Genomic DNA, 119572 nt, shown 5'->3' with positions numbered 1-119572 from the left:
TCGTCTTCGCACAGCGTCCCGTCATGTACGCGACTGACGCTAGCAAAGTAGCTTATGTGATAATCTGCTTCGTGGTGAGGCACGCGCTTGGGCTACAGCGCTCTGGGAGCAAAGTTCACGGCTCCTTCTGACATATGATGGGTTTGTGAGGGAGCTCAGAACAGTGTTCGATCACCCTAATAGAGGAGAGACCGCTTCAGCCGTGCTGCTGTCAATGAGACAGGGGCGCTGGAGCGCAGCTGCCTATGCAGTCGACTTCCGCATCGCGGCTGCGAGGTCCGGCTGGAATAGCACTGCCCTCCGTGCCGCCTTCGTAAACGGACTGTCATTGGTCCTCAAGGAGCACCTGGTGGCTAAGGACGAACCGCGGGATTTGGATGGGCTTATCGATCTTGTCATACGATTAGACAATCGGTTAAATGAGCGCCGTTGGGAACGAGACGAAGGGCGTGGCCAGGCACGCGTCGTCCCTCTCCCTTCCGGTTCCAACCGCGTTCCGCCCTCCCCACGCTCCACGGCCCCTGCGCTCCGTGCGATCACAGCTCCCCCTGCTGACGAAGCTATGGACACGAGTAGGGCAACATTTAGGGCACCGGCCACACAAAGGAGGCTGGCCCGCGGAGCGTGTTTTGTTTGTGGCTCGATTGAGCATCAGGTAAGAGACTGCCCCGAGCGGTTAAACACCAACGCCCGCCCCTAGACACTGGGCTAGGGGGGGGCCGAGACGTTCACGTGGGACACACCCACATCGCCACACGACTCCCAGTTACAATCCTTTATGAGGATTTAACCCTGAAGGCCCCAGCACTGGTGGACACGGGCTCAGAAGGGAATTTGCTTGATAGCAAATGGGCCAGGGAGATAGGGTTCCCTCTGGTGGCGCTTACCTCGCCTGTGCAGTGTGCAGGTACGGGCACTAGATGGCTCCCTACTCCCTCCAATCACTCACAAGACACCACCAGTAACTCTGGTGGTGTCGGGGAATCACCGGGAGGAGATCGAGTTTTTTGTAACTCCGGCCACCTCCCGTGTGATTTTAGGTTTTCCCTGGATGTTGAAACACAATCCCCGGATCGATTGGCCGTCCGGGGTAGTGGTCCAGTGGAGCGAGACCTGCCATCGGGTATGTTTAGGTTCCTCGGTTCCTCCCGGTTCCCAGGCCAGGGAGGAGGTCAGAGCCCCGCCCAATCTAGGGACGGTGCCGGTGCAGTACCATGACCTTGCGGAGGTGTTCAGCAAGGATCTGGCACGCACCCTTCCCCCGCACCGCCCGTATGATTGTGCCATTGATGTGGTTCCAGGCGTTGAGTTCCCGTCCAGCAGGCTGTACAACCTCTCACGACCTGAACGCGAATCAATGGAGACCTACATCCGGGACTCTTTGGCTGCCGGGTTGATCCGGAATTCCACCTCCCCGATGGGTGCGGGTTTCTTTTTTGTGGGGAAAAAGGATGGCGGATTACGTCCATGCATTGATTACAGGGGGCTGAACGAAATCACGGTTCGTAACCGATACCCCTTACCCTTGTTGGATTCGGTGTTCACGCCCCTGCATGGAGCCAAGATATTCACCAAGCTTGATCTTAGGAATGCGTATCACCTGGTTCGGATCCGGAAGGGAGACGAGTGGAAGACGGCATTTAACACCCCGTTAGGTCATTTTGAGTACCTGGTCATGCCGTTCGGTCTTACAAATGCTCCCGCGACGTTCCAAGCATTGGTTAATGATGTCTTGCGGGACTTCCTGCACCGATTCGTCTTCGTATATTTAGACGACATACTCATCTTTTCTCCGGATCCTGAGACCCATGTCCGACATGTACGTCAGGTCCTGCAGCGGTTATTGGAGAACCGGCTGTTTGTTAAGGGCGAGAAGTGTGAGTTTCACCGCACCTCTTTGTCCTTCCTGGGGTTCATCATCTCCCCCAACTCCGTCGCTCCTGATCCGGCCAAGGTTGCAGCGGTGAGAGACTGGCCCCAACCCACAAGCCGTAGGAAGCTGCAACAGTTCCTCGGCTTTGCGAATTTCTACAGGAGGTTCATTAAGGGCTACAGCCAGGTTGTTAGCCCCCTGACAGCCCTAACCTCACCAAAAGTCCCCTTCACCTGGTCGGATCGTTGCGAGGCCGCGTTCAAGGAGTTGAAACGGCGCTTCTCGTCTGCACCCGTTCTGGTGCAGCCCGATCCTAGTCGCCAGTTAGTGGTTGAAGTGGACGCCACGGACTCAGGGATAGGAGCTGTACTGTCCCAGAGTGGGAAGACCGATAAGGTCCTTCATCCGTGTGCCTATTTTTCCCGCAGGTTGACCCCGGCTGAACGGAACTATGATGTCGGCAACCGAGAACTCCTTGCGGTGAAAGAGGCTCTTGAAGAGTGGAGACACCTGTTGGAGGGAACGTCCGTGCCATTCACGGTTTTCACTGACCACCAGAACCTGGAATATATCAGGACCGCCAAGCAGCTGAATCCCAGGCAAGCCCGCTGGTACTGTTCTTCGGCCGTTTTGACTTCCGCATCACCTACCGGCCCGGGACCAAGAACCAGAAGTCGGATGCCTTGTCCCGGGTACACGAAGACGAGGTCAAAGCGGAGTTGTCGGATCCACCGGAACCCATCATCCCGGAGTCCACTATCGTGGCCACCCTCACCTGGGACGTAGAGAGAACCGTCCGGGAGGCCCTGGCACGAAGCCCGGACCCCGGGACTGGACCAAAGAACAGACTTTACGTCCCACCAGAGGCAAGGGCTGCAGTCCTGGACTTCTGTCACGGCTCTAAGCTCTCCTGTCATCCAGGGGTGCGAAGAACCGTGGCAGTTGTCCGGCAGCGCTTCTGGTGGGCGTCCCTGGAGGCCGACGTCCGGGACTATATCCAGGCCTGTACCACCTGTGCCAGGGGCAAGGCCGACCATCGCAAGGCTCCGGGACTGCTACAGCCGCTGCCCGTGCCTCATCGCCCCTGGTCCCACATCGGCCTGGATTTTGTCACGGGCCTCCCGCCGTCCCAGGGAAACACCGTGATCCTCACGATAGTGGACCGATTCTCCAAGGCGGCCCACTTCGTGGCCCTCCCGAAGCTCCCAACGGCCCAGGAGACAGCGGACCTCCTGGTCCACCACGTCGTCCGCCTGCATGGGATACCATCAGACATCGTCTCCGATCGCGGTCCCCAGTTCTCCTCGCATGTCTGGAGGAGCTTTTGCCGGGAACTGGGGGCCACGGTCAGTCTCTCGTCCGGGTATCACCCCCAGACCAACGGGCAAGCAGAGCGGGCCAATCAAGAAATGGAGCAAACACTGCGTTGTGTGACAGCCGCGCACCCGGCGGCCTGGAGTACTCATCTGGCCTGGATCGAGTACGCCCACAACAGTCAAGTGTCATCAGCCACCGGCCTCTCCCCCTTTGAGGTGTGTTTGGGGTATCAGCCCCCGTTGTTCCCGGTGGTTGAGGGAGAGGTCGGTGTGCCCTCGGTCCAGGCCCACCTGCGGAAGTGCCGTCGGGTGTGGCGTGCCGCCCGTTCTGCTTTGTTGAAGGCCCGGATGAGGGCGAAGACCCATGCAGACCGGCGGCGGACCCCGGCCCCTACGTATCGCCCCGGGCAGGAAGTGTGGTTGTCCACAAAGGACATCCCACTACAAGTGGCCTCCCCTAAACTACAGGACAGGTACATAGGACCGTTTAAAATCCTCAAGGTCATCAATCCCGCCGCAGTGAGGCTTCAGCTTCCAGCCTCACTGCGGATCCATCCTGTATTTCATGTGTCGAAGCTCAAGCCCCATCACACCTCGCCCCTCTGTACACCCGGTCCGGCACCACCTCCTGCCCGGATCATCGATGGCGAGCCGGCTTGGACAGTGCGCCGGTTGTTGGACGTCCGTCGGATGGGCCGGGGCTTTCAATATCTGGTGGACTGGGAAGGGTATGGTCCCGAAGAACGCTCCTGGGTGAAGAAGAGCTTCATCCTGGACCCGGCCCTCCTGGCCGACTTCTACCGTCGCCACCCGGACAAGCCCGGTCGGGCGCCAGGAGGCGCCCGTTGAGGGGGGGGTCCTGTTGTGTGGGCCGCTGAAGAGGAGGTACTGCTGGCCCACCACCACCAGAGGGCGCCCTGCCTGGAGTGCGGGCTCCAGGCACCAGAGGGCGCCGCCGCCCCACAGGAGCAGCCTCGGTAACAGCTGTCACCCATCACCTGAGACAGCTGACGGCAATTATCACTGGGGTATATCAGCAGGACGGCATCTCCACCTCATCGCCGAGATATCGTTTCTACCGGAGAGGTAACATATCGAAGCATACAGAGTACATATTTCTGACTGAGCTAGTTTATTGGATTACTGTTCCAACGAGAGGTGGAGGTACCTTTCCTGCCGTTCGGAGTTCTGGGTGCAAACGCGCCCCCATCTAACTGTTCTTTTCCCCTCGCCAGCAGTACCAGGTCCGACACGCGGAGGCAGTGGCCACCTGGGAGTTCGGGACTTGGCGGCTCCAGTATTCCCGGGGTCCTGTGGCGGAGGAAGCCGTGTGGTTCCGGTCTTACCTTGGAGAGGCGTCTCCTATCTTCGAGCCTGCCCACACGACACTTTTGTGTATTGACTGTTGTCCATTTCTGTAATTGGTTGTATTCGTTGTGCACATTCACAACAGTAAAGCGTTGTTATTTTGACTTACTCCATTGTCCGTTCATTTGCGCCCCCTGTTGTGGGTCCGTGCTCCTACACTTTCCCAACAATGAGGGCAACATGGGGAATTATGAAAAGTGTGATTGAAAGTGATGGAGCGAAAGCAACTTTTCCAAATTACTTTGTCAAAGAAAATAAAGAGATATATGACATAAAAGAAGTGGCAAATGGGTTTAATGATTATTTTTCAAATGTAGGATCAAGTCTGGTGGGAAATAAACCAATAGTAGAAGATACATTACATACACTTGTAAATACGGTCAATAGTATTTTCCTGGACAATGTGGAAAAAGATGAAATAAGAAACTGTGTAAGCAAAAGATCAACTGACCATGAAGATTTAGACATGATGACTGTAAAAAGTATAATAGAAACTGTTATTGAACCATTTACTTATATTTGCAATCTGTCTCTGTCAACAGGGATTTTTCCAGATGAAATGAAAATTGCCAAGGTAGTCCCATTATATAAAAATGGAGACAAACATAAATTCTCTAATTACAGGCCAGTATCATTGCTTCCACAGTTTTCTAAAATTATGGAAAAAGTTTTTGTGACAAGGTTGGATAAATTCACTGAGAAACATCATATTTTAAATAATGCTCAGTATGGATTCAGAACAAAACATTCGACAGCTATGGCAATTATGGAATTAATAGAGAAAATATCAACAACAATAGAAAATAAGGATTATTTTGTAAGTATTTTTATTGACTTGAAAAAAGCTTTTGATGTTATTGATTGATTGATTGATTCACAAGTTACAACAATATGGAATAAGAGGTATTGCACATCAGTGGGTAAAAAGCTACTTGGAAAACAGAAAACAGTTTGTTCAGATAAATAATATCAAATCAGAATTGTGTAATATTGCTTATGGAGTACCACAAGGATCAGTACTTGGACCCAAACTGTTTATTTTGTATATCAATGATTTTGTATATCAATGTATATCAATGATTTTGTGAATGTATCTAATGTGCTTGGTAGCATTTTATTTGCTGATGATACAACAATACAAGATATACAGGAAGTAGCACAAGTGATAAAAACAGAATTGGAAAAGGTTAAGCATTGGTTTGATATAAACAGACTGTCACTAAATATTAATAAGACAAATTTCATATTGTTTAATGACAGAGCAAAAAAAAAAAAAATAACGTGTCATTACAAATAGATGGAATGGATATACAAAGGGTAAAAGAAATGAAATTTTTAGGAGTCATAATTGATGAAGATCTTACATGGAAGTCACACATAAATTACATAAAAGGAAAAATAGCGAAAGCCATTGCTGTTTTGCATAAAGTAAAATATTCATTAAATAGTTATGGTTTATTAACATTGTACAATTCATTGATTTTCCCATATTTAACTTATTGTGTAGAAATCTGGGGATCAACATATACAACTTATATACAACCTTTGTTTATTCTGCAGAAAAGGGCTTTAAGGGTGATTAGCAACAGTGGTTTTAGAGATCCATCTAATCCATTGTTCATTAAGTACAGGGTACTTAAATTTCGTGATTTGGTCGATTTGAAAATATTACAAACAATGTACCAAGCAAATAAAAATACTTTACCAACAAACATTCAAAATATGTTTGAGAAAAGAGTAAGTAGTTATAAACTGAAAGGAATAGAAGTCTTTAGAAAACCAAGATACAGAACCAGAGTAAAAGAACAGAGTATTGCAGTAAATGGTGTAAAATTATGGAACAATCTCAACAAAGAAATTAAGAATTAAGGTCGCTTAAATTATTTAAAAACGTATTAAACTAGATGTATTAAGTAAGTATGAAACTATAAAATAAGTTAGTGGGCTGTAAGGAAGTTAAAAAAAATGTAATTTGTTAATAATGTATAAAATGTTTTAAGTTTAAAAATGTAACCTGTCAGAGATGTAATCTATTTAATAATGGTCATAATTATGAAATAAGTCAGTGGTATGTGACAAGTTAAAGAAATACAATCTGTTAAATAATGTTGAAAAATGACGCTGGATATTGAAAGATTGTATTGTAAAAAGGGGCAGAAAATATAAGACTTGTTCTTCTCTCTGCTCCTTTTCATTCTGGTAATGGAGATGCTTTATTTCTGCTTTTCTGTTTTTTTTGTTCTTTTAAATGAATGAAATAAATAAATAAATAAAAAAAAAATGAAAATCACGACTATCACACACCAACACGCACTATTAAGAAACATATTCAGAAGCGTTAAGTCACATTAAGAATGTCAGGAATGTGCTAATTAACACATTTCTGAATAAAGGTTGATTTTTGAGATTCTGTTTTGTTCAGTGCACCATAACCATTTCATAACAAGAAAGAATTATTCATGTAGATGTACAACTTCCATCAGGTAAATATCCTTATTTAAAACAAGTGTGGTCTGGTGGAGATACAGGGTTTTGCGCCTGAACTCTTCATGTGTTCCTCAAGCTCTGGTCCTCCACCAGGGACCTGGCAATTTCAGTATTCTGCACAGTATCATAGTTGTTACTCGTCTGGACAGAGACCTCTGATGTTGTGCCTGGAATCTGTTGGAGCCACTTTTCCAGTCTGGGGGTTACAGCTCCGAGTGCTCCTGTTACCGTACACATCTTCTCTAGTTGTTCCTTCAGCCTCTGGTACTTCTTGATTTTCTCATGCTCCTTTTGTCTGATGTTGCTGTCAGCTGGAATTGCAACATCAATCACAAATGTGGTCTTCTTTCTCTTGTCAACCAACATAGTGTCTGGTTGGTTGGCCAACAGCTGCTTGTCTATCTTAAATTTGAAGTGTCAAAAGACTGAAGCCCCATCATTCTCAACCACCTTTGGCAGTGTCTCTCGTGCAGCACAGATGTTCCTGTACACTATTCCTTACACGTGGTTGTGTTTTTCAGTGTATGCTGTCCCAGCTTGCATCCTGCTACTATGTACTGGACTGTCTTTAGGGCACATTTGCACAGCCTGCAACTGTGGTCCACTTGAGTGTGGAACCGGTGCTCAGGATTTAATTTTGTGCTGTCATGATCACAACCTCTGTGCTGTCCTTTAGGCCGCCCTTTTCTAGCCACTGCTAGGACTTCTTGTCAGCCATTTCCTATATCTGTTATCTGCTATCTGTTAAAAGCTAATTTAAACTTTAAATATTCCAGGCAGCAATTTTTTAACCAATGTCAAATTTCTGACCTAAAAAAGAAGAGAGAACAGAGTGTTATGATCAAAAAATATCTTTAAAATTAGTTATCAATTATTAATCAAATACTCAAAATCTTAGCGTCTTAGAAATTCCGAAATGAACATTACTGTGCATTTGAACACAGCTATTGTTGAGGTGATTGTGGTGAGCTCCCTATTTGCCATGTGTTTTCATATTTACTACACATTCCAATGATTTTATCCAAACTAGCACTGTTCATGACTCATCATGTCATGTGTTGTTTGTTGTACTGTAGATGCAATTTACCTTGCACAGTTTAGTTCGTACACAGGCCTACATTAACCACATCAGGTCTGGGAGTATAAGCTGGTGCAGCTTGTCGCTATCCACCACACCACAGAATCGCCTTTGACTGTGGATGGCAACCGCCCAAGCAGACAACCAGTCCAACTGATCCTTTCAGTCCATCCGGTCCATCAACACTTCTTGTAAACAGCTGTCTGCTGTATCTGTTGCAGCCATGTGAAACAGCTCTTTGGCCTTTCCCACTTGTTGGAGACCTTTACATTGAGGTGCCTGTCTACTGGATTATGCCTAGAGAAATGCACCACATGACCAAAATGTTGCATGCGACGTTCCCTCCTGATACAGATGGTACTCCAAACCTGAGTCTCACTATAAGTAACTTAATTTACACAAAGTGATTCCAGGTCTGCCCAAGGCGGCTCTGAAGAGACTTATAGTACCAAATACAGTGGTATGTAAAAATTTGGGCACCCCTGATGATTTCTGTGATTTTATAAATCATTTATAACCTTTATAAATCATTGGTTATTTGGATCAGCCATTTCAGTTAAATATATCATATAGCAGACAAACACAGTGATATTTGAGAAGTGAAACAACGTTTATAGGATTTACAGAAAGTGTGCAATAATTCTTTAAACAAAATCAGGCAGGTGCATAAATTTGGGCACCCCAACAGAAAAAAAACATCAATATTTAGTAGATCCTCCTTTTGCAGAAATAACAGCCTCTAAACACTTCCTGTAGCTTCCAATGAGAGTCTGGATTATGGTTGAAGGTATTTTATGAGATGTTAGAAAAAATCTCAGGTTTGTTGGTTTCTGTGCATGGACAGCATGCTTAAAATCACACCACAGATTTTTAATAATTTTCAGGTCTGGGGACTGAGATGGCCATTCCAGAACATTGTACTTGTTCCTCTGCATGAATGCCTTAGTAGATTTTGAGCAGCGTTTAGGGTCATTGTCTTGTTGAAAGATCCAGCCCCGGCGCAACTTCAACTTTGTCACGGATTCATGAACATTGTTCTCAAGAATCTGTTGATATTGACTGGAATCCATGTGACCCTCAACTTTAACAAGATTCCCAGTACTTGCACTGGCCACACAGCCACACAGCATGATGGAACCACCTCCAAATTTTACTGTAGGTAGCAAGTGTTTTTCTTGCAATGCTGTGTTCGTTTTCAGCCATGCATACCGCCCCTTGTTATGTCCAAATAACCGAATTTTAGTTTCATCAGTCCACAGCCCTTATTCCAAAATGAAGCTGGCTTGTCCAAATGTGCTTTAGCATACCTCAAGCGACTCTGTTTGTGGTGTGTATGCAGAAAAGGCTTCCTCTGCATTACAGCATCATACAGCATCTCTTTGTGCAAAGTATAGTTGAACGATGCATAGAGACACTATCTGCAGCAAGATCATGTTGTAGGTCTTTGGAGCAGGTCTGTGGGTTGACTATGACTGTTCTCACCATCCTTCGCTTCAGCTTATTTGAGATTTTTCTTGGCCTGCCACTTCGGGCCTTAACTAGTACTGTGCCTGTGGTCTTACATTTCCACACTATGTTCCTCACAGTGGAAACTGACAGCTGAAATCTCTGAGATAGCTTTCTGTGTCCTTCCCCTAAACCATGATCTTGAACAATCTTTGTTTTCAGGTCTTTTGTGAGTTGTTTAGAGGATCCCATGTAGCCACTCATTAGAATAGATGCAAAGAGGGGAAACATTTGCAAATGGCCACCTTAAATACCCTTTCTCATGATTGGATTTACTTGTGTAAGGAGGTCAAGGGTCAATGAGCTTACCAAAACAATTTTGTGTTCCAATAATTAGTGCTAAATGTATTCAAATCAATAAAATGACAAGGGTGTCCAAATTTATGCACCTGCCCAATTTTGTTTAAATAATTATTGCACACTTTCTGTAAATACTAGAAACTTAATTTAATTTCTCAAATATCAGTGTGTTCATCTGCTATATGATATTTAACGGAAATTTCTGATCCAGACAACCAATGATTCATAAAGGAAAATCGTGAAAATGATCAGGGGTGCCCAAACCGTTGCATACAACTGTACATACACTCTCTGCCTTTGGTCATGATTAGAGTCCAAGTCTCACAAGCATACAGTAAAACAGAAACATATTAATTCAAGAGAATACACATGAATTCTCAAGAAATGCAGGTAACATTCAGTCTTTTCATATCAAAAGACTGAACCGGTCTGCTGTGTCCCCTCTGGGTCAGGGGAGAGTTTTTGACCCAGGTGGAGGAGTTTAAGTACCTCAGGATCTTGTTCAAGAGTGGGGGTAAGTTGGAGCGTGAGCTCGATGAATGGATTGGGGCGACGCTTGATGTTTCAGGATTGCTCTACTGGACCATTGTGGTGAAGAAGATGCTGAGCAGAAGGCAAGGTTCTCAATTTATCAGTTAATTTACACTCCTGTCCTCACCTATGGTCATGAACTTTGGGTAATGGCCGAAAGAATAAGGTCACAGATACAAGTGGCTGAAATAAGATTCCTCCGTTGGGTATCAGGGCTTCCACTCCTGGACATGGTGAAAAGCTTGACTCTGCAGCAGGGACTTGGAGTAGAACCGCTGCTTCTTCAAATTGAACGAAACCAACTGCGGTGGCTTGAGCATCTGGTGAGGATATGTCCTGGTCATCTTCCTAGGGAGGTCTTCCAGGCATGACCAACTGGGAAGACGCTCTGGGGAAGACCCAGGACATGCTGGAGGGAACATATTTCCCAGCTGGTTTGGGAATGCCTCAGGATCCTCTGGGAAGAGCTACAGACTTGGCTGATAGGGAAGTGCGGGATCAATTTCAATTTTAATTTATATAGCGCCATCTCACGACACGACAGAGTTGCCCCAAGGCGCTTCACATAACACACAATTTATAACAACAGAGTAAATTAAAATCAAAAAGGGCACGATAAAAACGTAAAACACAGTAGAATAAAAAGACATTACAAGGCAAACATAAAAACAAAATAAATTAATGATAAGACAGTCTAGAAAAGTGGGTCTTCAGTCTTGATTTAAAAGTCTCCACTGTGTTGGACTGCCTTATAGCTGCAGGTAGATCGTTCCAGAGAGTAGGGCCACGGTAGGAGAAGGCTCTCTACCCCACAGATCTCTGTGGGATATACAGCTGCTTGGTCTGTTGTCACCACAACTCAGACCTGGATAGGTGTCAGAAAATGAATGAATTACTGTTATTAGGAGTCTGGTCAATATATTGGTTGGCCAATAGTATCAGTCGATATGTGCTTTTCACCAACATATTTTATTTTACTGAGTTAACAATGTAGAAAAACACTTTGTCTGTTGGAAATAGTGCCATTACATAGTTTATCCAGCAGAGAGTGCTCTGATGGAATTGTTTATTATGTTGCTAAACATTGCTGGGGCCCTCATCATGCCTTGGTCACATTACCTACAAGAGGCAGAGACAACGTGGCCAGCTGCCATTCATTTTCGGACATTTTACAGTGAAAAAAGACAAGTATTCACTATGCTGGCAGCTAGGTGAGGGCAAAATAGACAAGAAATCTATTTTATGCAAATACTGAGTGATGGGACATGGTGATGACGAAACAGAGTGAAAGCAGATATGATTTTTTTTGTTGGTTATATTTATCCTTATTTCTTGTAAAGATCGTGTTTAAACTGCAAAACATTTCTTTGTCAAAAGGGTTTGATAACAAAATGTCAGGAATCACTGGCATTTTTTGTCAGGATTGGGATCTAAGGTGGTGGACTCAATTGCAAGAAGCAGTGAATAAAACTGCAGAAAGGTTTATGAACAATAAGGATTTTTAATGGTGTTCTTGGGAGTAGATGCTGAGGCATGGAAAGAGGAGGCACCTGTGGTCTAAAGAGAGGTCAGGAGCAAAGTAGCCAGGACCAGGTGGAGCCAATGGAGGTAGTGGTGGCTGCAAACTAAAAAACAAGAACAATCAAGAGATTTCTGATGCCTGCCAATCTGGATCCAGATCACCTCCAAAATTCAGTGGAGTCTTCCATGCTCTAATATCTATCTGTGGTGCAAATTTGGTGAGAATCCATGACGTAGTTTTGACATAATCCTTTAAAGCCTATATAAAGTGAAATCTTGATCCAGAATTTTGATCTGGATCCAGATCCCTTCCAAAATTCAGTAGAGTCTTCCATGACCCAATATGTATCTGTGGTGCAAATTTGGTGAGAATCTGTGAAGTAGTTTTGATGTAATCGTTCAAAGCCTTTATAAAGAGAAATCTTTATCCAGAATCCAGATCCAGGTCCGGATCACCTCCCAAATTAAGTGGAGTCTACCATGCCCTAATATCTGACTGCAGTGCAAATTTGCTGAGAATGTTGTGGCTGGCGTGCCTGGCTGGCTTTTGTGTGTCTTTTGTTTCTGTCTTTTGGTTTTCCTTCCAGGTGGTGCGCATTTGGGACTGAGTGGCTGTGTAGCTGAGTTTATCAGGACCTCACCCTGATCACCTGAGGCTGATCACGTGCAGCTCGTCAGGACTCACAGCTGTGGTGCATCTACATGGATTGGAACATGGTAGCATTTAAGTCTGGAGTACACAGTGTGTATTTGCCAGAGACTCGACCTTGTGACCAGACGGGTGAGATCCTCGTCTCTAGAGCCATCTCCCATCAGTGGATGCAGAGAACGTCCAGGTTTGATGCATGGTCTGTGAAAGAGGAGGGGGTGAGGTCTCACGCTCGTCAGCACACTTCCTGAGGTACGTTTGGTTTTGTGACTAACATTTATACAGTCAGTAAATGTGGTGTCCCTCACACCTTATTATATTGAGCTGTATGTTAGTCGTTTAAATCAGCTTCCACTGCAGTGGAGTTTTGTGAACGGGGTGTTCTATGCCTGCAGGGTGGGAAGCTGATTTGCAATTAAGCCAGGAAGTGTTTGCTGTTTGTACACCTTTGAGCGTTCTCTCTGTGTGTTGAGTGTGGACTCACATAATGATTTCTTCTTTCACAGACTCGGTTTGTCGCGGCCACCTGGGGGGTGTCGGCGGGGTCCTTGGGTCCGAACAGTTTTCTGGCTCCGGACCGTTAGCGCTGCTGGGAGCGCACCGCAATCCACCACGCCAGACCGCGGACTCTTTTGTTGTTTTTGTATCACTTCACTGTTATGTTTATTAAACTCTGTTATCCTTTGTACCGTGCTCTGCTTATTTTATACTGGGTCCTTCAAACGCTGGTCAGTTCTCCGGGCTGCGTCCGACACATAACAGAGAATCCATGAAGTAGTTTTGATGTAATCCTTCAAAGCCTATATAAAGTGAAATCTTGATCCAGAATCTCGATCTAGATCACCTTCAAAAATTAATGGAGTCTTCCATGGCCTAATATGTATGTGTGGTACAAATTTGGTGAGAATCTGTGAAGTAGTTTTGACATAATCCTTCAAAATCTATATAAAGTGAAATCTTGACCCAGGATCTGACTGAACAGCCCCCCCTTAAAATCGGTCCGCCCTGCCTTCACTATGCATGTGTCATTTCTGTGCATTAGGTGTGGTTCTACATTTATCACCTTGTTGCTGCTTCAAACTGCACTCCAGTCATCATCTATCTCAGCGACAGATATCTGAAGCTTTTGTACAACAATCATTTCCACATAAATTCAGCATTATTTCATAATCAAAGATGGAGGAAGCGATCAGAGCGCCACAGATACACGAGCTGCTCGCTGCTGCGTTTACTGTGCATCGGTCATTTCACCGGTCCTCCATCTAGTGAGTAAATTCTCAAGGTCGGTCTTCTGGGCATCTAACCTTGAAAACATCACCTCTGTGAAAACATCACTGAACTCAATACAAATACATGTAATTTGGTCACTTTTCAAACGGGTTACTCGTCAATAAAGTCAATTTTATATAGTACAACAGTTCATTTTAGGTCAGCTTGGTGTATAAATCTTTGTTCCAGGCAATAAAAACCAGCTGATTTCAATAAAACAGCACACAACCCGAGTGAGTTATCACCGAGCGGCCAGTCACGGAAGTACGAATTCTCGCCTTCAGATTGGCTACTTTGCCAAAGTGATTTAGCGCCAACCTTGAGAATAGAAATCAATGGTAGTTCCCAGCATAGCAACAACAGCTGGAAAGGAAAGCTACTATTACTGCTGCTGACGTCACTCCTGTTGCTCTTTTCCAGCCATTTCGACAATGTTGTAACAAAACAGAAAATAGATTTGCATCGTTTGGAGGCAAAAATGTGTGCACGTCAGCCTTTGTGTCAATGTAGTAACTGTGCTGACCTCCGGAGCGGAAGGTGGCGGTATTACACCACCTCCTGCCAACAGCCGTAATTAAAGAGAAGAAGAAGAATCTCGTGGCTGCCTGGCTGGCTGTCACTCTAAAAAGATGTGTTTCATGTTAACACGGAAACATTATCAGACAAATAAAGCTGTCAGGACGAAAATATCTTTTTTTTTTCCTCTGTTCCCCAGACACCTTTTTGCATCGGAGCGTTTTAATACTCGTGGAAACTGGATTGTGTTTTTGGACTACTTTGAGTTTTCTTCAACTTTATATCGTCACAAACGTATAAGTAAAAACCGTCTTCTAGTGTTTTTTTTTTTTTTTTTTTCTGTATTTTTTTTTTCGTCACGTCTCATGGAAACCACACCCGTTCTGGGCTTTCGTCTGTCGCTTAAACAGAGATACTTTGCTCTGCTGTGTGTGGCTGTTGCTGGGATTATTTTTTATCGGATGTCAAGGTAAGAAAAAGACGTCAAAAGAAGTTCAAGGTGGCTAAAGTTGCATGCGTCTGTGTATTTAAAGAAATATCTGATGGCTCCTCAGTGATTCGTGTGTTATGAACTTCAGCTTCCTGGACAGGTGGGTCCATAAATATTTGGACAGCCGCTGCTGCGCGAGTGCGACGATTTACCCAAAGTGAGCCAGACTGACCCAAGTATGACTAAATTAAGTGCTTTTATTTATTTTCTTAAATGCGCATCGTTCTCAAAACGGTACATTAAAAGTCAGCGGCACTCAAAATAAAATTACCAGTACTCACAAACGGACTTTAACACCACTTGTTTATTGTTTCAGCATTGGTGAGGGAGAGCTCTCTGTCTATTAAAGTGTAGGTGACACCAAAAAAATGTACACAAATCACTAAAAATGATGAAATGTTGATGTTTTTAAAAAAAATCCTGAACAATAAAATTCGATGATAAGTGCGCATGTGAAAGATAAACATCTGTCTTAAGCCTGCGCTCCATTTCAGCCCTCAGCCGTGGCCAGATTGTTGCTACGTCATCAACGGAACGGCACCTGCTGATTCAAGCCCAGATCAGTTGTAAACACAGTGGAGGTCGAACTGTTTTAGGACAATTTTTTTTTTAAGTCCAGTCTGAAGTGTGTCTGAATAAGCTGTGGGGTACATAAGTTGGTTTCACTCCTCCAGCCAAGGCAAAGGAGTCGGTATGGGTTATTTGGTCACGTGACTTTTAGTCAGGATTCTGACATTTTGCTGATTGGCTGAGACATGCCGCACTCTGATTGGTTACAGCCGTTGTTACAACGTGGCACTGGTACCACAGTCTCTGGAGGAGTGGAACCAACTTACATTTTCAGCGGTTACGCCACAGCCAATCACAGAGCGTGGAATGATAGCCAATAGTGGCTGATGGACCAATCACAGCCATGTTTTCAAAAACACGCTACCAGTCTGTTTGTATAAGAGACTGTGGTACCAGTGCTATAGGGTACACAGCTTCATGGGTTTGAGCACAGCCGTTGCTATGGGTGGGCCCTAGGGGGCAGTGCCCGCCCACTGATATGCTGGGGCCGCCCCAGCCCGCCCACCAAAGCCAGATCACAGTCACAGATCTCAAATAAATAAATAAAATCCTAATTTCATTTTATTGTACATGCTTTGGGTTAAAACGGCCAGTGTTGCATAATCACTAAGACTTTAAATATATTAAAACCGTGTGAGTTTGTTGGAAAGTTTGTCTACGTATGAAATCACGTCAGTGTTGCCCAGCAACAATCAGTTACCGCGTTTATGGGGGGAAATGAAGTGTGAGTTTTTGAAAGAGAGGACAGCGCTGGTACTCTACTCAAAGTAGGTCCAAATTTTTATTGTGTGTATGTGTGTGTGTGTGAGATGGCAATTGGTACTATTGCTACTGCTACCCCTCTGTTGGTTGCTTTGAAATGCACCCGCCGTGGTGTTTTTTTGTTTGTTTAGTTCGAGATGCTGCGTGTGATCTAATACGTTATTTGTACTTGTGTGTGTGTGTGTGTGTGTGTGCGTGCGAACATGCGCACGCGTTTGTTTGTTTGTGTGTGTGTGTGTGAGAGAGAGAGCTGGTCCGGTCATGGTTAATGTGATGATTATTGTAAGTTAAAAGACTCGTAGCGCCTCATCTGCTCCTAACATTTCAGTCTGCACGCAATGAAATTCCCATGATCCAAAAACAATAAAATCAAATAAAGTGAAAATAGTCAGTTCTGCCTCCTCGTGGAGTGGAGAATCCGCACTACAGTCTGTGTGCACGCTCGTCAATATAAGTGTTTCCACCTGCCAATCGAAAAAGATTCGCCGGCGAGAATAAGCGTTCTGACACAGAAAACACAGTGCAGCTCTGACCCGATCCACTTGATGGAAACAGGTATGTTAGTAGCCTGTAAAAATCCATAAATTAATGGGACAATTAAGATAATGGTTCCAGAGCTGACACCACTTCTTCCTTCTTTCTTGTCCAATGTCGGCACGCCGGGAAGTTCCTGGTTTTTAGTGGTGCGCAGTTCAAAATCCGAATATTTATCTCTTCAAGAACTGCACAGCAGGAAAGGATAAATTTCAAACTGTTGTTTAATTTTAGTCTTAAACATTCATGAAAACATTACGCATTACGTGTCACCTACACTTTAATGTACTGTTTTGAGAAAGGAGCTCATTTCTGAAAATAAATAAAAGTACTTTATTTAGTCATATTTGGGTCCGTCGTTGGGGTCAATCTGGGTCAGTTTGGGTCTGTCGTTGGGCTCAGTTTGGGTCAGTCTGGGTCAGTTTGGGTAAATTGTCGTACCTGCTGCCTGCGCCTTTTTTGGCCCCGTGTGTCCATCTGTGTATGAACAAAATAACTTGAAAGGTTTTGATCCATTTTGTATCAAATTTGGTGGAATGTGAGAGAGTCAGCCGAGGACACAGTGATTTGATTCTGTGAAAAATCAAGCAAAATTCAAGGTTTCAGGCTGTTAAAATCTGGGCCCAATGATTAAATATAGGGGATATTTGGAGGACCCTTGCAGTGGTGCATCTGTTGGGATGGGTGCACACCCCCCCCCCCCAAACTGGCACCCAAAAGTGTGATTAAAATATGGCAGGATTAGCCTAGAGGATTTCTAGTGTTTAACATAAAAAATTGTGTATTGAACGCTATAACTTGAGAGTCATTAGCTTCACACAGCCCAGTCTCACGTTTTTTTTTTTTCATCCTCCCGTCATGAAATGATTCAAATTTTCGTGACAGGTTTTTTTTAACACGCTATTACTAAGCCTACTCCTACCTCCAACCCTAACCTTAACCACCCTGACCCCCAAATCAGGTTTAACTTCAGTGTGAGTAAATTCTGATCTTATCTCGGTGGTTTGTTCTGTACTGGGTTTACCCCTTTCTGTGTGTGAACCAAAATCAGGTTTACATGTTATTTTTCTCCATAAATTGAAACCAGCTCCAACACACAGAAAGGGTAGACTCAGTACAGAGTAAAGGTCCTGTTTTTTGCATATGCGCAGATAGCAAATATACAAATCTGTTATGGGGTAATCTCAGTCTGTGACAAGGGAAAAAGGCTACGGGTCGCGGCAACATCTGGTTTTCTTCCACATCATGGGACTCACTGGTGTAAAAAAAAAAAAAAAAAAAACAAAAAAAAACACAGCTGGCATCTTGTTACTGTATGTCATAGAGATACAGTGTATATTTGTTAGTGTTATTTGCTGTTAAGTTATGTATTTAAGGATTTTTTGTTTTGAATTTAGTCATATTTCTTGTTAGTGCTTTGGTATGTCCTTCGAGTATTCAGAGGGCTTGGATAATATTGCCCAGGAGTGCTAAAACCATATTAGCAGCAGCAGGATTGGTGTATTGTTTGTATAAACTCAAAGCCGGATGATGGAAAAATGATCCTACACAATGACCAGGGAACAGTTTCATAAAGCAGTCTAAAGACCCGGTCACACGGCATACGGTGATTCCTGAATGAAGGGAAAAAAGTAAAAAAGTCACAAATCATTGAGAAAAGGTGGATGAACGAGCTTCATCACCAAATACCCTGTGAATCAAGAGCGCAAAAGGGACCAAAGAGGAAAAAAATGAAACAAATGTTGATCTCGACGCTTTAAACGAAACAAACCTGAAGTCACTGCTGGAGCAGTGTGTGTCTGCATCTCTGCATTCCAGGACTTGGCACTGGGACGGAGCTCAGCTGCAAACAGAAGTGCATGATCCAACCCACTGTGGAGATCTGTGCTCACGTCGGTGGATCCACCTGCTCTGGTTCCTCGTCCAGAACAAAAGAGGGATCATCTCCTTCATCATCAGAATCCTCACTGTCTGGTACGAACTGTGACGACACGCTGTGCGTGCCGTCTTGCTCCAGTTAAAAAAAAAAAAACTGAAGAGCTTGCTTAACATTCATAAGATGCCTCATTTTTACAAAAAAAAAAAAACACCACCACACTAACCACACACGCTAAATACGCCTCCAAAATAATACACACTGCAAACAGTCCAAATATTTCTCAAATCTCTCAAATATCAAAACTCTAATCGCTTTCTGTACACCCAAAATGCACGTGTATGAGACAGCGGGAGGGAGAGATAGCTAGCACTGTTTCTCTCTCTTTGCCTTTTTTCATAACCCTGCTGTTTCTGATCACCACACACACAGGCACTGTGTACGTGGATCAGACACACACACACACACACACACACACACACACACAAATGCACGCGCTTCACCTTCTCTCCAGTTGATCACACTGGGTTAAATGAGGCTGATCGCGCTCCTGCAAAGCTTCCCTGTTGTTAAATACACAGCCATCAAGGATCATGTTGGCTGTCAGCAGCTCCATGGAAACGAAGCTGATCGTGCTCCTGTAAAGCCCCCCACTGCGAACAAATATGCAGTGACCTTAGTTAGTCTTTTAAACTTACTTAGTGGACTACGGTTAGTTGCACAACATTATCCATCTACTTACCGTTTCACATCAACAGCTAAACTTATAGATTAGCCGTTTTACGTTAGTCGACGATTTTCAAGGGCATAACGGCCTTGCGAGCGCCTTTGCCAAGAAACGCCTCCAATGTACAACCTTTTTGTTTACTTCCGGGTTGGTCATTGTCATGAACTATCCAGACTTTGTTTGGTTAACTGGCTTTATTAACATTTCTGGACACATACAAACAAACAAACAGTTCTTCTTCTACACTTCCACCAAGCCTTTTTGTACACACAGTGTTGCTCAGCATAACAGCGACACACAGTGGCTAATGTGAGAACTGTCACAAACACATCATGACAGTCATCATCTTATGCAATAGGACACCATAGTCTCGTTTGGGGGCGGGTGCTAAAGGGGTGAAATATGATGCATATGATGTAATTTCTCTAATTCCGGGGCACCAGCCATGGCATTTTCTATGGGTTTTTGGTCAATTTACACACAAACAAAGTGAAAATGCAAAGAAAAAGTGATGCAGTAGGAAAGTGGACATGTGTTGCGGTTTGTTTATGATCCGGAGCGCAAATGTGTTGAGGCAGTTTTACAGGCAAGAGAACGGAGCTATTGTGGTTAGCAGTGTAGGCTAACACTTAGCGACATGACGTCTCCCGCTTGCTTCATCTTTTCTTCTCCACTGGGAACTGAAAAAAGCAGCAGAAAACAAAACAGTACACCATTTATCCATGTGAAGTTAGCTATATATATATATGAGGTCTGTCAATGAAGTATAGGTCCTTTTTATTTTTTTCAAAAACTATATGGATTTCATTCATATGTTTTTACGTCAGACATGCTTGAACCCTCGTGCGCATGCGTGAGTTTTTCCACGCCTGTTGGTGACGTCATTCGCCTGTGAGCACTCCTTGTGGGAGGAGTCGTCCAGCCCCTCGTCGGAATTCCTTTGTCTGAGAAGTTGCTGAGAGACTGGCGCTTTGTTTGATCAAAATTTTTTCTAAACCTGTAAGGCACATCGAAGTGGACACGGTTCGAAAAATTAAGCTGGTTTTCGGTGAAAATTTTAACGGCTGATGAGATATTTTGAGGTGATACTGTCGGTTTAAGGATTTCCCACGGTGCGGGACATTGCGCAGCACTCCCAGGCGCCATTGTCAGCCTGTTTCAAGCTGAAAACCTCCACATTTCAGGCTCTATTGATCCAGGACGTCGTGAGAGAACAGAGAAGTTTCAGAAGAAGTCGGTTTCAGCATTTTATCCGGATATTCCACTGTTAAAGGAGATTTTTTTAATGAAGGACGTGTGGGCGGATTGCAGCGTTGGCTCGCAGCTGCCGCGACGCTCCGCCACAGGAAAAACACCTCTGTTGGAAGCCTTAAGGACAAGTTGGAACATGTCCAGCTGTTAAACAATTTCTCATATACTCACTCCACTGAAAGCCATCAAAAGCCGCCTGGATTTTACAAATGGTTATCAACACGGAGGTGTTTTTCCTGTGGCGTCGCACCGCGCCGGCTGCGTCCCGACGCGCGGACCCGTCCGCACGTCTTTCATTAAAAAAAATCTCCTTAAACAGTGGAATATCAAGATAAAATGCTGAAACCGACTTCTTCTGAAACTTCTCTGTTCTCTCACGACGTCCTGGATCAATAGAGCCTGAAATGTGGAGGTTTTCAGCTTGAAACAGGCTGACGACGGCGCCTCGGAGCGCTGTGCGACGTCTCGCACCGTGGGAAGTCCTTAAAGCGACAGTATCACCTCAAAATCTCTCATCAGCCGTTAAAATTTTCACCGAAAACCAGCTTAATTTTTCGAACCGTGTCCACTTCGATGTGCCTCACAGGTTTAGAAAAAATTTTGATCAAAGCGCCAGTCTCTCAGCAACTTCTCAGACAAAGGAATTCCGACGAGGGGCTGGACGACTCCTCCCACAAGGAGTGCTCACAGGCGATTGACGTCACCGACAGGCGTGGAAAAACTCACGCATGCGCACGAGGGTTCAAGCATGTCTGATGTAAAAACATATGAATATATATATGAATATGAATATATCATATGAACATATGAAATCCATATAGTTTTTGAAAAAAATAAAAAGGACCTATACTTTATTGACAGCCCTCCTATTAAATAGAGGTCCCTGTAAGTGGTCAAATCCCATGATATGACGGAGGGTTTCAAATGAGACTGCGGTGTCCTATTAAGCAGGGGAAGCGTTCCCTTTGCTGGAGTATGAGTGATGTAATGTGGTCTTGAGTGTTCCATCAAGTGGTAGAATATAATAGCTGCCATTTTTTTGAGATACAGTGTTTTGTCTTATCTCAAAACGTAAATGACAAAACGTCGTTTACGTTTTGTCGACTAAAATAACCTCCTGTACCAGGCTAAAAATGTTAGTTGGGTAAGCGCTTTGTGCAGTGACTAACTTCCAAAAATTTGTTAGCTAAACAAGATTAGACTGCTTTATGAAACTGGGCCCATATTTTCAATGTCCCAGTATTTGTTCCTACCTCGTAGACAAACCAGGTATTTCTGAAAGTAATGAATGCACAGGCAATTTTAAAACAGTTAATGCTGTTACTGTTACTCGTGTCTACATGTAATTCTAAATCTAAGACTAAGCTTAACGCTAACAAACATTTTGTGTATCCTTGGCAAACAAATCATAGCAATTTAAGTTTAGGCTGTTAGTGACCATCCGATGATCCGTAACTATGTGCATTTCCGTGACTGGTTTCAAAGTATACAGCATTTGCAACAAACAGCTATGGAGACTGCCGAAAACAAAGTACTCGTGAGTATTCGTTTTTCCAAGTGTTTCTGATAGCGTTTACGTACCTTTAAGGAAATGTCCCAGTACACACTTCAATGGAATGTAGCTGCTGATGTTAAAAATGGAGCTGCAGATTAATGGACAATTTTCAAGTTGTGCTGCCATCTTGAAATCGAGACCAGGCAAGTGTTCCATAAACATGGCAAAAAAGAAGACAATAGAGCATGCACATCGACTGTGGAAGCTATTGATTTGGGGGTCAAAGGTCAAACTCTATGCATCATGACCCCACTGACCTTTTGACCTTATGAGCCCAAATCATGTTTTGTAACTGCCCGATTGTCACAAAACTGGATATGTAGTATGTTTGAGATATTTTTTTTTTTTACCCCCAAAAGCCTATTGTCTTTGGCGTCAAAGGTCACTGCAGCATATTTTGTAAAAACATTGTAAGATCAATAATGTCTTTCCTAACTGCTGCGTGTCACCAAACCAAGAAGCCTGTTGATTTTAGGGTCAAAAGGTTAAAGGTCACAATCACTGAACTGAACTCATCACATGTCAATGGTAAGTTTGTCAACGTTTGCCCAGGGCGCCATGAGTTAGTGCAGACTGTGCACTGGTTGTCCCTGTCGTGTTTCGTGTCCACATTACACACATGGATGATGAAAAACAGGCAACATAAGCTTTTCATGGCTGCTGTTATCTCTCTGTAAAGAAACACATTTCTTTGCATTGAACTCCAGATGGTATATCACGTATGTCAGGGATATTATACATATTAAACGCTGATTATAAAATCACACCCAGAGAAAGGTAGACATGCCCCTTTGATGGAGATAGAGGGTAGCAGCTCCTTTTCATTGACAGCAGCAACTAGAGAAACAAGATGCATCTTCAAGAGATGTACATTAAAAAAAGATGCATATGGGTTATCAACAAACATTGACATAGATATGCCTAACCTTCTGTCAAACATAACTTTGGGCTTATCTCTCATCCTGTTCATCGCTCAAAAAGTCTTGAAAGTACAGCTCTTACACCAATTTGCAGATTTCAGTGAAACTTCACACAGTAGTCGTACACCATATGAAGACGTGCTCAAAGTGAAACTATTCCCATCTATAAACAGACCTGTTAGCTTTTTCAACACAGAGGTTGACCACCATAAATAAAAAATGCAAGCAGCGACTATAGCTGTGTGTGTAGGGCTCTCCAATTGGTTCAAAATGCTGCAGTCAGACTTTTGACACGAAGCAGAAAGTTCAACCACATTACACCCATTTTGGCATCCCTTCACTGGCTTCCTGTCCCAGTGAGATCAGATTTTAAGGTTCTGTTACTAGTCTATAAAATTGTTCACGGACTGACATCTCCCTACTTAGCTGACCTAATTAAACCCTACGTACTGGCCCAGGCTTTGCGTTCTCAGGGTGCAGGACTACTTTGTGTCCCTAGGGTGAATAAGGAGTATGCCGGTCACAGAGCTTTCTCTTATTGTGCCCCTGTTCTGTGGAATGATCTCCCTGCATCAATAAAACAGTCAGATTCTGTGGAGACTTTCAAGTCCAGACTTAAGACGCACTTATTTTCCCTTTCGTATGGCTAGTGTAACCCTTCTAGTATTTCTTGACCTTTGTGTCAGTATTTGGAAATGGAAGTATATTTATCTCCAATGTATGTATCAGCAGAGAAAGAGGAAATGGCCTGATCAGAAGATTATAGATTTGAAAGAGCCTAGGGGTGTATCAACATAAGACATAACAACACTTTGTTTAACTGGAAAACTATGTATACAAAATTTAATGTCCATGAACTCAATTGAACTAAAATGGCAGTACAAAATTAATTGAGAGCGCTCTTTGCCAAAAAAAAGAAAAAATAAAAATAAAATAAAATATATCCAAATGAAATAAAATATACTCCGGTATAGTCCTTTAGTCTTTTCTTGCTTCTTTAGGTTCGCTCAGTGTTCAGTGTATTTTATAACCTGTCGGGCTACAATCTACCAGTTCATTTGACTCTTGGGCTGGGGCTCGCCATCCAGTACTGGGAATCTTCATCTGTTCGTCCTCTGCACGTCTGCGATTCGGACTTTGATCCCAACATAAAACCTGACCGATACAGGGCACAATGTGCTAACAAGGCTACGGGGTTTCCTGAGGCTTCCACGGGCACTCTGCACTTCAGTATCCAGCAACAATTGTATCCATAGAGGAAACCAATTTCCATGCGTAAGCTCTTGTAACACACGAGCAGGGGGTTCTCTGGTCAGCGTCTGATGAAAGACTGAGCAAGGCGCAGCGTTGTGCAATGCCCCGCGGTTCAACCGTTGACATTATTGGTTAATATCACACCAGGCTTACTGCTATTGGTTGCTCAGTGTGTCAATCAAAACAACATTTTAACTTAAGCTTACAACTTCTTAACTCTTCTTTTTTTTTTTTTCTTTTAGTATGTTTATGTCAACATACTTATGAACTTATATCGCTCTGTTATTTTATCACTATTTATGCTCCGGTAAATAAATAAAATTTCATTTTATTTATCTCATTTTTAACACTGGGTTACACTAGCATACTGGCATAGTATAGTTTTATGCTTTTTACTCTTTTAATTCATTTTATTAGGAAACAGAGTGTGCCCGGCCTCAACTTTACCTAAATTCTGGGTCTTTTATTAAAGCTTAGGGCTAGTGGCTGGTGATCACCTTAGTATTTCCTGTTTTTCTTGTTGTTTAATGCTGACAAATTATGCAGTATTTCTTGTCTTTCTGATGCCTGATTCTGTTTTTTCTCTCTGTTTAAGGTGCAGCTCCATCCAGAGATGGGTGTGGTATTTGTGCTGGAGACCCTCCTGTCCTGTGCACCAACTGCATTTCCTGTATATTCGTTTTGTGAATTGTTCTGTAATTTATGTCTGTAACATGGCCCAAGCAGAGGGTCACCTCTTTGAGTCTGGTCTGCTTGAGATTTCTTCCTCAGAGGGAGTTTTTCCTTACCACTGCTGCTCTGGGGGTTAGTAAGGTTAGACCTTACTTGTGTGTTTACTGTTGTGATTTGGTGATATAAAAATGAAAATAAATTGAAATTAAAATTGTGTGTGTGTGTCTGTGTGTGTGTGTGTGTGTGTGTGTGTGTGTGTGTGTGTGTGTGTGTGTGTCGGGGGAGTCACTGCTCCGCTGACACAAACACAGAGAATTAGGTCTTTGTGGTTCACTGATAATAATATTGATGTTTCTGTGTGGACTTTACATTGGATAAATTTTGTCCTAAATTGACCCCTTTTGTCTTCAACTAACACACAACCAGTCCACCATTTTTTATCCATATGGGCTCCAAACAGTTAAACAGTTATAGCTTTGAGAGTCACCCACTGTCATCTGATCAATAAAAAGGTGGTATTTGACTTCATATTATTGTAACCGTTGATATATCATTAACAGCTATCTCTAAATGAGTTTGAACTTTCAAGGTCAACCAAGGTCAAAAGTCTTATGACCAGTAGGAAGATATGACTTCCTCAAGTCCTCAAAATCTTCTTTTTCTTTTGGCTGCTCCCATTAGAGGCCACCATAACATATCAGTTACTTCCATTTAACGACCTGCAACCTCCTTGGCCTCCCTCTTCTACTGCTTGGTAGCTCCATCCTCAGCATCCTTCTCGTAACATTCCCTGATTCCTCCTCTTCACGTCCAAACCATCTTATTCTCACTTCTCTGACTTTGTCTTCAAACTGTCCCACCTGTACTGTCGCTCTGATATGTTCATTCCTAACCCTGTGCATTGTCATCACTCCCAAAGAAAATCACACTGCCACCTTGGGCTATCGTTCTCCTTTCCACCATATCAGCCAACTTTTTCCTTTTCCAGTGATACTGCCAACATTAAAGGTCCCGAAACTCACTTACACCCTTCTAGTTTTCCCCCTCTCCTGCGGTTTCTGTACAATTTTTCTTCTTCTTCTTCACCCAACAGCAGCCCAATTTCTGCTGGCACACTGTTGGGCAACAGCATCGGTGGCACTCGCTGTTAACTCAGGCCTTGACTGATCTGGGATAGAATTTTGATTTCTGACCTGCATTTTCTTTTCTTTTTTTTTTTTTTGGCTTTTTTTTTTTTTTACACTAGGTGTCCTTCCTGATGCAACCTTGCTCATTTATCTGGGCTTGGGACAAAGTTTGGTCCAGATTGTGCTCAAAGTCTAGGAGTTATTTTGGTCGTGGTCAAGCAGGACTGAAATCTGTACCCCAGCATACCTTACACCACACGTGTGTTATCAAACATCTTCCTGACTTACATGAGAGTTTTTGATTTGGGTGATTATTTCCATATATAGTGTTTATATGCACTTTAATGTTGTCAATTTTCTGGTTGGGCGATTGCAATTCTTTGAGCAGGGGTCGGGGCACCACATACTCATTAAGTTAGGGAAGCTGCCATGATAAGTGTGAAAGTAATAGTCTTCCAGTTGCTCTGTGTCAAACCAAAGTCTAAATTTCATATGTTTTATGTTTATTTTTATTTTGAAGTTTATTTATTCAATCACTTTCTTGTGGTATTTTTTTCCCACAGGAAATATCCACAAGCCAGACACATCAGCTATATGGAGGGTCTGCGGACCAACTATTCTCAGTTCAGTCTGAACGGAAAACCCTTCCGTATCTTGGGAGGATCCATCCATTACTTCCGAGTTCCCAGAGCCTACTGGGAGGATCGGCTGTTGAAGCTGAAGGCCTGTGGCCTCAATACAGTCACAACGTAGGCTCACACTGAAATGCATATTTAGCCAGCTCATGGTAAATATTAAAGCCCCCGTCACACATAGCAAGAATGTGGAGGAGCCATTCTGACACGGCAAATATTGCAATAATCCGATGCAGTCGGAAGGAAAAGAGGTGTGCTTAGCCGTGGTCCGAGCGCATCAGGACTGCCTCGTGCACACCTGCAGGATGCAGCCCAAACATATTTCAGGCAACAGTCAGATGACACAGACTGCTGTCAGACGGCGCTGACACTGGAGCTGTCACTCACTCACTCACGCAATCACATCTCTGCTCGTCCTCACATTCCCAGCGCTAAACTGACCTCTCATCAGTGTTTGTCTCACATGACGACATGCACGCATGTACGTGCATAGAACAGGTGATCCAAATGATTAGTGTGTGTCCACTCAGCTGCACGTGTGTGTCCACAATGGCTAAATGAGCCGCGTGTGCCTGCGTGTGTAGAACTGGTGATCAAAGCAGTGTGCGAGTGTGTGGCCGAAATGTTCGCTCAGCTCTGTGTATATGTGTTCATAAACACTGTACCAGCCACTCCGCATGTGAATGTGGGGCACACGTGCACACGCGAGCACGAGCTGTCCATCCAGAGAGCGCACAAAAAGGCTGACAGCTGTCAGTGATCACCTGCTGTTAGTCTGGTGAAATGGACTATAATATAATAATGGACTCCATAACTGCTGTTCAACTGTGCTGGCAGTGTGCCAACTTCCCACATATGCGCAACTTTCAGATGCAGCCAGTGGACTTTCTCTTTTTTAAACTTTTTTTTGTTGCCATTTTATTTGATATGCATCTTAGCACAACTGTAGTTGGACTATCATTGTGGGACAGCACTTAACATCGGATTTATTCATACCAGAGATGGATTATGTACAACCCCAATTCCAATGAAGTTGGGATGTTGTGTGAAATGTAAATAAAAACAGAATACAATGATTTTAAAATCCTCTTCAACCTATATTCAATTGAATACACCACAACGACAAGATATTTAAGGTTCAAACTGATACTTTTTTGTTTTTGTGCAAATATTTTCTCATTTTGAAATGGATGCCTGCAACACACAGAAAAGCTGGGACAGCGGCAACAAAAAACTGGGAAAGTTGATGAATGCTCAAAGAACACCTGTTCTGGGACATTCCACAGGTGAACAGGTTAATTGGAAACGGGTGAGTGCCATGATTGGGTATAAAAGGAGCATCCCCAAAAGTCTCAGCCATTCACAAGCAAAGATGGGGTGCCGATCACCACTTTGTGAACAACTACGTGAAAAAATTGTCCAGCAGTTTAAGAACAATGTTTCTCAGAGTTCAATTGCAAGGAATTTAGGGATTCCATCATCTGCAGTCCATAAGATAATCAGAAGATTCAGAGAATCTGGAGAACTTTCTACACGTAAGCGGCAAGGCCGAAAACCAACATTGAATACCCGTGACCTTCGATCCCTCAGGCGGCACTGCATTAAAAACCAACATCATTGTGTAAAGGATCAAACCATGTGGGCTCAGGAACACTTCAGAAAACCATTGTCAGTTAACACAGTTCGTCGCTACATCTACAAGTGCAAGTTAAAACTTTACCATGCAAAGCGAAAGCCATACATCAACAACATCCAGAAATGCCACCACCTCTGGGACCGAGCTCATTTGAAATGGACAGAAACAAAGTGGAAAAGTGTGCTGTGGTCTGATGAATCCACATTTCAGATTGTTTTTGGAAATCATGGACGTCATGTCCTCCGGACAAAAGAGGAAAAAGACCATCCAGATTGTTACCAGTGCAAAGTTCAAAAGCCAGCATCTGTGATGGTACAAGGGTGTGTTATTGCCCATGGCATGGGCAACTTACACATCTGTGATGGCGCCATCAGTGCTGAAAGGTACATCCAGGTTTTGGAGCAACACATGCTGCCATCCAAGCAACGTCTTTTTCAGGGACATCCCTGCTTATTTCAGCAAGACAATGCCAAGCCACATTCTGCACATTCTACATGGCTTCGTAGTAAAAGAGTGCGGGTACAAGACTGGCCTGCCTACAGTCCAGACCTGTCGCCCATTGAAAATGTGTGGCACATTATGAAGCGCAAAATACAACAACGGCGACCCCGGACTGTTGAACAACTGAAGTCGTTCATCAAGCAAGAATGGGAAAGAATTCCACCTACAAAGCTTCAACAATTAGTGTCCTCAGTTCCCAAATGCTTATTGAGTGTTGTTAGAAGGAAAGGTGATGTAACACAGTGGTAAACATACCACTGTCCCAACTTTTTTGAAACGTGTTGCAGGCATCCATTTCAAAATGAGCAAATATTTGCACAAAAACAATAAAGTTTATCAGTTTGAACATTAAATATCTTGTCTTTGTGGTGTATATAATTGAATTTAGGTTGAAAAAAGGATTTGCAAATCATTGTATTCTGTTTTTATTTGCATTTTTCACAATGTCCCAACTTCATTGGAATTGTATTTGCTATCTGATCGACATTGCCAGCACGCAGCGCAGCTGGGTGAAAGCGACTTGACCAGCTGTCTGCGCTGCACTGTGGAATGCAAAGTACTGGATGTTAGTTAAAAATTTATTCATGTCGTCATGTGTTGGGCAAACATTTCCATATCGTACCTGCTACAGATCTAGGAGGTGTACGTGTAATAATACGTGCATTACAGCGGTAGCATCCCGTTCAGCTGCGTTGCAGCGCTGCACCGAGCCTCTGACGCGCGCACAGTGCTACATATATGTTATTACATAACATTTCCTTTGCCTTCCCTGGCCGGGGTCCAGTGAAGGTGGACAAACGTGGAACAACGTCAGCAGGCTTTGCTGTGACCTATCGATCTCAGACCTCAATCAACCATGATCAGATCGTTTCAGATGCTGTTTTGATGCCATCGGAATATGTAAATTGCGGTCAGATGGTCATCAGATTACACACGGACCGCCATCTGATAGGTGTCCCATCTCGATGGTGCCCAGAGAGTGTTGAACATGAGCATCACACTTGGGCTGCCAGTCGATTTTGACCAACTGCGTCAACTTCTGCAGATGGCTGTCAAAGTTTTGGAAGTGAAATCTGACACTTTTTAGATGTGCGCCAATTCATAAGTCCCACGCCACTCTCCGTGATTCCAGCTATGTGTGACGGGGGTATTAATGTATTTTTGGAATGAAATGTTGGACACTTGAATTTCCTCAAACATCTGACTGTGCACCAGTTTCACAGGGAGACTGCTCATATTTTACTTACAGATTCTGGTATTGAAGGTGCTATATAGTTTCTGAAGTCAGAAAAATCAGATGAAATGTTTGAGATAGACTTGAAAAGAAGGGGAAAGGGGACGTGCACATTTTAAGTGAATGTCACTATGATATTCACCAGGTAAGACACCAAGTACCAAAACCAAATGTTTTTTGTTTTAATATTAACAGTTTATGTTAATATTATATAGAGAACTTGTTCTCTGTCTCTCTCCCTCCCTCCCTCTTATTTTTGCTAAATTAATTTCTAAAATTCACTTATACTAGATAATAGTAGTACCTGTGGGCATGAAGATGGTAAGAGCTACAGCAATTTGACATTTGACCCCACTGGCCTTGACCTTCACCCAAATAATTGACCTGTGGATTACTGCATCAGTACAGTTTTGAAATCTCCCTATGTCTGTTTCACATATGGTCCAAATCAGGTTGACCTTTGTCAAAAAAAATTTTTTAGGATAACTTTGGGCTCATCCTTCACTGATGTACCATGTTTGGTAGAAATCAGCAAATGGACATGGGAGGATTAGGTCAACAAATCAATCAATCAACTTTTTTTTTATATAGCGCCAAATCACAACAAACAGTTGCCCCAAGGCGCTTTATATTGTAAGGCAAGGCCATACAATAATTATGAAAAACCCCAACGGTCAAAACGACCCCCTGTGAGCAAGCACTTGGCTACAGTGGGAAGGAAAAACTCCCTTTTAACAGGAAGAAACCTCCAGCAGAACCAGGCTCAGGGAGGGGCAGTCTTCTGCTGAGACTGGTTGGGGCTGAGGGAAAGAACCAGGAAAAAGACATGCTGTGGAAGGGGGCAGAGATCGATCACTAATGATTAAATGCGGAGTGATGCATACAGAGCAAAAAGAGAAAGAAACAGTGCATCATGGGAACCCCCCACAGTCTACGTCTAAAGCAGCATAACCAAGGGATAGTCCAGGGTCACCTGATCCAGCCCTAACTATAAGCCTTAGCGAAAAGGAAAGTTTTAAGCCTAATCTTAAAAGTAGAGAGGGTATCTGTCTCCCTGATCTGAATTGGGAGCTGGTTCCACAGGAGAGGAGCCTGAAAGCTGAAGGCTCTGCCTCCCATTCTCCTCTTACAAACCCTAGGAACTACAAGTAAGCCTGCAGTCTGAGAGCGAAGCGCTCTAATGGGGTAATATGGTACTACGAGGTCCCTAAGATAAGATGGGACCTGATTATTCAAAACCTTATAAGTAAGAAGAAGAATTTTAAATTCTATTCTAGAATTAACAGGAAGCCAAGGAAGAGAGGCCAACACGGGTGAGATATGCTCTCTCCTGCCAGTCCCCATCAGTACTCTAGCTGCAGCATTTTGAACTAACTGAAGGCTTTTTAGGGAACTTTTAGGACAACCTGATAATAATGAATTACAATAGTCCAGCCTAGAGGAAATAAATGCATGAATTAGTTTTTCAGCATCACTCTGAGACAAGACCTTTCTGATTTTAGAGATATTGCGTAAATGCAAAAAGGCAGTCCTACATATTTGTTTAATATGCGCTTTGAATGACATATCCTGATCAAAAATGACTCCAAGATTTCTCACAGTATTACTAGAGGTCAGGGAAATGCCATCCAGAGTAAAGATCTGGTTAGAGACCATGCTTCTAAGATTTGTGGGGCCAAGTACAATAACTTCAGTTTTATCTGAGTTTAAAAGCAGGAAATTAGAGGTCATCCATGTCTTTATGTCTGTAAGACAATCCTGCAGTTTAGCTAATTGGTGTGTGTCCTCTGGTTTCATGGATAGATAAAGCTGGGTATCATCTGCGTAACAATGAAAATTTAAGCAATACCGTCTAATAATACTGCCTAAGGGAAGCATGTATAAAGTGAATAAAATTGGTCCTAGCACAGAACCTTGTGGAACTCCATAATTAACTTTAGTCCGTGAAGAAGATTCCCCATTTACATGAACAAACTGTAATCTATTAGACAAATATGATTCAAACCACCGCAGCGCAGTGCCCTTAATACCTATGACTATATATACTAACAAATAGAGAGGTAGCCATAACCTTGGCTCCAGAGATTGATCTTTGGTAAATTTGACCTCGCTGGGCAATCCCAGAAACCACCTTCCATATGTAGGCCAGGTTTGGTGAGCATCGGAGTGAAAAATGAAAAGTGTTGGTCTTACCAGTGACTCTGCTCTTCTCCTAAACAAACCCTTTAATGGTGGTTCTGGAACTGACTGTCATCCACATAGTATCAAGATTAGTGGTAATCAGCCAAGGGACCTCTGAGGAGCAGAGGAACAAGCAGACAAATGTTGCTCAAATTATAGTATAATTTGCTAACGGTTACCTTATAGTGTATATTTAGGGCTAAAATTTCACTCAGTGGATCTCATGTATGAGATGAAATGTCATGTGAAGCACGACCTCAATCACATTTGTTCAACTCGCATAGAACAACCCATCCACACAAAAAAGAACTGTTGCTTACTAGGGGAAAAAAGTTTGATTAATGTAATGTCTTTTAAATAATAAGACTGTAAAAATTCATTTGATTTCCTTTTCTTTCTTTTTGAATTTTTTTTTAGATATGTTCCATGGAACCTGCATGAGCCGGAGCGAGGGGTGTTCAACTTTAAAGATCAACTGGATTTGGAGTAAGAATAGCTCCTGCAGTTCCTCTGAATGCCTGCAGGTGGCACTTTCGTACTGCTAAAGCTTTTCCATCCAGTGACAATGAGCAGTTATGGTCTAAAATAGAAAATGAATGATTTCATTTATGCACATGTTGGCTGATCCATTACTTGCATTGCTTCTCTTAAGTGTAATAAATGAAGCAAATTTGGCCTTCAAATATAAAAAGTCACCTGGAAGTGTTGAAGTAATACATGTGATACGTTTTTGAATGAATCATATGCAGCAAGATTGTCAGTAGAAGCTTTATTTACACACTTTGAATCAACCGAATTAAGGGGAAATGTGTTCGATGACAAATGGTTCTTTTAGTCATGAATTTAAAGTAATTATATTATACAGAGAATGATCCCTCTTGCATACAGGTTTTTATACATTTTCTTTCTGTTCATCTTTTAGAATGTATCTCCATCTTGCAGCCAAGTTGGATCTGTTGGTGATTTTGCGTCCTGGTCCCTACATCTGCTCTGAGTGGGATTTAGGAGGACTACCGAGGTACCAATCACAGCAACGCATGAAAGCTGATACCTGCCATTCATTCCTGTTATTACCACTGTCTGATGGCATAATGTGACATTTTGGGCTGTTATGTTTGATAACAGGTCTCTGTTATCTTTTTTGGTGACTTTCATTTGAAAGCATGTTGTATCTGACCCTGATACATCTGCCTGGCAAAGCCACACATGTTGAACAAAAACCTTTTCCTGTATTTGATAATGGACAATGACAAGAGATGTGTTTTTAGACAAATGTCTGACATAATTTCCATGAAATTGTTCATTTTTCAATATATATGTGTGGGTCTGGAAATTGGACCTTGACCTTGATTGTTAAATGATCCTAACCAAAATCAAGTTACTTCTTCCCATCCATTGGTCTGCCAAGTTTGATTAAGATCATATTAAGTGTCTTGCTAAGATGCGTACATATAACATATAGAGGCCAAGACAACTCCAGTGTCTTGGCCTCTAGATGTCTCTATGTATAGTCTATTGGCCTCTGTCTAGTGTACAACTCTAGTGACGCAGATAATAAATAAATAAATAAATTACAATAATTGGGTTACTTTTTATGGCAGCATGGTGGCTTAGTGGTTAGCACTGTTGCCTCACAGCAAGCAGGTCATGGGTTCGATTCCCACCTGTGGCCTTTCTGTGTGGAGTTTGCATGTTCTCCCCACGTTTGTGTGTGTTCCCTCCAGGTGCTCTGGCTTCCACCCACATCCAAAGACATGCAAGTTAGGTGGATTTGAAACTTTAAAGTGTCTGTAGGTGTGCATGCGGGTGTGAATGTGTTTGTGGCCCTGTGACAGACTGGTGTCCTGTCCAGGGTGTATCCCCCCTCATACCCTATGACTGCTGGGATAGGCTCCAGCCCTCCTGTCACCCTTAACTGGAGTCAGTAATTGGAGATGAGTGAGTGAGTGGGTTACTCTTTGTTGCATTAGCCCAGTGTCACACTTTTTTTGTGATCCTGTCACAAAATGAGTCACATTTTTGTGATGCGTTTTTTACCCTACCCCTTCCCCTAGCCCTAACCATAACCTCCACAGACACCCCCCCCCCCGTGTCACCCCGCATTACTATTTTTGATCCTACGTTTGTACACATTAGAGATATTATGAGGACTGCTTTCTTCCACCTGCGAAATATCACTGAGACCCATCTCATCCTGTCTATGGCTGATGCTGACACCCTGATTCATGCATTTATCTCTTCTAGATTGGACTACTGTAATGTTCTATTTTCTGGTTTACCGAAACCCAGCATTAGGGGTCTCCAATTTGTTCAAAATGCTGTTGCCAGGCTCTTGACAGAAAGCATCTTGACAGGCATCTCTTCACTGGCTTCCTGTCCCTGTGAGATCAGATTTTAAGGTTCTGCTATTAACCGATAAAATTATTCACAGACTAGCACCTGTCTACATAGCTGACTTAGTCAAGCCCTATGTACCGGCCTGGGCTCTGCGTTCTCAGGCTGCAGGACTACTTTGTGTCCCTCGGGTGAATAAAAAGTCTGTGGGTCACAGAGCCTTCTCTTATCGTGCCCCTGTTCTGTGGAATGCTCTCCCTGCATCAATAAAACAGTCAGATTCTGTAAAGACATTCAAGTCCAGATTAAGATGCATTTCCTTTCCCTTTTGTATGACTAGCATACTGACATAGTATAGTACTATGCTTCCTACCCTTTTAAATTCAGTTTATTCATAAATGGCCTAAAATTTATCTAAAGTCTGGGTCTTTTAGTGTCGCTTAGGGCTTGTGGCCGGCGATCACCTTAGTATTTCTTCTCCTTTCCTGTTGCTTAATGCTGACGATTTATACCTTAATTGTTGAATTCTCAAATTTTAAAACTGAATTCTTTTTGGTGACCTGTCTCATGGTTTTATAAAAACATGTTGGTGATCCAAAAGTTCCACACTGATTATTGTGAATGTGATTGTTGTCTTTGTGAAAACTGTAAACATACAGAATGATCAGGTTTTTATTCATCTGAAATTGTTGAATAAATAGAAAAATTCTTTCTAACACTTGATATTTCTTCAACATTAACAATTACCAATTTGGTCTTTTAACTTTCACAGTAATTAAAGAAAAAATGTGCAGTTTTGTGCATGAGCTTTAGCAATTTCATGTGTACAAAGGCAATGTGGGCCAAACTCCCTGAATGACTTCATTCCTCTTGTATTTAAAATATATTCAGGATAAACACAGCAAATAATCATTTTTGGAGTCATTTTGCCTTCAGGGAGTGTGACTTTGAGGTTATATATATTTAGTTGTCATTAAAACAATGTGTTGCTCAGCTGAGCAAGAAAGCATAACTTCATCTCTTCATAGCACAACAAAACTTGTAAAACATGCCTTTTTTTTTTTTTTTTTACATTTAATGGTTTTTTTTTTTCTTTTTGTTTTTGTGATTTCCTTTCAGTTGGTTACTCCGTGATACAAATATGAAACTGAGAACAACCTACTCAGGATTCACTCAGGCAGTCAACTCCTACTTTGATGAGCTCATGAAGAAAGTTGTTCCATATCAGGTAGCCTCCACTTTAGCACCGTCAAAATATCAAAAGTGATTTTCTTAGAGGTGTGTGTGTGTGTGTGTGTGTGTGTGTGTGTGTGTGTGTGTGTGTGTGTGTGTGTGTGTGTGTGTGTGTGTGTGTGTTGAATAAGAATAAATATGTCTTATTTCACTTGTAAATTAGAATCATGTAGGGCCTGTATATGAAATATAAATGAATGTGCATGGCTCATTAATAATATTTCAGCTCTAAAAATTGACATTAGGTTGTCATATACGAGGTCTGTTAGAAAACTATCCGACCTTTTTATTTTTTGCAAAAACCATATGAATCACGTATGATTGCATCAGCCAAGCTTGAACCTTCGTGCGCATTCGTGAGTTTTTTATAAGCCTGTCGGTTGCGTCATTCGCCTGTGAGCACGCTTTGTGGGAGGAGTGGTCCAGCCCCCTCGGCGGATTTTCATTGTCAGGAAAATGGCTGAGCGACTGCCGCTTTGCTGCATCAGAATTTTTTCAGAAAGTGTGAGAGACAGCCAGGTGGAAACCATTTGGAAAATTCAGATGGCTTTCAGTGAAGATCTTATGGGCATGACACAGATTAAGGAGCATTACAACCAGATTAAAGACAGCCCACAGCGGCTGAGGGCGCGCCGCGCTTCGAGCGGCTATCGACAGGCTGAAACGACCAGATCATTTCCAAAGTGAAGGCTGTGTTGATCCGGGACGTCGTCTGACTACCAGAGAAATGGCAATAGAGGTGGACATAGCACTTTTTCGGCACATTCCACTGTTACAGGAGATTTTGTAATGAAAGATGTGCGGCGGAATTCGCGCGTCAGGACGGAGCCGCGTAATGGCGCAGAACAAAAAGCACCTCCGTGTTGGAAGTCTCACGGGACATGCCCAGCTCTTCCACCATTCGGAAGATTCAGACGGCTTTGGGTGGCTTTTCAGTCGAGTGAGTATCCGAGAAATTGTCGAAGATCTGGGCATGTCACATGTCCTGTGAGACCAACACGGAGGTGCTTTCGTTCCGCGCCATTAGCGGCTCCGTGGCGTAGACCTCGTAGATGCTAACCCAGCACACACACACACACACACACACACACACACACACACACACACACACACACACACACACACACACAAACCCCACAAAGATTAGTTACATTAAATAAAGGCTTTTTTATTGCTCAGACAAATTTGAATGTTAAACAGTATATACAATGTAACAATGCCACCACAACTACATAGATACAGAAAAAATGAATACGGAAATAAAATAATAATAATAATAATAATTACATAACAAATGTACATAACTTTGCAGAATAAATAAGGACATAGGAATAATACACAGGAATAATATTTCATAGATATACGAGGTCTGTTAGCAAAGTATCCAACCTTTTTATTTTTTTCAAAAACCATATGGATTTGAATCACGTGTGATTGCATCAGCCAAGCTTGAACTTTCGTGCGCATGCGTGAGTTTTTTTACGCCTGTCGGTTGCGTCATTCGCCTGTGAGCAGGCTTTGTGTGAGCAGTGGTCCACCCCTCTCGTCGGATTTTTATTGCGAATAAATGTCTGAACGATTTGGAGCTTTGCTGCATCAATTTTTTCCAGAAACTGTGAGAGACCTCCAGGTGGTAACCATTCGGAAAATTCAAATGGCTTTGATGGACGATTTTATGGGGATTACACAGATTAAGGAGTGCTCCAGCCGGTTTAAAGACCGCCTACAGCTGCTGAGAGCACGCCGCGCTCCAAGCGCCGATCGACAGGCTGAAACAACCAGATCATTTCCAACGTGAAGGCTTTGTTGATCCGGGACGTCATCTGACTTACACAAAAATGGCAGGAGACGTGGACATTACTTTTTCCGGCACATTCCACTGTTACAGTAGTTTTTTTCATGGAAAGAGAAGCGGACGGATGCGCCACCGTGCCGTTCATGGCGCGGCACAAAACCACCTCCGTGTTGGTCTCACAGGACAGCTTTGAGGTGGCTTTCAGACGGCTGTCGGTGGGTTTTCAGTCGTGTGACTAACCGAGAAATTGTGGATGAGCCTGGACATGCCAGAACATGTCCTGTGAGGCTTCATCACAGTGTTGCTTTGCGCCATGCGGCACTGCCTTTAGGGGCTTTTATGGATTTTTTTTGTTATAACTTATTTCAAAGTAGTATTTCATGTGGTTTTTAAGATTTGAGTTTCAGTTTTTAATATAAATTATATGACAATAAAAAATTATTTGTATTTTATGCCTTTTTTGAAGGGCCTCGGACATAATTGCAAGCCTTTGGGAATATTTGATATTTGGCTTAGTGGTTAGCACTGTTGCCTCAGAGCGAGAAGGTCATGGTTTCAGTTTCCGCCTGTGGCCTTTCTGTGTGGAGTTTGCATGTTCTCTTCGTGTTTGCGTGGGTTTCGTCCGGGTGCTCCGGTTTCCTCCCACATCCAAAGACATGCCGGTTGGGTGGATTGGAATCTTTAAATTGCCCGTGGGTGTGAATGTGTTAGTTTGTCTGTTTGTGGCCCTGCGACAGACTGGTGTCCTGTCCTGGATGTGCCCCGCCTCACGCTCTATGACTGCTGGGATAGGCTCCAGCCCCCTGTGGCCCTTGATTGGACTGAGCGGTTGAAGATGAGTGTATGAGTGTGTACTTCACTCTTTACCAGAGAAAACTTGGCACCAACATGAGGCACTGAAATCTGCGCTGTGATTCAATCTGGTAGATACCAATAGGAGAGGAACCAGTACCATATTGAAATCACGTTTTGGTGCCCGACTTTCCTCATTTACCACCACAGTTTGTAAAGCTGTCTGACAGTAGCTTTTGAAATCTCTGATGCTGATGACCATCATCATCATTATAATGTTGTCATCATTGTCATGAATTTTTAATGACAGAAAAAAGGCATCAGTCATGACAAATATCTGACGAAAATTGTCACATATTTGAATAAAAAATTACAATGAGTCTCTATTCCCACACTCTGTGATGATAAGGTTTTAAGACCTACAGCTTCTTTAATCCACCTCTGCATGTGAGCATTCAAAAATCAATGCTATGCCCAGTCAGCTAAAGCTATTCAAATGATGAAGTGTTTGCAGCAGCTATATTTGATCACTCATTAGATCCATTAACACCACACTAAATATGCAATAGCTCACTGCTGTTGATCATTACAGCAACACATCATACCATGCACATCTGAATTACTCAGCTTGTGTCCTCACACCTATATTTTTCTTTTGATCTGTGCCATGCATCATTTGGAAAGCTTTGATTTCCATTTCACAATGTCTTTAAAATTCATCTGTACTGAGTATACAAATGGTCAAGAGCTGGGTGCCAAGTGCTAATTTGTGTCCTCTATTCACTGTGTAATTAATGTGCAGTATTCCAAGGGGGGCCCAGTTATTGCAGTTCAAGTGGAGAATGAATATGGCTCCTATGCTAAAGACACCAAATACATGGCGTTTGTGAAGAAGGTAAATCATGAAATTGTGAATTATTTCAGGAGTGAGTAACGGTTCACAGGTGAGTGTGAACACATAATAAATTTGTTTTCCCCCTTTGTCCTTTCCGAAGTTACTCAGCAATTAAATTTCAGCGAAGTTGTCTTGTCTCCATAATCCTCTCATCTTTCCAGGCCTTATTATCAAGAGGCATTACAGAGCTGCTGGTGACCTCGGACAACAAGGGAGGGCGAGTCCTTGGAGGAGTGAAAGGAGGTATTGGTAGATAGGATTCCAGACAGACGTATCTGTCCACGCACACGCATACATACAAACAAACGCTGAGTCTGGGTGCAGCTCACTTTCACACAACAAAAAAGGATTGTGTGATGCTGCAAAGTTGTTCTTTTTACAAGCACTACACTGGATTTAGTGGTGCAATGCTTAAGGATTGTCTTTGATGTTTATTTCTTAATCTCTGTTCTTTTTTTCAATCATTTATTTTAGTGGTGGGCACAGTTCAGCTAATCGGCTAACAGCTAATTAGCAAAGATAACTTTTTTCTTTGCGGATTAGCTTTTTAAGATAACTTTGAAAACAATTAGTGAGCTAATTATCTTCTATGAAATGTATTTCTGTGAACTTTAAGTCGGCTAACATTTTTCAGGTAAAGAAAAATGGTCAAAAATGTTTGTGAACCTTAAAAACCACGTTTATTCCTGTTGGAGGTTATACACTAATCCAATAAGTGAAACTGTTACATCACACAAAAGCAGTACGCATCACCTCAAGGACATGGAGGAGATGGAGTGCAAACCAAAGTAAATTACTTTACTAGATTAGAATTTTAAAATTATTTTCCATGTGTATTTTGTATTAAAATGCATATGTCGTGGACATGAATGTTCGAAGCTCATCAGCATCTCACCATTTCATTTAGGTCCTTCAGACTTTATTTTGAGTAAATGCTTTCAGCTTCTGGGGGAGCTCTGGCCCCCCAGACCCCCTGCCTTTTTAAGCATTTTTCTTTGTTTTCTTCTCACATGCCTGGAAAAGCTCCTCGCCAATCTATCCATGTCCTAGGTCCTTCAGACTTTTTTTCAGTAAAATGGTTTTTGGGAGCATAGACCCAATCGTGATGACATCATGCGCTGGTCGGGGCCACACCGGTAGGCAGTAAATCCCTTAATGCAGCCACTGACTGTGTGCACTTGGTGATCCATCACACGCTGACAGATCAGTGCCGTGCATAAAAAAACACATCACATCCAGATGGATGACAATCCGTTTGAAAAATTTTCACTTTGCAAGCATTTAGTCTCAAAGATCAGATGTGGTTTGGCTCAGAATTGCGTCCAGTACAGGTGGAAGATGGAGTCACATGAACTCACCCTGTGTTCAAATAGAAATCGATGGTCATTACATTAAAAACAAACCTCCCCTTCTGTACTTTTTTTTTTCTTTTTTCCTTTGGTTTTCCCTGTGCAGTTCCACATTTAAGCGATAAGCTGTGACTGAAGTTATTATGAGGGCTGCAAACTAACAATCTCATTTTTGGTTCATTTTGAAATCAAACACAGTTTAACATGCGCAAAAGAGCAATTTTGCCGACAAACGGATGGACACAAAGTGTAAAGTTGGACTCACCGGTGTCAAAATGACTGTAAGCCACGGAAGAAATAAAACCAGCGAGAAGAAAGAGGTGGCTTTCAGGTTGTTAAAATGTATAAATGTATGAGGTTTGCTGATCCCATCAGTCCTGTAAAATCCTCTTTCTAGGATTAGTGCTATGTAATGTAACTGTTACATTTTACACACACACACATGAGGACAAGTTGGGACATGCCTATCTCGGCTTTCAGTGCTTACCAGTCGAGTGAGTATAAGAGAACTTGTGGAGAGTTGGACATGTCCCAACTTGTCCTCTAACACTCTGAAACGGAGGTGTTCTGTTGTCTCGCTTCATCAGCGAATCGGTCGTGACGCGCGAAGCCTCTGCGCGGCTTTTCATGACAAAATCTCTTGTTAAAAGTGAAATCTGCCGGAAAATGGCTGATGTCCAGCTCTTGTGATAACCAGAGAAAGAGCACACGACGGTCTCGTATCCACAGAGCCATCAGCTTAGAAATGATCCAATGGTTTGTGCCACGTCATCGCATCTCGGAGCGCGGCGCACCGACCGTCCTTAAAGGAGTCCTTAAAGCTGTAGTTAAAGTCCTTATTCTCTGTGAAGCCCGTAAAATTTTCACTGAAAGCCAGATAAATTTTTCGAATGGTTTCCAGGTACCAGTCTCTAACAGCTTCTGAAAAAATTCTGATGGGAAAAAAAGTCCTTTTCATTCTGCCATTTCCAGACAATGAAAATCCGACGAGGGGGCGGGACCACTCCTTCCCAAGGCGTGCTCACAGGCGAATGACGTCACCGACAGGCGTGGAAAAACTCACGCATGCGCACGAGGGTTCAAGCATGTCTGACGTAAAAACATATGAATGAAATCCATATAGTTTTTGAAAAAAATAAAAAGGTACGATACTTTATGGACAGACCTCGTACACTCAACAAAAATATAAACGCAACACTTTTGGTTTTGCTCCCATTTTGTATGAGATGAACTCAAAGATCTAAAACTTTTTCCACATACACAATATCACCATTTCCCTCAAATATTGTTCACAAACCAGTCTAAATCTGTGATAGTGAGCACTTCTCCTTTGCTGAGATAATCCATCCCACCTCACAGGTGTGCCATATCAAGATGCTGATTAGACACCATGATTAGTGCACAGGTGTGCCTTAGACTGTCCACAATAAAAGGCCAATCTGAAAGGTGCAGTTTTGTTTTATTGGGGTGGATACCAGTCAGTATCTGGTGTGACCACCATTTGCCTGGTGTCTAATCAGCATCTTGGTATGGCACACCTGTGAGGTGGGATGGATTATCTCAGCAAAGGAGAAGTGCTCACTGTCACAGATTTAGACTGGCTTGTGAACAATATTTGAGGGAAATGGTGATATTGTGTATGTGGAAAAAGTTTTAGATCTTTGAGTTCATCTCATACAAAATGGGAGCCAAACCAAAAGTGTTGTGTTTATATTTTTGTTGAGTGTGTGTGTATATATATATATATATATATATATATATATATACTCTCAAATTGTTATGGATGGGCTGATTTTGTGTTTGTGGACCTTTTTTTTTTTTTTTTTTCATTTTATTTTTGGGAAGTCATGTGATCCACAGAGAAACCTTTGGTTCATTGTTCATCATTTTTTCAACCATGGACGCATACGCAGAACTGCATTTAATGACTCTGTAACACAGGTTAACTACAGCCTGACCCACGATGTGCACACCGGCTGGACTGTGAACGAGTGTGTTTTTGTACCACGTTTAAAAAGTTCCTCAACTTCAGACCATGTCTTGCTGCTGCACTCAGCTCATACAGACGGAACCAGACAGCAGAAAGATCGAAGACAGACGTCAACATCTGCAGCAGCAGACTGATAACAGTGATCCCTCACAATGACCAGTGATAAAATAATTGTACGCTTCCAAAAACTTTAAATCCTTCATGGTTGTCATCTCCAAGATTTAATTTCTCACAATATCGCTTTCGATCTTCGGGATCAAGAGTTGACACGTTGTCTGAAGTCATCTTCCCGTGCGTTTTCTCATCGCATCTGCTTGGAGTCTGGAGTTTTCTGCCTACCGTCTGTGTGCACATGTGTGGAAAGGCGGAAGTAAATAACAACAGCGATCCCATCCATTAGCATGACTAAAACCTTTCAGCTTCTGGGGGGCTCTGCCCCCTGCCTTTTTAAGCATTTTCCTTATTTTGCCTTTCAGCTTCTGGAGGGGCTCTGCCCCCCATACTGCCCACCTTTTTAAGCATTTTCGTTATTCTGCCTTTCAGCTTCTGGAGGGGCTCTGCCCCCCATACTCCCCACCTTTTTAAGCATTTTTCTTTTTTTGCCTTTCAGCTGACCCCCCAATTACAGCCCTCTTAACCCCCTGCTGCTTTAAGAATTTTTTAATGTAGATTAATATTAAAAGTTTTCAGCTAGTTGACAGTAGGGCTGTACAATATGGCCAAATTATCGTATCTCAATAGTCATAGAAATTGTCATGTAAATGTCACTTATATGCTGTATATATTCTTGAGCCGCTTAGGTGGGTAGGGAGAGTTCCCATGGGATAAAAAAAGCTTTTCAACCTACCATCCCCGATTCTCAAGACCAGGCACCTAAGTGGGTCCACTCTCTATTTTTTTTTAAAGATATTTAGGTGTACTTTAGTAAACACTAGTAGAGTTCCACCTTAGATTTGGAATGTATAATAGAAGATATACCTTATTGAATTTTCATATCAATATGATATACGATATGACAATGATTTGACACAGTGCAGCAACAGTGAAAATGAAACATTCTTAAACAAAACAGTAATAATACCACACTCATTTTGCACTCATCATAAGGTTAGGATACTGTGCCCTCCAAAAGTATTGGAACACTTGGAATTTCACACATTTTAATTTGTTTATGCCATTTTAATTACAATAAATACAAAAAAAAAAAAAAATTTCTAAAATTATCTTCCTCAAACGCAAACTGAAAGCAATCTATAACTTGATAAAACCTGTAAATAATAATCAGTTTTATTGACACTTTTCTTTAGATAAGTCAGGGGATGAAAACATGAACATTTCCAAGTCACTGAATGTGTCTTGGACTTTATTTACATCAATTATGAAGAAATACAAAAGTTTCTTTCACCAAAACATGAAATCTAGGCTTTCATCTCAAATGTACTTTGTCAAATTGTAGCTGAACTTTCAGGTCTTCTTTTTAAGAAAATCCTCCTCTACACCACTTCATCAGGAAGCTGGATTTTATATTTTTAATTAATTTATATCAAGTTGTAACGATTTGCTTTCAGTTTGAGTTAAGGAAGATAATTTTAGAAAAAAAAACGTATTTGAAATGGAATAAACAAATTAAAATGTGTGAAATACCAAGTGTTCCAATACTTTTGAGGGCAACTGAGAAACAGTGAAGAGCAGCATCTTACATCTCATATATAGTGCAGCAGATAAGAGAATATTTAGAGTGGAATCCTGCAAATGGTGATACAAGCATCAAATTTGGCACAAATAATCCACAGACATGAACTCTTTAAAAAAAAAAAAAGATTGACCACTTGAATTTTCAGTAGGCAGCCAGGTAGGGGTCAACTGAAGAATTACACAGGGGTCAAAATTAGAAGACCAATCATATAGAAAACTAAACCACATTAATTGCCTGATCATAAATATTCCAAAAAAGGTTTAGTTTGGACAATCTGTGACTGAATGTTATGAGGTAAAAGCAGCAAGAATGGTGACAAAGGTCAGTTTCAGTTTGTACAGGGGTCAAAAGTTAAAGTTGCTCCATTAATTTTGCTCCAGCTGTATTTGTGCTGAATTTGATGCTTGTATCACCATTTGAAAGATTGTTTCAGTTATCTGCTGCACTAATAAGCAGAGGTGGGATGAAGTCACCAGCAAGTCACTCTCAAGTCATGATTCGAGAAGTCACGTCTCAAGTCAAGTCCCAAGTCAAGTCTCAAGTCATAATGACTAACAATCAGTGCAAGCTCACTTGAGACTTGAGTTGAGACTTGTGACTTGAGACTTGCAGTTTCACTACTTGGCAGTGACTTCGTCCCACCTCTGCTAATAAGCCAACAGAGCATGAACCAGCTGCTGTCTGTTAGCTTAAACATGTGTATATAAGCCAACCCAAATTAAAGGAGAAATGCCGCTTTTAACAACCTGGACCTCATTTGTGACTTAAAATATGGTCGTTTACTCACCAATATAAGTTTGGTGTCATTAGAAGTACATAGCTCAAATGACATTTGTCTTCTTCTACTAAGGTGGATTACAACTTTTTGCGGTACACAGCACCAACTACTGGACAGGAGGAACCTAGCAGTCAAAGTGACTCACTGATTTGAAAATGCAGGTCTTTCAACCAGACGTGTGGTGCCGTGACATGTCAATCATCTGTGTCCAATCAGATTTCAGGGAGTCCAGTGAAACCCCGGCCTCCGCTCTCGCTCCACCCATGCCAGGAAGTGTTCAACATTTCCTGTTTCATTGTGACTGAGAATTCGGCACTTCCTGTTTGAGTGTGAGCTTACCATTGAGTTCCCGTGAGATTCCATGGGATCTCATCTGTCAATCCAGGAAGTGTTTGACATTTTAACATTTCCTGTTTTACTGTGGATTTGAATTTTGGCACTTCCTGTTTAGGACACCCTGTACCATGAGTGAGCTTCACGCTGCTGCGTGACGCTTCGCTCATATTATCTGTACTGTAAGTAAAGTATGTTTATATTTAATTTATTTTGCTCTTTTAATTATTTATGTACATCTTGACCATCTAACCTTGGCACGCTGAACATTTTTGTCAACCTCCTTCACTTCATAAAATATTAAAATTTCAGTTCGTTAGCTCTGTTTTTCAGTACTTTAGCCCTTCCCCCAAAAACCTGGAAGCTGAATTCATATAATAAAAGTTAGTGGTTACAGGTAGATTCAGCAAAATGTTGAAGCAGTTTTTCAGTTTAGTGATATTAGGCAAGGGTGGTGACCAGGTGGTTAAATGCACTTGCTTCCAGAGTGGAGAGTTTCCGATTCTTGGTTGCCCCTGCCCATTTTCAGTGTGGAGTTTTGTCAGGAAGGGCATCCGGCATAAAACTTGCGGATCCTCCTCGGATCTGCTGTGGCAACCCCCAGTCAAATAAGGGTGAAGCCAAAGGGATGACCATCGGTTTGACGGCATGTCACGATATGCATTATACAGTATCATTTGTACAGGTATATGTATCCTAGCATAAAATGACAATGGCAGGAGGGCATTGTGAGGCAGAGAGTTATTTAGTTTATACTCCTATTCTGCTACTGCACATTGGCATAATCTCAAATAAGGAAACAACATGGTTGTGTGACGTTCCAGTTTTACGTTGCCAACTTGGACAGTGGTATGTCCCTGTAAGCAGCATGGAGTGGAGACAGTTTTTTTTTATCCTCCACCTGCCCAACCAGTGTATTGGCGATGTCCATATATCTCCAAGGCTCTTTGTCCCAAACTAACCAAATCTGGCACATGGGTAGGCATAGCAGAGGGAACCATCACCATTGCAACAATGACTTGATTTGCTTATTAATTAGGTAACAGGGACATTGAGTACAAAATCATATTTTGGCTTATAGAAACAATGTACAACTGACTCCAGGACAGTGGCTCGATACCAGATGACCTTACTGTTTATATAAAAAAGTTATGTAGTGCACAATTTTACCCAGAGCTGGGCAGGTTATTTGGTGGTTCATGGCTTGTTGTACCTTGTGAGTGACTTTGTCAGCCTAACATTGGTGAGCATGTTATCATTGATGGTAGGATAATATATCATAAAAGAAAAGCAAATACCTGGGCTTCCTATGCACTGCAGTTTGTCTGCATTTCTTCACATTTAATATAAATATAAATCTTTGCCATCTGAAACACTATGGTGGTTTGAAGCTTCTTTTGATGTGCAGCAGAGATGATATGCTGTTGAGAGTTGGGAAGGCTGCTTGTCAGCATGTCAAAAAAGCCTCTGTATCATGTGAATACCTGTAACTACATTTGCCTGAGGCACTGCAAATGAAAGAATTATTAAATGATAAATTCATTATGTAATATTTATACTGTCTAGACAGTTGAAAACATTTAGATAAGATTTTTAGCACATATTGCCCAGCTTCTCTCCTTCGGGAGAAGGCATGTGGACAACAGTAGTTCCTTTACATTCCTTTACATTTAAAGAAACAGCCACAAAAATTGGTAATGAATATAATTGTTTAAGGATGTGTGACCTCATTTTCTGTGGGGTATTGTTTGATCCAAAGTTTGTATATAAACTGTTTTAATATCTGTTAAATACAGTGCATCTGGAAAGTATTCACTGTTCTTGACTTTTCCCCATTTTATGTTACAGCCTTATTCCAAAATGGATGAAATTCATTTTGTCCTCAAAATTCTACACACAATACCCCATAATGACAGTGTAATTTTTTTATTTGCAAATTTATTAATAATAATAATAATAAAACAAAACCTAAGAAACCATGTGTACATAATATTCACAGTCTTTGCCATGATGCTCAGAATTGAGCTCAGGTGCATCCTGTTTCCACTGTTCATCCTAAACTGAGCGATTGGAGGAGAGGGGCCTTCATCAAGGAAGGTGGACCAAGAACCCGATGGTCACTCTGTCAGGGTTCCAGCATTTGTCTGGTGGATTGCTGCAGAGATGGTTGTCCTTCTGGAAGGTTCTCCTATCTCCACAATCAGGCCTGTATGGTAGCATGGCCAGATGGAAGCCACTCCTTTGTAAAAGGCATATGGCAGCCTGTCGGGAGTTTGCCAGAAAACATCTGAAGAAGGACTGTTTGACATGAGAAACAAAGTTGTTTGATCTGATGAGACAAAGATTGAATTCTGTGGTGTGACTGCCAGGTTTCATGTTTGGAGGAAACCAGGCACCATCCCAATAGTGAGGCATGGTGGTGGCAGCATGCTGCAGTCTTACAAGACTGTGTCATACCTGGCAATGGGGTCAACCCCACCTCCTCACAAAGATAAATGTTTCTGTCTCCTCCATGCTCAGAGTTGCTCTCAGACACTTCCTGGATCACTCTTAAACTAAGATTCCTTGCTCTGACAGGACTCTGAGATTGTGAATATGGGCCTATAAATCAACATATCGTACCTAAGTTCTTAGGTTTCCATTTGGTAGCATAATGATTATACTTTTTATTTTCCTGTAGTATGCTAACAGAGTTACTTTAGATAGATACCAGTACACTCACAGCTTCTGCTTCTACAGCTTAGCCTACTAACTATATTTGATTTCACTACTAGTCTACATACTAATTACCTTTACTACAATCTTCTCCTGTGATGTCTTATCCTTCTTATGTCTTATTACTTATTATATTACATATACCTTTTGCTTGGGTGGGTAGGGAGAGTTCCCATGGGATAAAAAAAGCTTTTTAACCTACCATCACTGGTTCTCAAGACCAGGCACCTAAGTGGCGCTACTGTACTCTTTTCTACTCTCCTATTTTACTCTTCCTTTTTAGATATTTAGATATACCTTTGTATACTGGAGAAGGGGTGGTGGCCAAGTGGTTAATGCACTTGGTTTCAGTTCAGAAGGTTCCGGATTCAAATCCCACCCCTGCCACATTTCTCCATGTAATGTGGAGTTGCGTCAGGAAGGGCATCCGGCGTAAAACTTGTGCCAATTCAACATGCAGATCCATCTTGGATTTGCTGTGGCGACCCCGAGTGCAAACAAGGGAGCAGCCAAAGGGACTTACTTAGATATAACTTTGTATACTGGCATAGTTCCACCTTAGAATTGGAATGTAATATATAAGATATACCTTACTGAATTTTCATGTAGGAATTGAAACCACAGGACGCCTCAGGAGGCGGAAGCAGCTCTCCACCAGCACTGTTTACGGTGCGGGTGGGGAGCTGTTGACCCTGACTGGGGATGTTGTCGGGCGGTGAAAGGAGTACTTCGAGGATCTCCTCAATCCCATCGTCACGTCTTCTGAAGAGGAAGCAGAGACTGGGGACTCAGAGGCGGACTCATCCATTACCCAGGCCGAAGTCACCGAGGTGGTTAGAAAGCTCCTCGGTGGCAAGGCTCCAGGGGTGGATGAAATCCGTCCTGAGTACCTTAAGTCTCTGGATGTTGTGGGACTGTCTTGGCTGACACGCCTCTGCAGCATCGTGTGGCGATCAGGGACAGTGCCTCTGGAATGGCAGACCGGGGTGGTGGTCCCTCTGTTTAAGAAGGGGGACCAGAGGGTGTGTTCCAACTATAGGGGGATCACACTCCTCAGCCTCCCCGGTAAGGTCTATTCCAGAGTACTGGAGAGGAGAATTCAACTGATGGTCGAACCTCGGATTCAGGAGGAGCAGTGTGGTTTTCGTCCTGGTCGTGGAACAGTGGACCAGCTCTACACACTCCATCGGGTGCTCGAGGGTTCATGGGAGTTCACCCAACCAGTCCACATGTGTTTTGTGGATCTGGAGAAGGCGTTCGACCGTGTCCCTCGTGGCACCCTGTGGGGAGTGCTCCGGGAGTACGGGGTCCGGGGTCCTTTGCTAAGGGCTATCCGGTCCCTGTACGACCACAGCAGGAGCTTGGTTCGCATTGCCAGTAGTAAGTCAAACCTGTTTCCAGTGCACTTTGGCCTCCGCCATGGCTGCCCTTTGTCACCAGTTCTGTTCATTATTTTTATGGACAGAATTTCTAGGCGCAGCCAGGGTGTAGAAGGGGTCTGGTTTGGGAACCACAGAATCTCGTCTCTGCTGTTTGCAGATGATGTGGTTCTGTTGGCTTCGTCAAATCAGGGCCTTCAGCGTGCACTGGGGCGGTTTGAAGCCGAGTGTGAAGAGTCCGGGATGAAGATCAGCACCTCCAAATCCGAGGCCATGGTTCTCAACCGGAAAAAGGTGCTTTGCCCTCTTCAGGTCGGTGGAGTGTCCTTGCCTCAAGTGGAGGAGTTTAAGTATCTCGGGGTCTTGTTCACGAGTGAGGGACGGATGGAGCGTGAGATCGATAGACGGATTGGTGCAGTATCTGCAGGTGATGCGGTCGCTGTATCGGACAGTCGTGGTGAAGAGAGAGCTGAGTAGGGGGCAAAGCTCTCGATTTACCTATCGATCTACGTTCCGATCCTCACCTATGGTCATGAGATTTGGCTCATGACCGAAAGAACGAGATCGTGAGTACAAGTGGCCGAGATGAGTTTCCTCCGCAGGGTGGCTGGGTGCTCCCTTAGAGATAGGGTGAGGAGCTCGGTCACTCGGGAGGAGCTCGGAGTCAAGCCGCTGCTCCTCCACGCCGAAAGGAGTCAGTTGAGGTGGCTCGGGCATCTTTTCCGGATGCCCCCTGGACGCCTTGCTGGAGAGATGTTCCGGGCACGTCCCATTGGGAGGAGGCCCCAGGGAGGACCCAGGACACGCTGGAGGGACTACATCTCTCGGCCTGCTTGGGAACGCCTTGGGGTTCCCCCGGAGGAGCTGGGGGAGGTGTCTGTGGATCGGGAGGTCTGGGTGGCTTTGCTTGAGCTCCTGCCCCCGTGACCCGTCTCCAGATAAAGTGGAAGAAAATGGATGGATGGATGGAATCGAAACCAGAGGTCACAGAACTAACACCAGAACATGAACCAGGACAGCATCATACATTTGCATATTGAAAATGTGTATAAAATTACCCTTTGAAAGCAGAGAATCACACCGGATAACCTTGAGATTTAATCGCATATTCAACACACCAAGGTTTAGCCCTGTCCTTTCTTTTGATGCCTTGTTTCTTGAAGAGTTGCATTTAAGGCCTGAATAGTTTCTTCAAAAGGTGATAATCCCATGAAAATCTAGCCTGCCAAAATATGTTCAAAAATCATTTAAGTATAGTATTTCTAAATTAGGCTACTCGTATAACATTTTCAATATTTGTGTGAACTGACTTGACCTGTGTCTTTTCCCCCTGTAATTTATTCATGTAAATATACTGCTTTGTTCTGTTTGTAGTACTACATACGGTCAATTTTAAGAAATTTGACCCAGATGACATCAAATTTCTGGATGAAAATCATGTAAGTAACCCTCATTTGTTTGTTATTGTTTAATCTGTGCTCATTTTTGAAAGGTGGAGAAACCATATGGCTCATCATGAAGTGCATGTCACATTGAAGTGTACACTGACTATTCCGGGCGAAAGACAGAGCTTTAGTGTTCATACAACTGACGGCCTGATACAGGAAACAAGCTTTGCACTGGGCAGATACACTGCCATCTTTCAGGCTGAGGTTGTGTGGAGCTCCTGATTAACCTCAACTTTAGGGGTAAAAAAGTTTTTATTTACTCAGCTAGTCAGGTGTGTATAAGAGCCGTTAACGGGTCACTTTTCTCATCAGCTTTGGTGTGGGACTGTGCCCAGGCACTTAATACACTGGGAGATATGTAATATTGTTGTAAAAAAGCCCCTGTCATACATAGCAAGAATGTGCAGGAACCATGCCCGACACAGCAAATATTGCCATAATCCGACACAGTTGGGAGGAAAAGAGATGTGGTCAGCCGTGTCAGAACACATACCTTGTCCACACCTGCACGATGCCATCCAAAGTGCTGAAATGATCATTCAGCCGAGTGGGAGGATTTTAACCACAGGCTGTGAAACACTCCTGGGCCGTTGTTGGAGGTGAGACTCATGTTTATTAATGCTATCACGACTTGTCATATCAGTTCCATGTCGTGATCATTTATTACAAGGAGAGATCCATTCAGCTCCAAGCCTGACACGTGCAATGACACAATACTGCCCACCACGGAGAGGCGCAGCTGCTCGTGTTATGATGGAGACAATAGTTCACATTATTTAAGTTGCCCATGGGAAAGAATGGACAAATATGTGTACTGTAAGGTCTATTGTGGATATAACAACCTCTTCAGATTTGCGGCTGCGTACGCACAGTTGCGCATGATGCTTTCTGTTTGATAGCCGCTGTTCACATTCACTGTACATGACAATAATTCATATTTATTATCATGATGAAGCGTACCAAATACATTTCAACAGTTCCTTTGTGCTCCATTATTATACGTGGCACGTGCAGGTCATACCGGCAGGCTTTGCCGTGCCAGACCCATCTCGAGGTTACCCTCATATGCGCTCAAATTGTTTCGGATCCCGTTTTGCCACCATCGGAATATGCAAATTGCAGTCAGATGGTTCTCAGATTGCACATGGACCACCGTCGGATAGGTGTCCCATCTTGACGGCACCCGGAGGGTTTTGAACATGTGCATCACACTCGGTGCAACCGCCCAATTTTGACCAACTATGCGGACTCTCGCAGATGGCTGTCAGAACGTTTTGGAACTGAAACCCGACACTTTTTGGATGTGTGCAGATTTGTCATTCTGACGCCATTCTGCATGATTCTGGCTATGTGTGATGGGGGTATAAGGTTTTCTAGGCAGCTAGTTGGCCTGCCTAGAAGTATAATAAGTACAGTCGATGGGACTCTGAGGTCACAACCTCTTGAACAGACATAGAATGGTAATGAAACAGGTCAGTACATGTACAGCTTGGGGGGACGAACCTGAGACTTCTCTCCATTTTTTTGGGCCAGTGTCCAGCATGGGGTAGACTTACGCAGAGGTTTTTGGGTTCCTTTATCTTGGAACCTGACCAGATTGGGAAACTAAAGCTAAGAAACCTGGTATCCTTTATCAAGGGTACCAAAAGGTCTAACTAAGAAGGTTTGTTTTGGGGGTGCAGTGGGCCCATTTGTGGCTGACGCTCTGCTGGCCTGATAGTCCACCCCCCTCTTTCCTACCCTAACCTACAGTGAATACACACAGTTATTCATCACTGCTCTTTCCAGTGCATAAGCTGATGAGATCAAAATGATAATTGAGAAGTTCTTACTCATATAAATAAAGGTCCTGTAGACTTGCAAGAAATGTTCATCTTTAATGCAATTGGTTCCAGGTTTGTGTCATTACAGTCTGCATAAAGAAATTATGAAGGTCACTCAGGTTTACCTTGTTGAGAATTCCAAAATAGCAAATGTGCATGGCCTTTCCTTTACCTCAGATGCCTAAAATGGTGATGGAATACTGGTCTGGCTGGTATGACGTTTGGGGGGACCTTCATCATGTATATACTGCTGAGGGTAAGCTGGGGGTCAACTCCATCCACACATACAGTCATCTAAATTTGAGTGCATCTCTGTTTTGGCTCTCCCGTTAGACCCTGAAATCGACTTTTTTAATGCTTTGCAGAATGGACACATTTTAAATCTCAACAGAAATTATGAGACAACCTGTTATCATTAACTTGTTTTATCAGTCATCATCTAGATCATAAAAGTGGTTGTTTATTCAGAAGGTGTTGCCGTTAATCATGTTCGAGAAATAACAACAGAAATTCTTAGATATCAAGTGTCCAAATAAGATCTGTAATATTCAACTTAAGAAGCAAGACAAGTAACCCACTGGAAGTAAGACTATAAAAAAGAAAACTACTGTGGTATGGACATCTACTAAGGTTGCCTGAAGAAGCACCAGCAAAAAAGCAAGAAGGAAAGCAAGGACATACACCAAAACCAAGAGGTGGACAGAAACTGACATAGTTAAAAATGATTAAGGACTTTGAAAGCATCAAAGGTGGTCATTAAGAACAGCTATGGTGGTAGATATAGCAATAAACTATATAATCATAAGGCGTAGGCAAAAAGTAGGCATATTTGGCAGGTTGTGGGGAACTACACAAAAAACAAAGCAGAAGAGCTGTCTTAAATAGGTAGAATTTGTGAATTCTGATAAATGCAACGTTTTTATACTTATTCATTCATGTGGGGCAACACTGTGACTTAGTGGTTAGCACTGTTGCCTCACAGTGAGAAAGTCATGGGTTCGATTCCCACCTGTGGCCTTTCTGTGTGGAGTTTGCATGTTCTCCCCGTGTTTGTGTGGGTTCCCTCTGGGTACTCCGTCTTCCTCCCACATCCAAAGACATGCAGGTTAGGTGAAATGGAAACTTTAAATTGTCCATAGGTGTGTGTGCGGGTGTGAATGTGTTTGTCTATATGTGGCCCTGTAACATACTGATGTCCTGTCCAGGGTGTACCCCGCATCACGCCCGCAGGTATAGGCTCCAGCCCCCGTGACACAATCTCCTCCGGGAAATCTGATTTTCTCCTACATTCAGAAAACATGCTTATTTAGGGTCTGCTCCTTTCTCTGCCCCTGACCAGGACAGAGTCTCTACATCTGGAGTTGGTCTCCAGACTGTGGCTTCCCACTGCTCCCAGTGGTTGGATAGTGTCTAACTGTAATTAGGATGGGTTAAATGCAGAGGACAAATTTTGTTGTATGTATGTGCAATGACAATAAAGGCCCTTCTTCCTTCCTTCTTTAGCCTATAGAATCCAGCGATAAGCACCAACAGCCCTTGGAGCCCAACCCCTGGCAAAAATTATGGAATCACCGGCCTCAGAGGATGTTCATTCAGTTGTTTAATTTTGTAGAAAAAAAGCAGATCACAGACATGACACAAAACTAGTCATTTCAAATGGCAACTTTCTGGCTTTAAGAAACACTATAAGAAATCAGGAAAAAAAAATTGTGGCAGTCAGTAACGGTTACTTTTTTAGACCAAGCAGAGGGAAAAAAATATGGAATCACTCAATTCTGAGGAAAAAATTATGGAATCATGAAAAACAAAAGAACGCTCCAACACATCACTAGTATTTTGTTGCACCACCTCTGGCTTTTATAACAGCTTGCAGTCTCTGAGGCATGGACTTAATGAGTGACAAACAGTGCTCTTCATCAATCTGGCTCCAACTTTCTCTGATTGCTGTTACCAGATCAGCTTTGCAGGTTGGAGCCTTGTCATGGACCATTTTCTTCAACTTCCACCAAAGATTTTCAGTTGGATTAAGATCCGGACTATTTGCAGGCCATGACATTGACCCTATGTGTCTTTTTGCAAGGAATGTTTTCACAGTTTTTACTCTATGGCAAGATGCATTATCATCTTGAAAAATGATTTCATCATCCACAAACATCCTTTCAATTGATGGGATAAGAAAAGTGTCCAAAATATCAATGTCAACTTGTGCATTTATTGATGATATAATGACAGCCATCTCCCCAGTGCCTTTACCTGACATGCAGCCCCATATCATCAATGACTGTGGAAATTTACATGTTGTTTTCAGGCAGTAATCTTTATAAATCTCACTGGAACGGCACCAAACAAAAGTTCCAGCATCATCACCTTGCCAAATGCAGATTCGAGATTCATCACTGAATGACTTTCATCTAGTCATCCACAGTCCACGATTGCTTTTCCTTAGCCCATTGTAACCTTGTTTTTTTTCTGTTTAGGTGTTAATTATGGCTTTCGTTTAGCTTTTCTGTATGTAAATCCCATTTTCTTTAGGCGGTTTCTTACAGTTCGGTCACAGACGTTGACTCCAGTTTCCTCCCATTCGTTCCTCATTTGTTTTGTTGTGCATTTTCGATTTTTGAGACATATTGCTTTAAGTTTTCTGTCTTGACGCTTTGATGTCTTCCTTGGTCTACCAGTATGTTTGCCTTTAACAACCTTCCCATGTTGTTTGTATTTGGTCCAGAGTTTAGACACAGCTGACTGTGAACAACCAACATCTTTTGCAACATTGCGTGATGATTTACCCTCTTTTAAGAGTTTGATAATCCTCTCCTTTGTTTCAATTCACATCTGTCGTTTTGGAGCCATGATTCATGTCAGTCCACTTGGTGCAACAGCTGTCCATGGTGTGATCACTCCTTTTTAGATGCAGACTAATGAGCAGATCTGATTTGATGCAGGTGTTAGTTTTGGGGATGAAAATTTTCAGGGTGATTCCATAATTTATTCCTCAGAATTGAGTGAGTCCATATTTTGTTACTGACTGCCACAATTTTTTTTCTTGATTTCTTATAGTGTTTCTTAAAGCCAGAAAGTTGCCATTTGAAATGACTTTAGTTTTGTGTCATGTCTGTGATCTGCTTTTTTTCTACAAAATTAAACAACTGAATGAACATCCTCCGAGGCCGCTGATTCCATAATTTTTGCCAGGGGTTGTGTATATATATATATATATATATATATATATTCATTGATGAATTAAATAGAAATACCTCATTTTAATCAATTTTCCATGGTCTCTAAAGTGTTAGCACATTTGTTCCCCAACTGTCATTAATGTGCGGCACTATGACCACATTGAGGTTATTCAGAAACATCTTACTTCAGTCGCAGAGCCTGCAGCTTGGTTTTTGCTCCTGTCAGTCCCTGCAGCCATCCACAGTTTGATATGTTCTAAATGGAAAGGGTCGGCAGTTATAATTTTGTTCCTCGGTTATAAAGGGAGAAGAAGAAGAACTGTCGCTTTGCAGAAAGTGTCACTGCTGTGAAGTGAATGCTGGAACATTCAGTGAGAATTCCTGTCTTTGGCAGTTTGGTGCTCTGCAGACTGTAACGCACTCAGCAGTTGGTCACAGTTGGTCACTTTTACCATGACACCCTTCAAGTCCAACCTTGTCACTCAGCCTGTTCAGTTTTTATTCATGGAGACGTACATGCCCTTAATCCAAATCCATAAACTCGGTTCAATTTGAGTGCTAAAATCCAATTACAATTCTTAATTACTATCTCTGCTATGTTCTCTAGAAAATATCAGTAGCTAATTTCTGCAAAGAGGTAGGCAATATTTTGTTGGCATGAGTGCTGTAATGAATTAGAGGAACCTGTAATAGGATGTGTGACTGAGGTCCATCTGTGTTTCAACTGAAGTGCAACTGAGGGCAGTGGATTATTAAAATGATGGCTCTGGCTTGTTAAATTTAAATAGATTCTTTTTTTTTCATTTTGTTCCTCGTGGCATTTAATTTTTAGCTGTCTAGATGTTATTTACTAGTTCCCCAAGTGGTTGTATCATAAAAACTTAGTTATGCAATTCATTCCATGTATTTTGTCACATTTATCTAATTCTTCATTTTTTAAAAGACATGGTGCCTGTGGTCACAAAGATCCTTGAAGTGGGCATGTCAATCAACCTCTACATGTTCCACGGAGGGACAAATTTTGGCTTCATGAGTGGGTCATTTCCCCTTCAACCACCAGCAACAGCATCTGTTATAACAAGCTATGGTAAGTAAAACAGAAATTTGTGCAGTGACCTTGGTAGAGCCAGTAGAATCAAATCAAATTTATTAATTTATATAGCGCCAATTCACGATGAAATTGTCTCAAGGCGCTTCACACAACATAAAAAAACAATTAAAAATTTAAAACACAATAAAAAGATGACCATAAAAGAAAGACAACCATAAAAGAATTCAAGAATAAAAACACATCATAACACTAATGATAAAACAGGGAAAACAAATGAGTCTTTAAACGTGACTTAAAAGTCTCCACAGTATCCGACTGCCGAATGTGTACTGGGAGATTGTTCCACAGAGCTGGGGCACGGTAGGAGAAAGCTCTGTGACCGGCATACTTTTTATTCACCCTTGGAACACACAGAAGTCCTGCACCCTGAGAATGCAGGGCCCGAGCCGGTACACAGGGGCTTACCACGTCAGCCAGATAGGGAGGTGCAAGTCCATGAACAATTTTATAAACTAATAACAGTACTTTAAAATCCGATCTTGCAGGAACAGGAAGCCAGTGCAGGGACGCCAAAACGGGCATAATGTGGTCAAACTTTCTGCTTTGTGTCAAAAGTCTGGCAGCAGCGTTTTGAACCAGTTGAAGACCCCTAATCCTGGACTGCGGTAAGCCAGAAAATAGAGCATTACAATAGTCCAATCTAGAAGAGACAAATGCATGAATCAGAGTCTCAGCATCAGCCATAGACAGGATGGGCCGAATCTTCTCTATATTTCGCAAATGGAAGAAAGCAGTCCTCGTAATGTCTCTAATGTGGAGATCAAAGGACAACGTAGGATCAAAAATTACTCCAAGGTTCCTCACTTTATCCGTATGATGTATAACACACGAACCTAAGCTAAGTGCTAGCTGATCAAATTGATGCCGATACCTCGCTGGACCAAGAACCATAACTTCAGTCTTATCAGAATTTAAAACTAGACATCCAACTTCTTACTGATGCAAGGCAATCTTCCAAAGATTTTATGTGAATGAGATTACCAGCAGTTATTGGCATGTACAATTGAATGTCATCAGCATAGCAATGAAAGGGAATCCCAAAGCACCGCAGTATATTCCCAAGGGGTGCTACATAAAGGGGAAAAAAGCAGGGGGCCTAAAACGGATCCCTGCGGAACCCCAAACTTCATGTCCCTACGATCAGAGGAGGTGCCATTACACAATACACAGTAAGAACGACTGGACAGGTATGACGTCAACCATGCAAGAGCAGTTCCAGTAATCCCAAAGTGATTCTCCAGCCTATTGAGTAAAATATGATGATCCACAGTATCAAACGCAGCACTAAGATCCAGCAGCACCAAGACTGTAGTGGTATCTGAGTCCATTGCTCGCAAAAGGTCATTCACTACTTTAGTAAGTGCTGTCTCTGTGGAGTGATATTTTCTAAAAGCAGACTGCAGTGGCTCAAAAAGATTATTCTCAGTGAGGTAGTACACGAGCTGTCGCGAAACCACTTTTTCCAGGATTTTAGAACACAATGATAGATTTGATATCGGTCTATAATTCTTCAATACACTAGGGTCGAGATTGGATTTCTTAAGTAATGGTTTAATCACTGCAGACTTGAAACATTTAGGAACAGATCCAGAAATTAATGAGAGATTTATAATTTCCAGCACAGTTGGTCCAAGAATGGGCCACAGGTCCTTAAACAGTTTTGTTGGTATAGGATCAAGTAAACAGGTTGTGCTTTTAGTAGACGTCATGAGCTTCGTCAAAATACCATCAAAATCTGTAAATCTGGGTAACACCTCAGTGGGCGCATCCACCTCCATAGCAGTGTGCAGTGGTTGGACCAAAGCCTGCTGAGATATGCTCAACCTAATATCCTCAGTTTTCTTCTCGAAATAGTCCAAGAAGTCCTGTGCTGAAAAGGGAAAGTGAATAACAGGTGGCTATCCATGAATGAGAAATGCTACAGTTTCAAACAAAAACTTTGAGTTATGCTTGTTTTTATTGATAAAATCAGAATAATAGGCACGCTTTGTAGCCAGTAGTGCCTGCTTATAATCTAAGACAGCAGCACGCCATGCAAGGTGGAACACCTCTAATTTAGAACTACGCCATTTCCGTTCCAAACCTCGAGCCTTCTGCCTAAGGTCACGCAAGTAACCACCTGAACCAAGGTGACTATGCCTTGGGAAGGCGTGGCCTTAAAAGAGGAGGCACAACCTTATCCAGTGTAGCCTTGAACGTTGAATTCAAGCCATCCGCAAGACTGTCCACTGATTGAATATTCTCCAACCCTGAAGCCAAAATTTCAGGCAGTCTGGCTTCGAGTTCAGTCATAGTTGAGGGATTCATGCGTCACCGCAGAGATAGACAAGGCTTTTGGTCCACTAAACACAGCAACATAAATGCACACCTAATAAATGAGTGGTCAGAGACCACAGAGGCAAGAGGTAAAATGTCAATGTTCGTGACAGCAAGGCCACGTGTGAGAACCAAATGAAGGGTATTTCCACTAATGTGCGTTGAATCCTGAATGCATTGCTGGAATCCCAACGCATCCACAAGTTCCATAAATGACTTGCAAAGGGGATCAGAGGGCTTATTTATATGAATGTTAAAGTCACCAATAATCAAAATGTTGTCTGCACTAGCTGACAGGTTAGAGATGAACACACCAAATTCATCTAAGAATTCAGAATATGGGCCAGGAGGCCTATAAACAGTGACAAAATCACATGACTGATTTCCATACTTCTGACCCTGACAATATGTAGCATCATGAGCAGAGCGGAGAGTCAGTTGCTCAAACGAATTATATTTATGACCCCCAACAGTCAAGAAGGTAAACCTGGATTTATAAATAAAAGCAACACCCCCGCCTTGCTTTGCACCACGAGACGTGACCAAATGTGTACCCTGGTGGGCAGGCCTCATTCAGAGGAAGAAGAGCTGTGGGTTTGAGCCAGGTTTCACATAACCCAATCATGTCCAAGTGATGATCCATAATTAGATCATTGATCAACAGGGATTTTGAGGACAGTGATCTGATGTTAATGAGACCCAAACTGAAGACTTCTGTCGGTTTGACAGACTGACGTCTTTGAATAGGCCTGAGTAGCTTAAAATCGACTCCACATTTTCCGTCCAGTGCCCGGAGAGTGTCAGAAACCGCTGTCGTCACATCAGGACTACAAGTCCCAGAAGCTGCAGCGCTCTGATGACGTGGGCGCCGAGTGCCGATGTGCTTAGCTGACCAGATAACCGGCACAGACGACCCAGTCCGATGGAATACAAACTTTCTCCGGGAGCTTCTGTGGACGCAGCGAGGCCGGCAGAGCAAACCAAGCTCTCTGATAGCGAGAATGTCCCGAGGAACATTGTTGTTGTTCAGGCTCCGTAGCTCAGCTGCAGAGTAGCTTAGCATCGCGCTAGCCGAGGGAGTGAAGTGCGGCGTTATACAGCGCAAAAAAGGCACTAAACAATCAAAAATGGTTAAAAATGCACACTGAATGACCAAGAACCACGTCAAGTACATACCCAAAGATAAAAAAAAATGACACTCAAGCCACTAAAAACCAAGTTACAAACGAGAAAACTGGAGAAAAAACAGAGGAGCGGTGAACACACAACGCCAGTCTCATCTAGAAAGTATTCATATTTATTCATATTCATAGAAAGTATTCATATTTATTTATAAGTCATCATATTTGTTATCTATATATTTTTAAATAATTAGAATTACAGGTGTTTGTTGGATCCTATAATTAATAGCTCATATTTAGGCATTTCTGACATTCATGAAATGATTCTCATGCATTTTAACAAGTTGTTGAACAAATTAGCACTGTCTGGAAGAAGACAAATTGGAAACCATAAATGTTTCTTCACTTTTTTTCTCATTTTCAACAGTATTGTTTCAGTGCTTATAGGTAGACACCAGTCTCATTTTCATCCTGGAATGTCATGGTTTGAAACTTGTCCATACCTTGAAAACCCTTAAATGGTCCACAATGGCGCCCATGATGACACACAAAAACAATGCTGAATTTGTTTCTCAGTTGCAACTAGCCACACACATCCAATCACACAGCAGCAGAAGTGGCAAACATCTGTTTTCCAGTAGTGCACATGAGCAAGTTTTCCGGTCATGTGCATGTGTGATAACAAATTCAGTATGACAAAATCTCAATATGTGACACCTGGATATTCCTTCTTTGTGTCATGGTCTTGTTCAGCTTTGGTAAGATTTTCAAAATGATCGAAAATTCCTTTTATCTGGTGAGAACTTTGACATATTTGAGTACCTCCTTGTAGAGGTGGTACGAAGTTCTGATTACTTTTAGACCGCTAACATATTTTTGCAGGCAAGTGGATAAAGCTTAACGGTTAAAAACATCTGTAAAGTCAGTCAAAGACTTTAGTGCCTGCCTGTTACATGTTTTGTAGCAGACAGAAAGCTATGACTGGTAGGAGCTTACTGCTGTCTCCAAAGAAACAAACAAAGCGGCTTTCATTACAAATTATGCTATTTAGAAAGTTATAACTTGCTAAAAAAACTTTACAGGCAGTTGCCTATGACAGCAACATGCTGCTGGATGCATGTTGCGTATATTGTTGTTCTGAAGAATATCGTAACTTCGCTTGTGCACTGAGGTGTTATAATGCATATACACACGAACGCTACGATAAGACACTTTTATTTCTCACAGTGGAGAAAATCATGATAAAGGATAAGCACGTTAATTTGTATGTTCATAAATCTTTGGATAATATCAATCCCTGCTGTTGGATTTCAAGGTCTGTAACGTGTGTGTATCTTGTAAATAAACAGGGAGCCCTGAGCACACTTGTCTCCTAATAAGCTTTCAGGCAGAAAATGAGAAGTTTCACCAATGGGAGTAAATTGGAAAATGTATACACACACATGTATATGTGTAACACATAACCTGACGTCCTAATAGACTGCTATTATTTGTCAAGGAAATTTCTAAAGGAAATAGGGCTGGATGCAAAATATGGGAGAATTTGAAAAAGAAATATAAGGTTAACAGAATTAGATGCAGCCCATAACATACGTACAGGTGCTGGTCATATAATTAGAATATCATGAAAAAGTTTATTCAGTAATTACATTCAAAAAGTGAAACTTATATAATGTATACATTCATTGCACACAGACTGATATATTTCAATTGTTTATTTTAATTGCTAATTAATTAATTACTAATCAATCAATTAATGATTAATCAGACATTATTACAACTATTGATTCATTATTGGTATCAACATTAATTAATTACTAATTAATTAATTATTAATACTATTTATTATTATAAGTTACGAATTAATTAAATCAATTAACATGACATGATTGCGATGCATCGAAGAAATCTGCGATCTATTTCTTTGCATTTACACAGAAAGGTGAGAGAAAAAAAAAAGAGCAAACAGGCTACTGCAACAAGTTGCGTTTTGGTTGCCATGTTAATAAACAGGGAAGACGGCAGTTTGACACAGGCAGTTTTTTTTTTCTCCTAAGGCAGAGGGGCATCTCAATTCATAGGGCTAGAGGCATACCCCTTCGCCTTACCCCTTGTTTTAAAGGTGTAGGCGTAGGGGTAGGGGTACGGCCATGGCCCAAGGGGAAAGGGAAGGGGTACAAAAGAGAATTGAGATTGGGGGTAAGCCTGCATATGATATTTTAAATAGCAATAGGAGGCACTATTGCTACTGTGGAGTTCCTGACTTTATGCTGCTTTGGATTGTGAATAGTGTACTTTAATGAATTCATTTCCTAATAAAATGCACCGGGAATGTAAATGCAATATGTTTTATGTCATGCTCTGGGGTACTTAACATGGGTAAGTACCTCTTTCTTCAGCAAAAAGTCCATAAAAAAATCTCTGCAGCATGGATGGGCACTTCTGACCTTCAGCAGTCTTCCTACCCGTGTTGCATTTTTCCTTAAAAAGTCACAATACTGTATCAAGATAGTCAAAAATGTGGCGCATTGCAGTGATGTCTGAAGATGTTTGATAGGGGAGCATGGTTAATACATCTATGTTAAAGTGGCATTCTTGTTTCTCTGGCTCTTATCTTTCAGATTACGATGCTCCTTTATCCGAGGCTGGAGATTACACCAGCAAGTACCATCTTCTGAGGAAATTATTCGGCCGCTATCACAGTGAGTGTTGCACACTGTATCCGAGATGGGTATTATGTTATCTGCCCACTGAAGTTAATTGTTCTCGTAGAACCTGCGTTGTGTTGGCTAAAGCCAGATAACGCTGCATATGGTTACAAGCACGGATTATATGCTTGTTTCATATTTCTGTCCAGAGATGTTCAATTACACCCCATTGTGAAAATTACACACCGGCCTTGTGTCAAGCTTGGTGCCTTCCTCTGTTTGTTTAGCAATTGTTTTGTGGTTGGGTCCAGAAGTCTCAAGTGTTTCGTGGTCAGTAGTAGGTTTTGGCAGTCTGGGAGCGCATCCAGCATGACATAGTAATGATTTGTCCAGTGTTCCGATGATTGAAGAGCATTTGAAAGGCTGCTTATGCTTAATTTTTCATTATGTTTTGCAGTGTAGTGAGCACTGGCCTGGATGTGAGAGTGAGTCTGAAAAGATTTTGTATTTCACTCAGCGATCACCAACCCATGACATCATTCTTTAATTAGATCAGCTTGATAGTTTATTGCTGTTTGGCTGTCAAATCCCACACAATGTGTCAGTTACCTTTGGCCTATGCCTGTATTTTTACAAAAAAGACGGCCTCATTCAACAAATATCAACACTAATCACTGGCAACACCATAGCTCTTGAAACACAACCCAGTATGCTTTGTTTTTTAACCATTCATTTGCTGCGTGCTGCCATTGGTTGGCAGAGCTGAATTATATATATTATATATATATATATATATATATAATATATATAAAACAAATACTGTTATCTGGGGGGAAGAATTAAGCCAGAACTTGTACCAACTTCAAGTTACCAAACAAGCTAATGCTAGAAGTCTAACTGTGGTGAGGATGTTTGAATAATGCATATTTTCTGCCCACTGGCTGGTGGTTTTCATAACTGGTATCTTGGGTGCAGGTATAAATCTATGACCACAATACTGCCTCAGTAACTGTGGAATAAATGGAGATAACATGGGGGGCAAAGCCTTCAGCCGCTCTGCTCCCCAGCTCTGGAATTCACTCCCAGCTGACCTCTGCAACACTGATTCCCTTCCCCTCTTCAAATCCAGACTCAAAACTCACCTGTTCAGACAATCCTATACAGCATGACCATACATAATTCACGACTACACTCTCCTCATGATTGCTCATGCCACCCGACCACATACACCACATGACCACACACATCACATGACTACACACACCTCATGATCTCACATACCTCATGACTCTACAGCCTCCAGTTCTATATATGCTTCTCTGTTTCTTTTTTTTATCTTTGTTTTTTAATTTGTCCTGTACAGTGTCCTTGAGTGTTTTGAAAGGCACTTTTAAATAAAATGTATTATTATTATTATTAACATCACCAATACCTGCTAATTAGTGGTAATGATGCTAATATATAAATTAAATATTAGTAAAATTTCTCTCAACAGAAATACTGGACGTACTTCTTAGATGGTCTGTTGGGCACCTGGAATTTGGCCGACACCTGCCGAGAGAGGAGTAGAATGGGCACTCGCACGGCACTCGCTGTCTTTCGCCCGCTGGTGTGCGCGAATGGTTGTTGCGACAGCTGTAGGAGGCGTTTGTGGTGGCTCAAATTTTTCACGCGTGGCATTTGACTCCTCCTTCGTGCGCCATTCAGCCTCAATTGTGTTATGTGTGAAGGGGCCCTAAGATTTTCACAATTAGTGCACATTACATAAAGTCCTCATAACTCTTAGTGGACAATCAACAGTAATTAGAAAGACCTGTTTTTTGGTTTGTTTTTAGGATTAATTAAAGAGAAAAGAAGGAAAAATTATAATGTTACATATGTTTAAAGTTAATTTTGCCACAAGCAAACAAAAATATTAATTAATGGTCTTATCCTTTTGTAATGTGTGTTTTTGTAGTGTAGTGTGGGCTTGGGGATGGGGGGGGGTCTCAGTCTTCGATATAAATTGGGGAACCACTGGCCTGCAGAATGTTAGTAACTGCTACACACACACAACGTTCTATCTAATCTAATCTAAACACACACACACACACACACACACACACACACACACACACACACACACACACACACACACACACACACACACACACACACACACACACACACACACACAGTGTACTGACAGTGAGCCAGATTCCACCTGATAGCCTTAGCATTTAATACTCTGAGATATTTTTAAAATGCCTTTTCCAAATACCTCAGTCATAATTCTTTGTAAAAGGAGTCAAATGTCAAATACACCCAGTAGTTAATCATATCATGTTCTCTAAGTTATGCCAAGTTTCTTATTGATGATATGAGCTCTGTTGTTGGGAGAGAAAAATCCAATTCACCAAGACTCAGGAATTTCTGACCCCAGACAAACACCTTCTCTAGATTCATTCCACAATATTTCATACTGAGGTTTGGCACCTAATAAACATCACCAATGTTACATGCAGTAGCTTCTAGCTATTGTAGAGACCAATTTCAGGAGGAAGGCGTTGGCCATCATGCTTAAAGATGGTCTTAAGTGTGTGAGGCATGAAGGCGCTCCCACTTATAAAGCACCACTGTCAAACTCTTTCCAGAAAAAAAAACAGAGAAACTGCTGCATGCTTTAATGCATTTAAAAGCAGGCAAAGGACTTCAGCTACAACTGTTAACTGTTGTCAAGAGACTGTTGCTTGTCACGGAGTGTAAACATAATGCTGCTGCTGTCGAGGGCAAATTGTTATTCACTGCTTCAAAGCACTTCCAAGTGACAGCTTACCTTTATGATTGGTATTGAGTGATTCACAAGCTGATATCTGTTGAAGAATGCAGTGTGCTTTATGGCAGGGTTGGGTTGAAGTCCTTAAACAGCCTGGCAACCAGATAAGAAGGTCTAAATACTATATAACGTTAACCCTCTTTTTCCCCTTAATTTTCAGATGACAGTCTCCCTGAACTACCCTTTGTTCACGAGAAGGTGGCATACCAGCCTATTGTCATGCAGAAACACCTGTCACTGTGGGACAGTCTGCAATACACACACAAGGTAAACTACCAACTGTGTCCACATTCAACTACAAAACTAATAAAATCTTTGTGTAACATTTCTCAACCAGCAAGCATTATACACTCAAAAGGAATATTTAACCCTAACTTTTAAGATTTATGTAATTTTATTACATAAATAAAAATTAAAATATATTCAAATAATATACTTTATGTATTTTAAATAAATACTGTCATTATTATTGATTTAGAGTAATTATAAAATCAGCACCTCCAAATCCGAGGCCATGGTTCTTGACCGGAAAAAGGTGCTTTGCCCTCTTCAGGTCGGTGGAGTGTCCTTGGTTCAAGTGGAGGAGTTTAAGTATCTCGGGGTCTTTAAGTATTTAGTATTAATAAAATCTAATTACTCTAAATCAATAATAATGACAGTATTTATTTAAAATGCATAAATTATATTGTTTGAATTGCATAATAATTATGTTACCTGTTAGAGTAATTATATTTTCTTAATATTAAATACATAAAGCTGAGGATTATGCATTTCAAATAAATAGGATTTATTACAGCAATGAATGTGCATCATGTAAGGTTTATTTGGTAGGTTTGTATTAAAATTATCTAAATATAATGCAATGCTAAAATACCCTCGGCCATATGGGCATTGTCTTCTTTATAATTTGCAGTTGTTTAATTGTATCCCAGTGGACGTGTGTATGTATATACATATATATATAAAAATCATTATACATTCATTATTTACATTAATTATTAAGATCCTGTTGTCTTTTGTACAATTTTTACATGTTCATGTGACGTCACCATGCTAATGTCCGTGAAATGTCTTGTAAATCACTTCAGAGGCATTATCAGGTTCCAAAAACAGCATTTTATGTTTTAGAAGTGTTTATTTCTCGCTAGCTTTTACATAACATATAACAAAGAGGTTATATGTACACACAAACGAAACAGAGTTTGCAGCTAGCTAGACCAGCCACAGACGTCACAGTGCTGCTCTACTCTGATTGGATGTCACCCCCTCCCCTCAAAAAAGGGAACAGAATGAAACAAAATGTGACTTTTTAACCTCTTAAAATAGGTCAAGGTTATCTTTGAACGTATTCATGGTCTGTGTCCCAAGAATGTTCCCTGTGAATTTGAAGACTCTGGCAACAATAGGACTGGACTTATGCAGAGTCCAGTCCTATTGTTGTCCAGTCTTTGCATAAGTCCATTCTTCACAATACCCTGTGCAGTCTTCACAATACCCAATGGCCGTATTTGATGGCCTTGGGTAAAAATCAATGTATCTCAGGAAGAAAATAAATAAAACAGCATAAAAGACAAGTCTAAATATATATATATATAAAAAAAAAACAATCTATAAACATATCAAACATCCAACAAATATAAATGGCATGAAATACAACAACGTCCAAATTTGAGGCAGCAGATAATAAATATGTTTGAAGATTAACCTTAAAGGTTTCAGCAGTAGTGGACCTTCTCATATCTGCTGGAAACCTGCTCCACAAAGTCAGCACCCAGTGCAAAGGCTCAAAAACCTGCTTACTTATTTTTTTATGTAGGGCACACAAAAGAAGCCAACATACTTAGACAGAAGGGCATGAGATGGTAAAGGACTTAAAAAAAAAAAAAGTTTAATATGTTATCAGCAGACCCTTAAAGTTGGATGGCAGACAACCAGTGCATTCCCAGCCCTCGATTAGAGGTGGTGATGATGACCAGAATGTCCTTGCTTCAATTCCCTCTCAACTTGCCACAGGTGTCAATTCAATTCAGATCAGTTCATTTTATTTATAGAGCGCCAAATTACAACATAGCTGCCCCAAGACGCATCCCATGGGTGTCTGTAATAGTGTCAAGGTGTGTCTTGAAATCAAAGGCTAAGGATCCAAAGATATGAAAGTCACTTTAGAGATAAGTGAATCTCCACAATTTCAACATGCAGGCATATTTTTGACATCCAAGTCCAGGAATTCATTGAAAGTCTGGATCTTGGTCTTGATTCAGGACAATCACAATCACAAACACTGTGACTCCTCACACAGCTTCTCAAGCACTATAATCAGAACATCCATCAATATTCATCAGCCCACAGCATTACCTTTCTGTAGTTGACCTCTTTCACTGACCAGCAGAAATAACGCATTGTTGAAAGTTGGCAGGGCAATGCCTCAAAGAGCCTCTTTGTTTTTGATTGCCTGTAATTTTTCTCATGTGCGGAAATACAGAAGTAAATACAGACCTCCTCCACAGTAGCATTTGCAGTTATTATCAGGTGAAGTGCACGCTCACTCATCACTTCTACCCACGAGTAACAATGAAACATTTTTGTAACCAACCTAAGCTCATGTTTCTGGATGCTATTTGACCAGATTACTCACAACTAATGATCATTCTTGGATCACCACAATTCACCATGTACTCCGTATAGTCGTCTAACTTTGCCTGACTTTAAGCATGTTGTTGTAATTTTAGTGTGTATATAAAGAATCACTGTTGCTGATCAAACAGCAAATAATCCATTGTAATAATATAATAATCCATCATTTCATGCCTTCCAGTCTACAATTTAGATGACTCACTTCAGGAACATTTATATTCAAAACAGACATACCATGTCTGGCAGTTGCCATTAATTATTCACTCTTTGTTGTAATAACATTTTTCCCTGTGAGGCAACAATTGCTTTGCCCCTGACCAGCATTTAAAAAGCGCACTATTTCTTCAGAGCTTTCGGGGTGTGAATTGTGGGATTTCTCGGGTTTGTTTGTGTAAACAAGGTAGGTGGTTAATCGTGTCATAGCAAGGAGTGTTCATTGTGTTATGTAGCGCACATGCAGCACCCAAGGGTATGTCAAGGATTATTGCTAAATAAAAGAAATGCTTTGCCAGACAAGAACGCTGAAGGCTCTGGGTACTGTTGGATGGTCTTGAATTATGTGTCTTCAGTGTCACCTGGAGATTAGCAACACTACCTGTGAACTGGCAATAGGAGAGGCTTTTTTTATTTTTTTAAAAAGGACACTGAGTTTATACTAGTTACTAAGATGATCATATTTCTCTGCTTGCCTTGGAAGGCTCAACAAATGTGCCACAAAGGAGACTGTCAAGTCTACATGAACCTCTTTCAAGATGTCTTATGAAAGATACTACAGGAATTTTTGGTGTCTGGTCCCTGTGTAGGGGATATACAACCTTTCTATAACTGCAAAGAGAGGTGTATCAATATCCTGGACAGAAGGATTTTACTTATGATTAGGCTTGTTCCTTGTTATTGATTCTGTGCGTGATTTTCATAGACAGAATCTCAAGTTCCATCTTGGACAAAGGAAAATATTAATTTCATCCATTTTTGAATGGGGCTGTAACATAACAAAATGGTGAAAAGGTGAAGCGCTGTGAATACTTCTGGATGCACTGTGATTCAAGGGGTTCAACAAATACTAGCCATTTATGATTTACAGCAATTTTTATATACAGAGTAGTCCCTCTATTTTGTGAGGCTATAAGTAATTAGACACACTCAATGTAAGGATTATTGTTAATGCAAATCTTCACTTTGACAGCCAGTTTTATTTAGGTATCGTGCATCCAGAAAGTATTCACAGCGCTTCACTTTTTACACATTTTGTAATGTTACAGCTTTATTTCAAAATGGATTAATTTAATTTTTTCCTCAAAATTCTATGCATAATACCCCATAGTGACATCGTGAAAAAAGTATTTTTGCACATTTGTCTCAAGGCACAAATGTGGGGAAGGGAACAGAAACATTTCTGCTGCTTTGAAGGTCCCAATGAGCACAGTGGCCTCCATCATCTGTAAATGGAAGACGTTGGGATCCACCAAGACTCATCCTAGAGCTGCTAGCCACCCGTCTAAACTGAGCGATTGGGGGAGAAGTGCCTTAGTCAGGGAGATGACCAAGAACCCGATGGTCACTCTGCCAGATCTCCAGCATTCCTATGTGGAGAGAGAAGAACCTTCCAGAAGGACAGCTATCTCTGCAGCAATACACCAATCAGGCCTGTATGGTAGAGTGGCAAGACAGAAGCCACTCCTTAGTGAAAGACACATGGCAGGCTGCCTGGAGTTTGCTGAAAGGCACCTGAAGGACTCTCAAACCATGAGAAACAAAATTCTCTGGTCTGATGAGACAAACATTGACCTCTTTGGCGTGAATGCCAGGCGTCATGTTGGGAGGAAACCATCCTTACAGTGAATCATGGTGGTGGCAGCATCATGCTGTGGGGATGTTTTTCAGGGAGACTAACCAGGTTGAAAGAATGCAAATTTAAAAAAAAAACTTTATGTTGTCATTATGGGGTGTTGTCAATAGAATTTTGAGGGGAAAAATGAATGCTCCATTTTGGAACAAGGTTGTAACATAACAAAATGTAGAAAAAGTGAAGCTTTGTGAATACTTTCTGGATGCAGTGTATTTTAGGGTTTGGTTTCATGAACATTTCCAAGTTGCTGAAGATGTTTTGGGTTCACCTGTGGAAAAGTTTTAGGCAGATTACCAATTACAAGCCTAAAACCCCCTACTTCACAGACGACCTACAAACTACAAATAGACTTCTATTGTCATTTTGATGGCCAGTTTAACAGCCCTTACACCTCCTCCAGTCCCAGCAACATATACTCAGCAACACATCCAGCATGGACATTCACTCTCCCACCTCCCCCACCCACCACACTTTAGTGGAGCCCACAATATCAAGGACTTCCATCCCAGAGCCCCCCTCCTCTCTCCCCACCCTCACAGCTCTGCATATTTATGAAGATGAGGTGCGAAAGCAGTTTAGGAACGTAAAAGCTCACAAAGCTCCTGGGCCAGATGGTGTCTCACCTGCCACTCTGAGACACTGTGCTAATGAGCTTGCCCCAGTGTTTACAGACATATTCAGCTCCTCACTGGAGGCTTGCCACATGCCTGACTGTTTCAAAACCTCCATCATTGTTTCTGTTCCCAAGAAACCGAGGATCACTGGACTCAATGACTACAGACCGGTGGCACTGACTTCTGTAGTCATGAAGTAATTTGAGCGTCTGGTTCTGTCCCACCTCAAATCTCTCACGGCCTCCCTCTTGGACCCCTTGCAGTTTGCTTACAGAGCCAATAGGTCTGTGGATGACGCCATCAACCTGGATTTGCACTTCGTTCTGCAGCATCTGGACTCCCCGGGAACCTATGCTAGGATCCTGTTTGTGGACTTCAGCTCTGCCTTCAATACCATCCTCCCAGATCTTCTCCAGGCTAAGCTTTCCCAGATGAACGTGCCTGATTCTACCTGCAGGTGGATTGCCAACTTCCTGAAGGATAGGAAGCAGCACGTGAGGCTGGGGAAGAATGTCTTCCACTCCCGGACTACCAGTATCGGTACTCCTCAGGGCTGTGTCCTCTCTCCTCTGCTTTTCTCCCTGTACACCAACTGCTGTACCTCTGATCACCAGTCTGTCAAGCTTATCAAGTTTGCAGATGACACCACCCTTATCGGACTCATCTCTGATGGGGATGAGTCCGCCTATAGGCTGGAGGTACAACGACTGGTGTCCTGGTGCAGCTATAACAACTTGGTGCTGAACACCAAGAAGACAGTGGAGATTATTGTGGACTTCAGGAAGAACACAGCCCCTCTCCCCATCATTACTCTGGCAGACACCCCCACCACCATAGTGACACCTTCTGTTTCCTGGGAATCACTCTAACCCAGGACCTCAGGTGGGAGTTCACCATTACTTCTGTTGTCAAGAAGGCCCAGCAGAGGATGTACTTCCTACGGCAGTTGAAGAAATTCAGTCTGCCAGCAAGGATAATGGTGCAGTCTTACACTGCCATCATCGAGTCCATCAAGCCACCACCAGGGACATACAGAGACTACAGCGCATTATACGCTCTGCCGAGAAAGTGATTGGCTACAACCTTCCATCTCTTCAGGACCTGTACACCTTCAGGACACTGGGGCATTCAGGTCGGATCAGAGCTGATCCTTCTCACCCTGGATATAGTCTTTTTGACGACCTCCCCTCAGGCAGGAGGCTACGGTTCCTTCGGACCAGAACCTCACGCCATAAGAACAGTTTTTTCCCCTCTGCTGTTAGCCTCATCAACAAGAACTTTTAGAACTCTAGATTGTTGCTATCACCATTTATCATCACCATTTATTTATCTTAGCTCATACATTCTGTAGAATTTGTAACATTGCTATAGTGTTAAGTTTTATTACATATTACTTGTTTTACTACTCTTTTTTTTTTTTTTTTTTTTTTAATGTTAGCACCAAGTACCGCAGCAATTTCCTAATGTGAACTTGTTCACTCATATGGCAATAAAACTTTTCTGATTCTGATTAAACTCTTTTTCATCTATAATTTCTAGCCTGTGAAATCAAAGACACCAGTGAACATGGAAAACCTTCCACTCAACAATAACAATGGTCAGTCATATGGCTACACCTTGTATGAAGTCAACATCACCAGTGGAGGAACCCTTAACTCCAAGAACAACATCAGAGACAGAGCACTGGTGAGGATAAGAAGACAGATGGCGGTGTCATGGCGGTGCTTGATCACACATTCACACAGTGAGAAAATGTTCACGGCTCCCTGCAAGAGGGCTGAGATGTCTGATAGATAACACGTGTGGGTTGCCACACTTGGAGTACAAGTGGCACACTCACAAGTTTGATGTAGAAAAGTTTGATGTTGTAGGAAATGTGATGTTGAAATAGTTAACTGACAGACTGCAAAGACAAATTAAACTACATTTCACTTTCAGCCCTGCTGTTCAGATTAGTTGCTAGACAGACGAAACATATCAAATTTTGACAGTATGAACTGATAACAAATTCCTGCTGAGCAGTCACTCTCTCATACTGTACTTTCACAGTAACAGTAAAAAGTGTTACTTTATTTTCATGTGCAGTTAAAATCGTTCATATTTACCCTGTTCCTGGCAATGCAACAAAGCAGGGTATAGCTTCACTGGTGTGTGTGTGTCTGTGAACAAGATGCATCAAAAACAGATTTCCTTCAAAGATTGTGGGAATATTAGATTAGATTTTGGATCAGTTTGGTGGAAGGTCAAGTTGAAGGAAAACATGGTCCAAAAAGGACCTTTTTTTAGTGTGTCTCAACAACCAAGAAGCCGAGATGGGTGAGCTGAAGCATGTATCGATCAGCAAAATATTTGTGATTGACTGGTATGAATGACTTCAATATGAAGTTATACAGAAGTGATAGAGAGTCAAAAACACCATTACAGACACAAGTATATTTATTTACATTTACGAGGTCTGTCAATAAAGTATAGGTCCTTTTTATTTTTTCAAAAACTATATGGATTTCATTCATATGTTTTTACGTCAGACATGCTTGAACCCTTGTGCGCATGCTTGAGTTTTTCCACGCCTGTCGGTGATGTCATTCCCCTGTGAGCACTCCTTGTGGGAGGAGTTGTCCAGCCCCTCGTCGGAATTCCTTTGTCTGAGAAGACGTGCGGACGGATTGCAGCATCGGCTCGCAGCCGCCGCGACGCTCCGCCACAGGAAAAACACCTCTGTTGGAAGCCTTAAGGACAAGTTGGAACATGCCCAGCTGTTAAACAATTTCTCATATACTCACTCCACTGAAAGCCATCAAAAGCCGCCTGGATTTTACAAATGGTTATCAACACGGAGGTGTTTTTCCTGTGCCGCCACACCGCGCCGGCTGCGTCCCGACGCGCGGACCCGTCCGCACGTCATTCATTAAAAAAAAACTCCTTTAACAGTGGAATATCTGTTGGGAAGGTGTCGTGACACGGACCCACAACAGGGGGCGCTAAGGAACGGACAATGGACAAGCCAACCAGTAACAATTTAATGTTGTGAAAACACACAACGGAATACAGACAGAGATATGGATTGCCAATGAGACACCAGGTGACGTGTGGGCAGGCTCGAAGATAGAAGACCTCTGGCAAGAGAAGAGCCGATTCCCACACAGCTTCCACCACCAGCGGGCCTGAAGAACACCGGAGCCGCCAAGTCCCGAGTCCCCAGGTGGCCTCTGCCTTCGGCTGTCAACCCTGGTACTGCTGGCAGAGAACAGAGAAAATCCAGGTGAGTGTGAATCCGCACACTCAGTAGTCCACTCACAGTCAATGTTCTTTTTGGGAGGGAGCACCTCCACCTCCAATCGCACACTCGTGCATCTCCTGTGTAACCACTTATCTGCTACAGCGCGTGATGCGAAGTCGTCGCGGTCACGCCCTTCTCCAGCTCCGATAAGAACACCACAGGGCAAGCGGCTGCAAGGAAGAGTTATGTTAGCAGAGAAAATTACCACAGAGAAGAGTACCTCTTGGTTGCTGATTTCTCGGCGGGGAGGTGGAGTTGTAGTCCGGCTTTTATGGTGATGTGGTGAATGAGTGACAGCTGGTGCTGATGATGAATGACAGCTGTCACTCTCCGTTGCTCCGACGCCCTCTCGTGCTTGAAGCCCGCACTCCAAGCAGGGCGCCATCTGGTGGTGGTGGGCCAGCAGTACCTCCTCTTCTGGCGGCCCACACAACAGGACCCCCCCCTCAACGGGCGCCTCCTGGCGCCCGACCAGGTTTATCCGGGTGACGTCGGTAGAAGTCGGCCAGGAGGTCTGGGTCCAGGATGAAGCTCCTCTTCACCCAGGAGCGTTCTTCGGGTCCGTACCCCTCCCAGTCCACCAGGTATTGGAACCCCCGGCCCTTCCGACGGACGTCCAGGAGCCGACGCACGGTCCACGCCGGCTCCCCGTCGATGATCCGGGCAGGAGGCGGTGCAGGTCCAGGGGTGCAAAGTGGAGAGGTGTGACGGGGTTTCAAACGGGACACATGGAAGACAGGGTGGATCCGCAGTGAAGCTGCAGCTGCCAGCTTCACTGCGGCCGGGCTGAGGACCTTGATGATGGGGAACGGTCCGATGTAGCGGTCCTTGAGTTTTGGTGAGTCGACCTGGAGTGGTATGTCCTTGGTAGAAAGCCACACCTCCTGCCCGGGCTGGTTCGCAGGGGCCGGGGAACGCCGGCGATCTGCATGGGCCTTGGCCCTCGTCCGAGCCTTCAACAGGGCAGAACGGGCCCTGAGGTGGGCCTGGACCAAGGGCACTCCGACCTCTCCCTCCACAAGTGGGAACAATGGGGGCTGGTACCCCAAACACGCCTCAAATGGGGAGAGGCCGGTAGCAGACGAGACCTGGCTGTTATGGGCATACTCGATCCAGGCCAGATGGTTACTCCAGGCCGCCGGGTGCGCGGAGGTCACGCAGCGAAGGGCCTGCTCCAGCTCCTGGTTAGCCCGTTCTGCCTGGCCGTTTGTCTGGGGGTGGTACCCGGACGAGAGACTCACGGTGGCCCCCAGCTCCTTACAGAAACTCCTCCAGACCTGCGAGGAGAACTGGGGACCACGATCTGATACGATGTCCAACGGTATCCCATGCAGACGCACTACGTGGCGGACCAGGAGGTCTGCCGTCTCCTGGGCCGTCGGGAGCTTCGGGAGGGCCACGATGTGGGCGGCCTTGGAGAACCGGTCCACTATCGTGACGATGACGGTGTTGCCCTGGGACGGCGGGAGGCCCGTGATGAAGTCCAGACTGATGTGGGACCAGGGGCAATGAGGCACCGGCAGGGGCTGGAGGAGGCCCGTGGTCCTCCTATGGTCCGCCTTGCCCCTGGCACAGGTGGTACAGGCCTGGACGTAGTCCCGGATGTCGGCTTCCAGGGACGCCCACCAGAAGCGCTGCTGGACAACTGCCACGGTCCTACGCACCCCGGGATGACAGGACAGCTTGGATCCGTGACAGAAGTCCAAGACGGCAGCTCTGGCTTCTGGTGGGACGTACAATCGGTTCTTAGGGCCTGTCCCCGGGTCCGGGTTTCTTGCCAGGGCCTCCCGGACGGTCTTCTCCACGTCCCAGGTGAGGGTGGCCACGACAGTGGACTCGGGGATGATGGTCTTGGTTGGATCCGACAGCTCAGCCTTGGCTTCCTCTTCGTGCACCCGGGACAGTGCGTCCGAGCGTTGGTTCTTAGTCCCGGGGCGGTATGTTATCTGGAAGTCAAAGCGCCCGAAGAACAGAGACCAGAGGGCTTGCCTGAGGTTCAGCCGCTTGGCGGTCCAGATGTACTCCAGGTTCCGATGGTCCATGAAAACCGTGAAGGGCAACGCTGCTCCCTCCAACAGGTGTCTCCACTCTTCAAGAGCCTCCTTCACCGTGAGGAGTTCCTGATTGCCCACGTCATAGTTGCGCTCAGCTGGGGTCAACCTGCGGGAAAAATAGGCACAAGGATGGAGAACCTTATTAGACTCCCCACCCTGCGACAGCACGGCTCCTATCCCCGAGTCAGAGGCATCCACTTCGACAATAAACTGGCGATCAGGGTCAGGCTGCACCAGAACTGGTGCAGTCGAGAACCGACGTTTCAACTCCTTAAACGCGGCTTCGCACCGATCCGACCAGGTGAAGGGGACTTTAGTGGAGGTCAGGGCAGTCAGGGGGCTAACTACCTGACTGTACCCCTTAATGAACCTCCGGTAAAAATTTGCAAAGCCGAGGAACTGTTGCAGCTTCCTTCGGCTTGTTGGTTGGGGCCAATCTCTCACCGCCGCGACCTTGGCCGGATCAGGGGCGACGGAGTTGGAGGAGATGATGAACCCCAGGAAGGACAAAGAAGTGCGGTGGAACTCACACTTCTTGCCCTTCACGAACAACCGGTTCTCTAACAACCGCTGTAGGACCTGACATACATGTTGGACATGAGTCTCAGGGTCCGGAGAAAAGATGAGTATATCATCCACATATACGAAGACAAACCAATGCAGGAAGTCCCGCAAGACGTCATTTACCAAAGCTTGGAACATCGCGGGGGCGTTAGTGAGGCCGAACGGCATGACCAGGTACTCAAAGTGACCTAACGGGGTGTTAAATGCCGTCTTCCACTCGTCTCCCTTCCGGATCCGAACTAGGTGGTACGCATTCCTAAGATCAAGTTGAGTGAAGATTTTGGCTCCATGCAGGGGCGTGAACATCGAATCCAACAGAGGTAACGGGTATCGGTTGCGAACAGTGATCTCGTTCAGCCCTCTGTAATTGATGCATGGACGGAGTCCGCCGTCTTTTTTGCCCACGAAAAAGAAACCTGCACCCATCGGGGATGTGGAGTTCTGGATCAGCCCGGCGGCTAAGGACTCCCGGATGTAGGTCTCCATTGATTCGCGTTCCGGACGTGAGAGGTTGTACAGCCTGCTGGATGGGTACTCAACGCCCGGGATCAAATCGATGGCACAATCGTACGGTCGGTGCGGGGAAAGAGCGAGTGCCAGATCTTTGCTGAAGACGTCAGCTAAATCGTGGTACTCCTTTGGCACCGCCGATAGATTGGGGGAAACTTTGACCTCCTCAGTAGCCGTCATGCCGGGTGGAACCGAGGATCCTAAGCACTCCCGGTGGCAGGTTTCGCTCCACTGCATCACAACCCCAGACGGCCAATCAATCCGGGGATTGTGCTTCACCATCCATGGGAACCCTAAAATCACTCGGGAGGTAGAAGGTGTTACGTGAAACACAATCTCCTCCCTGTGAATCCCAGACACAACCAAGGTCACTGGCTGTGTCTGATGTGTGATTAATGGAAGTAGGGTGCCATCTAGTGCCCGCACCTTCAAAGGTGAAGGCAGAGCCACCAGAGGGAGCCCCACTTCCTTTGCCCATCTGCTGTCCAGCAGATTCCCTTCCGATCCCGTGTCTACCAGTGCTGGGGCGTGAAGGGTTAAATCCCCACTCAGGATTGTTACTGGGATTCGTGCAGATTTGCGGGGCTTTCCCGCGTGTGTGTTATGGCCCACCCTTAGCCCAGTTTCTAAGGATGGGCGTTGTAGTTTGACCGTTTGGGGGCAGTCCTTTTGCATGTGCTCACATGAGCCACAGAAAAAACACTCCCCACGGGCCAGCCTCCTTTGTCTGATGTTTACTTTCATTTTGGCCCTGCTCGTGTCCATAGCTTCGTCAGCAGGGGGAGCTGTTGCCACACGGAGCTCTCTGGCAGTGAAGCGTGGGGACGACGACACCCTTTCGGAACCGGAAGGGAGAGGGGCGGCTCGGGCCTGGCCTGCTCCCGACGGTGTTCATTCAAACGGTTGTCAAAGTGTATAACCAAATCGACAAGCCCATCGAAATCCCGCGGTTTCTCCTTAGCCAGCAAATGCTCCTTCAGGACCGGAGACAGTCCGTTTATGAAGGCGGCGCGGAGCGCAACGTTATTCCAGCCGGACCTCGCTGCCGCGATGCGGAAGTCGACTGCATACGCAGCTGCACTCCGGCGCCCCTGTCTCATCGACAGCAGCACGCTCGTAGCAGTCTCGCCTCTGTTGGGATGATCAAGAACCTGTTTGAACTCCCGCACAAACCCAGCGTAAGACATTAGGAGCTGTGAGTTCTGCTCCCAGAGCGCCGTAGCCCATTCGCATGCCTCTCCTCGAAGCAAATTGATCACATAAGCCACCCGGCTAGCGTCCGACGCGTACATGATTGGACGCTGTGCAAAAACGAGCGAACACTGCATAAGGAAGTCTGCGCACGTCTCGACAGAGCCTCCGTACGGTTCCGGAGGGCTTATGTATGCTTCAGGGGATGGTGGGGGGGGGGGGTCGTTGAACGACCAGTGGAATGTCTGTGTCGGGCCCAGGACCAGCGAGAGGAGGGACTGCAGCAGCGCCTTGATCGCGCGCTTCCACCCTGGCGGTGAGAGCCTCCATCCTCCGATTAAGGAGTACATTCTGCTCGGTCACCAAATCCAACCGAGCCGTGAAGGCGGTTAGGATATGCTGCAGATCACTCAACACACCTCCCGCTGACCCCTGCGCCTCTTGCTCTTCCATTGGCCGTTCAAGCTCTGGTTGACGCCCCTCAGGATCCATGACGCTTGGCCGAGAAATCCTGTTGGGAAGGTGTCGTGACACGGACCCACAACAGGGGGCGCTAAGGAACGGACAATGGATAAGCCAACCAGTAACAATTTAATGTTGTGAAAACACACAACGGAATACAGACAGAGATATGGATTGCCAATGAGACACCAGGTGACGTGTGGCCAGGTGACGTGGCCTCTGCCTTCGGCTGTCGACCCTGGTACTGCTGGCAGAACAGAGAAAATCCAGGTGAGTGTGAATCCGCACACTCAGTAGTCCACTCACAGTCAATGTTCTTTTTGGGAGGGAGCACCTCCAATCACACACTCGTGCAGCTCCTGTGTAACCACTTATCTGCTACGGAGCGTGATGCGAAGTCGTCGTGGTCACGCCCTTCTCCAGCTCCGATAAGAACACCACAGGGCAAGCGGCTGCAAGGAAGAGTTATGTTAGCAGAGAAAATTACCACAGAGAAGAGTACCTCTTGGTTGCTGATTTCTCGGCGGGGAGGTGGAGTTGTAGTCCGGCTTTTATGGTGATGTGGTGAATGAGTGACAGCTGGTGCTGATGATGAATGACAGCTGTCACTCTCCGTTGCTCCGACGCCCTCTCGTGCTTGAAGCCCGCACTCCAAGCAGGGCGCCATCTGGTGGTGGTGGGCCAGCAGTACCTCCTCTTCTGGCGGCCCACACAACAATATCCGGATAAAATGCTGAAACCGACTTCTTCTGAAACTTCTCTGTTCTCTCACAACGTCCTGGATCAATAGAGCCTGAAATGTGGAGGTTTTCAGCTTGAAACAGGCTGACGACGGCGCCTGGGAGCGCTACGCGATGTTCCGCTCCGTGGGAAGTCCTTAAAGTGACAGTATCACCTCAAATCTCTCATCAGCCGTTAAAATTTTCACCGAAAACCAGCTTAATTTTTCGAACCGTGTCCACGTCGATGTGCCTCACAGGTTTAGAAAAAATTTTGATCAAACAAAGCGCCAGTCTCTCAGCAACTTCTCAGACAAAGGAATTCCGACGAGGGGCTGGACGACTCCTCCCACAAGGAGTGCTCACAGGCGAATGACGTCACCGACAGGCGTGGAAAAACTCTCGCATGCGCACGAGGGTTCAAGCATGTCTGACGTAAAAACATATGAATGAAATCCATATAGTTTTTGAAAAAAATAAAAAGGACCTATACTTTATTGACAGCCCTCGTATGTCATGGTGTGTCGAGGGCAGAGGATGTGCATTAGCCCTCTGACACCTTTCACTTTGGTTTGTTTTGTTTCCCCTAGGTTTTTGTGGAAAAAGAATTCATTGGTGTTCTGGATTACAAAAAACTAGAAGTTTTTATCCTTGATGGAAAGGTAATGTATGACTGCATTCACAGTTTTGTGTAGTCTTTCGAGTCCTGTAAGGTTGTGAGATCTGAACACAAACCAGTAACCTAAGGTGGCGGCTGGATGTCTTGAGTACTAGATCTCATGGGTAGATTCTCACCCACTGATTGAATAAGTTTATGTCAAACTCGTGTTTTCATAGGGAGACTAAACTGAAGAGTATCACTTGAGTGTCAGCTGTGGTATTTTAGGCATGTCATGTTTCTCTACACCTATCCGGCACACATGTGTGCCCCTGTTGTAGGAGAACGTAAAGAGGATGCTCACATTTCTCCTGGTTGTAACAAATGCATCGCTATTGGTGCATTGCTGCCACCTTCTGCATCAGTCTGTTATAGCAGCACTAAATCCTCTCGAGTCCAGTGACAGATTTTTATTTTTTTTTTTACTTTTTTCATGCGATCGGTTGGGCACACCAGAACTAAATCTTTCTCAGTAGACTGCAAGGCTGCAGGTGTCTCCATGTTTCCTTTTTCCCTCACTTTTTACGTCAGTCATGGTAAGAGTAAAGCTAGCCTGTGTTGTGTTGAAACTGAAGTGTTGCCAGATACACCTTATGATTTCTAGTCTAAAGCCTTTTCAAAAACTGCCTTCAGCCTGTAATATAAAATTCCAAACTTGGCACCCGTGCTCTGCTTCATCCAGAAATTTAGTTACACAATGTCAGATTGCATATTATAGCCGGTCAGCTCTGTGTCAGCCTGATCCCATCAGATCTCAGAAGCTAAGCAGTGCAGAATCTGGTTAGTACTTGAATGGGAGACCTCTTTGGAACACCAGCGGCTGTGTGTGTTTCTCCGGGTAAAACTGGAGTTGTGTAAGGAAGGGCGTCCAGTGTAAAAGTTGTGCCAAATACCAATGCAGATCAGGCTGTGTCCGCTGTGGCGACCCCAAACAAAACAGGAGCAGCTGAAAGGATAATAACAACAACGTTAGATTGCATATTGTTAAAACAACAATCACAATATTGTTGTGGATAATACATCTTGCGCACCTCTAGGCAAGAGTAGGACTATACTGTGAAATACAGTTGACATCACTGTGGGGTTAGCTACGACTACCAAACCTCACCACCTTCAAATTTATTTAACTTGATAAAGAAAAAACAAAACATAGATTTAGGACCCTAATTTATCATTGTGTACAAATGCGTGGCTGAGGTACATTTGGGGTGAGAGGACACATACTTTGAGCGCAGTGCTGGGTGCAGATCTGCACAACATAAAATCAACCAGTCAGAGTTTTAAATGTCATTTCCTTTACACCGCATTGAGGCACTGAAAAAGTGGACTTACGTGAAAGATTTTCTGGTGAGTTTATGGAGTAGTGCTACCCTCCCCGAGCGCTCCAGCCAGAAGTCACCACCAAAGATCTTTGAGGTGAAATAGTGAAGCAGTCGGGTGAAGCTTTGCACTTGTTTAATGCGTGTTTACATTTCTATTGTTTAATGGATTATTTCTGTCAACCTGATATTGTCACTATCAAGGCACGAGTGTGTACTACCCTTCCGTCTTACTATGCATTTAACATAGCATTCAAATGCAAAAAACACCATATTCACATCCCCTTTGACATGAAAACTACTGCAGTACTGCACTAAGAGCAAATGGTAAGAGTCATATTAAAACATTCTTTTGTTTATTTTGTATTAAAAACCATTAAGGTTGTAAATTTGTTTGAAAGAGCATTTTTAAATTAACTGATGGTAAAAGGACTTAGATAGGACAAGGAGTAGGATTGAATAATCATATGCTTCTTCCTACTCCCTTTTGGATATGTTGTGTTAACATTCGAATCCAGTTACATTTTTTCCGCGAGTCTGATTGGTTAAGCGTGTGAGATTTCAGACCGTATAATATTGGGGTAACGGTGGCAAAATATTTGACCATTTCACATTTGGATGTTTTATTCCGCACCCTGACCGGTGTTGTGTTGAGATGTCATTCCTATCGAATGTCATTCCTGTCCTCCCTGCAGCTGCGCATGCACACACATGCGCAATATTGTCTCAGGATGCGCAACTGTCGATTTATGTGACGAGACGCACAATTTGACATTTTACTATTTATCACTTAAACAGTGCACTTCTCCTTGACGTAGCTTGAACAATCAAGTAATAATCTACCAGACTTAAAAAATGTACAAATTTCCATGTTATTTTATGTCTAAAAATAAATGTCCAAGGTTCCTTATGTTAAACAAGAAATTATCTAATCTGAAATAACAGGTGGTTTTGATTTATAGATGAAAGGTTTCTAAAGAACCATTTATTGATTTAGCTATTTTAATTACAAGTGTTCTAAACTTTTTTAAACAGTAATCAGAAATTTTGAGGTAACAAACAACAACAACAAAAAAAAAACATTTCCAAGGATTTTTCTTCAGACACGTGGTTTCTGCACTGATCTGTGGTTCAAATCCCAGCCTGACTGGAAAATCACTAAGGGCCCTTGGGCAAGGTCTTTAATCCCCTGTTGCTCCCGGTGTGTAGTGAGCGCCTTGTATGGCAGCACCCTGACATTGGGGTGAATGTGAGGCATAATTGTAAAGCGCTTTGAGCGTCTGATGCAGATGGAAAAGTGCTATATAAATGCAGTCCATTTACCATTTGTACAGATCAGTGGTTTCTGCCACTAGTCTTCCGTGTTTTGTCCCAACGCGGCGTTCCTATTGTACAGCGCGAAGCTACGTCGAAGCTCAGCGCGTCGAAAGTTCAAAAGTCAACTTGAAAAGGAAAAGGAAAAAAAAAACTTACATTTGCGTCCTGACAGTCCTTAGTGTACCCCTCTGATGCTTTCCAGTGTTCAACAAGTTCAGAGCAGCGCAGTGAATGTGAATGAAGACGGATGCTCTTTAAGACGCGTTCCTAAATGTGATGAGTGCGCACGTCGTTCGTGCACACACCATCTCTTGCTCCGTTTTGCAGACAAACGATTACAGGACAATTTGTTTTGTTTTTTTTCTTTTTGTTAATCAGATGACAGGTTGTTGTCCTGAGGACTCGGTCAGCACCGGGTCCTGCTGCGCACGGAAGGATGACTGAGCAAGAGTTTCGGTGGGAAAGTGTCCATCATCCTCTTGTCATTCCATCGAGGTGTCAGGCTGAGCGCATAAACACACCAACAGCAGTTCTGCGAAAGAAAGTTTGCGCGCGTAACTCCCCCCACCTCTGTCCGGGTTACAATTCCATCTCTTCTTCCCAAATTAACTGCGCAACTCTTGTTCCCTTTTCTCCTCTGGAATTGGTTTCAGCCGCACGCGTGTGCGAGAATGTCTGGTTGAACTTATGTTTTTTCTTTTGTTCAGTTAAAAAAAAAAGACTGGGTTGAACTTTCACCGCGTCAGCCTGCCGACAAGCGGCAATGCGCGCTCCCGTCAGAAGCATTGCGTCAAAAGCCGAGCTAAAGCGACGCTTCTGACGCCTCTAAAAAGCAACGCGTCTCACGCCTCTGACGCTTCCGAAGTGTGAAAGGCCCATTAATCTGCAACAATGAGCCTGAAATAGCGCTGATCAAAATAATGAGGATAAAATCTATGCTAATGTGTCGCTGCTAATGTGTCGCTGTAAAACTCCTTTTTACCAGCTCCGCTTACGTGACCATATAACCAGCATGAATGTCCGCAAATCATCAGACACAATAGGGTTATTCCCTAATTGTTCTTTTGTTTGGTCTTTTTTATGATTTGTTGCTTTTCTGTGTTTGTTGTTCTTCTTTGTTTGTTTTGTTTTTCATGACCAAAATAAAACTTTCATTCATTCAAGGTGAATTTGGACTGCATGTATTTTTTATACATTGCAGAACTTTTCAGTTGTCACGCATACGTACATATGTATACATTGGATTAACTTTAATGTACTTGCAGTGTGTCCTGTGCAAATGTATTATTTAGGACAATACAAATATTAGATTGAGACAAAGTATCTGCAGATAATCAGTATTAAATGAGTAGTTGGGATCATGGCATGGGCAAAAAAAAAAGTATTGATTGGGACATCCCTACAGTCCATTCTTATATTAATCTGATCAACTAAAATAAGGTATTTCCTCCATTTCCTCCATTTTTGTCCATTACATCCATGCAAACATATTGCTGTGTTTTGTTAACACCTCTCCTGGTTTGTGTTTGTGTCCACTTTAGGGAGATAGAACTCTCAGTTTACTGATAGAGAACTGTGGAAGAGCAAATTACGGGACCACCCTGGACGAGCAATGCAAAGGTAAAAACTCTTCCACAAATTATTGTTTCAGCAAGAAAAATGTCTGAGCAAATCACCAATGTTTTCAATCATGGGTCACAAAAGAAAATAAACAAAAGTATCTTAACCTTCTGAGGACGAGCAGCTTTGACTCATCTTTCAGGTCTTGTTGGAGATATCGAGCTGAACAGTCAGATCCTCCAAGACTTCATTATTTATAGCCTGGATATGAAGCCAGGCTTTGTAAACAGGTCTGTGTGTCTCAATTACTATCCAGTTTCTCTCCATGTTTGTGTTTCTTTGCCATTACACCTGCTGCCTGATTCTCTCCAGCTGATTATCGCCTACTTAACACAGTTACTGTGGGAACAGGATAGCATTATGCACAAATCAGAGCAGAGACTTCAATTTGGTGTCTGCAAATCAATTTAAATGTTTTGGATTACCTAGCTGGAGTTAAGTCAGATTTGTGCCTTATGGCTATGCAATACATACAGTGAGGAAAATAAGTATTTGAACACCCTGCGGTTTTGCAAGTTCTCCCACATGGAGGGGTCTGAAATTTTCATCTTAGGTGCATGTCCACTGTGAGAGACATAATCAAAAAAAAAAAAAATCAATAAATTACAATGTATGATTTTTTTAATCATTTAGTTGTATGTTACTGCTGCAAATAAGTATTTGAACACCTACCAACCAGCAAGAATTCTGGCTCACATAGACCTGTTAATTTTTAATTAAGAAGCCCTCTTATTCTGCACTCTTTACCTGTATTAATTGCACCTGTTTGAACTTGTTACCTGTATAAAAGACACCTGTTCACACACTCAATCAATCACACTCCAACCTGTCCACCATAGCAAAGACCAAAGAGCTGTCTAAGGACACCAGGGACAAAACTGTAGACCTGCACAAGGCTGTAATGGACTACAGGGCAACAGGCACGCAGCTTGGTAGAAGACAACAACTGTTATGATTATTTATTAGAAAGTGGAAGAAACACAAGATGACTGTCATTCTCCCTCGGTCTGGGATTCTATGCAAGATCTCACTTTGTGGGGTAAGGATGATTCTGAGAAAGCTCAGAACTACACAGGAGGACCTGGTCAGTTACCTGAAGAGAGCTGGGACCACAGTCACAAAGATTACATTAGTAACACATGATGCTGTCATGGTTTAAAATCCTGCAGAGCAGCAAGGTCCCCCTACTCAAGCCAGCACATGTCCAGCCCCGTTTGAAGTTCACCAGTGAACATCTGGATGATCCAGAGGAGGCATGGGAGAAGGTGATGTGGTCAGATGAGACCAAAATAGAGCTGGAGTGGCCTGGCCAGTCTCCAGACCTGAACTCAATAGAAAATCTTTAGAGGGAGCTGAAACTCCAAACCTGAAAGATTTGGAGAAGATCTGTATGGAGGAGTGGACCAAAATCCCTGCTGCAGTGTGTGAAAACTTGGTCAAGAATTACAGGAAACGTTTGACCTCTGTAATTGCAAACAAAGGCTACTGTACCAAATATTAACATTGATTTTCACAGGTGTTGAAATACTTATTTACAGCAGTAACATACAAATAAATTATTATTTTTTTAAAAATCATACATTGTGATTTCCAGAATTTTCTTTTTAGATTATGGCTCTCACAGTGGACATGCACCTAAGATGAAGATTTCAGACCCCTCCATGATTTCTAAGTGGGAGAACTTGCAAAATCGCAGGGTGTTCAAATACTTATTTTCCTCACTGTAAGTGGAAGATTTAAGCTGGACAGGATGACCCCCCCCCCCCCCCCCCCCAAAAAAAAAAACCTCAGAACCCATAAAACTTTAATAAATCCTTCAAAGGTCCATCAAATTTCTTGAAATTTCCTGGACTTAAACCTCAGTGTGTGTATGATCATTCCCCAAAGTTTCACTTATCTTGGTCACTTTGGTCACCAAGACATGTTGGGGAAGACGGTTGTTCCAGTCATCAACATATCCTGTCATCTAAGGAAAAGACATTCTGCCTGGAGGCCTATTTCACTAACAAATCATACCATTTGGAGGATAATTTTGAAATAACATAACTTTAATGCAAAGTGACCAAGTTATTTTAAACTTTGGGGTATGATCGTACACAAACTGAAGTTTAACTTTAGCAGATTTCTTGAAATTCCAGCAAATGTCTTAAAATTTACTGAACCTTTGTAGGATTTATTACAATTTTTATGGGTTCAGTTTTTTGGGTCACCCTGTATATAAAATGTTGAAAAGTTTAAGGGACTAATTCATATGGGTCTGTTTTGACAGCTCAGAGGGCACAAGTCCATTTGGGGGGTGTCTGTGAGGAGTTTGCTATTTAATTTCCGCAAAATACTCGTGCAAAGCCAGGTGTCATGGAAAGGGTTGAATTTAGCATATTCATATTCATATTGACTGAGTTTTCATACTGACATTTCAGCAATCTTACAAGTTAATTGTGTAAACCACACTGTGCAATATACAGTTATCTTACTTTGGTGAGACTTCAAGTTTGATGTTTGTGCTAGACTGATTGATGGTACTGTATTTTCTGGAGTATTCATCACTTTTTTTCTGTTTGTGGAACTCACTTTTTAGGGCCCCTTCACAGATAGTACGAATCATGGTGAATCACGGTGGAACAGCTCGTATGAGTGAACCACGAAAATGGCGTGCACAATCCAGCTGCAACAGTATCGTGCATGTGACGGTGTCATGCGAGTAGTTTCTTGTGCAATATCTGTAATCCATGTGCAATATTCCCATGCAATATGATTCCACAGTTGTATATAATTCTCGTTTTACATTACTTAGTCCACATTTCATTTTATTTTATTTTATTTTACCTTGTGTTTATATTAGTTGTACATATACTCTGAATAATTTACTGTTAAATTTCACTATCTTTTATTTGGCTAAAAATTACTCTGTACCACGGAAAGCACCTTTTTGGAGTTGCACTCAGATCTCGTTGTAATGCAAATTACAATGACAATAAAGGCGATTCTGATTTTGATTCTGATTCTAGGAACACAGTGTGAGCATCTGGGACGTGGTGCACCACATTGAACTGCTGATGTGGGAAAAAAAACAAACAGCTGTATAATTAGTGAATATCACTGGATTGATATAAATAATAAATAAAAGGCAACACGGTACTTGGAAGGAGTACTTTGAGGATCTCCTCAATCCCATCGTCACGTCTTCCGAAGAGGAAGCAGAGACTGGGGACTCGGAGGCGGACTCATCCATTACCCAGGCCGAAGTCACCGAGGTGGTTAGAAAGCTCCTCGGTGGCAAGGCTCCTGGGGTGGATGAAATCCGTCCTGAATACCTTAAGTCTCTGGATGTTGTGGGGCTGTCTTGGCTGACACGCCTCTGCAACATTGCATGGCGATCAGTGACAGTGCCTCTGGATTGGCAGGCCGGGGTGGTGGTCCCTCTGTTTAAGAAGGGGGACCGGAGGGTGTGTTCCAACTTTAGGGGGATCACACTCCTCAGCCTCCCCGGTAAGGTCTATTCCAGAGTACTGGAGAGGAGAATTCGACCGATGGTTGAACCTCGGATTCAGGAGGAGCAGTGTGGTTTTCGTCCTGGTCGCGGCACACTGGACCAGCTCTACACGCTCCATCGGGTGCTCGAGGGTTCATGAGAGTTTGCCCAACCAGTCCACATGTGTTTTGTGGATCTGGAGAAGGCATTCGACCGTGTCCCTCGGCGCACCCTGTGGGGAGTGCTCCGGGAGTACGGGGTCCGGGGTCCTTTGCTAAGGGCTATCCGGTCCCTGTACGACCGCAGCAGGAGCTTGGTTCGCATTGCCGGTAGTAAGTCAAACCTGTTTCCAGTGCACGTTGGCCTCTGCCAGGGCTGCTCTTTGTCACCGGTTCTGTTCATTATTTTTATGGACAGAATTTCTAGGCGCAGCCAGGGTGTAGGGGGGGTCTGGTTTGGGAACCACAGAATCTCGTCTCTGCTGTTTGTGGACGATGTGGTTCTGTTGGCTTCGTCAAATCAGGACCTTCAGCGTGCACTGGGGCGGTTTGCAGCCGAGTGTGAAGCGTCCGGGATGAAAATCAGCACCTCCAAATCCAAGGCCATGGTTCTCGACCGGAAAAAGGTGCTTTGCCCTCTTCAGGTCGGTGGAGTGTCCTTGCCTCAAGTGGAGGAGTTTAAGTATCTCGGGGTCTTGTTCACGAGTGAGGGACGGATGGAGCGTGAGATCGATAGACGGATCGGTGCAGCATCTGCAGTGATGCGGTCGCTGTATCAGACCATCGTGGTGAAGAGAGAGCTGAGTAGGGGGGCAAAGCTCTCGATTTACCGATCGATCTACGTTCCGATCCTCACCTATGGTCATGAGATTTGGCTCATGACCGAAAGAACGAGATCGCGAGTACAAGCGGCCGAGATGAGTTTCCTCCGCAGGGTGGCTGGGCGCTCCCTTAGAGATAGGGTGAGGAGCTCGGTCACTCGGGAGGAGCTCAGAGTCGAGCCGCTGCTCCTCCATGTCGAAGGAGTCAGTTGAGGTGGCTCGGGCATCTTTTCCGGATGCTCCCTGGACGCCTCGCTGGAGAGGTGTTCTGGGCACGTCCCACTGGGAGGAGGCCCCGGGGAAGACCCAGGACACGCTGGAGGGACTACATCTCTCGGCTGGCTTGGGAACGCCTTGGGGTTCCCCCGGAGGAGCTGGAGGAGGTGTGTGTGGATCGGGAGGTCTGGGCGGCTTTGCTTGAGCTGCTGCCCCCGCGACCCGACTCCGGATAAAGCGGAAGAAAATGGATGGATGGATGGATGGATAAAAGGCAACACAATACAGAACCCCGTGGTTAAATAACCCTGGTTAAACAAAAAAAATGCCACTCTGCAAACCCTGATAACCAGACGGAAACTTTACCACTGCTCTACAATCAGTCTTATAACAGGAGCATGAAATGGCTAAATTAACAAGCAGATAAATGTATTTTTAAAAAAAAGAGAAAAAAAGTGCTGTGATAACTGACCAAATGGCGTTTGTTACGGCCTATTTCTGCTGATATGTGACTGAAAGTGGCGTATTTGTCGCACTTTTGGCTTGTTGTATGGTCCTGCGGCGCGCAGCTCACAGGACATGCGTGTCCTGTCAGACAGACGTGACATTCAGATCGCCTGCTGCATGGCCACATGAACTGACGATCTGTTTCAGCTGGGACAGCCTGTCAGTGTGCATGCTGTGCACACTCTCCAGCCCATCACAAAAGCGATATACGAGATCTGTCCAAAAAGTATCGGACCTTTTTATTTTTTGCAAAAACCATATGGATTTGAATCACGTGTGATTGCATCAGCCAAGCTTGAACCTTCGTGCGCATACGTGAGTTTTTTCACGCCTGTCGGTTGCGTCATTCGCCTGTGAGCAGGCTTTGTGTGAGCAGTGGTCCACCCCTCTCGTCGTTTTTTTATTGCAAATAAATGTCTGAACGATTTGGAGCTTTGCTGCATCGATTTTTTTTTTTTTCCAGAAACTGTGAGAGACCTCCAGGTGGACACTGTTCGGAAATTAATATGGCTTTCAGGGACGATTTTGTGGGGATTACACAGATTAAGGAGTGTTACTGCCGCTTTAAGGACGGCCCACAACTGCTGAGAGTGCGCCGCGCTCCCAGCGCCGATTGACAGGCTGAATCAACCAGATCATTTCCAACGTGAAGGCTTTGTTGATCCGGGGCGTTGTCTGACTTCTACAAAAAAAGGAAAAAGGTGTGGACATCAGCACTTTTTCGACACATTCCACTGTTAAAGGAGTTTTTTTCATGGGAAGAAAAGCGGACGAATGCGCCACTGTGCCGTTCATGGCGCGGGACAAAACCACCTCCGTGTTGGCCTCACAGGACGGATTTGAGATGGCTTTCAGACGGCTGTCGGTGGGTTTTCAGTCGTGTGACTAACCAAGAAATTGTGGATGAGCCTGGACATGCCAGAACATGTCCTGTGAGGCTTCATCACGGCGTTGCTTTGCGCCATGCGGCTCCACCGCGACGCGCGGAATTCCTCCGCACATCTGTCTCAATGTGCCGAAAAAGTGCTGATGTCCACGTCTTTCACAATTCCTGTGCTAGTCAGAGGACGTCCCGGATAAAACACAGCGTCCAGTTTGGAAATGAACGGCACATTCCACTGTTACAGGAGTTTTTGTCATGGAAAGAGGAGTGGACCAGTGCTCACACAAAGCCTGCTCACAGGCGAATGATGCAACCGACAGGCGTGAAAAAACTCACGCATGTGCACGAAGGTTCAAGCTTGGCTGATGCAATCACACGTGATTCAAATCCATATGGTTTTTGCAAAAAATAAAAAGGTCCGATACTTTTTGGACAGACCTCGCATGTTTTTGTGTATTTCCACGTGAGGACAGCAGGCAGAGACATGTGCCTCACGGAGGATTGTTGTAAGTTCATGTTCTTCAAAACACGGTATGTGTTCTCCGGCTGGGATGTCCAGGAGCACAGATCACAACAGCCACGGCTGTAAGCAAATATGCTCCCCTTGTCCGTTCAGCGCCCAGACCAACGTGTCACTCTCTGTGTTATGCAGTCATTCATTTTTGTTATTTGCTATGAAATTGCGTATGTAGGTATTGTCGTAATTATTTATATAACTGTCCTGGTGGTGGTTTCTGTGTTTTTAATGTGTGCACTGAGCTGTCATCCAGCTGTCAGTTTGCTGTGATCAGCTGACAGGCCCCTCCCCGTGCTTTGTGTGCGATCAGACCTGGCTGTCTGGCCCTCATATGATCAGATCTGTATATACATATGAGCATTTTATGCAAGTGTGACCCCCCCCGGCATGCCATATGTTTTGGGGTTGCGGGGGAGGGGGCAGGACACATGCACACACGTGTGAGACACGTGCACCACGTGTTGCATTGTAACTCCACAGTCGTGCAGCACTTAGACAAATTTCACATCCAGCTTGAAAGTGATCATCTGCTGACTGTTTTCGTGATGATAGTGTGAATGGCCACACATTTTTAAAGTTCCAAATGAACGGTGTTAGATGTTTGTGTGTCACCTGGAGATTTTGATGGGCTCTCACAGCGCACACTCTGTCTTTCAGCCGCTGGTGTGCGCAAATAGTTGTAGCAACAGGTGTATGAGACGTTGGAAGCAGCTTCAATTTTACATGGATTGCATAGGATTCCTGCTTCATGCGCAATTCGAACACATTTGTACTATGTGTGAAGGGCCCCTTAACACAGCATTTCCCCTTGCAAATTTAACAACTAAATGTGTGATGGACAGCAGATTGGATGTTATTTGACAAAGTTTGGACAACAGAAAACAGGAGATAAACATACCGTAGTGAACAGTGATTTTTTTTTTTTTTTTTTTTACAGGAAGCCCTCAGCTTGTGGTGTTTGCCGTAAAAATGTTAAATTCCAAAAAAGAAAGATGGACAAATAAACGTGCAGTGGACAACATAATGGACGTTATTTGATGAAGATGAACAGATTGCTGACCCACAGTCTTGGAAACACTAGAATAAAACCCCATTGAGTCCATCTGATTTCTGTTTCATGGGCTCTTAAATTTATAATTTTTGAGCACTGTTCTCATCTACTATTATGATTGAACTTTCTTTAGTGCGTGGAATCCTTGTAAAGCCCTCTATAAATAGTCCCACATTTTTTTTTTGTTTGTTTTTTGGTATATAAGTTGCACCATAGAATAAGTTGCAGGGCCTCCCAAAGTAGTAAAAATACTCCAGAAAATATGGTACTTACACCAAATTTTGGGCAAGATGAAATCAGTAAGATGCTGAAATGTCATCAGCATGTATCACCAGTGGTGCGATGCAAGCTAAGATGAATCAGTTCTCTGCCAGGGTGGTTGCCATCCAGGACCAGGGACACCACATCTGTGGCACCAGCGCAGACTTGACTTTACTTGTCTTGAATTAAGAAAAAATATAGCTCTTGCAATACTGATATTCACATGTGTGGACCCATGGCTTGACCTCCACTGTGTGTTTTGCACCAGTGTCACATGAATTGGTGAATCTTTTCAGACTGCATTTCTATTCATTGATTGATCTGTATCTGTGGTTGCAATAGTGTGACAATGACTGCTTTTGAACCTCTCGTACAGTGTGACATGGGATCACTATATCAGAGCAGTGACCAATGATATTGCCACCTTTCGTTCATTCGGTACTTTGTTTCCCACAATCCCCCTGCGCTTCCCAGAATGCACGCGGTGCCAGCAAAGTTCCGGCATTTTAAGGCCATCCAAGTAATGGCTAGAGAGGATGTGGATGACACCGATTCAGTGAGTTCATGAGCAATTAAGATGACACGTTCTCTCAAGTTGAGAGGGTTATCAAGAAGCAATGTAGTACCTGTGATGAACTTCTGCTGTGTCCCAATATTGTCTTGTTGTCCATACCTCACTAGGTGTGTTTACATTACAACCCAATTCCAATGAAGTTGGGACATTGTGTGAAATGTAAATAAAAACAGAATTCAATGATTTACAAATCCTCTTCAATCTATATTCAGTTGAACACACCACAAAGACAAGATATTTAATGTTCAAACTGATAAAGTTTATTGTTTTTGTGCAAATATTTGCTCATTTTGAAATGGACGCCTGCAACCCGTTTCAAAAAAGCTGGGACAGGGGTATGTTTATCACTGTGTTACATCACCTTTCCTTCAAACAACACTCGATAAGCGTTTGGGAACTGAGGACACTAATTGTTGAAGCTTTGTAGGTGGAATTCTTTCCCTTTCTTGCTTGATGTACAAATTCAGTTGTTCAACAGTCTGTGGTCTCCGTTGTTGTATTTTGCACTTCATAATGCGCCACACATTTTCAATGGGCGACAGGTCTCCTGCACTCTTTTACTATGAAGCCACGCTGTTGTAACATGTGCAGAATGTGGCTTGGCATTGTCTTGCTGAAATAAGCAGGGACGTCCCTGAAAAAGACGTTGCTTGGATGGCAGCATGTGTTGCTCCAAAACCCGGATGTACCTTTCAGCATTGATGGTGCCATCACAGATGTGTAAGTTGCCCATGCCATGGGCACTAACACACCCCCATACCATCACAGATGCTGGGTTTTGAACTTTGCGCTGGTAACAATCTGGATGGTCTTTTTCCTCTTTTGTCCGGAGGACACGGTATCCATGATTTCTATAAACAATTTGAAATGTGGACTCATCAGACCACAGCACACTTTTCCACTTTGCTTCTGTCCATTTCAAATGAGCTCGGGTCTAGAGAAGGCGGCAGCAGTTCTGGATGTTGTTGATGTATGGCTTTCGCTTTATATGGTAGAGTTTTAACTTGTACTTGTAGATGTAGCGACGAACTGTGTTTACTAGCAATGGTTTTCTGAAGTGTTTCTGAGCCCACGCGGTAAGATCCTTTACACAATGATGTCTGTTTTTAATGCAGTGCCGCCTGAGTGATCGAAGGTCATGGGCATTCAATGTTGCCGCTTACGTGTAAAAAGTTCTCCATATTATGGACTGTAGATGATGGAATCCCTAAATTCCTTGCAATTGAACATTGAGAAACGTTGTTCTTAAACTGTTGGACTGTTTTTTTCACGCAGTTTTTCACAAAGTGGTGAACCTCGCCCCATCTTTACTTGTGAACGGCTGAGCCTTTTGGGGATGCTCCTTTTATACCCAGTCATGACACTCACAATTAATGTCCTCAGTTCCCAAACTCTTATTGAGTGTTGTTAGCAGGAAAGGTGATGTAACAGAGTGGTAAACATACCACTGTCCCAGCTTTTTTGAAATGTGTTTCAGACATCCATTTCAAAATGAGCAAATATTTGCACAAAAACAATAAAATTTATCAGTTTGAACATTAAATATCTTGCCTTGGTGGTGTATTCAATTGAATATAGGTTGAAGCGGATTTGCGAATAATTGTATTCTGTTTCATTTACATTTTACACAACGTCCCAACTTTATTGTAATTGGGGTTGTACTATCCAGGACATTTTGGCATACAGTCAGTTTGCATCTGTGTATCGTGTGCCAAAAGCCTTTGTTCCTCATTCTGATACTCAGTTTAAAGCAGATTCTCCTAAGTGTGACTGTATGCCTAAATACATTGCATTTGTGATTGGCTGAAAGTAATGAGCTCAAATTAGCTGTTGAACAGGTGTACCTAATGAATTGTGTGGCAATTTTATGGATCTCAGTGACATGCAGTGCCAGTTAAGTTATTAAAAGTCTATTAACCAACATAAAAAGGTGTGATTTTGTGATTTAAAGAAAAAAGCACAAGACAAAGTGACAGTAGAGAGCTGTGACTTCTGCTTTTATAATACTTTTAACCAATGTGCTCTGGAAGCGTGTGAGTAAAATGGAAAGTACAGTGTGTTCTCTTTTAATAGTCTTCAGAGTTCAGGCCTTTGGGTGTCTCTGTCAAAGCAGAGGTCTTTCCCAGGGTTTTTCCAGGCCAGGATGACTTTAGACGACCGTCCTCGAGACACCTTCATCACACTCCCTGTAAGTACAAAAGTCAGAAGAGCTTCCATCCAACACAACTGCACCATTAAGTGTGGACTGTTTTGTTTTGAACCACATTGTTTATTCATGATCACGTTGCTTTGGTTGCTCTCACAGATGCATGACTAAAAAAAAAAAATGTAAATGATCATTAAAGATCTACTTTCAACTCAGATTTTCTTACAACGCAGCAAATACATTTGTGGCCCCTCAAGCTTTTACATATTTGTCATATCCTTTATATGGCAGATATTCTGTAATGTTATAATGCAATTGTGTCCTGGTTTTCAGTCTTTCTTTTAATCTAAAAAGGAATTATAAAACATTTTTGATCAAAATTATATTTATTCAGACAATCCATGTCTGATACTTACAAATCAGTTTTTATTTATTTCAGTAACAGTGGAAAAAATACATATTTAAAAAAATAACTTATTTTTGAGTGAATTCTGTATTACAGTATGCTAAATAATTTTAACACCAAAATATAGATGAAGTGGCGACTTGGTAATATTGTGATCAACAACAAATAATGAAGTCATCATAATCAGGGTCTTTTTTTCCTGTATCATTTGTTACTTTTATGTTTTTGTTTGCTGCAAAATGCAAACAAATATCTTGCTTATAGATGTGTAATATGCTAAATATTTTGTGTAGAAACACTCAACATTTGTTGATTACTAAAATATCTCAAAATTATAACTGTCAAAATGAGACCCGCAATTATGGAATAACTAGCGTGTTGCCCATGGAGATCCATGGGCTCTAGATTGGGTAGTGTTTATAAAATAGGTAGCTGACATTTTTCAAGGGCGGTAATAAATTATGCAAAGTTTCTATAATGAGTTGGAATGGCTTGTGAGTCCAGAATGTTTTTAGAACCTTAGACCTCAGCTGTTTTTAAAGGAAGAAATCAACCCTTTTATATCCTGTTAATTATGTAATTTTGTAATGCTAACTTACTGTCATAATGTATTTATAAATTGTTTAGGTTCTTGTTATCATATACACACCATTATTATTATTATTATTATTATTGCTATTTTGTTATTTAATTTTTAAATTAACCACAATGGAAATAAGTGTTTTTAACATTCTGGTGTCATCCATGTATTTTTAATGTATTTACAATTATATTATGTTTTTACATTAAACTTACAAAATAAAATCATGCATGCATACACGTACACAGATGCCACATCATTTGAATGTAATTATCAACATCCATCGTTCAGTATTGTTGGCTAATATCTGTAATTTCTCCAAAAATATTAGTCCTATCAATCTTCCATGTTGGCGGCGTTCATCCTTGACCCACAATGCATAAGTATGCCAAATGGCAGATGTCAGCTCTCCTCAGTTTGTCCATAATCAAAGTTAGAAGCATGCATGTGCAGTTGCGCACATGCATAGACGTACACAGAGGCCACTTGGCTTTTAATATATAGATAACCAACAAATTGGTTGTAGTAGCAATATCGGTTGCAAATGCAATCTTCACATACAACTTATGTTTTGAGCACACTGCCTTGTACATTGTACACACGGCATGGGCCCTTGTGGACAGATTCTGTATCAGAATAGTCTGACATCAGATATCAGATATAGTGTGATCTTCATTGTCCAATGCCAACTCATCTCTGTGAGCCAAGTTGTTTTCATTATCACTGTAGACATTAAGTATCTGCATAAAGGCTTCCGCAGCACTAAATCTTGCTACTCTGTCTGTAAGGGCCCCTTCACACATAGTACGTATAAATACAAATCAGGGCAAATCATGGCGGAACAGCTCGTATAAGTGAACCATGAAAACATAGAGCCGACAGGCAGGAGCGAACGATCCCGCTGAGACAGTTTCGTGCACACAATGCTGTCATGCTAACGGGAACACAGTGCGAGCAACTGGAGCATGTGTAACTACATCACGCAGCTGCTGGTGAAAAAAATACATGCCACCTATGGGATTCGAACCTGCAATTTACAAAAGCTGTGATTGCCAGCCAGAAACTTTACCACTGCTCTACCATCGCTGTCCTGTAAAAGGTGCGGAAAAATGCCTGAAATCAACAAGGAGATGGATGTATTAAAAAAAAAAAAAAACACACATACCATTAAAAAAAAAAATGCATTTTATTGAATGTCTCTTATCAAACGGACAGTACAAGTACAACCCCAATTCCAATGAATTTGGGACGTTGTGTGAAATGTAAATAAAAAACAGAATACAATGATTTTCAAATCCTCTTCAACCTATATTCAATTGAATACACCACAAAGACAAGATATTAAATGTTCAAACTTATAAACTTTATTGTTTTTGTGCAAATATTTGCTCATTTTGAAATGGGTGCCTGCAACACATTTCAAAAAAGCTGGGACAGTGGTATGTTTTCCACTGTTACATCACATTTTCTTCTAACAACACTCAGTAAGCGTGGGTATAAAAGGAGCATCCCCAAAAGACTCAGCCGTTCACCAGCAAAGATGGGGTAAGGATCACCACTTCATGAACAACTGCTTGAAAAAATAGTCCAACAGTTTAAGAACAATGTTTCTCAACGTTCAGTTGCAAGGAATTTAGGGATTCCATCATCTACAGTCCATAATATAATCAGAAGATTCAGAGAATCTGGAGAACTTTCTACACGTAAGCGGCAAGGCCAACAATCAACATTGAATGCCCGTGACCTTCGATCCCTCAGACAGCACTGCATTAAAAACCAACATCATTGTGTCAAGGATCTTACCGTGTGGGCTCAGGAACACTTCAGAAAACCATTGTCAGTAAACACAGCTAAGCACAACGGAGACCTCGGACTGTTGAACAACTGAAGTCGTACACCAAGCAAGAAAGGGAAAGAATTCCACCTACCAAGCTTCAACAATTAGTGTCCTCAGTTCCCAAATGCTTATTGAGTGTTGTTAGAAGGAAAGGTGATGTAACACAGTGGTAAACATACCACTGTCCCAGCTTTTTTGAAACGTGTTGCAGGCATCCATTTCAAAATGAGTAAATATTTGCACAAAAACAATAAAGTTTATCAGTTTGAACATTAAATATCTTGTCTTTGTGGTGGCGAATTTAACAACTAAACATGTGATGGACAACAGATTGGATGCTATTTGACAATGTTTGGACAACAGAAAACAGGAGATAAACACATGCTGTAGTGAACAGTGTTTTTTTTTCACAGGAAGCCCTCAGCTTGTGGTGTGTACCATAAAGAATTTTAAATTCAAAAAAAGAAAGCTGGACAAATAAACGTGTAATGGACAACATATTAGACATTATTTGATGCAGATGAATTTGATGCGACATGTGTACAGTGTCGGAGGCAGTTCCAATTTTTCACGATTGGCATGCAGTTCCTCCTTTGTGTGCTAGTCAACTTAAATCATGTGCTGTGTGAAGGGGCCCTGAGCCATGGCTCACCGTAAAACATTACAGTGTGGGGATTGTACGTAGAAGGTCTTGTAATCCAGTGCAGTCATCCATGAACACACTGTGAAACAGATGAGGCAATGGATGGATGCTGGCCCTGCACCCCAGGGTGCCAAACTTATCTTGTGATGCCCTGCCTGTGGCACCAATGACTGCATGCTCACCTCAATACTGCACTTTGTTTTTTATGCTATTCTGTTTTTTCTATTTCCTGTTTCTTCAGCTTGGTAAAACTTTGTAAAAAACAACAAACCCCCCCCGTAACAATTAGAATGGCCTAAGCAGTGGGTCACCTCTGAGTCTGGTTTGCTTGAGGTTTCTTCCTCAACATCATCAGAGGGAGTCTTTCCTCACCACTGTTGCCTGTGTGCTTACTCAAGGAGGTTGGTAAGGTTAGACCTAAAGCCCAGGTTACACAGACGGTTTTGTCGGCGGGTAGTACGTAGACCGAAGTTCGCGGTAGTTCCGGCTGTTTTCATGGTGGAAAGGGGCGGAGCATTTCGCCGGCGTTTTGAGTGCCGTACTAGCCGCAAATCCGCGGATAAAATGCTGCTAAATCCACCGAATAAAGCGGTGTTTTGATGCCGTAGCATCCGGCACACATCAGGCAACGGGGGTTAATACCCAGTTCTATCCTTTACAATCACAGGTTAAGATGCGCGTGAGAACGGCGGTGTTCTGCTGCCGCCGATAATGCCCTGTGTACCGCTGGATTTATCCAGGCAAATCCTGCGTTACTCCAGGAACTTTTGCATATAGGCACCGCCCCCAGAGTATAATAGGCTGAAGCAGCTGTCACTGCAGGGGGAGGGAGCTCATCCTCAGCCTTTTCTTTTCCTCTCATTTTCCCCTCCTCAACGTGTTGCTCGTCTCCACCACAGGCCTCTCCTCTGCTTCTGAACCAGACCTCTTGGTAAGTCCTTGCCTCTGCCAATTTTCTTTTAGGAGGCATACTGGAGCTTCTCTGCAAAAATATCTGGAGCTGGCCACGAGTGAGAGGCCTGCATGCAGCGCGCTAGCGTTTTTATACTTTCCGCCGCCTATCGGCCATTTGGAACGCCGTTTAAGCGGGAGGTGGCGTTTAGAACGGCATACTCTCCGCTAGCGCCGCCGTTTTGTCTTCCTCTGTCGCCAGTTAAAACGCCTTTGAGGACGCCAATGTGGGCTCTATCGCCGTTTTACATGCCGTTGGTTAGGGATACAACGCCGGCCGCCAATTATGGCGGTGTAAACTGCGGCACTACAGGAAGGGGCAGGATGAAATGGCGATTAAAAAGTATTAAACGCAGTTGTTCGCGTTGTCTCCGTCGTCACGCCAATTCTCCGGGAACGCTCCCGGAATTATTCAACATGTTGAATAATTTTTTTGACAATTCCCGGTAAAGCCGGAACTAAGCCACGCCCCCTAGTGCCGGCGATAACAACGGCATGTGATCCCTAAGATGGCCAAAAACTCTTCCGGGACGCTTCCGGGAGCTCTTACTGTCTATGTGTAACCGGGGCTTTACTCTTGTGAAGTGCCTTGAGGCAGGTTTGTTGTGATATGGTGCTGTATAAATAAAATAAACTGAATTGAAATTAAAGGTTACAATAAAATTCATGGAAGGAAAGATTTTTCTGATTACAAATATCACAATGGCAAATATAAGGGCCCCTTCACACATAGTACGAATAAGTACAACTCAGGGCGACTCACAGCGGAACAGCTCGTATGAGCGAACCACGAAATCATCAAGCTGACGGGCAGGCATGCACGATGCCACTGCGATGGTTCATGCATGCGGGAACACAGTGCGAGGAGTTTCTGCCTGGCTCTGATTATGAGTCAGAAACTTCACCACTGAGCTACCAACGCTGTCCTGTGAAAGGTGCAGGAAAATGCCTGATATCAAGAAGGACATGGATGTATTGAACAAAAATAAAACCACACATCATACAAAAAAACTGTATTTTATTGAAATCCTCTTATCAAGCGGGTAATACAAGTATGATCTGTCTGTTCCTCTGTAGATGACCCATGGTCACAGACATACAGTCATGAAATGACATGAAAGAGAAGCAGTTCGCTCTTCTCATGTCCACATCTGCTGGCGGCATGTCCAACTGGCCCTGCGTGCGTGTCCTGCCCAACATGCGTCTTGTGGATGTCACGCCACACAACAGACACAACATCATGTGGAACAGAGCTCACGTGGGTGGCGTGACATTCATATCGCCCGTTGTGTGTTATGATCTGACAGTCCAGATCACCCGGGGTAGCCTGTCAATGTGCACAGCATGCGTGTGCTCACTGCAGCCCATTGCAACAGCGATATATGTTTTTACGTATGTCCACATGATGACAGCAAGCAGACACGCACGTCACAGTGGACACTTGTTAGTTCATGTCCGTCCAAACACGGTACATGTTCCCCAGCCATGACGTCCAGAACCACAGATCTCCACAGCCGCTCCTGTGGGCAGACATACCTCCTGTCAATTCAGCGGACACACCAACGTGTCATTGTGTCTGCTTGCGATTGAGATTTTAGATCCAGCACGACAGTGATTGTCTGCTGACTGTTGTCGTGTTAGCAGCGCAAATGGCCACACATTTTCTAAGTGCCATGCAAGTGGTGTTAGATGTTCGTGCGTGTCAGATGGAATTTGTCTGACACCTGCCGTGAGAGGGTTCGATGAGCTTGCACAGCGCACACTCTGTCTTTCAGCCGCTGGTGTGCGCAAATAGTTGTAACAACAGGTCTACGAACCGTTAGATGCAGCTACGATTTTACACTTATTGCATATGATTTCTGCTTCATGTGCACTTCATGCGCAATTGGACCACATTCGCGCTATGTGTGAAGGGGCCCTAAATATTCCACCAAGATCATGACCTCACTTAGTCGCTTGAAGGTTAAAGATGTCTCTGTGTATTTCAGTAATTCAAAATATTTTCAGTCCTATTCTTTATAACCTCTCGGAATCACCAAAAGACTAAAAATGTTTGGTTATTATCCTAATAAATGTTCATTGAGTCTTGACTCTGCACTACATAGATCTGTAATGTACTTTTGCAAATTAGATTTATTCCCCAGAGAAATGCCTCTTTTAGAAGCTTTATTGGCTGCTGACCCACTTATAATTCACTGGATGCTTTTACTCAATGATATTTTATTTATTCTTGAGAAATTCTTGAAAGGCTCTTTATAGCAAAAGATGTTATCTTGATGATCCAATTTTTATGTGGTAACATAATGCACTTATCAGTTCATTAAATCAGTTGTCTCTTGACCGACTGATTCCCTCCTTGTGGTATATTATGCTTTTAATATTCTAACAGATTTTTAGTGCTGAGAATCAAAGCCTGGTGCCTCAATGTAGACACTGTAGCAGCACTAACAAAGTCCAGTGGTCCAGCACTAAGTCAAGTCCACTGGTTTTTGGAGAGTGACAGAATTTTTCACTCACTTGGTCCAAAGGTTCAGTGAGCTTATGCTGCGGACTTGTCTGTCGGCAGTTGCAACATCTTCTTCTCCGAAAGTACTGGACCATTGAAGTTGAAACTTGGTGTGTGTGTACCTACCCATGAGGACACCAACATTTGTTCAAGGCGTTCCAAACTGACTTCAAATATGGCCACCATAGCAGCCATTATGAATATCTCATATATACCCATTTGTCAGCCATTTATGCAGCAATTGAGCTGAAATGTGCTACATGGGTAGCAATGAGCAATTCTAAAAACATATCTGGCAGGTTTTGCAAAATTTTCAAAAGGATTCAAAGGATTCAAAATAATTTTATTGTCATATGCACAAACATGTTCCCTGCACAATGAAATGTGTTTACTGTATTTAACCTATCCTAATTGCCAGTTAGGAGCAGAAGTCGTCTTTAGACGCCCGGGGACCAGCTCCAGATGTATATCCTGCCTTAGGTCAACAGCAGGGCTAAGCAAACCATGACCGGCCTCATGACGACAGACAACACACACATAACACACAGAAGCTGGCCCGGTACATGAACACATATAAAAAGCACACACAAGGTAAAGGTATTTTGATCTTGATATAACCCCTGGACTGTGACCACACCTAGTTTTCTAGTTGTCACTTTAAACAGAATCTTCTCCAAAACCACTGAATCAATGGAGCGGAAATTTGGTGTCCTTGTCCCTACCCATGAGGACACCAAAGATTTTTGAGGCATTCTGATTTGATTTCAAATATATGGTCGCCATCTTGAAAATCACATATACTGTCTTTTGTCAACCATTTATGCAACATTTAAGCAGACATCTGCTACATGGGTAGCAATGAGCAAACCCAAAAATTACATCTGATGGTTTTTGTGAATTTTTAGCTCACTTGGACCAGTGGTCTTGTTGGCTTATGTCCGTGGGTCCCCTGTCTGTAGGTATCAGCGGCGGTGTAAACATGTTCTTCGAAACCTCTGAGCTCGTGAAGCTGAACATTGGCATAAATGTTCAGTCCTATAAGGGCACCAAAGTTTGTTCAAAACATTCCATTCTGATGTCAAACATGGCTGCCATGGTGGCCATATTGAAAATGCCACCTCAAGCCATTGGTCAGCAGTTTTTAAAGACATTCAGCTGAAATTTGGTACAATTGTACCTTGTAAAGGTAGCTCCAAAACATATCCAATGAGGTTTTAAAATTTAAAAATTTTGAACTTGATACGACCTTTGAATTATGGCTATGCCCACTTTTCTCGCTGAAATTGTGATGTCTTCTATCATCCAGGTGAGCTTCAGTGCCCGTGGCATTATTTTTGTAATTTTGCATGTACACCACCACAATGGGATTGAAATGAACAATCCAGATGTGCTCCAAGGGAGAAAATTCTGTATAGGCCCTTGGTACCACTGCTTTCCCAGGATTCTGTAGTGTGAAGTGGATGACAGTGTGTGACTTTCCCTCATAGACTGGAACAAGGCAGATTTACTACATTTTTACAGGCCACAATTAAATGACCAAACTAAATATCAGTAGTGTTGTGAATGCAAATAATTAATTATACACACAAAAAAATTCAGCATGTAAGTAAGGGGATAATACATGGACATTTCTAAAGCCTGGTTCACACGGCAAGATAATTAGACCGATATCAGACCCGATCTTCCTCTTCTGACAATCTTTTGTCTTTTACATCACCAGTCACAGCTTCATAGTGTGGTGAAACAGAGAAATATGCTTAGAAAAAAAACAGATAACATTTAGCATTGAGTCTTCCATGTGCCATCTGTCAAACTGTAACTGAAATTTCATATCTTGTTTTAAAGGAAATAGTTTTCTGTGCCACTCCACCATGCATGTGTGACTGGTTATGTGCAACAGACAAAGGTTGCGCTATGCACGGTTTCTCCAGTCACAACAATAGAAAGCTATATCTTCTTCAGATTTGTTGTAAGTCACTTGGTGACCTGCCACAGCAGTTGTCTCTTTGCATAGTCACTCGGTTTTTGAGAACTACTGAAAAAGATATAGAGTAAAATTTACTTGAAAAAAAGAATCTTGGTAGCAATTTGCACACAGAAATTCTTGTAAATGTAACTGCTTATATTCTGTTGCTTTTGTAAGCAAATGTTACTCACTTGTCCTTCATAAAATGTGCTTGAACAGTGTCCCAAAACTGATAAAGTGGAAAAAAAAAAACAGTGGGTTGTCATCTCACAAATCACATGTACCACCTCATTTTTACTGATTAAGGACATTGATGTACAAAAACAGGATTTGAACCTGTGATTTAATACAGTCAATGATTTAATAATATGTTGCAAGATGACAGGAATTCCAAAAACTTCTTTTTATTAGACTGGACACAGATTTGAAGAACAATTTACTAAAGCTTTCTAAGTATGATTTACAGGCAAAAAAAAGAGAATATTCTCAGTTAAATTAACTTTCATTTCTGTGTGCAAATTATTACCAAGATTTTTGTTTTTATGACTTGCATTTTTTTTTATTTTATAATATACGAGGGCTGTCAATAAAGTAAGGGTCCTTTTTATTTTTTTCAAAAACTATATGGATTTCATTCATATGTTTTCACGTCAGACATGCTTGAACCCTCGTGCGTATGCGTGAGTTTTTCCACGCCTGTCGGTGACGTCATTCGCCTGTGAGCACTCCTTGTGGGAGGAGTCGTCCAGCCCCTCGTCGGAATTCCTTTGTCTGAGAAGTTGCTGAGAGACTGGCGCGTTGTTTGATCAGAATTTTTTCTAAACCTGTGAGACACATCGAAGTGGACAAGGTTCGAAAAATTAAGCTGGTTTTCAGTGAAAATGTTAACGGCTGATGAGAGATTTTGAGGTGATTCTGTCGCTTTAAGGACTTCCCACAGTGCGAGACGTCGCGCAGCGCTCTCAGCCGCCGTCGTCAGCCTGTTCAAGCTGAAAACCTCCACATTTCAGGCTCTATTGATCCAGGACGTCGTGAGAGAACAGAGAAGTTTCAGAAGAAGTCTGTTTCAGAATTTTATCCGGATATTCCACTGTTAAAGGAGATTTTTTTAATGAAAGACGTGCGAACGGATCCGCGCGTCGGGACGCAGCCGACGCGGTGTGGCGGCACAGGAAAAACACCTCCGTGTTGATAACCATTTGTAAAATCCAGGCGGCTTTTGATGGCTTTCAGTGGAGTGAGTATATGAGAAATTGTTTAACAGGCAGGACATGTTCCAACTTGTCCTTAAGGCTTTCAACAGAGGTGTTTTTCCTGTGGCGGAGCGTCGCGGCGGCTGCGTCCTGACGCGCGGACCCGTCCGCACGTCTTTCATTAAAAAAAAATCTCCTTTAACAGTGGAATATCCGGATAAAATGCTGAAACCGACTTCTTCTGAAACTTCTCTGTTCTCTCACGACGTCCTGGATCAATAGAGCCTGAAATGTGGAGGTTTTCAGCTTGAACAGGCTGACGACGGCGGCTGAGAGCGCTGAGCGACGTCTCGCACCGTGGGAAGTCCTTAAAGCGACAGATTCACCTTAAAATCTCTCATCAGTCGTTAAAATTTTCACTGAAAACCAGCTTAATTTTTCGAACCGTGTCAACTTCAATGTGTCTCACAGGTTTAGAAAAAATTTTGATCAAACAACGCGCCAGTCTCTCAGCAACTTCTCAGACAAAGGAATTCCGACGAGGGGCTGGACGACTCCTCCCACAAGGAGTGCTCACAGGCGAATGACGTCACCGACAGGCGTGGAAAAACTCACGCATGCGCACAAGGGTTCAAGTATGTCTGATGTAAAAACATATGAATGAAATCCATATAGTTTTTGAAAAAAATAAAAAGGACCGTTACTTTATTGACAGCCCTCGTACAAATCAGTAGCATCACCAAAAAATACAGAATACCTTCTATTCCAACACAGAATACAAGGAATGGTCAACTTAACCAAAAAGTGCCTATGAACTTGTAGATTTCACAGAAATAGATATATCATGTCATAATAAATAATATAAGACCTGGACAATAATGGTAATAACAAAAGCATTAACGAAAAAGCAAGAGAAGTAGTAATAAACAATAATCCCATAATAATCATATCTCCACCCTGTTCCTAACAAGTCTGAGCATCCACTTGGTACATGTCCCACTTCAGAAAGTACGGTTCTGTTCTGTTCTGCACCCTATATGACATCCTTTCATATGGAGCTGCTTTGCCTAATTTAGTCACCCAGTCCTGGAAAGAAGGTTCACCATGTTTCTCCAGTTTCTGAGAATAATCTGTCATCCAATCATGATAGCCGTTTGCATCCAAGATTTTTGTGGCTGAGGAAAAGCAGACAACACTTTACAGTCTCCTAATATATATAGCTTAGGGCAGAGTACAGAATGTCTTTTTAGGCCTCTGACAATGTAACTGTGAATCTTCATGCAGTATTGATTAATCTTAGGGCATGACCACAACACATGTTCTTAAGTGTTGAGTGTTATTCCACACAACACTTCCAACAAGTATCTGTATCTTTTAAACCAAGTCTGAAGAGCCTACTTGGGGTCCAATAAAATAGGTGCAGAATCTTAATTTGAATAAGCATAACTATCAATTTCCACAAACCATATCCTTTTCCTGTTTTTCATATAATACCTCCAAGTCTCTTTCCCAGGAAAGTCTCAGGGCTGAGATCCCTGTCTCCCCTCACATTTCATCAGCATCCTATAATACTTAGCTGCTTTGTGACCTTCACCCAGTACCTGGAGGATTTTACCAGGATTGCTCTTTCTGCCCAGTCCTTCTGGATAAATACTTTTTTATTAATGTTTAACTTAGGATTTAACCAAATGCTAGCAACTTTGTTTAAATGAGCGTCAAAATCTATCAGCCTTGAGATCCTTCTCTATACACCTTTAGGGTGAAATATGATTAGATGAGCAGATAATTTAGCGGACAGACACTGGAGGAGAGGGAGGGGGGCTAACACAGACTGCTCCATGGAGGGGAGGGCGGCTGCTTCTGGAGGTCAAGCCCAATGTGCGAAGTGCCTTAGATTAAATGTATAATAGTAATATACTAACTTTTGAAGTCCTAATCCTCCACTGTTGACTGGCTTCCTCATTTTCCATTTCACAGAAATTCTTTAAATATATTGGTAAGTCATTTGAAGTAAAATTCTGGGATATTTAATGGCAAAGAATGAAGCAGATAGTTAATCCTGGGGATATAATTCATTTTAATGACCTTAACTTTTCCCCAGATACAGTGATGACCACTGTTTTGCAGCAGTGTCCAGTCCATTTATTAAGGGGTCAGAATTCACCTTAATAATATCCTTTAATTTAGGAGGAAAAAAATACCATGGTATTTTAGCCCATGTTTTGGCCATCTAAATCTTACATCTTGAAAGAGTGTCAATGTCCAAAACTTTGTTAAAGGAAGAGCGAGATTTATCATAGCTAACCTTACATCCTGAGATTTTTGAAAACGTGTTAATTGTGTTTAACAATGAGGGTATTGTTACCACAGGGTCTGACAGCAGTAGCAGAATATCATCAGTGAACATCATTAATTTGTGGGCAGAGCCATTATACACTGCCCCTGGAAAATTATCATCACCCCTAATTGCAGCTGCCAGAGGCTCCATCATCAAACAAAACAGTAGAGAGCTAAGGGGTGAACCCTGATGTGTACCTCTCCCCAACTCAAAATATGAAGAGATGTATTTGTTACTTTGTACTACTGCTTCTGGCCCATTATACAACAAGCATATGCACTTTATCAAAATTTCTCCAAAAATTTCTAAAGTCCTGAACAATAATCCCCATTCCACCCTATCAAACACATATTCAGCATCAAGCGATACAGCAGCAATTGCTGAATTAGAATCTGAGACTGCCAACATAATATTAATGATTGATTGAATTCTTTGTCATTGCACAAAATACAACGAAATTGGATAGCAGTCCTCTTGGTGCTCTAATATATATATATATATATATATATATATATATATATATATATATATATATATATATATATATATATATATACGAGATCTGTGAGAAAAGTATCCGACCTTATTATTTTTTTAAAAAACCATATGGATTTGAATCACGTGTGATTACATCAGCCAAGCTTGAACCCTCGTTGGCATGCGAGAGTTTTTTCACGCCTGTCGCTGACGTCATTCGCCTGTGAGCACGCCTTGTGGAAGGAGTGGTCCAGCCCCCTCGTCGGATTTTCATTGTCTGAGAAGTTGCTGAGAGACTGGCGCTGTGCTTGATCAAAGTTTTTTCAAAAACTGTGAGGCACATCCGAATGGACATCATTCGAGAAATTCAGCTGGTTTTTGGTGAAAATTTTAACGGCTGATGAGAGATTTTGGATTGTTTCTATCGCTGTAAGGACTTCCCACGGAGCGGGACGTCGCGCAGCGCTCCGAGGTGACGTCGTCATCCTGTTTCAAGCTGAAAACCTCCAAATTTAAGCCTCTGTTGACCCAGGACGTCGTGAGAGAACAGAGAAGTTTCAGAAGAGCTCTGAATCAGCAGTTTATCCGGACATTCCACTGTTAAAGGAGATTTTTTTAATGAAAGACGTGCGGACGGATTGGCGCGTCGGCTTGCAGCCGGCGCCGCGCGCCCGCCACAGGAAAAACACCTCCGTTGGAAGCCTTAAGGACAGGTTGGAACATGCCCTGCTGTTAAACAATTTCTCAGATACTCACTCAACTGAAAGCCACCAAAGCCACCTGGATTTTATAAATGGTTATCAACACGGAGGTATTTTTCCTGTGGCGGGCGTGCGCCAATCCATCCGCAGGTCTTTCATTAAAAAAATCTCCTTTAATAGTGGAATGTCCGGATAAACTGCTGATTCCGAGCTCTTCTGAAACTTCTCTCATGATGTCCTAGGTCAACAGAGGCTTAAATTTGGAGGTTTTCAGCTTGAAACAGGATGACGACGTCGCCTCGGAGCGCTGCGCGACGTCCCGCTCCGTGGGAAGTCCTTACAGCGATAGAAACAATCCAAAATCTCTCATCAGCCATTAAAATTTACACCGAAAACCAGCTGAATTTCTTAAATGATGTCCACTTGGATGTGCCTCACAGCTTTTGAAAAAAGTTTGATCAAGCACAGCGCCAGTCTCAGCAACTTCTCAGACAATGAAAATCCGACGAGGGGGCTGGACCACTCCTTCCACAAGGCGTGCTCACAGACGAATGACGTCACCGACAGGCATGAAAAAACTCACGCATGCGCACGAGGGTTCAAGCTTGGCTGATGTAATCACACGTGATTCAAATCCATATAGTTTTTTTAAAAATTAAAACTGTCGGTTTCTTTTCTAATAGACCTCGTGTGTGTGTGTATATATATATGTGTGTATATGTGTGTGTATATGTGTGTGTGTATATGTGTGTGTGTATGTGTGTGTGTATATGTGTGTGTGTATATATATGTGTAGAGTACTAAAATAATATAAGACAGTACAAAAAAAACCTGCACCTCCATCACCCCTCACTGCCCCATCCCCAGAAACCCCACATACATACACATACATTCTCCATACTCAATTGGAATAGCAAGTGAGGTAGACTGGAAAAAGTGCATAAACTAAATGCAGTCCGACCCTCAGAAGGGCTCAGTCTGTCAGATCTAGATGGACCATGTGTGAAAATGATTGGAAATGTTGACTGTCCATATTGCAGTGGGGTAGAAACTGTTTTTGAATCTATTTGTGCATGATTTGATGGACCTGAAACGTTTACCAGAGGGCAGCAGTACAAACATATGATGACCAGGGTGTGAGGGGTCCTTCATAATGCTTTGAGATCTGGTGATGCAGTGAGAGATGAAGATGTCCTGCAGGGAGGGAAGGGCGCAGTCTATGCAGACATCTAATGTCTGCAGAGCTGTGTCCCTGAATGAAACCCACCTGATCTTCTTTCACTACAGAGGTCATTACCTTCTCTAGTCTGGTTGCAAGTACTTTGGACAACATTTTAGCATGTAATGTAATAAGGGAAATTGGACAATAGTTCTTACAGCAGCAAGGATCCTTTTCCTTTTTAAGAACCAGCGTTGTCAAAGCTTTTGATAGAGTAGCTGGTAAATCCCCCTTTATAAATGCTTCATTATACATACTGAGTAGCAGAGGCACCAGTTCAGTGGCATAACATTTTAAAAATATAGCTGTAAAGCCATCTAGTCCCAGGGCCTTTCCAGTTGGTAGTGCTTTAATTTCTTCACTAGTTATCGACAGATCAAGGTCCATCTTTGGTGATTTGGATAAACTGGTTAGATCAGTCCTTGAAAAAACATTTCCATATCCTCTTCCTTGCACTGATTGTCTGCTCTATATAAATTCACATAAAAGTCTCTAGACATATTGTTAATATCTGCTGTTTAATTCTTCTCTCTTCTGATCTAACTGCCAAATAACAGATGAGAGCTCTTTCTGTTTTAAACAGATTGCCGATAATTTGCCTACTTTGTCGCTTGATTCATAATACCTTTGTCTCATTCTTAAAAGTGAGAATTCCACTTTCTGTGACAATATGCAATTGTAATCATATTTGAGTTATGTGTGAGTGATTAAATCTTCTAAATTTAAATTATTTTTTTAATTTGGCCTCACAGTTCTTGATCTTGTCTTCAGTCTCAACCTGCTTTACAATACTCTTTTTACAAGAGGCATGTTTGATAATATAGCCTCTCAATATCACCTTTAACACCTCCCAGGCAATCCCTGCAGAGGGTGGTGTAGATTCATTTAACTCAATATATACTTTAAATACCCCTTCAAATTCTAGTAATAGGGATGACTTAAATCTCCATCTTGGCATTTGTATCCTGTTGCTAAAAGGTAGCATCTCCAAGCTAACTGATGCATGGTCTGAAACTAAAATACTTCCAATACAACTGGAAATCACGGACTGTAGGAGGTTTTTGGAAATGAGAAAAAACCTATCCGGGAGAATGTTGAATCTGTGACAGAAAAAAATGTGGAATCTCTTCCTTTTGAATTTAACATTCTCCACACTTCCATATGCTCCAAAGACTCAAACAAACCTCTCACTGCTAATGCTCTAGGCAGCCTTCTTGGAACAGTACTACTACAACCCCTGGCAATAATTATGGAATCACTGGCCTCGGAGGATGTTCATTCAGTTGTTTAATTTTGTAGAAAAAAAGCAGATCACAGACATGACACAAAACTAAAGTCATTTCAAATGGCAACTTTCTGGCCTTAAGAAACACTATACAAAATCAGGAAAAATAATTGTGGCAGTCAGTAACGGTTACTTTTTTAGACAGAGCAGAGGGAAGAAAATATGGACTCACTCAATTCTGAGGAATAAATTATGGAATCACCCTGTAAATTTTCATCCACAAAACTAACACCTGCATCAAATCAGATCTGCTCGTTAGTCTGCATCTAAAAAGGAGTGATCACACCTTGGAGAGCTGTTGCACCAAGTGGACTGACATGAATCATGGCTCCAACACAAGAGATGTGAATTGAAACAAAGGAGAGGATTATCAAACTCTTAAAAGAGGGTAAATCATCACGCAATGTTGCAAAAGATGTTGGTTGTTCACAGTCAGTTGTGTCTAAACTCTGGACCAAATACAAACAACATGGGAAGGTTGTTAAAGGCAAACATACTGGTAGACCAAGGAAGACATCAAAGCATCAAGACAGAAAACTTAAAGCAATATGTCTCAAAAATGCACAACAAAACAAATGAGGAACAAATGGGAGGAAACTGGAGTCAACGTCTGTAACCGAACTGTAAAAAAACGCCTAAAGAAAATGGGATTTACATACAGAAAAGCTAAATGAAAGCCATCATTAGTCCCAAGGTGTAGAACAAAACGCTACAGGAGTAGTTTTGTCCCAACAGCAATTGTGCAACTGAACACATCTTAGTAGGTTTGCATATGGTTATATTTAGATATTTATATACTTATTTATTTATTTGCCCTTTGCACACTAGTTTTAAGCTGACCATCTTTTTAGTGGTTTTAAGGTTGTGAGTCCTTGGTGGTGTTTAACTTGTTTTGTGTATGTTCTTTGTTAGTATTTTTAGTGTTTTTTTATTGTTGTTGTTGTGTTGACTAACATGGACGCCTTTTTTCTGTTTTCTGTTTGCTGCAAGCCAAATCTACCTGCGGGTACAAATAAAGTTACCTTAACCTGAACCTGAGTACTGTTTGTCACTCATTAAGTCCATGCCTCAGAGACTGCAAGCTGTTATAAAAGCCAGAGGTGGTGCAACAAAATACTAGTGATGTGTTGGAGCGTTCTTTTATTTTTCATGATTCCATAACTTTTCCTCAGAATTGAGTGATTCCATATTTTTTCCCCTCTGCTTGGTCTAAAAAAGTAACCGTTACTGACTGCCACAATTTTTTTTTCTGATTTCTTATAGTGTTTCTTAAAGCCAGAAAGTTGCCATTTGAAATGACTGTAGTTTTGTGTCATGTCTGTGATCTGCTTTTTTTCTACAAAATTAAACAACTGAATGAACATCCTCCGAGGCCGGTGATTCCATAATTTTTGCCAGGGGTTGTATAATCAGAAGATTCAGAGAATCTGGAGAACTTTCTACATGTAAGCGGCAAGGCCGGAAACCAACATTGAATGCCCGTGACCTTCGATCCCTCAGGTGGCACTGCATTAAAAACCGGCATGATTGTGTAAAGCAGGGGTGGCCAAGTTCGGTCCTTGAGAGCTGTCTTCCTTCCTGAATCCAATGAAAGACTCGTTAGCAAACTTTTAATGAGCCTTTCATTGGATTCAGGTGTGTTGGAGCAGGGAGACAACTAAGAGTGTCAGGAAGGTAGCTCTCGAGGACCGAACTTGACCACCCCTGATGTTAAAGATCTTAGTGCGTGGGTTCAAGGACACTTCAAAAAACATTGTCAATTAACACAGTTCGTCACTACATCTACAAGTGCAAGTTAAAACTCTACCATGCAAAGCGAAAGCCATACATCAACAACATCCAGAAACGCCGCCTCCGCCTTCTCTGGGGCCGAGCTCATTTGAAATGGACAGCCGCAAAGTGGAAAAGTGTGCTGTGGTCTGATGAGTCCACATTTCAAATTGTTTTTGGAAATCATGGATGTTGTATCCTCCGGACAAAAGAGGAAAAAGACCATCCAGATTGTTACTGGCGTAAAGTTCAAAAGCCAGCATCTGATGGTATGGGGGTGTGTTAGTGCCCATGGCATGGGCAACTTACACATCTGTGATGGCACCATCAATGCTGAAAGGTACATCCAGGTTTTGGAGCAACACATGCTGCCATCCAAGCAACGTCTTTTTTAGGGATGTCCCTGCTTATTTCAGCAAGACAATGCCAAGCCACATTCTGCATGTGTTACAACAGCGTGGCTTCATAGTAAAAGAGTGCGGGTACTCGACTGGTCTGCCTGCAGTCCAGACCTGTCGCCCATTCAAAATGTGTGGCACATTATGAAGCACAAAATACAGCAATGGAGACCCCGGACTGTTGAACAACTGAAGTCGTACATCAAGCAAGAATGGGAAAGAATTCCACCTACAAAGCATCAACAATTAGTGTCCTCCGTTCCCAAACGCTTATTGTAGCCCAGTCTCATGTTTTTTTTGTTTTTGTTTTTTTCGTGCTCCCATGACGAAATGACTCAAATTTTCATGACAGGGTTTTATTTAACTCACTATTCCTAACCCTGCTCCTACCCTCGACCCTACCCTTAACCATAACCTAATCTTACTCTTTCCCCCCACCCTAACCATACCCCCCCGCTTCACTTTTAATTTCATGCAGCCATTACAGAATGAATTAGAATGAATTTGTGTTGCCGTGACGAAAATGAGGCGCTTTTCGTCACAATATCACGAACCAATCGATTAATCTATATTTCATGCTGCTGAATCATGACTTGCTGTGAGACCAGGTTGCTTATTGAGTGTTGTTAGAAGGAAAGGTGATGTAACACAGTGGTAAACATACCACTGTCTCAGCTTTTTTTTTAACCTGTTGCCGGCATCCATTACAAAATGAGCAAATATTTGCACAAAAACAATGTTTATCAGTTTGAACATTAAATATCTGGTCTTTGTGGTGTGTTCAATTGAATATAGATTGAAGAGGATTTGCAAATCATTGTATTCTGTTTTTATTTACATTTTACACAATGTCCCAACTTCATTGGAATTTGGGTTGTACATTTAAATTGTAGCTTTCTGTTAATAAGTATTAACGCCCCACAGCTTTGGCTAGATCCTACATTATAATAAAAATGACTCACCTATCCTCTACACAATTTCTCTGATTCTTCAGCAGAGAGGTGCGCCTCCTGTTGAAACACTACATCGTTATTTTGATTTTAGAATAGCAAATACCTTCTTCCTCTTAATTGGATGCCCCAGGCTTTTCACATTCCAGGTGGAAATGCTCAGATTTTCCATTTTAGCAGTCATAAACAGATTTTAAGCATAAATAGTAACAATGAAGAAACAAAAGAACCAACAAACAAAGAGAACTCAAAATAACCTGTTTCCCAAACAAAGCACATGACCCTGAACTCGGCACTTCCCCTTATAACTGAACATGACTGACAATCCATGAATGTTGACTGTCCAAGTGACTGATCCTATCCGGACCGACCATATCTTAATCACTTTCATATACTTGATAGCATTTTGAGGAGGTCCCTGCAAATAAAATGACTGAATGAAAATCCCTGTCTCACAGTCTCTCCTTTGTCCAGTTACCTCTTAACTGCAAATAATATCCAAAACACACTTTATTTTGGTCCTGATCATTTTGAAAGCATCCTTACCCCTGGCTAGCCTTTTTTCAGATCCTCAAAGCGCTCCTGGGTCCTGCTGTGGTTGAACCTCGGGATAGCCGGGTAGAGTAGGACGAACGTTGTGTTGGGTTCCTGTAGAGCTTTCTTGCTCTTCCTGAATTTATCCCATTTCAGCTGTGTGACCAGGGAAAATTATGATGGGGTTACCTTCCCAGATTAGCTCTGATTTATTCCGCACAGTGCGTAGAATGAACTCCCTGTCGACTGAGCACTAGAGGCAAACTGGGATCGTATGTGGTCTCTCCCCTGCACTTGGACGCAGTGTTGGGGCTCAGTGTGCTTGGTCTATCTCCAGTGGTTGCACTATTTTGTTCCAGCCAAGGATCAAAGTCAGTAGTTTCTGCATAAACACTGCTATATCTATCACCCTCTGGGACACCCACAGATCATAGGTTATTCCTTCTGTTGCGGTTCTCCATATCTTCAAGTTTATCACAGAGATCCTCTAGCTCTGCTTTAGCAGCAAGCAGAGTCGCCTCCAGCAACTCCCTCAGTTTATTATCAGATTCCACCAGCCACTCTGTCCTTTTCTCCACATTCGCAAGATAAGTGAAGACACTTTCCCTTCAACTGAGGTTGTGGTTTGGTGTATATCGCCAAGGCTGGCTAAATCGTTGGATATTTTTTTAGCAAGTTTAGCAAAAATTAGTTTAGCAAAAATATTAGCAGTGTCCTGGCTGAAACGCGCTGCCTCTGGGGCTTCTGAGATGTTGTCATCGCCATCATGGTGTGTGCCCTGATGCTTCTTAATATCCCCGCTTTTGAGTTGTTTTGCCATCCTATATGACCAAGAAAGTTTTTTTTAAATATGAAACACATTTTTATAGTTATTTTTAGGCACTAGTTGTAGGATTAACTTAACAATGGTGGTCGGATCTGTGTCTCAGGCAGCCATATTTACCAACCATGTAACGTGACTCCGTTACCAAGATTTTTTTTTAAGTAAATTTTGCTCCACATTTTGTTTTTTGGTGTGCCTACTTCAAATAAAGTTTCCTGACAGTACCATACTCTTTCTATTTCTTAATGATTAATGTAAGTGAAGTCCAAGACATACAATAGTGTTCAGAATAATAGTAGTGCTATGTGACTAAAAAGATTAATCCAGGTTTTGAGTATCTTTCTTATTGTTACATGGGAAACAAGGTACCAGTAGATTCAGTAGATTCTCACAAATCCAACAAGACCAAGCATTCATGATATGCACACTCTTAAGGCTACGAAATTGGGCTGTTAGTAAAAAAAAAAAAAGGTTAAAAAAAGTAGAAAAGCGGGTGTTCACAATAATAGTAGCATCTGCTGTTGATGCTACAAACTCAAAACTATTATGTTCAAACTGCTTTTTTTTAGCATTCCTGTGAATCACTAAACTAGTATTTAGTTGTATAACCACAGTTTTTCATGATTTCTTCACATCTGCGAGGCATTTTGTTGGTTTGGAACCAAGGTTTTGCCTGTTTACTAGTGTGCTTGGGGTCATTGTTTTGTTGAAACACCAATTTCAAGGGCATGTCCTCTTCAGCATAAGGCAACATGACCTCTTCAAGTATTTTGACATATCCAAACTGATCCATGATACCTGGTATGCGATATATAGGGGGTCGTCTCACAAACTGTCTGCGGCCCTTGGACCCAAGAAGAACAGTTTTACTCTCATCAGTCCACAAAATATTCCTCCATTTGTCTTTAGGCCAGTTGATGTGTTCTTTGGCAAATTGTAACCTCTTCTGCACGTCTTTTATTTAACAGAGGGACTTTGCGGGGGATTCTTGCAAATAAATTAGCTTCACACAGGCGTCTTCTAACTGTCACAGCACTTACAGGTAACTGCAGATTGTCTTTGATCATCCTGGAGCTGATCAGTGGGTGAGCCTTTGCCATTGTGGTTATTCTTCTATCCATTTTGATGATTGTTTTCCATTTTCTTCCACGTGTCTCTAGTTTTTTGGTCTATTTTAAAGCATTGGAGATCATTGTAGATGAATAGGCTATAATTTTTTGCACCTGCGTATGTTTTCCCCTCTCCAATCAACTTTTTAATCAAACTATGCTGTTTCCTCAGGCTTTCAAAGAGAAAAGCATGTTCAACAGGTATTGGCTTCATCTTTACATAGGGGGAACCTGATTCACACCTGTTTGTTCCACAAAATTAACGAACTCCCTGACTGAATGCCACACTACTATTATTGTGAACACCCCCATTTCTACTTTTTTTTTTTACTAATAGCCCAATTTCATAGCCTTAAGAGTGTGCATATCATGAATGCTTGGTCATGTTGGATTTGTGAGAATCTGCTGAATCTACTGTTACCTTGTTTCCCATGTAACAATAAGAAATATACTCTAAACCTGGATTAATCTTTTTGGTCACATAGCACTACTATTATTCTGAACACTACTGTATTCAGTGATTTGGAAATGTTCGTCAACCCATCACCTGACTTATCAAAATAAGACTGTGAAAGTGCTAAATGATTTCTATGAAAAATAATTCTGAATTATAGTTCCTCCAATTACTTATGGCCTCTCAAAATGGAGGTATTACTTTGAAAAACAACAATCATTCCTAAATGTTCAATGCAATGTTTTTGTAAAACCCATTGAATTTAAGCTGAGATTCTACACTACAGATGTATCTTGATTGTTCCATTTCAGCTACATTGTGATGGTCCACAGAAGCAAAATTACAAAAATTGTCACTATTTATGGTCTATGGAGCAAAAGATGTTCATGTTCAAAAATACTCTTTTTTTTTTTTTTTTTCTGTCCATAGGGTTCAAGCAAAGGTGTGGTATTCATCAATGGCATAAATCTTGGACGCTACTGGTCCGTTGGTCCTCAGCAAACACTGTATGTCCCAGGCCCTTGGCTTCAAACGGGACACAATGAGGTACTTATGTCTCAATTACACTTTTATATACTCACCATTTATACAAGTTTTTTTTTATTACACTTAACAGTCATGGCCTTTAAATTGATTTATATACACATTATTTACTATGGCAACTACATTATGACGTGACCCCTCTGTGACGGAACACACAAAACTGAATGTTGCCATTGTTTGTTCATCAAACACTGTGTAATTTAGTTTCATATTGTGTAATGAAATGTATAGTAGCCAACACACATCACCGCTGAATCAAGGCCAAGTCACGTACAGATGTCCAGAAACATTTTTCAGCTTTCAACCTGATTGAAACAATAACCAACCTAATGGAACACCATATGCAGTATTTGTTCAGTATCAATGCCTTTCATAGTTTTGTCCCTGTAGAAGTGGCAGCTGTTGCACAGTGCCCTCTGTGGCCCTCTGAAGATTCCATTAGACTTAAAACTGGATGGAAATTCACCAGTGAGCAATGCATTTTTATTAATAAAAATAGCCATACTTTAGTGGAAAACAGTTTATTTTCATTTGATCTTTTTGAACATAAATGTGATTTAATGCTCTTCAAATAATTTTCGAGGATTCTGTGACCTTGAGTGGACTTTTACATTTCAGCCTCATATAATTTGGTGTCAGTAACCTGATGGTATGGCTGAAAAGGTTTTTAAGCAGTCTTCAGTATATGTGTTTTGTTTCTGCTCATCCTCCCTCTCTCTCTGTCATTTGACATTTGACTGTTGTTAAGATGTTGCTTTTTTTTTTTTTTTTAAAAAAAACACAGGTCATAGTATTTGAAGAGCAGCACACAGATGGGAGGATCCAGTTTTCCAACAAGCCTGACTATGGAATGACTGTTGATCACAACTGAGGACAGAATGATTGTGGGAACAGGAGAAGAAGAGGTTGTCTGGAGAGTCGCACTGGGTAACAGGACTGAGGCGACTGCAGAGCACATGATCTACTCAGGCAACATTGTATACATTGCATACTCCAAAGTATATATATATCAGCAAACATGCCATTTTCTATACGAACAGAAAATAATTTTTTTCAGAGAATAAGTCATTTTATTTTTTTAATAATTTCGGAGATCCTACAAACAGTGTGACTTATAGTCCAAAGATATCACAATTTTATTGTTAATAAGAGTTAAAATTATTTATTGTAGGGCTTTCCCAGGAATCAAAGCATGAAACAAAATCAACACTAGTAATATAAGAGTAAATGGCAATAATAAAAAGTACACAATAACAAATCTCAGAAATCACAAATTAAAGAGCTGTTAATAGAGGGTGTGTGTGTGTGTGTGTGTGTGTGTGTGTGTGTGTGTGTGTGTGTGTGTGTGTGTGTGTGTGTGTGTGTGTGTGTGTGTGTGTGTGTGTGTGTGTGTAACATGGTTGTTGGTGTCAGCTGAGTCATTCAGTCATTCACAGCTTCACAGAATTTTTGTTTTTATAGGAACTGCATGGTGCAAAGGGTTTATATTTGGTAAAGTTTGACTTTTTAGATTTTAATACTTTTACTGATGGAAGCATTCAGTTGACATAGTCAATTCAAAT

At 42.6% G+C, this 119572-nt stretch overlaps 1 protein-coding gene across 3 annotated transcripts; it reads left to right on the top strand.

The window, feature by feature from the left end:
* The first annotated feature begins 14511 nt into the window (after positions 1 to 14511).
* LOC117508293 (beta-galactosidase-1-like protein 2) lies at positions 14512 to 119284 on the top strand. 3 transcript variants are annotated; one of them, XM_034167988.1, is made up of 20 exons: positions 14512 to 14883; positions 26716 to 26901; positions 32757 to 32825; positions 33262 to 33357; positions 35793 to 35901; positions 39296 to 39388; positions 39550 to 39631; positions 51003 to 51067; positions 53077 to 53155; positions 57022 to 57165; positions 63248 to 63328; positions 66250 to 66356; positions 72726 to 72872; positions 80557 to 80628; positions 84802 to 84880; positions 85023 to 85110; positions 93082 to 93163; positions 95255 to 95369; positions 117897 to 118013; positions 118795 to 119284. In XM_034167988.1, exons 1-19 carry the CDS (start codon positions 14528 to 14530, stop codon positions 118010 to 118012), a joined length of 2166 nt encoding a protein of 721 aa, XP_034023879.1. In that variant the 5' UTR covers positions 14512 to 14527; the 3' UTR covers position 118013; positions 118795 to 119284. The 3 variants fall into 3 exon arrangements, with proteins under 3 accessions (XP_034023879.1, XP_034023878.1, XP_034023880.1); XM_034167987.1 differs by lacking the exon at positions 93082 to 93163; XM_034167989.1 differs by lacking the exons at positions 93082 to 93163; positions 95255 to 95369; positions 117897 to 118013; positions 118795 to 119284 and adding an exon at positions 87459 to 87682.
* Positions 119285 to 119572: the final 288 nt, after the last annotated feature.

Source organism: Thalassophryne amazonica, chromosome 4 (assembly GCF_902500255.1).
Source record: "Thalassophryne amazonica chromosome 4, fThaAma1.1, whole genome shotgun sequence".
NCBI classification, from domain to species: domain Eukaryota; kingdom Metazoa; phylum Chordata; class Actinopteri; order Batrachoidiformes; family Batrachoididae; genus Thalassophryne; species Thalassophryne amazonica.
The sequence above is the reverse complement of the archived record's forward strand: the minus strand, read 5'-3'. Positions and strand labels throughout refer to the sequence as shown.

Excerpts from the sequence above, each read along its gene's own strand:
- LOC117508293 (XM_034167987.1), top strand. The coding sequence starts at position 14,528 with ATGTGTTTCATGTTAACACGGAAACATTATCAGACAAATAAAGCTGTC. Across the intron at positions 66,357-72,725 it reads GTCTGCAATACACACACAAG|CCTGTGAAATCAAAGACACC; the intron begins GTAAACTACCAA and ends TATAATTTCTAG. Across the intron at positions 72,873-80,556 it reads ACATCAGAGACAGAGCACTG|GTTTTTGTGGAAAAAGAATT; the intron begins GTGAGGATAAGA and ends TGTTTCCCCTAG.